Source organism: Meles meles, chromosome 3, assembly GCF_922984935.1.
Source record: "Meles meles chromosome 3, mMelMel3.1 paternal haplotype, whole genome shotgun sequence".
Classification (NCBI taxonomy): Eukaryota; Metazoa; Chordata; class Mammalia; order Carnivora; family Mustelidae; genus Meles; species Meles meles.
Genome location: NC_060068.1, coordinates 120,694,841 through 120,839,019, shown reverse-complemented (window position 1 = coordinate 120,839,019; position 144,179 = coordinate 120,694,841). Strand labels below are relative to the sequence as shown.

Genomic DNA, 144,179 nt, shown 5'->3' with positions numbered 1-144,179 from the left:
AATAATTAGCCAGGCCCCAAAGAGAAGCTGGTTGCCCTTGACCTTGGCTGGATGAAGGCTCAGTGACCCATTAAAGTCTGTGAAGTCATTTGATTCTGGCTGGCTAGGGAGGTCAGGTAGGAGTTATTTGATAGAAAATGGTTATAATAACGCACATTTGTTCATCACTTCACAGTCTTCAGAGCTCAGGATAACCTTGGAGTCATGAGCAAGAATTCTCACCAAGCGGTCAGCAAACCTTGGCCCACCGGCCAATCCGGCCCACCTCAGATTTTTGCAAATGAACTGTTATTGGAATGGATACCTCTGTGCCTATTCATTTACATCGTCTGTGGCTGCTTCTGCATCAGAGACTGTATGGCCTGCAATGCCTAAAATATTCACTATCTGACCCTTGACAGAAAGAGTTTACTGACCTCTGCTCTAATTCACAAAAGCCAAGTTTGAATCCTGGATCAAGGTCTCACCAGCTGTGTGATCTTGGGCACACTGCTCTATCTCCGCTCTCTGCTTCAGTTTCTTTGTCCATGAATTAAAGGTAATAATAGTATCTGTGTGGTAGATGCTACCAGCCCTCCCTGACTCCTTCCATAGCACCCACTCCCTTGAACTTGGGCATGACCGGGAGACTTGCCTTGAGCAATGAGATGCAAGTGTGTCATTTCTAGACAGAACCATTTAGAGCCGGGATGGGCTTCCCATGCCCTTTCTCTGCCACACTGATCAAGGCGACTATGTGGCCTAGGTTCCCAAGTACAGGATGGTCAGTGGTTTCTTGAATGATTGAAGTGGCTAACACCCCCCCCCCCCACCACAAAGGATGTTTTTTGAGTGAGAAATAAATCCTTGGTGTTTCAACCACTGAGATTTGAACATGGTCACTTCAACAAAACCTAGCTTATGGTGACTGACCCACTTCACAGTGTTTTATTAAAATTAAATGAATGAGGTGTGTAAGAACTTTAGACGAGTGGCTGGCATATGGGAAGTCCTCAATGAATGTTAGCCAAAATTGCTAATATCATGATGCCAATTGTTATTAATAAAAATGTATACTATTTTTCATAATAGTCACTACTTCATAGTCATTGTGAGCATTTTCAAGCTCACGGTGACTATGAGGTAGTGACTATTATCTTCATTTATCTGTCTGGTAACATCTAATGGGCACCTAGTTTACGGTAGGTAATATGCTAGACTCTAGGGTATAGAAATAAATCAGAGAAGCTTTTTGCTCCTAGAGGGAAGATCTGTCTAACTCAGACTTCAGAGTGGAGTGATATTATAAGAAGGCATCGCAGAACTGGATCTTGGAAGGTAGGTGGGGGTTTACCAGATGGAGAAGGGAAGGAAAGGCATTCCAGACAGAGGGAACCAACATATGCAATGATATAGAAGCTGAAATTATATGCTCTTTTGGGGAAACATTGAACGGCTTTGGTGTGTTAGACAAAATTTTGATTAGGAATATAGCAGACAATGCTGCTTGGCCACTCAACAGACATTGGCAATCCACCCCTCACTCAACTCTACCACACAGAGAGAAGCACGATATATACTTTACCGGAATTCACCTTACTAGAGATGACCGTGTAACATTGTCTCACCAAAAAAGATGCCAAGGGAAGTCTCCTGGAGGAGCTTCAGTTTAAAGCAAAGAAGCCAATGAAGAGATCTCTTCACTGTTATGTAGGGGTGTCATGTCTGGAGCTATGGCAGCCATCTTGTGGCAAGAGGAAGGACAGGAGAACTGGAAAGGGATGGACCCAATATCTGGATCTTGAAGTGTTACTAAAGCAACCTTGGAAGCATGTACCCCCAGACTTTCTGACAAGTAAACAATTTACATCTTTGTGATTTCAGCTCATCTGTTATTCAAAGTCCAAAGGGAATTGTGAGAAATGAGGCTGGAGATGAGAGAGGTTAGCAGAGCCTAGATTAGGGAGGATCCCTAAAGGCAGTTGGGGTATATGAAGGATTTTGCATAGGGAAAGGAAATTCGGATTTACAGAGGGCAAGTCACTACTCAGGATCCCACTGTTGGTAGGTGTCAGAGCTGGGATTTGCACAAAGATCTTCCAAGATCTTTGAGGCCATAGACGAAGGCTCTTCCCACTGATGTGTAGGACATTTTCCTTCTCAACTTGCTCATGGCTTGTTCTGGCCTATGGGTTATTTCTAAGTGCATGCTGGATGAATTGAGATTTTGCCAAAGCTTCTTCCTAATTTGAGACCAGATCTGTGAATTTCGTAAATAAGGACACTTTAGGAGGTGGGGGAAGAAATTCTAGAAGATGAGAAGGTAAAGCAACTAAGAGCCAAATTGGCTTGGGGGAAAGATTCACAAAGACCAGGCCATGGGGGAAACTGGAAACAGGAAGAGGAATGCCAATCCTTCTACCATTTCGGTTTCATTGGCCAAGAAGCAAGGTACAGCTACAGCATCCTCTCCTGACTCTCTGTGGTTTGCATCTCTCCAACACAAATTGCTCTGACAAGCATCTATGAGACCCTGAGCTCCTCAGAGCCACGACAGTACCTGTCTCTCAGAGCTTGGCTTCGTGTATGACCCAGAGTGGGCATTTACCAGAATCTGCCCCTTGTAAACTACAACTTAAGATGAGGTGAAATTAGGGGTTGCTCATCTCTAGGGTGGCCCCCTCTTCGAAAGATAGTGTCACAGGTCATCCCCATTTCTTCTCCCCCAGTCTCCTGAGTCAGGTGGACCCAATTCACATACCAGAAGCCTCCCCCACCCCACCCCCCCCAGAATCCAGGACCAAAGACCAGCTGATAGTCAATCTAATGTAAGAATTAAGAAGGCTCGGCTCAGGTCATGATCTCGGGGTCCTGGGATCGAGTCCCGCATCGGTCTCTCTGCTCAGCAGCGAGCCTGCTTCTCTCTCTCTCTCTCTCTCTGCCTGCCTCTCTGTCTACTTGTGATCTCTCTCTGTCAAATAAATAAATAAAATTAAAAAAAAAAAAGAATTAAGAAGGCCAGGGCACCTGGGTGGCTCAGTCATTAAGCATCTGCCTTCGACTCAGGTCATGATCCCTGGGTCTGAAGAATGAGCACCACATTGGGCTCCCTGCTCTGCAGGAAGCTTATTCTCCTCCCACTCCCCCTGCTTGTGTTTTCTCTCTCTCACTGTGTCTCTCTCTGTCAAAAAAATAAATAAAATCTTAAAAAAAAAAAACCACAGTTAAGAAGGCCAGTTCCGGGTGCCTGGGTGGCTCAGTTGGTTGAGCGACTGCCTTTGGCTCAGGTCATGATCCCGGACTTCCAGGATCGAGTCCTACATCGGGCTCCCAGCTGTTTGGGGAGTCTGCTTCTCCCTCTGATCTTCTCCTCTCTCATGCTCTCTCTCACTCATTCTCTCTCAAATAAATAAATAAAATTAAAAAAAAAAAAAAAGGCCAGTTCCAAGACCCAAATGGCCTGTTCCTGCCACTTATGAGCGTGACTGTGGGCAAATAATTTACCACCTTTATGTATCCATTCTCTCATCTGTATTAAGCTAGGATTGATTTTATATACCTGTGAGGATGGAGTGAATTAATGCTAGGAAATGCTGACACATGCTAAACACTCGACGCATGTTATTATTGTTATATTGTGATTTTATCAGTTGTTACTGGCATTATGCTTCAAGTCAGTCCTCAGGACCCTGACCCTTACGTAGACTTCACTCCAGCTTATGGTACACAAATCAAGTCTTGGCCAGGGTAGTCTTAGCTGGTGGCACCGATCCTGCCATTACCAGCTCTGGATTTGGAATCAATGTTCTTGACCCAGGGCTTGGAGACCAGCATTCCCTTCCGGATCCTGGCTTACCCAGCCCCCTCAGGCCCAGTGTCCCCTGTTGCCCCTGGTGGGACCAGCCCCGACCCCATTCCCTGTTACCCCAACCAACCCACCCTAAGCTTGTCCCCTCCCACCAGCTCTGCACTCTAATGGGGCGGGGGGTGGGGGAGTGCTCCCCAGTGGCCCAGCTATGCTGAGCCTTGTCTGTGTATTCCCACCTTCATGCTTCAGTCGCTGTTGCCCTGATTCATCAGTTAGTTAACAAGCTCCAGAACCATTCCTCTTCCCTGTGGCACCTCATCAAACAGCCCATCTCACCTGTGAGAGTGCGGGCTCTGTGGGGAGAGATCTGTGGGAGAACTTTGCCTGTCTGTTTTTTTAGGCATCTGTCCTCCCTTTCTCATTGCTCCGAGAGCATCTCAAGGACACAGGCTCTGTCTCTTCTTTCTTTTGCAGTTTGTATGTATGGAGAATTTTGCTTTCCACAGTGGGGAGTCATGGGCCATCTGGCTGGCTGATCAGGAAGGTTATTAGTTTTAACAATAATAATAGTGGCTCACATTTACTGAGCACTTACTATAAGCCAGGCAGTCTAAAAAGCACTTCATATGAATTAACTTGGAGAATGTCTGCAATAATCTTGGGAGGGCAGATGGATTTTTTGTTTTTTGTTTTTTTTTTTAATCACTATTTTCCAGATAAAAACTCTGCAGCTTAGAGAATTACTTGCCCACGTCAGGCAACTAGCAAGTGACAAAGGTAGGTTCTGACACCATTCTACCTGCCTGACTCCAAGCCTGTGTCTTAAATTTGAGGTTCTCAGGCTTTTGGGGGACATACACATCACTTGGAGACCTTGTTAAAGTGCAGATCTGAGGGGCGCCTGGGTGGCTCAGTGGTTTAAGCCTCTGCCTTCGGCTCAGGTCATGATCTCAGGGTCCTGGGATCGAGCCCCGCATTGGGTTCTCTGCTCAGTGGGGAGCCTGTTTCTCCCTCTCTCTCTGCCTGCCTCTCTGCCTGCTTGTGACCTCTCTCTCTGTCAAATAAATAAATAAAATATTTAAAAAAAAGTGCAGATCTGTGTTAGGACTCAAGATTCAGCATTTCTAAGAAGGTTTCACATGATGATACAGCTGATTGGAGCACATGCTTTACTTAATGAAGATCTAGATCAAATTGTATTTTCACCTGCTTTCCTCAGGTTGACTACAGGATGTCCATTTAACTTTTTCCTGGAAGGAATTTCCTGAATAAGTCATGGAAAAGGTTTGTGGCTAAGAATCCTGGGTGTGAATTCTAGTCGTACCTTCATTATCACGTCCTTGGGCAACTTCCACTCAGAAACTCTGTTCCCTCGTCTGTTGGATGAGGCTAAGTACCACTCGAAGGATGATTATGAAGGATCAGATGTGATAATGCCCCTGAAAAAAGGGTTCTGTAGACATCACAGAAAGTATGGGTGTTAAAGTACCTTGCTATTAAAGTACTAAAAACCAAAATAATAGTATTACTAATCACAACTCCCAACTGAATGGACCAGCATAGAGTTCTACGTCACAATCATTCAAGTTGTCACTCATTCCTTAAACTCTGTTTTTTGGGTTTTTTTTTCCGTCTGACCATCAGGGATGAAGGGATTCAGTGTTTTATTGCACTAATTAGGGAATTTCATTACCTCAGCATGTGAGTCTTACATCCTGTGACGTGTTTTATACCTATAAACCAATCCCCCCCACAAGCCCCCTCCATCTTTGGCATTATGGATGAAACAGGAAGAAAAGCCTTCATCTAAAAAAAAAAAAAAAAATGAGATCACAAATAAGGCATGACTGAACAGGAACGTGGAGCAAAGCTAACGCCCGCCCCTGAACTCCCGGCCATGGAGGTCCAGCATGGAAAGAAATATCTGACTGACGTAGGCATTGCTAACTTGGCCAAATGACAGATTAGCAGGACTATAGGTATTTCTCATTAGGTCCTTTAATGTGTCCTCTGTAATAAACTAGAGATGGTGGGTTAATGATAGCTACAAATTCTCTGCTGCTCCTCCTGTTAAAAGGTGAAATCTAGCTTCTGTCCCCTTGAAGCTAAGCTGGGCTCGAGACTTGGTTTTTACCGATAGAATGTGACAAAGTGATATTCTGGGGCTTCCGAGGCTTTATAAGGAAAACTGACAGCTTCTGTGTTCTCCCTCTTGGAAACCAGCTGCTTCTAAGAAGCTTAGGCCAGGCTACTGAGGGGTGAGGAGCCATGGCATGGGAAGAGGCCTTGAGGGTGAGAAACCATCTTGGGTGTCACGATGGTTCTAACTCTCAGCTCCACCATGTGGAGCAAAAGAACCACCCAGCTGAGCCCAGTTAACCTCTAGAATTGTGAGAAATAATATATCATTGTTGTTTTAAGATTTACTTATATTAGAGAGAGAGGGACAGAGAGAGATAGCTCATAAGCAATGAGAGGGGTGGATAGAGAAGGAGAAGGAGACAAGTAGACTCTCTGCTGAGCATGGAGCCCTGCTCAGGGCTCTCATGATCCTGACATCATGACCTGAGACGAAATCAAGAGTCAGTCACTTAGCCAACTGAGCCACCCAGGCACCCTACTTTATTGTTTTAAACCCCTACATTTGGGGATGACAAGTTACACAATTGATCACTAAAACCATAGACATTTCTTGAATCTATTTTTTTTTCTGATTTTCCTTCAGTTTATTTCTTCAAGTATTTCCCTTGTGTGAAGCCAGTAGCCCTTTGTGAGGTCCTTACACCAGTAACACTGCTGTCACTCAGAAACTCATTAGAAATGCAGATTCTGAGCCCCACCTCAGATCTACTGCCTCAGGAATGCTGATGTGGGACCCAACAACCTGGATTAGCAAACCCTTTGAGTTATTCTGATACAACACTCAAGGTACAGAACCACTGGACTAAGCCCATGGTTCTCTATCCTAACTGTGCCTCTGAATCACCTGGGAACTTAATATACGCTGGCTTCTGAGAGTGCCCCGGACCTCCTAAAGGAAGTGACACTCAGAGGTGTGTGACCCAAAGAGTTTCAGGCTGACTCTGCTGCACAACCTTGTCCCATGGAGAGTTAAAAACATCCCTCATGAAGTTGGGCCCTCTAGACCAGGGCTTAATGCATTCAGGGCCAAATGATGTACCTCAAGCTTTGGTAAAAAGGCAGATGTTCATTCAGTAGATGTGGGCTTGGGTCTGAGATGCGTTTCTCCTCACAAATTCCCAGCTGACATGGATGCTACAGCAGCAAAGCTCAGGGGAATCATTGTCACTGTCTCCTCCAAAGGGTAAATGGTTTAAAAGTCAGTTTTATGTTATACAACCACACATGGAAACCCACACACACCCTTCTATGAAAGCTTCAGTCCGAAATAGCTCTCCCTCTGCTGTGGGGGCAGTCCACCGCACAGACCACAGGCCCCTGCAGGTGATGCCATTTGAGCTTTACCCCGAAAGATGATGGATGAAAAGGGCTTTGTCCAACAGACCTGGAGAAGAACATTCTTTTTTCCCCTTTTTTTCCTATTCTTTTTTTTTTATAGTCATAAGTACATATAAGAAAAAATGTAACATCCGAACCATTTCTAAGTGTACAGTGTTCAGCGTCACTGAATACATTCACAATGCTGTGCAACCATCACACCATTCATCTTCAAAATTCTTTCATTTTTTTAAAGCTGAAACTCTATGCCCATTAAACAATAACTCTCCATTCCTCTATTCGCACTGCCAGGCCCTGGCAACCACTATTCTACTTCCTGTGTCTATGATTTTGACTACTCAAAGTACCTCAGAGAGATACAGTCTATGTTTTCCTGTGACTGGCTTATCTCACTTACCATAATGTCCTCAAGTTTCACGTGTCAGAATGTCCTGCTGCTTGGATAACACTCCACTGTGTGTCTACACCACATTCTGTCTATCCATTCATCTGTCAATTGGACACTTGGGGCGCTTCCATGTTTTTGCCGCTGTTAATAATTCTCCTGTGAACACGGTGTACAGATATCTCTTTGAGACCCTGCTTTGAAATATTTTGGGTAAAAACCCAGAAGTGGAATTGCTGGATCATATGGTAATTCTATTTTTAATTTTTGGAGGAACTGCCACAGCGTTTTCCACAGCAGCTGTCCCATTTTACAATCCCACCAATGGTGCACAAGGGTTCCAATTTCTTCACATCCTCACCAACACTTGTGATTTTTCTGGTTTTTTGATAGTAGCCATCCTCATGGGCGTGAGGCTGGAGAAGGGCATTCTAAGGCCACAGGAAGAGCCTTGTTAAGGAGCCTCCAAATAGCCACTCAGGGTAGCCAGGTAGCATGGGGACAGGGAAATAAAGCCAGCCATGGTTTGTGGCTGGATTATGAATGACCTTGAAAGTCAGGCTGAAAAAGTCTGAATTGTATCCCAGGGGCCATGGGGAGCCATGGAAGTTTCTTTAGCAGGAATGTGACATCTCTGCAATCATGACCTGGTTCCCACAGAACGTGGAAGGGCTGCCCTGAATGCCATCTCACCTGCAAGATTCGTATGACAAGACAAGGCGACACCAGAAAGGCTTGAGGGCTTGCTGTCAAATGCAACAGACCAACCTTTGGGAACTGTGGTGGCTCTCCCTCCTTTAAAGAGAACACTCCTCCAGTCAGTTTGAGGAATTGTCTTCAGGACGAGGAACAGCAAGGTTTCCACTTGCAGAGAGCATAGCTCCGCTCACATGTTCCAGTAAGTAATGTTCTCCTTGCCACGACGAACAGAAAAATGTGCCTGATGGAATGAAAATCCCCACTGCCCGGCTACCCGTGGGCAGCCTCGGTTACTATGGAAAATTCCTGATTGAAGTCAGCAGACGAGTTTCTTAGCTAGCGACTATTATTAATAGGAGCTTCAGCCTTGTTCTGACATTCCAGATGGGGTTCTTTAATATGTCATTTCACAACCCAGGTGATTAAACCCCTGTGTTTTTTAAAAGCGAAGAGAATGCACCCACCTTCGCCAGACTGACTACCCTCTTTAATAACCCACGCACTCCTGCTCAGTTAGCATGAGAACAAAACTACAACCATGAAATTATTTTAACAAGACCATAAAAAAAACAATTTGCTTGAGTGATGTTTAGGGGTGGGGGGGAACCCACCCTCTCTCTAAACTAATTAAACTGTACTATATGTCCTTGTGTAGTTCCTGACATTTTTCTGGTTCACTCAGTTTGAATGGTTGCACAAGGATCGGCGCCAAGCTCCCAAATGGCTAACTCAAAACAAAAGCAGGGTCTCCAGAGTATTCTTGAGCATCCAGCAAATTGAGGGAAAGTTATTTTGGGTTAATAAATGTACTTCGGTTGCAATCACATCTTGCCTCATAGAAAAGACTGAAACAAAGCATGACTGTTTGAAGTCCAATTCAGGACGAACTGGAAAGTGACATTGACCTTACTGCATTCATTTTATTTTTTTCTATTTTATGTTATGTTATATTTAATTTTCTCTTCTTTTCTATTCTGTGCTATGCTGTGCTGTGCTATTCTTAAAATCACACCCTTGCTTTGGATGAAACTATTGACAATGGTCCCTCATTTCCTGTCCACCCCCTGTGATAATTTATGTCTTTCCCACTCACACTAGTTATTACCGGAAGCCACTGGCAGTTTCCTTGAACATCTTTACAGGCAAGTGGTCTATTCTCAGCCTGGTAGGGTCTAGACATTGATTAATGGCTGGGAACTTTGGTTTCTGGCAAGGCAAGGCTCAGTTTAAGCTGGAGAGGCCTTTGGGTGTTGGTCAGGCTCTCCTCAGAGTCAAATTGAAAAGCATAATAACTGGCTTGGATGCACCACAATCATGTATGTGTTAGATATGAGACCTTCTTCTGAGAAATGAGCCCGAATATCATGCCCTTAGGCTCTTTCAAACTGAAGTTTGCCAACCACTCTGGAGTTTAAAGAAAATGTCCCCCTTTGAAAAGCTCTTTGACATTGACAAGGCAATAAAATTTGTGGGGTATCAGGTCCCTTTAAATTCCAAAGAACCGTGAAGCACAGATAAAACACGTGATTCAATTCATTTCTGGTTAAGCAACATACAGCAAGCACCTGGCATGTGTGAGATACTGATGGGGACTATCCTTTGGGTGAACAGGATGAAACTGATAGAGATGTTTCTTCACTTCAAGGAAATTAGACTGTCCACATTTAAGAGGAGAATTGGGATGATAAATGGTAGAGCTGCTCAGTGATAAGCCGTGACATTTCCATAGCCCTCTACAATATGCAAAGTACATGCATATGTGTGCATGCGCACACCTAGCTACAAGGCTGTTTATCTTCTGGTAGTAGATGTTGATGGTCTCCAACTGCTCTCCTACCAGTTCCTCTGGATCAGGGGACAAAAAAATCAGCGGGAATCACAGGGTCACTCTAGAGGTAAAAATGACCAAATGATGGGTGAGAGAGTAAGGACCTTTGGAGTCCAACACAGATGTGAGTCCTGGCTGTGCCACTTACCAACTCAGAGCTTGTCAAATGAGACACAAAGACCACCTCTCTGAGTTGATGAGAGGCATCCCCAAGACAAAATACCTTAACCCAATACGTGACACATGGCTGGCTCAGAATGCCTGCCATGTCCCTTCCCCTCTTGCGCGGGTCTTGGTTTATCAGTCCCCAGTGGGCGTTGGGCAAGGTGATGGGCCATGTTGAAGCTCTTCCATGCTGACCTTTCCCAGGGTCCCCTAATCAGGGCCATTGCACACTCTGTCTTCCGCCCCACAGTGCCATAAAGGGTGTTGTTTCACTCTGTGGAGTAGCTGCCTCGCCTATTTTTCTGAAGGAGGGGCGGCCAGGAAGGGAAGCTGCCAGGAAGAACAGCAACCCACATCGGGCTATTTCCTGTTTTGAAACCCAAGGACCGCTTGCAATCAAGGAAGAGTAGTAGAGGCTGGGGACAGACAGTACCAGTACCACAGGCATAAAGGGCTGCCTGTCACCTGGGGCTAGCATAACTGGTAATGTGCTCTTGAGCCCGCTTCTGGCTTCACCACACACCTTCCTCTATGGCATGCATTTTCTTGGAGATCCAAGATCCAAGAAGGGCATTACTTGGTGGCCTGACCTGGTGTGAGAAAGATAGCCCACTCTTTGGTTTCTACATGAATCCGTGGCAAGTATGTTACTCGGCCTTTGCTCCTCTGGTATTCTCCCTCCCTGTCCACAGGGATGAGAAGCAGTAGAGCTACTAGTACGGTTGAGAGCCCTCAGTACTCGTGGCCCACAGCTTCCAGAAGCGCAATGCCTAACCCTCGGTTCGACCTCCAAAGTCACCATTCTCTGGTCATCCGCCGTCATCTCTTCTCAGATACCTGCAATGGTCTCCTAATCACTGCTCCCCAGGCTTCCACCCTTGCCTTCTCCAAACCCCTAGTCCATACAGGAGTCAGTATTAATCCTCAGGTCAGAACTCTGACCTAGGCTGGCCAAATGGAGTACAACATACCCCTTGGCCAGCGTGCTTAGTTCAGGGATGGGCTGTAATCCCAGCCAATGAGTAATTAAAACTTTCATCTATTAAGCACTTGCTGTGTGCCCAATGTGGGACAAAACCCTTAACCAGAAGTATCTCACTTCTTCACCCTCACAATAATCTTGCGGGGGTCAGAGCTATCATTATTAGAGTGAGTGAGGAACTTGCCAAAAGAACCCAGTGAGGGCACGGCCAAAGAACTGAACTCAATTCTTCCCAACTCCAGAAGCCACCCTTGCACTTGAGTGTGGGCATGGACACGAAACGCTCTGGATGTTTTCTCCAAACAATAGGTTTGTAATTTTAAGACTCTGTCTTCTAGTGAGGCCAGCATTAGGGAGCAATACGAACAAAATGAAGGAGAATGGGGTCCCACAGCACAGTCTGGCTGCCTGGGCTCTGCTGCTCTCTCCCTCTGACCAGCAATGTGAGGGCAACATGTTTTCCGTCTGATGATATGGGCATTTTATTTTTTTCGGGATAAAATGCCACCACGTGCATTTTGGTGGATTTTGCTACATCTTGGTGGTTTAATCAGTTTCTCCCTCTGAAACTGATGTGGACATTTTTGTGCATTCATCCCGGGATGAAATCTCCTGCAAGATTCTTCCTTTTTGGTTCAATATGAAACAAAATCGGCCCTGTGACCGTTACTCACACCGTCAATGCATTTAACAGACTCCTTGGAGAGGAAGAGTCTCGTGCTTCAGGGCAGGAGTCTGAGGTCAGAATGACCAGAGTTAAGAGCTCTCTGATCTCCAGCAAGGAACAGGAACTAGCTAAACCCATCCGTTGATGGAATGATGATAAACCTCCTGCTCAGGTCTGGTGGAGAACTGAGCTCATTTAGGTCACCTGCTTAGCATAGTGCCTAGCATGTAAAAAAGACTCAGTAAATTGTAGCTCTTTTTATTCATTTTTCTACTGAGAGGAAGAGTTGATTTTTTCAACTTAGGTTTACTTGATTAATTTATAACCCCAAGTCCAAACACATGTTGCTGAGGTATAAACAGCCCCATCCTTCTTCCTCCTTATGTCTCCCTTTCTTAATCAAAAAATATTTCTCAGGCACCTGGGTGGTTCAGTCAATTAAGCATCCAGCTCTCGATTTCAGCTCAGATCTTGATCACGGGGTGGTGAGATGGCGTCCTGTGTCGAGCTCCGTGCTGGGTGTGGATCCTGCTTAAGATTCTCTCTCTCCCTCACCCTTCCCCCTAAAACAAAATAAAAAAAAATAAAAATAAGTATTTCTCTCATAAAATGATTACTAATACAATTGATGTCCATATTTTTAATTGGAAACATGCACATGACATCACTTACTTGTCTCTCTATAAAAAAATCCATGTGAGACATTTCTCTCCAAGTTTGTTGCCAAGGAAATTTTTTTCTCCTGAGATATTAGTATAACTCATTTCTTATATAATGCAAATAATGTAGCTGGTCATGTTTTCTTTTTATTCTGACCACTAGGAATCTCAAAGCCAAATTTGTTTTTCAATTTTGATAAAAGTCTAGAATCCTCTGTTTGCTTGTTTATGTTATAGTTGCCTTCTGGTCTTGATCTATTAAATCTACCTTTCCCTAATCTTGACCTGGTCTCTATTTATAGTTTTCTACTATTAACTGTATTATTTTATTGCATTATATTATTGTACGTACATAATATCTAATGTATTATTATAAGCTGCCATTAAAACGAGGTCAATTTTGTACAGTCATGGGATGATAACTTATCAAAATACTAAATATTTTTTTAATCTGCCACAGTCCCACAATCTGGCAAACCCAGATGATAACAAAGCAGGTTGTGGGAGGGGAAGGTGCGTGTGTGTCTAAGTGTGCGTGTGTTTGCGAGACAAAGAGAAGCTTCAACCCCAGCACATACAACTCTACAGTGGGCTTGAGTCCCTGGTGCGTTTGTCACCTAGGACAGTTGGTGAGCTTTATCTGCTATCTTCTGATAAACCCGGGAGACTCATTTCTCTCTGGTTTGTACACTTGTCCCAGTCCTCTGACCCCTCCCTAGACTCCAGAACTGGCACATTTAATCCACTTTCTACTGGATCCCTGCATAGTTTTCTTTTTGTTTTTAATGCAGATATGAGCATGTGACTCTCCTTTCAGTATTACCCACAAAGTAAACCTTCAAACTTCCTAGTCCAGTGCAATCCCCTTCTCAATGATTTGATAATTAAGAAGAATGAGAGCCGCAGAGGCAAAGGGACTTTCCTAAGGTCACACAGCAAGTGTGTCGCAGCATGGGGATGAGAACTGAGGTTTCATTCCTCTGTTCATTCATTCCTACATGCATGCATCTATTTTTTCAAAAAGTATCTCTGAAGATGAAGAAGCATCAGGCATACCGCAGGCTACAGACACACAGCCGTGGGAGATACTGACGCAGTGCCTGCTGTCTTCCGGCTCACGTGCGAGAGGGGCAGGTTTGCACAGAAATGGACAGGTTGTGCTAAGTGCTGGACAGACAACGGGTGGGGGGCATCAGGCTAGAGAGTCGGTGGGTGGGTGTGGGGAGGTGGCGGAGGCCACTCTGGTAAGGGGGGTCGGTGAGTGTCGCTTTGGTAGGGACATTCGAGCCAGCAGCTGGCCCTGGGGAGATCTGGCTCTGGGCATGTGCATGAGGTCCTGGGGAGGACACTGGCTGGGCCGGATGGAAACATGCTCGGCCGGGCTGGACGGAGCGCAGGGAGAGGGCCCAAAGAAGGCGGCTGGAGGCTGGGGCAGAGGCTGAAGAGGACTCGGGGTCCTGACATAGGCCTCATGCGGTTCTGCCATCACAGCCCTGGTCTCAGAAGCTCATCACAGGCCCAGGTGCACGTTCAGACTGAAGGCCTTTGACAAATCTCAATGGAGCAGGAGAGGGGCCTTTCCTTCACTACCCACCCCAACCACAGCTCACCCCTTCTCCCTAGATCAGATTTACACCCGGCGGTATTTTTAGCCTTCTTTCTCGACTCAGTGAACGCACCCCACATGAAAGAGGAGACAAATTTATCTCTGTGGTTGAGAAACACTCACATGTGAGAGGCGCGTGAGAGCAGAAAAGAGCGCGGGCTTTGGAATGAAGGGAAACTGGGTTTGAACCTCAGCTCTGTCAGGAGAGAAGGTGCTGTCCTTCCGCAAGATCCCCTCCCTCCCCCGGGCCTCCGTGTCCCACCTGTAAACAGCATTAGTAAGAACGAGCATTTGTATAAGACTTAGGCTGAGCTGGGCATTGTTCCGGGTCCTTTCAAAATAGTGATCTCAATTCATCTTCCTATGAACCCTCTTCTTGCACTGTTATCATCAAGCGCATTACACCGATGGGGAGACTGAGACCCAGAGAGGATGATCCGGTGTTCAAATTCAAGCATTCCTGTGTCTTAAATGTGACGGGGAATCTCATAAGAGCGAGAGCCCAGCCCGGGTCCTCCCAGTATTTATTCAATTTCTGTTTACCCCAAGGAAGCAGGTGGAGAGTGTCACAACGAGATGCTCAATGGTTGCAGATGGGAGGCATGGAGACGGGCAAAGCTGGCTGGTCGTGTTGCTCACCAGCATCCTGGACCCAATAGCTAAATGCCCAGGATATTCCTCCTGCCTTTCTGCCACGGAAGAATAGATGGGTTTGACCTCTTCCCACTCACCTAGCGGTCTCTCGACAATGACATTTTCCTCTGGATTACAATATTATTCAAAGAGCACGGGTCCCGGGCAAAGCATGTCCCTGCTCTGGGCTCCCATGGCCCCATGTACATCCCATATCAGAGCGCTTATACGACCGCACAGTAATTACCTTACTTGCCCAGGGCAGGTGCACAAATAGAGGCTCACATATCATATGTCTAAATATTAAAAGTTATAAATCAAGCTAACAAACTGTTAAATAAAATATGTCCTAGCCACATACTTTGACACATATATATGCCTAGCAATCCGGAAAGCCAGGATGGAATTAGGGCTCTCAGATGCCTCAGGATTTTGTGACTCAAATCTGGTGACGTCAGAAGGCCGCTTCTAGCCCCAGGCCTGGCCCCTACCCCCAGCCTTGGTCTCTGTCCTGTACTGAGATAGGCCTTGGGCAGGCCAACACCCGAGGCTACTCCAGCCTCACACTCAATCCCTCTGCCCTCTGACAGCTGCCCTTGGGCTTCCACTAGGTTTCCGGGTTTGCATAGGGGAGGCTAGTGCTCCGCCTTTGGGAGGACGGACCTGGGAAAGGAACCTCTTCAATTCCCAGAAATAGGCTTTTGGCCTTTTGAGCACGACATCCATGGTCCCCACTATGTGTGCATGCAGCATGACCCAGAACAGTGTTATCTAACAGAAATACAGCGTCGTGAGCCACAAATGTTTGTCGCGTGCGGAATTTCAATCTTACTCTTAGCTCATATCCGAAAACAAAAAAGTAAAAAGAAACAGGTAACATGACTTTTAGCAAGGGAGTCTCCTAATATTTCTCAAAATACCATCCTTTTAACATGCAATCAATTATAAACAATTATTTATGAGAAATCTGACATCGTCGTACCGTTCTGCTTGGATGGTACATCCCCGTTGGGTCTCGCCGCATTTCTGGAGCTGGGCAGCTACCGACCGGCTAGTGGCTGCCTCCTCTTGTCACTCAGATGAGCAGCTTGCCCTCTCAGTATCCTCCGTGGAGCAGTGGCATCTAGCCCGCCTGCAAAATCACAGTACTCCCTCCACCTGCCCACCCCCACCCCCACCCCCATCCCCCATCCCCCGCCCCAGACAGAAACAGCATTTTAGCCGGATCCTCAAGTGAAGGAGATGGACATGAAAGCTTAGCAGGCTGTCTTCTATAGAAGGCTCCCTGACCTGCTGAATCTAACCAAAGAGGGCCAGAGCGGGACAGGGAGCCATGCAGGACCCCTTCCTAAAGGTGGTTTTGCCAGACTCTTCCTGTTGATCCACACTGCCTCCCCCAAGGCCCTTCCAGTTGGGCAGAAAGGCAGCACAGTGTGAAAAAGGAAAATGTGGGGGGCTTGAAGAGTAAGAAAAGGACATATAGGAAGTAGGAGGGGAGACATCTGTGTAAAGGGAAAAAGCTGAGAAAGAGCGTGGTCACAGGGGGACAGCAGGAAGGTCTGGGGAAGGATGCTCTGAGGAGACAGTTTCTGCTGGGAGCGAATGGGAAATAAATAGTCTGTACTGATGAGCATGATTATATGGGTAAGAACTAGCATTTGTATGACTTTTAGGCTGAGCCAGGCATTGTTCCAAGTCCTCCCTAAATAGTATCTCGATTCATCTTCCTATGAATCCTTTTCTTGCACTATTATCATCAAGCCCATTTTATACTGATCGGGAAACTGAGACCCATAAGGGATGACCTGATGTTGACTATAGGGGTGTCTATAAGGGTTTCTAGTAAATGAGAGTGGTCTAAGGTCGCCACATGGGAAGCTTCCAAAAGGACTCGTATAGGGAATTTTTTTTTTCTTTTTGAGAGAGAGAGAAAGAGAGAGCATGCAGGGGGAGGAGGAGAGGGAGGGAGAGAAAGAGAATCTCAATCAGATTCCCCGATAAGTGTGGAGCCCGACAGGACATGAGTCTTGATCCCAGGACACTGAGATCATGACCCTAACAAAAGTCAAGAGTCAGACACTTAACCAACTGAGCCACCCAGGTGCCCCTGTGCAAGGAAATTCTGAATCACAAGTCCTTACACTGCAAAATCAGGGCTATGTCTCAACAGGTTAAATTTGCCAATGTTTTGAATTGACATTTTGTCTTGAAGGTAGAAGCTAGTCCCATCATGTACTTTTCATGGAGGTTTCTCAAATGTGCTGGAGGTGAGAGGTTCCATTAGAAGTTACGTAGTAGAAATTTCATTGTCTTTGCTCTTAGCATAATGGATTTTTTTTGAGAAATGCATCCTGGGTGCATTTGCAGACTGTTAGTTCAAGCTGGACCTGTAACAGGTTGGCATGGGAGGAGAACACGTGGAATGAAAATGAAAGACAATGAAAGAAACGGAGATCTACCCGCACTATGGCTTTGCTGGCCACGTATGGTGTTCCCATGAATGGCCAAATGCTTCTCTCGAGTACATGTCATTTTATCTTTTGGGGGTTTTCATAGCAAGTAGTAATAGGATATGCAGTTAACAGTGGCTTTAAGAGTTGCTCTTAAGAGGTGGGTCACCAGCATCATCAGTATCACAGGAACTTGCCAGAAATGCACATCCTTGGGCCCACTGCAGACCTACTGAATCAGAAACTCAGGGATAAGGACAGCAATCTGTGTTTTAATATGGCCTCCAGGTGATTACAATGCATGGTCAAGTTTGAAAAAAAAATAGCTTAAGCCATAAGGACATTTATTATTTCTTAATGAAATGTCTGGAAGCAGACACCACTCCAGTACTGTGGAGCAGCATTTCTGGGATTCTCTTAACCTTTCCCCTCATGGCCACAAAATGGCTGCCATAGCTTTAAGCATCACGCACTATACTCACCTTGCAGTGTCCCAAACAAGGACAAGGTGATGGCAGAAAGGGAGCTCCTCTTCCTTAACACCTTCTTTTTATCAGGGAGAGAAACACATCTCAGGAACCTCCTTAGCAGACTTCCCTTCTCAATTTGTTGCCCAGACCTGGGTCTCATGCTTGTCCCCAGGCAAATCACTGGCAAAGTGGGATAGAGTCTGACAAAGACTTCAACTAGCACAGCTCATCCCTTGAGTTCACTGCTGCTCCTCCAGTGCCTGAATATAATCATTCTCTATTTTCAAGAATGAATCAGGGGTTGGGGGTAGGGGAATGCTGCATGCAGGTAACAGTGTCTGTCACAATTATTGTCCCCATTTTTCAGATGTCAAAGTAAAAGCTCAGAGAACACCACAAACCTAGGAAATAGTGGAGCTGAGATTCAAACTCACTTTTTTCTGACTCCCCAGGTGTTTCCATTGCCTCATTCCACGTATGGATTGACGATTACCCAGAACAGGGGAGGCAGAAAAGATTGATTCTGTGATTTTCTGCGGTGGCAAACATTCAGATATGGATTATCATTTGGAACACAGGATGTTAGTAGAAGAGAAGTCACCAGCTGGACACCTGTGGGCCTGTGTGTTATTTGGCAAGAAATTTTTTTAAATTTTAGAAACTCATATTCAATATTTAACACTGGGAAAATTCACGTTCAAATTCCAGCTCCTAGGTGTGTCTGAAGAAACATGAGAAGCTCTTGCCACTGACCCAACATCCCCTCGTGGCAAGAATCGGTAGGAGCTGAGTGGCCTAGTTTATCTCGTCCCTCACTATTCTCTACCACCTTGCCCTTGACCCAGTTCACCTATTTGTATCACTGGATGACTTATCCCACTTGGCATTTTGCACGCTCCCCACCCAGGCCTGCCCCCACAGAGCAGTGCCTACAACACTGATGGTAGGATCTGACCACATCTCTTTTTCACCAAAGCCCCCCAAATCTGCAGCCAAGAGTCCTTGGGGAAGGGTAGGGATGGGATGCTGGAAGCATTTGGAGGGAAATCTGAGTATTCCCATGGGACTGCCATCATTGGAACTCCACAGGACTTTTCTGTGGTTCCTGCTCTTCGGGCTGAGACATGACCCTGGGAGGGAGACTCCCCCTACCCCCAGGTGTATGGCATGGGAGTAGACACCCTAGGCTGCAAGCAGTTTGGGCAAGGGGTCTGAAATCAAGGCAGTAGGGACTAGCTGGACTGCTTTACCTCCCAGAAGCCGGTTTCTGCTAAAGCTCCCCCATGTTCCTGTACAATGTCCTACTCCTCAGGGTCACTGATATGTCCTCTAGGACTTGTTTTGGTTGTAAACACTACCTGGGGACTAATTGTTCTCTCACTTAAACCACTACCAGAGGAGATTGTATATAAACTTTGGGCTTATTACTCTATTTTGTTTTTCAATTCTGATATACTGTTTGTTTGCTTTTTCTTCAGTACACTTAGGGCTTTTTTTGGACAGTGTTGTCCCAGGAGCACTCTGTTACAAAAGGAGAAGCCACAGCAATAATAAAAACGCTGATGATAATAGTGTAGCTAAGAAATGAGGTAATGCATGGGGAAAGCCCTAGCTCAGCTCTGTTCCAGCCCTGAGGACACAAATACTCAGGGAATTCTCCGTCTGTCCAGTGGGAGAGCCAGACGCATAAACAGGCCATTACAATGGAATCTGATCAGGGCAGCTCTGGAAGTAAACAGAGGGTGTTCTCAGATCTGGGAGGATCAGTACATACCCTGAGATGGGAAAGCTTCTGGAGGAGGCGACAATTGAATCTTAACATAAGAATCAGCCAAGGGAAGAAGAGGAGAAGGATGATCAGGCAAAAGGAAGTGTGGGAGAAAAGGCCTAGAAATAGGTAAGAACGTGGTGCATAGTGGCACCTGCATGTTCCTGGTACTTACAGGGAAAGGTTAGGGAGGGTGACAGCAGAGGAGGCTCGTGGAGTCATGAGCAAGTCATGAGGTCCGTGGATCTTTCCCAGGAGACTGGAGATGCCATGAAGAGTCTTAAGTAGAGATGTGACCAATTATGCTTGTTGGAACGGTCGCCCAGGCTTCAGATTTCCTGAGAGTAGAAGACAGAGGGCAGTGGACTTGAACCCAGCAACTGCTGGGTACTATTTCCCAAAAGAGGGAGTAGGTATTTGCTCTCTATCTCCAAGGTTCTCCATCTCCGTATTCCAGAGGTGTGAAAGTAGAAGTTGCAGATGACCTAAGGCCCAGCCTTGGGTTCCACAGCTCACTTCTGCTGGTTCTATTCATCAAAGTGAAACACAGACCAACCAAGGTTCTAAATAGACTCCACCTCTTCATGGGAGAAGAGGCAAACGTTAGCAGCCAACTTCATATGCACCATGCCTTACTTGCTTATCCTTTGAAATCATCTGCTATGGAATACGATGCGAAATATCTGTTAGGGATTGGTTGATCAACTGGTCAAGTCATTTACTTATTAATTTATGTGGGAATCACTGACCATAAAATAGATCAGTAGTCTTGGAATAAGGGAGAAGGCAGACGTACGAGGAGAGCAGCCAGACCCGTGGTCAGATCTTGTTTGTCCCATGACTGCAGGGAAAGTCACTTGTCTTTCTGGAACTCAGTTTGTTCACCAGTGAAATGAGGGTAAGTATACCTACCGAGGACTGTCACAGCACCCATCTCACAAGGTATGTCTGGGTTTCATTGGTCATGCGTCTTAGCCCTCCTGGTTAGCCTTAGGGTAGTAGGACTGAGTAGAAGAAAAGAGTAGTTGGTCCCTAGAATAACAAGTTTTATTTTGAGGAGGAAAAAAAATTTCTTGAATTACTTTAGAGCACTTTCATTTGGACTAAATAGTTAGAACACTACAAGCAAAGAAGACATTGACCTTTTGATTTACAAAGATAATTGAAAACAAACCCATAACAGAGGTTGCCTCTGGGGGGACCAAGAATTAGAAATGGAAGGGAAATACATGTTTTACTGTTTACTTTTTGGCATCGTCTGAATATTTTTCTCCCAGTGCTCGCTTCGGCAGCACATATACTGAATATTTTTCTCCCATACATGTATTCTTTTTTCTAGTGAAGTAATTCAAATATGAGAAATTCAAACACCATTGAAACAATGTCTTCCCATCACAAGGACTTTGATGAGCACAGAGTTGGTCACTAATGTAATTCACAGCTTCAGAAAGTGTCAATTCAATTCTTCCTATAACGGGAAGTCTTGAAAAGAACAGGGAAACACCACCCCTCAGGTCTTTCTTCTTGCTCCCCTGACTCAGTTTCCTTCTGGATGCTCTATTCTTGAATACTCCTGCATTTGTTCATTAAATGCCCGCTCAGGCTGGAGATGGCTCAGGCGATGTCCTGTCTTCACCACACGTGACACGCTACACACTCATGGCCTCTTCCTCGCCACGCACCTGCCTCAGCTGCCCCTGCTGCTACTTGGCTTAATCATTTGATTTGTGATTTCCAGGTGGCCTTGTGTCTGTGCTTCTTTTTAAAGCAAGATCATGATATGGAAGCCAGTCAAGGAGGAGAGAGGAAGCCTGAAAGAGGAAGAGACAGAAGAAAGGGAGGAAGGAAGAAAGGGAGGAAGGATGGACGGAAGGAAGGGAGGGAGGAAGAAGTCTGATTCTTAGCAGCTGTGTAGAATGCCTCTCCAAAGCCTTTCTTCCTCCTGACCCTTCCCTACTTGCTCCAAGTTTCTTTTATTCCTCTACTCTGGCTGTCTCCTGCTCTTGTATATTGCAATAGACTAGCACAGATCAATAAATATTACTGTGAAAGACAAAAATAAGGGCTTTTAAGTCTTCCACAACCCCCAGTCACTGCACACATGTGGACATGCTGAACGCACCAGCGGGAACTATTAGCTCTGTGAGAATGGCGATGAGTCCCACCACCCACTTCCCTACCACTGCCCCTACCGCTGCCGTCCTTGTCAGTCTAAATGGAACCATGAATTGATGTGAGCTGCTGTGTGAAAATATCACCAGTGGTCATTTAAAAAGAAAGAAGGAAAGGAAGGAAGGAAGGAAGGAAGGAAGGGAGGGAGGAAGGAATGAAAGAAGGGAGGGAGGGAGGGGGGCAGGAAAACCTGCCCTAAAGTGTTTGCCGTAGCTCTCGATCTTTTCCTTTTCTTAGATGTTTTTGCTAAGCCCGTCTCCAAGTGGGATCCCTACCAGATGGATCCCCAGACTTCAGTGAGAGCTCTGCTGTTGGTTAACCTGTGTCTCTCAAAAACATATGTTGAAATCTTGATCCCCAGTACCTTGGAAAGTGACCTTATTTGGAAATAGGGCTGTTGACAGTGTAATCCGCTGAGGTCTCACTGGAGGTGGGTGGCCGTTGCTCCACTAGGACTCGGTGCCTTACAAGGAGAGGAGACACACAGACACATGGGGTGAACACCAGGTGTATACAGAGGTACCTGGAGCGATGGAGCCATGGAGCAGAATCCAAGGAAGGCAGAGATTACTGCCGGCCCCCAAAGCTGGGAAGAGGCACGGATGGATGCAACCCAGAGTCTCAGAGAGAACACAGCCCTGCTGACCCTGTGACTTCGGACTTGTGGCTTCCAGAACTGGGGGAGAACCCCAATCTGCTGTTTTAAGTACCCAGGGTAAGGGCAGGCTTGGGCTCCCCACAGCTGTCTTTGAATCTTCAGTAGGACAAGGTCTCAAAAGAAACCAGATGACTGATTTCAACTGGGTCAACTGGAGCAGAATTTTGGGAGTGAAACACACACACTCTCACTGGGCTCTAAAAAAGGCCCTCTCCCTTCTGTTAAGAATGCAGACACATTTGAAGATACAATGTGGCTCCCTTTTTCTTTCCCCAAAGAAACAAACAAATAAGCAAACAAAGGAACAAGTTCTCAGGATAACAGAGGGTTGGAGGGCGGAATGACAGAGCGGACAGAGGGAGAACGTGGACTCTCAGAGCTGCCACTTCATTATCAGCTGTAGGCCGCTGCCCAGGTGGGTCCGTTAGGGTCCTGGGGGAAGGCCACGCCCTGCATGTGGTTCTGATGAGGACATCTGCGGGAAAGGGCTACATAGAGAGCGAGGGGACAAACCAGGGATGATGAGACAACAGAGGGGAGCTGGGACTAGCCATCAGGCCCAGGGGACAGAAGGAGGAAACCGTGTTATTGGGAACTGCAGTCATGGAGGGTAGACATGTGTCCAAGCAGGTAGGGGTGAGGATAAAAGACATCAGCCTTCTGTTTGTTGTTGTTGGGATTTTTTTTTCTTTTTTCTTTTTTTTCCCCATCTTTCTCTTCTTTCTGAACTTAGTTTTTTGTTTTGTTTTTTTCTCTACCAAATGGCAACAAGACCACTGACCTGATAGGCTTGTGAGAAGTTAACCTGAATTATAAGGGACCCAGTGCAATGCTTTGGCACAGAGGTGTGTCCTCAATAAACATCTTGTGAGTAAACAATGGCGGGCAGAATGAATATTTTTATAAGGCACACACAATAATTTTCTTTTTGCAAAAAACAAAAAAGCCTCAAATGATAGACTTGGATAAATTATGCCTCCACTCCATGTCATAAAAGGTACAGAGGGAATTGTAGAGCATATTAGAGATAATTAACTCCAAGTTGAATCAGGGCTGCCTGAATTCAGGAAGGATTCCTCTAGTCAATCTTGCCCTAAAAAGGCACCGAGGCACATGCACAGGAAGGAAATAGAAGCCAATTAATTCAAAACATTTGGTACCTTGTAGCCTCAAGAGGTTTAGTCGGGAGCACTTAGTGACCGTGACTGAAAGAGCAAAGTGCTTGGGCCACATGGCAGGGTGGACCGAGCTGATTCAGCCACCATCTGGACCAGTCTACTTCTAGGGACGGTTGACTCAAAGGCAAAAGGCAAGATGGGGTTTCCTTAGGGCCACTGGGTTGGGAAGAGGATTTGAAACCAAAGGAAGCTATGTTCAAGTTTTTCCCCAGTGGCCAGAGAGAAACAAGGGCACTGCTGGGCCCCTCCTGAAGTGCTAAGTGGTGGGCTAGAAGGTTCCTGCCCATGGCCTCTGCAGATCCTCCCAGCACCAGGGACAGGCATAAGAGGAGGCAGACGCAGGAAGGGCAGGGGTCTCATCCAAGGTCCCATCGCCGCTGAGTGGCCCAAAAACGTACGCGAACTTAGGTTGTTTTCACTTTATACTGTACATTTCAAACATGTCCACTCTGCTTTTAAGGACTGACAGAGCAGTGACCCATGAAAGGACCCTGGGCCCTGATGACGTGGTTGAGCCCTGCTTTGTCCTCCCCCACGTGAGAGTCCCTTCTATTTGAGAACTCCCAGCTCAGGGAGGACTGAAACGTTCTTATCATCTTAGCCACCTTGCATTTGGGTTTTTGGTTACTCTTAGCTGAAGTCATCCTACCGTATGCACACAACCTTTTATTCTTGGTGACCTCCTCCTCCCAGCTCATTCCATCTCATCCTCAGGTCCTGCTCTGAGGTCACTCCCAGTCACCTCACTGCTGGACTTGCCTTCTGTCAGTCCCTCCATTCCACCCTGTTCAATTTCCCACAGAACCCTCAGGACTCCTTAAACTGCTCTCTTTGAGGGATAGCACGTCCCTCCCCCACTAGGATGCAGGCCCGGAGAGGGCCGTGTCTGTCTTGCTCATCTCGTGTTCCCAGGACCTCGCTCAGGGCCTGGCATATAGTAGGCACACACTGAATCACTTCTGGACGAGTGGGAAGTGGAGAGCTGGCATTCTAAAGTGAGCCACCTCCCACCTGGCCGGACCCCACCTTTCAGAACCCTTCCCTCACTCTTTTTGGGTTCAAGTTCCTGTTTCCCTAGCAGCACAGACTGCATGGCCCACAGAGGCACCATCCAGACGATTGGCCTCCCAGGCATCTCCCCCTAACCATCAGCATTCTCTCTTTGCATTTGAACTCTTAAAAAACAGCCGACAGGGGCACCTTGGAGGCTCAATCCCTTGAACATCTGCCTTTGGCTCAGGTCATGATCCCAGGGTCCTGGGATAGAGTCCTCCATCGGGTTCCCTGCTTCTCCCTCTGCCTGCTGCTCCCCCTGCTTGTGCTCTCTCTCAAATAAATAAATAAAGTCTTTAAAAAGAAAAAAACAAAAAACAGCAACAGCAACAAAAAAAAAACCCCAAAAAACAGCCAATACACAAGCAGCTTCCTGGTGGGCAGTTCACTTCTTTGCCCAAGACTGATGACCGCGTTCTTTGGTTGGGGATCTCGGGCACAGAATTAGAATGGCCTTCCCATCTCCTGGTCCCCTCCCTGGCTTCTCTACCGTAGCTTCTCTACCGTTACCCCACCTAACCTGCTGTTGGGGAAAAGGCCATGTTAGCGATGACATCACAGAGCCCAAGAATTCCTCGTTAGATGGAAATTGCAGCTCAGAGGGGGAAACCAATCTGGTCATAGGCAAGTGTGCAGAAAACATGGCAACAGAACCTAGGTTTCTTTTCTTTCTCCATATCCCAAGACCTCTTCCATAATTAGTCACTTCTCTTAGATGGAGTCAGAGAGAACCGAGATCAGATCCCAGAATTGCCATTACCTCCGGGGTAACCCTGAGCATGTCATTTAAATTCTGGGAGCTGTGGTTTGCCCATCTACATATTGGAGTGCTCAACCAGCCTTCTATAGGGTGTGTGTGTGTTTCGGGGCTGATATAAAGGTTATAAAAAATGTTAAAGCAGCTTGTCCTCTAAGTCCAGGTTTGAGGGACCCCTAAATCAGGCATTTAAAAATATAACCTCTTACAAACTTGCAGCCCTGTACTTAGCAAGATGCTTAACTCGAAGCACCGCTGTTTGGTTGCCTTCTCTGATGGGCCATCTATTCTTGCCCCTGGACACCTGGGGCCTGTGGCTGATCCATTAGCTGCCTCACCAGCCCCCAGAGCCGAGCGATCTCTCCTCTACCATCACCCAGGCCGCCATGAAATATTCAAGCATCCCTGAGAGCAGAGAACTTACTTTGGGTCGTAGGTTGGGTTACAGATGAGAAGTCTCACCAACTACAAGAAGTCAGAGGTCTGGAGCCAGAATGCTTGCCAAATGAGGAATGAACCCTCATACATAAATCACAAGTCAAGATGACCCTTTTTGAACCCATGTAAACTTGGCGAGCTAAAACTTGCTGCAGGCTCCTAAAGAAGTAGCCGGGGCCTGAGAACTGATTCCAGACAGTGGAGGACAGCAGTCTTCAGAGTCATAAAGATCTAGGTTCAAATCCAACATGGCTGCTTTCTAGCTCTAGTCCTTTGGTAAGTTCCTGAATTGTATTTTGACTTGGTTTTTCTATACCTAAGTGGGGGAAAAATAAGTCCTGCCTGCCTTGAATATGACAAGGTATTTGGAAGGACCTGGTAGATGTCTTCATTATGCCAGTTTCCTCCTCTTTTCCAAGCAGGGGCTTCTTTTTTATCTAGGTCAGCTTTGGGAGTGAGAGACAGCCAGGCATCCTCTGATGATGCTAAGGTGACTGCATTAAGGGTCATCTGACACCAGAACAAAATTCACTCTATCCTGGCACTTAGAAGGTACCCTCCCCGTTCCCAGAATGTCTTTGCCCTTCACCTCATTCTCCCAAAAAAGGATCTGACATTGTTGACTATGAAGTGTGTTTATATGTTCTCCCGCTAATAAAACAGGGGTAGGAATGATAACAGCCAATGTTTATAGAGTGTGTGCTGTATACCAGGTGCTGAGTTCAGTGACTTACCCACGTTAATGTTTTTTCAAAGATAAGGAAAAAAAAGCGACACTCCGGCAAACAGGTGGGAATGAATCTGCTAAGCCTTGATGGCCCTTTCTGGCTTTAACACCAGCACAACCCCGAGTTCTGGATCATAATTGCGAAAGAAATGGTTTCAGTGGGGGCCAAAACAAAAAAAAATTAAAAAGGAGGGGGGCTTTGGACTAGAGATCTTTAGAGTCACAATAATAAAAATCTTTTCTCCTACAGGAGTCCCAGTAGTCAAGCTGTTTCTATAGCTGGGAGTTCACGCTGTAAAATTTAAATGTCAGTCGCTCTAGGACCATTGGAGGAAGGGCCATCCCCCTTATGCCCCCAGTGCTCACTTCGGTGCAAAACATCTTACTTTTTTTTTTTTTTTTACCTTGTCGATCCTTTTTTCCAGCCAACGATAAAATCTCAAAGCAAATGTGACCCCTTCAGAGCCGTTCACCTATGTTCGTTCCCCTGGGGACCCTGTGAAGCTGGTAAATAATCCTCTGGGTTAAAGTCGATTTGCACCATGGACACTCACAGTGCAGGAGAACAGCCTGTGGTTGAGGGTCTGAGCTCCCTGGCAGCCCCTTCCCAAAGGGAAACTTGGTGAAATCGGGAGGGAACGCTCCCTCCCTAAAGAGAAGAAGTACACATGGTGTGGGGGCCGGGGGGACTGTTGTTTTGGCTTGGTTCCTTCCAAGTGGGATGCCATCTAAGAGGATTTAGGTTGCCTCTTGCTTCTCCAGCTGTGGCTTCTGTAGGCTAAATGCAGGATCTGTATTTACTGCTCAGTGCAGAATTCTCATAGGATCTGGCAGGCCCTAGGTTCCCCCCACCTCACCCACAGAACGTGCCAGACTCTCTCTCCATGCATGGATTCCACACACCCTATCTCCGCACCCTCCATTCACACATTCCACTGACAACCTTCCTGTGAGCTACACAGTACCACCCTCATTTGACAGCAGAGGAAACGGAGGCCCCGAGGGATAAGGTGAGCTGCTTGAGCTCACACAGTCCTCAAGCCGCAGAGCTCCGGCTAGACCCCAGGGCTCCTGACTCCAGCTGCAGCTTTGGGGGTACAAGGATGTGCTTGATCACACACAGTGATCAACAGGTTACAGAGCTGGGACTCAAACTCAGAACTCTAGACTCCAAGACCAGTGGTCCCTCTGCAACACTCCATGACCTCCCAGCTTCCAGCCATCCATTTAATAAATAGTTACTGCCCACCTCCCAGGCATCAGGAGCTATTGGATACAGCTGTGAGAAAGACAGATAGGATTTGTGTCCACCTGGGCTCCCCTTGTGAGGGAGACAGACTACTAAGAAGGAAGCCAACAGGTTGACAGAATCATTCTGGTTGAGATGAGTCTCATGGTAGAAATGTTCAGGGGCTGAAGAGGGAAGAAGGGCTGGGGAGTGGGGTCACTGACTTAGACAAGGAGGGTCAGGAGAGGCTTCTCTGAGGAGGTGACGTTATCTGAGGGCTAAGTAGGAGGCAGACACAGAAGAAGAACAGACGGGTGAGGGCCTGGAGCCATGGAGTCTCTGTTACAGGGACTGATACGGGGGTGTGGTGGGAAGGTCATGGAAGAAGACGCGAAGAGCTTCTGGTGAAGCTGGACAGAGGCTTGCCACAGGCCTTGAGGACATGTGGAGGATTGATATTTTCCTAAGAGCATCACAGAAGCACTGCAAGTTTTAGGCATGGAAGTGACAGGACCCGAATTTGCATTTTAGAAAGATTACTCTTAGCTGTTGTGTGCACGCATGTGTGCGTGTCTGTATGTGTGTGTGTGCGCACCTGCACCCTGGGGGTGGGGATGGGGTTGTAAGTGGGGATCAGGTAAGCCGGCAAGAAGCTGCTGTGGGGGTCCCAGCAGGCCTGGACCAGGATAGTGATGATGAGAATGGAGGAAGGGAACTGATTTGGGTCCTGTTTAAAAACAAAGCCATCAGGGCCTGTGGATGGCTTGGAAAGGAGCAGTGGTGAGGGTCGGTGTTCAGAATGACTTCCAGGTCCCAGGATCCCTCGAGCATACCAGGTGAAGACTAGGACCATCTCTTTGGGGCTGCTGGAACAGGAGTGTGAGAGCAAGACCTGGGGGCAAATGGAGGGCCCTGTGATGATCCCTGGATCTCAAGCCCCATCCTGTAGCAGGAGCCCTTCCATCAGCAAGCAGACCCCTCCTCCTGCAAAGCAGGCAGATAACAATCCCCACTGTGCCCAGAACCTTCCGGGGGCCCCAGCCAGCCAGTCCCCGCTGCAGCCAGGGCACTGCACTCTCTAGATTGTGTTCCTGGAAAAACTGTTCAATTATTGATAAGGAGCCCTCCTGACATCACTAAAGACGACGAGGCTCCCTCCTTGCTTAAGTAATGGCTCTCTGCCCTACAGATCTGGTCCTCCAGCTCAGCAGCGGGGATACAGGGGAGGTGAAGAAGAGGATGCAACAGTTGGAGTGCAGCCATAAGGAAAACACTCAGCACGTAATAATGAAGATGCTAATACTATAATAATGAACGCTTTCTGAACACTTGTTCTGTGCCAGGCAAGGTTCCCAGGGACCATACCCTTCTTGAGATGTCTAAGAGGGAAGTCCTATAATTATGCCCACTTTACAGGTGAGAAAACTGAGGCAAAAGGAGCTTAAGTTAGTTGCCCCAGGTCATCCAGCTTAGCCATGGCAAAGCCAGGTTTAAATGCCAACAGCCTGGCCCCAGACTCCATGGAAATCCAGGCTACTCTGAACTGTCTCCACATGCTATCGCGGGCAGGGGTGTTGGAGCTGGTAGCCGAGGAGGCTGCTTTCCTTTTCCTCATTTGAAGTGAATCAATTATGTAGAACAATGCGGGAAACACTTCACTAAATCCCTGTTAGGGGCTTCTATTTACCACTTTATTTAGATTTACTAACCCCTTGTGAAACGAGGACTCTGGTCAAGCGTATTTTCCGGATGAGAAAACCAAGGTTAAGAGAGAGAAGACGTTTTTACCTAAGGCTGGGCGGCTAGGGAAGGACAGACCTAGAATGGGAACGTTGGTCATTTAGCTCCAAGGGCAATGACCTCTCTAACCACACTGTGTGTATTCATATATGTAAGCCATATGTATGAATTCCTCAAGTTCGCTGAAAAGAATATTACTGTTTCAACGTAGAGCGGCACGTGCTACGCTGTTCGTCCTGATGTGATAGAGAGCTGCCATACCCCTAGAACGCCTGGTGAAAGATCCATCTGAAGCCAAAATTCCAGCTGCTTCTGTGTTTCTTTCTCTGATCTTGGCCGTGTGCCTTTTTCTTTTCTTTTTTTCATGACCTCAGAAGAAAGGAAGTTAGACCCCAGGCCCGTTTCTTTAATCTTCCACCAATTTACCGCTTTGAGACAGTCTTTTTTTTCTCTTTTATTTTGCTGTCTTTGAATTTTTTTCAATATTCCTCCTTCTTCTCCTCCCTCCCTTCCTTCCTTTGTCATTCAGGCAACATCTATTGAGCACTTTCTGACTGCAATGCTGTGGAAAGATCGCTGGTAGTGGGGCAAAACTGGCCAGTGCTCACTGCCTCTGACTGACTAGCTCTGGCTTTGGACTAGTTCTTTCGGCCCTCCGGCCTCAGCATCCCCATCTGTAAAATGGGCTAATCCTATCATGTACTCCACATGGGTGGTCACTCGAAAGAAGCAGTCGCAGCTGTGAAAGTGTCTGATAGGGAACTTGGCATGGGATGGGTGCTTGGCACGTGTTGATGGACGCTGAAACTCTGGGTGTGAGAGGAGGCTGAGGATGGGCTGCAGACCTTACCCTTGGAGAGGCCCCTGCCTAGAGAGGGAGATACGGCAGAGACAACGCAGGCTGTGACAGGGCCAGAGGAAGGGGAAGATAAAGTGTCCTGAGGATCAGCAGGAAGGAGAAAGGCTTGTCATGAAAATGCCTTCGGTCCCACAGAACAGCCTAGAAACACATTCCTCTCTCTTTCTCTATCTCTCTCTGTCTTTCTCTGAGGGGTCAGAATGATGTTTTTCTAGGCCAGATCTGAATCTGCCCTGAATCCTCAGTAAAATAGGGCAGAAGGTAATGAGAAGGAATCGAGGTGATCCTACCTGCGATTGAGGCCAGCGGGCTTAGACACTTGAGAAAGCTCCCTCAGGCTGCTCACATCCACAGCCAAGAGCCAGAAGTTCAAGTCTGCCCTGCGCCTGGCTCTGCCATTCCTAACTGTGTGACTTTGGACAAATGCCCCATCATCCCAAAGCCTCAGGCCCATCATCTACAAATATGACAAACAACAATTCCTATATTTAGGGATGTTATGAAGACAGAGAGAACTACATGCCAATTCAGGGCATATGGAATTTGTATAAGAATCAGCTTTTAACATTCTTTCTCTTCCTGGTAAGTGGGAGCATGTTGGGGGCTCTTCTGAGACAGGTGGATTTTAGTGGTCGATTAGAATTGTGGCAGCTCTGCAACACCTAAAGGGTAAGCACTTGACAACGTTACGTTTTCTACGTTCAACAGAGGAACTCTCAGAAATAGGTGTCTTTTGAATCAACGGGAGCAAGCTACTTAGGAGAGGGTCAGGCTCCTGACTCCAAAAGCCAAGTTTAAGGGCAGCCCCCATCTGACTTGCTCTCGAGCTCACCTTGCAGGGTGGGTTTAAGGTAGACATGAAGGGGATGATATCCAGGGGCACTCTTTTGGGCTGCAACCATCAAAATGGGGAGAACCCTGCATGAGGGCCAGCACCATCAATGATGTTCAGAGCTTCACAAAGCACACACACACACACACACACACACACACACACACACACACAGAGGCTCCACTGGGCTCATTCATGCAGTCAGCTCATGCATAATGCATGAAGTAACTGTCCAATGACCAATCGGGGAACATCTTCCGAGCAGGAAAAGAAAGGATATTCAACCAGGGAAGCCAAACTGTTCAAATCCAGGCTCTACCTCTTTCATCTCTCTGAGCCTCAGTTTCCTCATTTGTAAAGATGGGGATAATAGCAAGGGCTGTTTGGGACTATTACGTTAGAGAGTTGAGATGAAAATGACCTGACACAGTGCTTGGAAAGTAGGGGCTTAATAAATGCTGGTTAAATTAGAATCTGTGGAGGACTACAGGGACAATCAGACTGAAGGAATATTTTTTAGGATTCTAAGGTAGCCTCGTGTCAGTTTCTGGGCATAAGGAGATGACTAAAACATGCCATCGTGGGGTTTTTATTTTAGACAATGGGAGGGACATACACAAACATCAGGAAAGAAGTCACAGAAGTAACCAGATTTATGCCAGTTTTAAAGGACAGGAATGGGTTTGCAGTCAGAGATGGTCCTGAACTTGCAAAGTTCTCTTTGGCCATTTCTGACTTGGAAGATCATAACCATAAAGAAAAATGGAATTCAATACTCTGTTCAGTTTGAATTGGTAGAGACCCCATCCAAGGCCTAAGGGACTGAGGGGGATGTCAGGCTAATGGCTCAGCCTGCACAAGTCTGCCAAGCATGTGAGCACACCAGCCCACACTATTATCCCAGAAACAGGCCACCACCATTGCGATCCCCAACTTCCTCTTTGCCCGCGAATCTCCAGTCCCAGGGAGGCAGTGGCCTCTCTACGGCTCCATTTGAGAAGCAGTATTCCAGAAATCTTCCCTTTTTCCAGGCAGTCCCACACTCCATCCTCTTCCACCACGCTCTGTGCCCTGGGGAGGCTGATCTGGGTGGATTGAATCAATGGAGCCCCTTGCCCTCTGGTCCTGTTTGGGCTCAAACAATGGGAAGCCTCAAACAGAGGGAGCCGGCAATGGGAAGGAGGGAGGAGAGCAAGGTTTTTATTTATTTTTTTCCCCTGCCTCTGCCTTGCTGCACCACTCTGGGTTGGCTGGGTCCCTCTACAAAAAGCCACAGCTCCTGCCAGGTGGGCCTCTCCATACAGTACCGCCTCAGGGTTCAGGTCACTGCTCTGTCCCCTCTCTCTTCAGGCCTCGGGGAGGTGACAGCACTCAGTTATTACCGGCCCCAGGGAACTGCACTATCCCCGTGGTTTCCCCACATCTTTGTAAATAGCTCCTTTATGAAACTCTTCTCGAATCACTAATTTAAGTGTGGCATCTGTTTCCTGCCAGCCCCTGACTGACCCCTCCAGCTTCTCAGCCTGGATAGTGCTTTGCTCTGTGCATATATTTTTCCGGACCAGTGGAAAATAAGGCTGGAAATTTGGCCACAACAAGGTTGTCCTTCCAAATCTTTGCTCATCCTGTTTGCTGCTCGGTTTGGGCGAGTCGCAAGAGTCATTTTCCCTCCCAGATGTAAGAAAAAGTGGTTCTTCACACCTAATCTGAGATCAGGAATCTCAGATGTATACGGGGACAGAATTCACATGAACCACTGAGGCACACTCCCCTACCATACAGGGAACTTCTCAGGATTAATATTCAATTACACATACCAATCCCTCAGGAAGACCCCGACACACAGGGTGCATACCCTTAACCTTACTTGGTTCTGTCATTGGCTTGAGTTTATTCCCTAATGATTCGCATAGACCGTGTCCCTAACATCCTCTGTAGTCTTGTCATTTATAGATCTGCAGCGTGGAGAAAGGTAGTTCACATTTCTTTGAACTCCTACATGCTGCCAGGCACTTCGGGGCCTGTGGTAGGGAGTGGGACTGACACAGCGAATGGACATGTTTCCCTACGCACTTGCTGCCTTAACCACTGACCAGCTTCTAAGCCTGAGCCAGCTACTTCAGGCCCCCATTAATGCTTCAGCCTCCCCATGTGTAAAACCCATGTAATAATCCTCCGTACCTCCTAGAATTGCTGTGAGGATTAAAATAGTAAGATGTATAAAGCACTCACACATGTTTATTATGATTATGGCCATGAGCTCCTCTAATCTTCACGACAACCCTAGAGTGTATGTGATTGTCTCAATGTTGCAGGTCTGTCTGACCTTCTTCTAGCACACTGTGGCTGTGGAGATGAAGTGGGGGAACAGAGATGGGGAAGAGATGTAAGGAATACATTAACAAGGGCCTCCAGAGTGTTGGGTCGTGACTATGTGCCAGGAACCCTGCTAAGCTCATGACAGACATTATCCCAACTCAAACTTAAAATTATGCAAGGAGGGAGCTATTATCAACCTCATTTTACACAAGGAAACAGGGGCATCAAGGGTTAAGTCACACTCGTGACTCTGGCTGGATGGAATTCTGATGCCCCCCACCTAGACATTCATGTCCATAACCATGAGGAGAAGACAAAGTGCCACACTTTTCAACCGATGAAACTTGGAGATCCCACAGAAACCCGTCTGGGGGAGGGGATCTGCGCTGTGAGCTCCATCCCAGTATAAACCAGGTCGGTGTCCTGGGCTGCAGCAGTGAGGAGCCAGCTTAGCGCTGAGGCTGGCAAACGCAGGATCTGATGTAATCTATTCCATTACTGAGTGCGCAGTAGCTCATGTTTGAAAAAAAAAAAAAGTAAAAGGAAAGAAAGAAGGAAAATGGCTGTAGAAATGGTCGGAAGAGGGGAGGCCCAGAAGCCGGCCAATTGAAAAGCAGCAGCTGGCAGTACCGAAGCCCATCCCAGCTGCCATCAAACAGGAAGCAGGGGAGGACCCTAACCGTCCAGGTTATCGTAATTCCCCACCTGCAGGACAATGAAAGAGATGAGGCCACTTTGACAAGGCCCCGTTCAGACAGGCTCCCACACAGCCAGGCTCCATTGTACAAAGCAGTGTTACTGCCTCAGAGGAGACAGTGTGGGGGCACGAGAGCCCCAGGATAGAGTTCCTCCTCGGGGTGTGTGTCCTCTCCAGCTCTGCCTCTGCCTGCCGCCTGCGCGAGCGCAGGGGTAGACTGCCCAATTCCCCCACAACAGGCATTCACTCAGGCGGGAGAAAGAACAAAAAGCAACGGGGAATTAAGATCCGGCTTTGTCCACCACAAAAAGGGGTGGGATAAGGGACAATGTGTGTCAAACCTGCCATGACAGAGATTGGGGACGAGGCTGAGGTGGGGACTCTCCTGAGACGGTCAGTGGGACCTAAGAGTCAGCATTTGTCACTATGTTGGGCTGAAACCTTCCTAGAACTAGCTCAACTGTAGGTTGAAATCTGGCTCAGCTCAGATGGCTTCACAGACAGGGAGCCCTGGGTTCCACACCTAGCTCAGTCTCCTCTCTGGGCTTCCAGCCACCAGCCTGTACTCTGTGGCCCCGCCTCCAGACACGTTTGATTGGGCCAAGGGAAGAGGTCAGCTGACCCCCCCAGATAGACCAATCAGAATCTCACAAGAAGGGGACCCCTCCTCCTTCCCCTCTCCCCTTTCCCCTTCCTCCCTCCCCCCTGGTTTGTTCTGATGTGTTTTGTTTCTTTTTTCCCCCGATTTTGTGCACTGCTATATCCCAAATGCCTACGATAATGCCTGGCAATGTAGTAGGTACTGCGTGTATATTTAACCGAAACTGCCTCCTCACTTCGAATCCGGATTCGGCTGACTGGTCTCTGCAGAGCTGGCACTGAGGTGCCTGTCCTAACTTGGGATCTGAGGCAGCCACATTCTGCAAAATGGATTGAAGAATGTGCAGAGGGAAAAGGAGGAGTAAGAAACAGAAACCAGGGGGATGGAGGCAGGGAGAGTCACCGGACAGGCGACAGGAAATGTGCCTCTATCTTCTTAATGTTTCCTTTTCGCCCTAAGCTAGCTTGAGTGGGTCTTGATATTTAAAACCAAATCATTCTAACCAAAACAGCATGTCTCCTTGGAGTCCCTCCCTAAAGGAATTGCTGAGAATTCCTATGCACTCTTGAAGTATTTTTAGCCGAGTGCACTTGGAGGCATGAAGGACAACTCTAACCCTTCAACAAATACCTTGTCTGATAAGCTTACTGAGACAGTGAGGTGGGAAGGTGGTAGGGTAATTCTAGAGCACGACTACCTGGCTCCCAGTACTGGCTCCCTCCCAGTCTCCTGCAACCTATGGCAGGTGATCTAACTTTTCTGAGCTTCGGTTTCCTCCTTTGCAAAATGGACGTTTTAATAGCATTTACCTCCACGGGTTATTAAAAAAAAAAAATCTAAAGTGCTTTGTATGACGCTTAGCACATGGTTAGTGCTAGATAAGTAATAATAATACATCCAATACATTAGATAAGCAGGATTCCTATAAAAGCAATTTTATTTTGGCCTATCATTTCCCTTTATACCTATTCATTGTGTGCAATCTGTTCCTTGCTCTGGAATGAGAATATGGTCAATCGCATGAGTTTCCTAACCACTGTTAGGTAATAAAAGGTCCTGTGATCATTTTAACTCATGGACACTGCCCGAGTTCAGTACTTACATCATCTCCCCTCTTCCCCATAGGGCCTGCAGCCAGCGTTTCTGCTCCCCCACTAGCTTGCTAACCTATTTTCTGGATCCTCCAAGGATCCTGTGGGGCTAGAGAAGGAAGGTAATGGGGATAGGAAAGTTCTCAATTGTTTGTATACTCTCAAAAGCAGTCTTTGCCCTTTCTAAGTGTGACAAATGTTTTAGGTTGACAGTTTCACACAGATTTTCTGGAGATGTCCCTGCCTGACCACCTATGATGACAGCCTGTCACCTGCCCATCATAGGGTCATGTCACTACCTTCTCTCCTCTACCGCCATCAGACACTGTGGCTTCCCCGAGCATGCATCCCACCCAGGGCCACCGCATCCCCCACTGCAAAACAAGTTCTCTGAGAGTCCCTGAATGACGAAGGAGGAAGACAAAAGCACAAACTCTTTTTCCAAAGAGATTTTCACAAAATCTTCCCTAAATCTCAACCACCCAACCCCAATCTATCCTCCAACATGGTGAAGAGCTTTGAGAAATGCAGCACTGGTTTGGGGATTTTTCTTTTGTAAATTCTTTACTTGGCAGTCCCTGCCCTGCCTACAGAATGCAGCAGCGTTTTACCTTGGTGCTTCTGTTCAAAGTCCCATTTTGATCTCCTGTGAATAACAAACCCACGCGTGCATTTAACCTTTCCGTTCACAAAACGTGATCTGGGGCATTGTCTCAATTCCTCACAGCAACTCTGTCAGGGTGACAATTTTGCTCTCCCCTTTTTACGGATAAGGACCTGGGAGGCACAGAGAGGTGGAAAAGCCTAACCGAGATCACACAGCAGAACATCTGGAAGCAGATGTGCGCCGCCTGCCTGACTCCTTTACATAGCAGCATGTAGCTTCCCCAATGAGGAAGGCATGGAAGAGCTCTGTGCCCTTGCTCTGGGCTGCCTGGCGCTTGAGCTGTGAGCGTTCCATGGCCCAAGGCACTCCTGACTCACACAGAGGATGCCCTAGAGGCCAGCTCGGCTAGGCAGCAGCCTCCTCAGTACAGAATTCAAACACAGACCGAGACTTCCTTGATGCGGATGGACGCAGCTAGCCCTGTGACTGGCAGCTGGGTTCAGAGAACCAGCCAAAGAAAAGCATTGCTTCCTTTGCACATAAAGCGCCCATTCTCAGCCACACACACTGGCACAGGCACTCACAGACCAGAGCCTCAAAGGGCTGGACAATAAAACAGACACAGGCGAGAGCAAGAGATTTTTTTTTTTCTTTCTAAATGCAAAACCCAGATAATACTCAACACTTATATACAATTTGCATATGAGCTGAAATTTTTATAGGAAAGGCAGAGATTTCTTGTGCCAGAGTTTTGGGGGCAGATGGCTGGGGGAGGTGTCTATAAAGACAGCTTTATAGCCTGTGGCCACTTCCTCATGGTGATCAGCACATGGGCCCAAAATATACCAGCTCCCCCCCACCCCCTGTTGCTCGTCTTCTACCCATCTTCCTTTCTCCTAGGCTCTCTCTCTCTCTCCATTATTGATACCTTCCTTGTGGAAGCCCTGGGCTAGCTACAAAGATGAGTGATATTCCCACCTGCCCTCTAGGGCCTTGCACTCAGATAGGGAGGCAGGAAAGGAAAAACCAACAATGAAAATCCAGGATAATAAAGACAGAGATACATGCAGAACATTGTGGGACCATAGAGTACGGAGGAGGGAGGAGGGATCCAGGGGATTTTCGAGATATTTTATGGCTGGTACAGACAGACAAGGCTGAGTGGTTGTCTAATGTGTCAGAACATATCCCAGCTTTTACACAGGACTGAGCGAATGTCAGCCTGTGGTGGACTGAGAGAGAGCTGCTTGGAGGAGGAGATGCTTGAGCTGAGTTGTGAGAGCACGTTGTTTAGGCAGATAGCAAGAGGGGAACCCTAGGCCCAAGAAACATTCAAGGCAGAGAGGCAGAAGAGAGAGAGAGTCTGGTGTGTGATTTCAACACAACAAAGTTTCTAAACCCAAGCCTCTATTTCGTTGGAGGCTCAGTCAAAGAAATAGTGATCTGGTCCAACAATGGAAACTGAACAACTTTATTGTATGACGCACATTGGATGGGCAAGTCAAGGAATTTTCAAGGGGGGTGGTTTACAATATGCAATGGACTAGAACCTGTGGAATTGTGCAGTTTTGCTGGGTACAGTCTCCCAGGCTAGAAATGGTTCAGGTGGTCTTCAGATTAAAGGACCATAGCCTGGTGGTCATCCTTATGCCCCTTTGTCCTTGGAGTGTTTGGAAACTTCTGATTCTCAGTGGCCCAAATACCTAGATTTTGTCCAAAACCCAGTACTGGTTTTCCCAGATGGAGGAACACAATGAAAATCTAATAGACCTCGCTGTGGTCTTGGGATGCTAGCTTCTGATTCTCAACTGTCCCAGTCTTTGTGTAATGAACCTCTTGACCCCAGAAACGAAGACTCCATAATAGAATTGAAAAGGTCTTCTCCAGGACAAGAAGGAACTTCAGAGCTGAGACCTTTTCTCTTTACTATCCGAATGTCAAGACTCTGTCGAATATACCAGCCATCGCTTGGATCCATAATTCTGAAGTGACCCAGCCTGCCAGGCAGCAAATAATATCCAAATTTTACCCTAGGCAGTGAGAAAGAAAGAAAAATAAAATCAGGCTACTTCATCATTTTTCTCTCATGAAGGCATCTTATGAATATTTTGCTTTAAAAGACTAATGTGCTGAGGACTCGGGAAAACCTATTTGTGTACATTCATTAAGTCTCCCAACTCAGAAACACATTCTGGGACTAATTATTTTTTAACTAACTAATCAGCATGTTTCATTCATAAATTGGGATTTATCAGTATAGCACATGAAAGGAGAGAACATATTATTATTTTAATTTGGTTAATATGCAAAAACGCGCTGTGTTTGTAATGACCTGCTTTCACTGAATAGAAGCAGCCTGGAAACAGTAGTGGCTTCCTCTAATGAGGGTGCTGGCTCCCGGCCCCCGCTGCTCGCCACTAGACACTCTGTTTGCTCCCTGACCTATCGTGCTTCTTTCTGTCTCTCTTGCCAAGAGGCAGGAGCGATTTCCTCGCAAGGGGAAAAACTGAACGCTGGTGTGTTTGCTCTGCTGATAGAACCAGTTACACCCGCTTTGTTAGTGGGAAGAAAAAAGCCTGGAGCACGAGGGTGGAGGGTGGTGGGAAAGAGTGTTCACTTTTGTTGGCTATAAAACACACACACACACACACATATACACACACACGCACGTACCCCCTGAACCTGTCAAGAATAGGGCCCAAACCCACTAATAAGGGATTCCTTTGTAATCTAGTGATTCCGGGTCTCCTCTCACCCTATTGTGCCTGCCCTCCCCTGTGCTGTTTGTCTGTCATGCAAATAAATCCTGTTCTGAAGTCCCCTGATAAAGGGATTTATTTATCAGCCCGACCTGAGTATCCCATTTGTTCCTGCAAATGAGCGGCTCCTCCTTGCTCCCACGCACCCTGATTTAGAGCCACGGAACCAGGGCTGCAGGATCACCCAGTTTATCAGGAGCCTAGATTAACTCCCTGCCCCCTCCAACTATCAGGTCCTGCTTTGAACCAGAATCATCTAGTCCCCCCGGCCTGCAGAGTCACCCTGGCCTCACACAGAAGCGCAGTGTGGGGACGAATGGGGGCAGAAGTCATCGCTGGCCTTTCTGGGACATACTGGAGCAAGGTCCAGCTGCATTCTTTCTGGCCAGCCCTGGTGCCAGTCTGCCTCGGTCTCCGCCCGGGGACATCCTGATGTGGCACATTCTAGAGCCGGGCGTTGCTTTTGTGTTTTAAAGGACATTTCCTCTTCCGTTTTTGTTTTTGTTTTTGGTTGTTGTTTTTTTTGTTTTGTTTTGTTTTTTTGTTTTTTTAATTTTTACTCTAGGTACTTTTTTTAAATTATGAAAGAAATACATGTGTTCGTTGTAGAAAATTTAGAAAAAGCAGAAAATGTTCCATTAAAAAGGTCTATAATCACACTACTAACAGACAACCAGCACGTACACTCCCATTTGGGGTGTTTCCTTGTGCCCCTTTGTGCCTGTGGCAGACCCGGCCCTCTCGGTGACTGAGAGCAGTCTGGGCTTCCTCTATTTGTGAAGCAACACTGTAAAGCAGGATGGGGAAAAAAAATGCGCTGTATTTTAAATGTTTACATGCAACAATCAGAATCACATGATTGTTAAATGGCAAGAGTATGTGTGTGACTATGTGTAACTATTCAGAGTACCCCTGTGATTATTTATAAAACTGCCAAAAGGGTAAATTTGAGACCTTAAGGAAACATGAGACCCCATCCAATTGCTCTCCTGGGTCCCCCATCCCACCCCACTGGGTCTTGTATATGTGTGTTTGTGCTTGTAGTATATTAGCAATCATACTATTTTCACATTTTTCTTTTCTGACTTAATCATACTTTGGGAACACTTTTACAAGTCAAAGAAAAATTCTTCTGCAACCAAGTTTTGATGGCTTCCCAACAGTCCATATACAAACTTACCACCTAAGCTTTTACCCATTATTGAACAGTTCAGAGGATTCCTCACCTCCCCCCACCCCCCACCATGATAAGTAATAATGCATTGAACATCTTTATAGGAAAGCCTCTGTGACTCGCTGGGGTGACTTCCTCTGGATGGATTTCTGAAAGGAAAATGACTGAGTCACAGGGTAGGAACATTGTAGTGTCTTGTTTCGTGTTGCTCAGTTTTTTCCCAGATCGGTGGTACTGATTAACTGTGAAAGTCAGAACATTTTCATTGTTTTAATTAATCTTTAATTGCAGAAGTAATTCACAGAATGCAGGCTCCCTGTAAAGGAATTTAAAAGTTAAGGCCATATTCTCTTTCAACTACCTCCTCTGATCTCTGAAGCCCTCAGAGTTAGCCACGATTTGCAGTTGGCAAATGTCCTCTGGTAATGCATTTAATTGATTATCTGAGTACTTACATGAAATGTGTACCTATGAACTAATAAAACCTTGTATATCTCTGTAACTATAGAAGACCTGATATTTTTTGTGTCCATAACAAGTAAAAATCACTTTTTACACAAATGATATCATATTTTATGTGGGTTACTTGATTTCCTCCCCCCCTTTGGCTGTCTTGGAATCTTTACTGGATACATATAAATCTACCTCATATAGTTTTGGCAACCATTCATCTACACACAAATATTTCAGGGGATTCCATTTTTTTTTTTTCATTTTTACAACTAGTGCTGCCTTTTTACACAAGCAAGTTATATTTGAACAAGTCTTTTTTCTCTACAGCAGAAACCAAGAACTAGAATTTCTGGGTCATGGTCTAAGCAATTTTGGATAGACGCTGCCAAATGATAGAGGGCATTTTAAATTACTTTTATTATGGATATTCTAGAACACCTTGAACTTGGGCTTTATTATCGGGGTATAGATCTGAAATGTTCCATTAGGTGGGGAGTCACCCAAGGTTTGTTCATGTATTCATTCATTAGCCCACCCATCTCTAGCTTCTGAGTACCCAGCATGGCCCTTTAATACAGAGTACACAGTCATCAATGAATGTGGGTTAGGTACTCTCCTCTTTACCAGCCACACACTTGAGGGGCCCCAACCCGACACCCAATTCCTTTCCACACCTGCCAACTCCTAGCTCATCTTTCCAGACAGTACTCAAATTTCCCCTCTTCTTGGAAGCCCTCCCTGGAGCCCAGGCTGAATAAGGCAACCTCTCTCCCATGTCCCCACGGCACCCTTATTTACTGACTTGTCATGCTTACTGCAATTTGGAATTTAGTCATCTCTCCCCTGTTGCACTGGAGAGTCTCGGGATCTCGATGGTGCCTGGCTTTGGGGCATCACCTGATACATGTGTGTGGACTAAAGACTGAACCATAAGCATGTATTCATGGCAGTGTGTCAGCTTCCAAAGGGAACCGGCCAAGTGTATGCAGCATTTTTCATATAGACCTTCACAGGAAAAGGTTGTAAACAATTAGATGGTTAATGGTTGACCCTTGATGGTGATCATGATGTTGATAAAAGTGATGAACGATTGGTAAGTACAGTATATCATGAACTCTCTCACACACACAAATTTCGAACCGTGTCATTCACCTCTCTGGAAAGTGTTCATAACACTCCTCACTTCAATATTTCTCCATGAAATCGAGAAGTTTCTTAGGCAATTTATCTTTTAAAATGCATCGCAGGGATGACAAATGGCAGCAGAAAACCTGCTCAGATAGTTAGAGTGTGGCAGCTTCCTGTCATCAATCTCTGGGTAGGGTCTCAACTATGAAAAGAAATGGATGAAAAAAGACTGGAAATAAAGATATCAAAATGTGAATAATGGTGGCATTAGAGGAGTTAGGGCAACGTGTGAGGTTCTTTTTGCCTTTTTAAACCTTTTGGATTATTTGCCACATACAAAAATTCATTTGAATCAGAAAAACAGAAATCAGCAAAAAAAAAAAAAAAAAGAGTCTAGCAATTAATGGCATTTTATTTTATTTTTTGAAGATTTTATTTATTTATTTGACAGAGAGAGGGAGTGCACAAGCAGGGGGAGCAGCAGAGGGAGAAGCAGGCTCCTCATTGAGCAGGGAGTGCAATGTGGGGCTCAATCCCAGGACTCTGATATCATGACCTGAGCCTAAGGCAGACACTTAACAAACTGAGCCACCGAGGTGCCTCAATTAATGGCATTTAAAGAGAAAATTTTATATAATTGGGATGTGTATACATCCATGACAGAAGAAAATAATTCCAGCTGGACTAACCTGAGATATAAGCTCTCAGCTTACCTAGTCACTCATTCAAAATTCACTGGGTACGGGGAGGATGGTGCTAGGGGCAGAGTGGGGGATCCTCGCAACGCTCACATCTAGTGGGAGCCACAAACTCAAGTACTAATGGGGATCAGGCAGCAAAGAGAAAGAAGTGAAATCCACTCACTGACCCACTCCTAATATTTGCTAACATTTGCAGGCATAGGGAAAGAGTGTAAATGGACGTCCATCTCCCATATGTCTAAATACTTATGTTATAAATAGAATTAACAAACTGAAGTATGGTCTAGTCTACCTGGATGGATACAACTTTACAATGACCTGGAAGGCCAAGTTCAAAGTTAGAATTCTCAGACTCTCAGACTTCCTTACCTGAAGACGATAATATGGTCCCTGGCCCATGGTGCTCCATTGCAACACACCATCCAGTCTTCTGTTCCTCCCTTGCCTGACTCCAGCTCACACAGCAAAGGACTGTGTGTAAGTGGATGGGTACCTTGGCCTGCACATTCAAGCTTGAATCTTCCTTCCGCATGAGAACACCCCAGCTTTCTCTTGGCTACCCCTTAGGCCCAGGGTATGTATCCTAGCAGTGCTAGTCACGTTGGGAAGAGCTGAGAAAGAGGTCTCTCCAGGCTCTGGAAGCAGGCACAGGTCACATGGGCAGGGATCTCCAGGGTCCCTTGGTACCAGTGGTATTGTCTAAAAGAGGCAGCGCAGGCATCCCTTGGCTCCTTGAACTCCTGGGGAAGGGTATCTTTGGAGAGGGGGCAGAGAAATGCCTCTAAGGCATGGGGCCAAAGGAAGGGCCCCACTTGCCTAGTTCCTAAGGCAGCACCATCAGCTGGATGGGTAGGGACTATGGTGAACTCAATGATGAACACCCCATCTTATGAGATTAGCAACTATTTAACTCCAGCCCCTAATCACCATATGTGGGAATCCAGATGGCCATATCTTCCATTTTTTAAAAAAAGATACAAATCTGGGTTTTCTTATAAAATTGCATAATTTCTACATGTCAGCAAGTGATAACTCAAAAAAAAAGTATAAATTTTTTTGCAGGCCCAATCTAAAACATCTGTGAACCCCCTGCCTGTGACCTTGATGGAAGGAAAGAAAATTAGAATTCCATTTACATGTTGCTTGACCACTTATTTGGCTTTGACAATGATATTCACCAATTCATTAGTGTCACTTAAGCCCATAAGTAAATAATGATATGTCCCCATTGCTGTATATGTGTTTGGATGTCAGGCATCTTCTGTTCTCCAGCAGAAATCCAATTTACTTGGTACCTTTCAGTACAGACGAATGTTCCCATAACCCCGCAGGGAAGGCCTGATGCATGGATTTGCACCTTTTGCTTTCGTGATGCTGGCTTTCCTCATGTTCTCCTCTGGCCTGCCGTAATAACGTGAGCACCTTTCTCTTACTGCATTTCCCATACACTGCTGACATTAGCTCGTTATGGCTGTCCCTTCGAGAATTATCTCCATGCCTGCAGGGCCTACCACGGAGCTTGTCACATGGTAGACACTTAATCTATTTTGTTTGTTCTGAACTGAATTTGTCGGTGGTTGGTGCTCTGTAATCACCCACATCTGCCCAGTCACAAATTAATAATAATCATAGCTGACATTTCTTGGACATCTGCTATTATTTAGGTGCTGTGCCAAGACCTTTACCTGTACTGCCTCATGGTATCCTCTCAACTAACTGTGTAATAATTTTTATTCCCATTTTCCAGATGCAGAAACTGAGGCTCAGAGAGACAAACAGACCTGCTCATGAGTCACTTGGCAAATGGCAAATGGCACTCTGGTAAATGGCAAAGATGGGATTTGAACCAATCCTGCCTGATTTAGAACATGTGTGATCTTAACCAGTAAGCGAGTATTTCCCTAAAAGGGCCACTGACAGTCCTTGAGACTCTTCCAGGTGGCACGCAGAGGAGCTCTGGATCACTAGGCATTTGTTTTGCGTGTGTATTTATTTCAGTGTGTGTTAGGAAAAAAATAAATGGCAGCATCTGTTTATGACATGACATTGATTTTTCTGCTCATATTAGTGATATAAAATTTTCCTTGTAAACTTATTTAGTTAAGTTCTAAAAAATTCAGTCCATTTACAGATAACATTGGGTGAATAGTAAGATAGGTAATTTAATAACACAGCAAAAGACACGTGCATGGGTATATATAAAAGACTAAAAAAACTCTGAACTAGAAAACTAGAAAAACTCTGCTCCATAAACCACCACATAAGGATTCAAAAGAAACACAGACACACGCACACGTGCACACACACAGACACAAACACACACCTTGAAACAAATGTTTATTTATTTATTTATTTATTTTTAGAATTTATTTTTATTTATTTGACAGAGAGAGAGAGAGAGAGAGAGATCACAAGTAGGCAGAGATCACAAGTAGGCAGAGAGGCAGGCAGAGAGAGAGGGGGAAGCAGGCTCCCCGCCGAGCAGAGAGCCTGATGCGGGGCTCGATCCCAGGACCCTGAGACCATGACCCGAGCCGAAGGCAGAGGCTTAACTACTGAGCCACCCAGGCACCCCAAAACAAATGTTTAAACTCTCACCATGCACTTACAAGTTTGTAAAACGTTGCTTAGAAAATACATCCCAGGCCTTGCGTAACGAGGACTCCAAACCAGCCTCTAAACTTCTAAATTTGAAGCATGTTTATTTCTTTTTCCTTTTTCTATTTTTGGAACTTAAATGGCTGAATGGATTAAAAAAATTGCCTCTAAATAAAAAATGAGCTAGGGGCCTGGAGCTCTCCTCTGCCTCATTTCGACTCTGAGCAAATGGTGAATTACAACACCCCTGGACATAGTGGTTTCTAACTGCCAAGCTGCCAGGCTTTTAAATAACAGCCGCCCAGAAGTGTGGCCATAATGCTACCTATTTCCCTTGCTACATTATTTATGCATTTATTTTATTTTACATGGGCTGTTGAACCTGAAGTTACTTCTGTGGGAGCCAGGTCATTTCAAGAAACCCATTATTGAGAATCAACTCAGCTACATTAGAAACCGGCACATGCAAGTGTATATGATACTGTTCATCAATATTATATAATTACGGCCCCTGAAGTTGTTTTGGGTGGTGATAACTTTACGTGTGTGTGTGTGTGTGTGTGTGTGTGTATGCTTGCACTCTCCAGTGGCTTCGAGGCAATCTACTTCATTAGGAAGCTGTTTAACATTGAGGGTATATCAATACAGACCAGCTTAATGCAATCGTGGAACTGTACCTAAACGGACTCGGCCAAAATGAAGCTATTACTGTGTATAATGTGCTTTACACAAGACTGAAGTTGTTTACTAAGTTTATAAACCACTCTCCAGGATTTGCAGTGACTGATTTGCCTGAAGATCAGCAGTGTGGTAGAAGTGTTATGCCGATAGTAATTTGATGTTACTAATAGGAGGTTGCTGTATTTTTCATAGAACGACACGAAAGACCAACAGGAAGATCTAGAGTGTTCTTTGTAAAATTTTCCAAAGTATGCTTATTGTTAAATTCAACCTAACATTTCTCACTTTGGGTTTGCTTGTGACTTGTATATGTGAAGGGAAAGAAAATGGATTAATTCAACCTTAATTCAACATGCACTCAGTAAAAGCCTACTGTGTGCTGATATAATGCAGGGCACAGAGGATATGAGGAAAAAAGAGTCTCTGACCCCGAAGAACAAGTCTAGGGAGTGGGATCTAAATGGTCATTTACATAAAAGTCAGCTTTATGGCTAAGTGTCTCTGCCAGCTTAGGAGAAGACACCTGCCTTTGCTGGCAGGTCAAAGAAGACCACTGAGGGTGCTTGAGTAGGAGCCCCCCTGGTAAACAAAGTAGGTGTTCTTGGCAAACGCACATGTATGAAAAGGCCTAAGGAAGTTGTGTGGTGAGCATAGGACATGCTCTTTGCCTTCTCTAAAGACTCTCCCTTTACCTTTGCTAGCAGAATCCTGATTCTAGGTTATGTTTCATGTTGGGGGTTCTTTAGTCTCAAGGAAGGTGGGCCGGGGTCTGGTCTAGAATGTGGCATGACCCAGTTCTGACCCAAAAGATGTAACAGGAAGTGCTGAAGGGCCCTTGGGAAAGAGCTACTCTTGATCAGAAGAAAGCTCATGACTAGAAAGAAACTCAACTCTTTGAAGCCCTTGGTTTCTTGCCTCTGAAAGCCACAGTGTGATGACCAGATCTGTGGCAGACATCTTAAGATGCTGAAGGTGACGCCAAGAACATCTAGAGATTCCAACCCAGAGTCCTGACATCATTGACCAGCCAGCATGAGCAGCCACCCTCCTCTAGACTCCTTGATGTGTAAGAAAAATAACCTCTTATTGGCTAGGTCACTCTTACTCATGCCTTCTATTACTTGTAACAAGTAGTATTCATGACTGATGGCAAGTTCATGGAACCTCAAGTTTTTCAGGATGCTTGAAACAATGTTCTGGGAGAGTTGCCCAAAATGATGCTGAAATGTCATCCAGCTTGTTAGGTGTATGGGATGACACGTTAAGGAGTCTGGCAGTGTTTTTCAGACAGTAGGTGCTTTTCCAGTGGGGCACACGAGATGAGTGAAGGTGGCACCCAGAGAAGGCAGTGCATACTCCTTAATTGCTCAAAGAAAAATGTAGTTCCCTTTCCATTCTCTGTCAGTTCCTCTAATTATGTAAAGAAGACCTTTCAAGATTGGGCTAGTAAGTCTTTAGGACCTTCCTACCCTTATTAATCTTACTTTTTAACAAAAAGGAAGAAGCTCTTAACATCAGAGCCTTCAAAAGGCATATAGGAGCTAGGGGAAATTGATACCATTGTTTTGTTTTCAATATTTAAACATGACAATTACTTCTTGGTTATAGTAAGTGATAACTGTTTTTCATTTCCAGCGGTAAATCACATTACCATAAACAAGCTTTTAAGTTCTGTTAGAAGTTAAGCCAATTTACAGAAACATTAAATGTGTGACAGTGCAGGAACTATACCCAGTATGGCAAAAACTGTGGTGCTGGAACGAAAACCACTGAAGTTTGAAAAATACAGTTGAAGGGCTCCTGGGTGGCACAGTAGGTTAAGAGTCTAACTCTTGGTTTTGGCTCAGGTAGTGACCTCAGGGTCCTGAGATCAAGCCCATGGGCCTACCATGGTGTCTGCTTAGGTTTCTCTCTCCCTCTCTCTCTACCCCTCCCCCCTCAAATAAATCAATAAGTCTTAAAAAAAAAAAAAAAAAGTCCAATTGAATACACCAGGAAGCCACTGAAGATGTTTGAACAATGGAGTAATTGTTAAGTAGACTCCCCATTTAGAAAGCTTCAGTGAGCAAGGCCAGGTATTAAGCCTGAAGATGGCACCTGCAAAAAAATCAGGTGAGAAATGACCAGACTTGAACCAAAGCAGGAGATGGAGACAAGGAGGAAGAGAGAAATGAAGAAAACCTGGGGACCAACTATAAGAGAATGGAGGAGGAGAAGGAGGAATTTAGGATGACTCCTACGTTTGGCTTAGCCAACTGCGATGAATCATGGCACCACTGAGTAAACCAGAGAAAAGGGAAGGAGGCCTAAGGTTGGCCACAGTCGACTGAAGGCCCTTCTTAATCCCAGGTGGGGGTGTTCTGTGGATCACAAGTTCTCAAAGCATGTTCATCAAACCAGTGGCATTAGCATCTGAAAACTTGTTGGAAAAACAGATTCTTGGCTCTACCCCATACGTATTCAATCAGAAATTCTAGTTTGTTTTAACTTGTCCTCCAGGTAATTCTGAAGCATGCTAAAATTTGAGGACCACTGGGTAGAGGAAGAGTTCTGAGTCAAGATACCTGGGCAAAATAACTTAATTATTTTAGACAAGGTCCTTCCCTGGACCTGTTTCTTTAACTGCAAATGAGGGCATTGACTTGGCTATAAGACTCAGGTCAGTCACTAAACTTCTCTAGGCCAAAGTGCCTCACCCATCAGTATCCATCTCCCCTTTTCTTCATTGGTAATAGAATGTCACATTTTTAACTAGGTACATGAGTGTGAAATAAAGGCCATACTTCCCAACCTCTTTTGGGAAGTATGTTGTACCCATATGGCCAAATTCCTGCCAGTGGGAGGAGAATGGAAGGATGTGTATGTCTTCTGAAAAGTTTCCTCTAAGAGAAGGGTCGTGTCCTTCTTCATCTTTCTCCTTCTTTCAATCTAAAACACAGGTATGATGGCTGGAGCTTGACCAACTATCTTGGATCATAGGCCGAAGCCATTTATTCCATTTTGAGGAGGGAAGCAATGGGATGGCTTCTGATGACTTCTTGAAACCACCCCACAAGCCCTATATTAACTCCCCCAAGCCCTCTTTATGTGAGAAAGGAACTTTTTGTTTTAGCCATTCTTATTTTGGTTTTTCTATGCTATTATATTATTTTGAGAGACTCTCTTGAAGTTGAGAATTTTATGCGAGGGGAGCCTAGGTGGCTCAGTTGGTTAAGCATCTGCCTTTAGGTCAGATCATGATCCTGGGGTCCTGGAATCGAGCCCCGTGTTGGGCTCCCTTCTCAGCCAGGAGCCTGTTTTTTCCTCTCCCTCTCCCCCTGCTTGTGCTCTCCTGCTCTCTCTCTGTCAAATAAATAATCTTCAAAAAAGTTTATGAGAAAATAGTATGAGAAACTTAATCAGATTATCTTGGGGGGGGCAGGGTCTGGATATGTGCATTTGAAGGGCTCCTATGGGGACGGATGCACACTGAAGTGTGGGGTTGGATACTTATTAATCAACTCTTACAACTGTTCTTTAGGAATATATATACCCCAAGAATAGGGGACCAGGAGGGGCGCCTGGGTGGCTCAGTGGATTAAGCCGCTGCCTTCAGCTCAGGTCATGATCTCAGGGTCCTGGGATCGAGCCCCGCATCAGGCTCTCAGCTCTGCGAGGAGCCTGCTTCCTCCTCTCTCTCTGCCTACCTGTGATCTCTCTCTGTCAAATAAATAAATAAAATCTTTAAAAAAAAAAAAGAATAGGGGACCAGGAAATTTGGACATAAAAGAAAAGGAGCATCTTTAGTAACTATTTTTACTAGATGCCTTCCTTTGAACGTTTATTGCTTACAGGTTCCAAAGTGAAACTGTTTAGGTAGTAAAAACTCTGGCTGAAAGGAAATCATCAGACAAATTGAACCAGTGTCTATGAGTTATGGCTATGTTGAGGCTAGAATTTTGGTCTCTGACTCCTAGCTCTCTGACCTCTGGCCCCTGAAGCTTCCCTGCAAACTCTGAAAAGCTATTCTTTTTCCAGTATCACAGGTGAAAATCCTCCAGCCTATCCACAGGGTGTGAGATGGCAGCTGTTCAACAGCACGGCTGGCTGGGGATGGGTTCAGGGAAGCGAAGTGTGTCGAATCAAAACAGCAAGGGGTAATCTAGGTCAGCAGCCCATCCACATAGGTGGCTGAGGCCACGAAAGAAATCCAAGTCATCCCATGTGATGCATGTCACAGTCTGGAAGGTCAACCCCCTGTTCCTGCTCACCTAAATCTTTGCCAGGATAAGGCAATTTCAAGTGAAGCATGTCTGTGTCTTGGACCTTTCCAAGCCATTTATTCAGTAACAATGCATTGGAGGAACTGGTTTCACCACCCCCACCAAAATGGCTTGTTAACTATGGACTCTACGTGAATGATAATACCTTAAATGGGAAAGCAGGAGGAAAACAGTGTTTAAAATGCAGAGGGTTTGTGCAGATTATAAAACAACAAACAAGAAAGGAAAATATAACCCAACAATTAACTGTAAAAGAAAACACAAAACACAGTGGTGTTTTCTAAGTAAATGTGCACACTTTTCAATAATAAAACAGGGTGAAGACCAGAGGTGGGGTTTAATAAAACCTGCTTTCAGGACTTGGCTTTGTTTCTGTCCAGCTAGCCTTTTGGGAGTGAGCGTCCAGACACTTTTGGAAAAGAAGATATTCTGAAGGTAATTTCACTCTACTCTCTTTCTCTACCTTCATAGGACCGGCCTTTAAATATTATTGTTATATTTTTAAAATTTCAGTAAAATATATAGTCTACTACACGAGAAGGCTTATTAACAAAGCTAAGCAAAGTAACTGCTGGGTATTAATCTCTTAGGGGACAGGACCATGGACCTGCCCAGACTTGTCTTCTCGCTACAGCTTACTACTCAACAACACCAAGGACAGTGTGTTCTTCAATTCCATCACAGAAAGCTCCTGGGCCACCAACTCTAAAATATAAATGGACGAACTGTTTTAAATATTTCTGCATGCAATGAGCATGTGCTCATGTAATTTATGCTAGTATCTAGTTGATTTCTCGTACAGGTGTCATATTTCCATAAGATGCCTCTGTTTCACTCAGATGAACTGAAGCAGGGCTGCCACATTGTACAACTCTAGGGGGTGGCATTCACATAATAGTCTGAGGTGCCCTATGGAGTTGTACAGTGCACAACATGAGCGGCCTTGGGTGGCAACCCTGGTTACTAAAGTCACCAGGCAGGCCCCTGGGGAGCTGAGTGTGTGCTCTTGGGAGAAGGCTGACAAATGCTTCAAGGACAGTGGTGAAGGACCTCAGAATTGGAAAGGGGCAGAGTTCATCCTGTGTGATTATAAGGTGAGATTTATATCACCTCCCAGGCTTTAAAAGAGGCTGGTGAAGGAGATATTAGGACCATGCTTCCTGGGAGACTTGGGTTTGGGGGTGTGGTTGACCTCAAACCCCAGAGGGGGTGGGGCAGTATCCAACAGGGTACATGCATTCACTAGTCTACAAGTTCTCTGAAGGTGTGTCCACCCTTTGCTGGACAGGGAGGGAAGTTTTGTTTTGTTTTTAGCTGTTGTTTTTATCTGGTAGCAACTTAATGTTTGGACAGAGCTTGTTTTCTTTTAAAGGTCTTAGTGAACATGCTTCATGGAGGAGCTCTCTTTTGCCAGCAGAGTGTTCAAGCCAGCACTTATCTGTGACTGTAGATCCCTTTGGAGATCCTAAATGGAGCTGCTGAATTGTTGTCATGGTTACCTTGGCTGGTTTCTGAGGCCAGAATATTTTTAAGGAGGGCAGCCCTGAGCTGGGTGTCCTGGGTTTCTGAGCAGACAACTGACCCAAGAGAATTGTTTCCCCTTTCCCTCTCCCATGCTCCTAACCAGGAGCCTGACGTCTATGGTGATCATCTTAGTTTCAGTCCAGCCCAAACCTACTGCCCCCATTTGATTTCTTTTTTTTTTTTTTTTAAAGATTTTATTTATTTATTCGACAGAGAGAGAAATCACAAGCAGGCAGAGAAGCAGGCAGAGAGAGAGGAGGAAGCCGGCTCCCCGCCGAGCAGAGAGCCCGACGCGGGGCTCGATCCCAGAACCCCGGGATCATGACCCGAGCCGAAGGCAGAGGCTCCAACCCAATGAGCCACCCAGGCGCCCCCCCCCATTTGATTTCTTAAAAGATCAGGCTGACCTAGTAGCATGCTGACTGTGGCTCGGGTATGCCTCCTTGTCTACAAACCAACACAAGTTTCATGGATTCAGTCATGCACACAGCTGCTTCTAGACAAAAGACACTTGTGAAGTAAAAGTTCTCTATACTTCATGTGTTAACAAGGAACTAATGTTGTTTTTAAACCTCAGCCCAGCACTTCACATATAGCTCATGTCATTCAGCAACTTGGTGAGAGAGGAAATATCATTCACATTTTTCCCATGAGGAACTAGGGCCTGGTTGAGGTAAAGCCCAGGGCAGTACAACTAGGAAGTGGCAGAAGTAGGATTCAAATTACAATGTTGGGTTCCAAAGATAGTCCTTTTCTTTCAAGTCATGGCTGCCATTTTAGCCACTGAGAACTGGTAGCTGCAAAAGACTCACCCATCTACTGGATATTGAGCTTTCATTCATTCGTTCACTCAATGATTTTCTGAGTCTGCTCTGTGCCAGACACTCTGCCGGCCACTAGGGATACAAAGATAAGTCAGATTAAAACCTCTGCCCTTCGGAAACTAACCCACTGACAATTAGCAGTAATTTAAAGAGAGGAATCTACAAGATTTTAGAGAGAGAGGTGGTCAGGGAAATCATTCTGGAAGAAATGACACCTGACTGAACCAGAAAGTCTCGAGGTATGTCCAGTTGTGGGGAATAAACAGCAGAGTAAGACCCAGTCCCTGTGCTCAAAGAACTCGGAGTAGAGTTGTAGAAGGAAGGCTCATGGTCATGATACAAGGAAAGACAGTAAAAAGCACTTCTTAAGGCTCTAAACAGGTATTCTACATGGAAGTGTTGGTAGATTGAGAAACTGAGGCAGCAGAAACTAGGGCCATTCATGGAGGGCCATAGAAATGAAATGGAAGCCACCTTTGTTCAAAAGATTCCTTTTAAAAGTCTTTGATCTTTCTTTGTTTTCCTACTTTTCCAGTCTACTGTGATTCCTTCTCTTCATTTTTCATTTCTCATTTCCTACTAAAGGAAAACACTTATCAAAGTCTTTAGAGCATGTGCTGAGAGCAAGGCATTACCCTAGTCCTTGATGGTCATGGTAAGTGGGAATGCACATAGATTAACAAGAGCAGCTAATGAAAACCCTAAACGATGAAAGTTTGAGAGATGTGAACTCCAAATCAAATAGCAGAAATAAATAATTCAGACTTGGAAAAGGGATTGTCATTCACCGTAGATGGTTTGTTGCCTCGTTTTTTCCAGCATTCATTCAGCAATGCTTTCAATCCACAAGATCCTCTCCTCAACGAGCCCACAGCGGAGCCCAAGTCTGGCAGACATTAAGCGGCCATTACGACAGTGTGATAAAGGAGCATGAGAAACATACACAGGACTTACGAGCCATATATGCTCGCAGAAGAGAATTCAGAAGGCAGAGCTGGTAGCTTTCGAACGGATTGCTAAAATGAAACAGGCGTCTACCAAGTGGAGACGAAGGAAAGGGCATGTTAAAAGGCACCGATAGCAGCTTGGTATGTTTGGAGCAGGTTGGTGTGAGGCACTTGTTCCGAGATGAGGCGTTAAGGTGCACTGTCCACAGAGCGGAAAGGCCTTGGATACCAGACTAACGAGTTTGGCCTTTTTCATGGAAAGAGATCTGAACAGGTGAGGACCACGATTTTCGCGTTGGAAATGTCCCTCTGGTACAGCCTGTTCGGCAGACTAGAATAGGATGGAGAAGAGGGCTCAACTACGTACGCTTCCAGCAGCTGTATCTTTGTGCCTGAGAGACTGCACCAGACGGGTAACTAAGCCAAGCCGGGGAGTGGGGGTGGGGGAGTGGAAGGTGAAGGGAGAGTCCCGCGTGAAGGCTACAGGCAGGATAAGGACGTAAGCAATTCTAGGCACGGCCCAGCGGACCGGGGAGACCCGCCTCCCCTTCCAGATCCCTCTGGGGCGGAGCTCGGGCCAAAGCACGTGACGCCTGGGGACCCACCTTTACTGTGGGCAGACCTCCCGGTCATCCTCGTCGTCCCTTGGATCCCCAAGACTCTGACTCTTTTTCGTAGCGCTCGAGGGATCCGTTCTCTTCCGTGCATCCCTATATGCAACTCCTGCAAAGCGTGGTGAGGGGAGAGAAACAGCAAAAGAGACCTTTGCCCACACTAAAGATGGCAACCTGCTGCGCGCTCTCTCTGGGTGGGGGAGCGGGTTCCAGGCGCCTGGCCTCACTGGGCGAGGCGCAGACGGAAGAGGCGCCTCTCGAGGTATGTTTTCGACCTTCCTAGGAGGGGACCAGAGCCGGGGGCGTGGCCTCGTCTAAATTCTAACATCTGATTGGTATTTCGACAGGTGGGCGGAGTGCCCTTGGTACCCCACCCCTCCCTCTTCGAACCGGAAGTGTCTCTCGGTCTTTCCAGCTGGTTGTCATTTCACTCGGCTCGGTCCTGAGGAGAAGGACTCAGCCGCGGCTGCGGGACCCGGGCACCGGGAGGCGGTGGCGGCGGCGGCGGCGGCGGCATCGGCGACAGCAGAGGAAGAAGAGGAGGAAGAAGGAGAGAAACAGCAGAGCCAGGCGGAGTCCGCAACAACGACAGCGGGGACTGCGGGACCGGGGTAAAGCGACGGCGGCGGCGGCGGCGGCGACGACGACGGCCCAGCAACCGTGAGGAGAAACAAAAGCCTTCTAAATTATAGATTTTTCTAAAATCTGGGGGAAAAAAGAGAGAGAGCGCAAAGGGGGGAGGCCCTTCTCTTTTAGAATAACTACACTAGTGGGGTTTCCCTTTTTTTCCTCTTTTTTTCCCCCCCTGCGGAGAATCGAACTGAGAGAACTGAACAAACCGCCCCTGGGTCCCATGAGGGAAAAAAACCCCGGAGCCGCAGAGAGGGGAAGAGGCCGAAACCGCAGGACCTTCCAGGTCGCCCCGTTGGTCCCCGCACCCCCGGGCCGCCAGCTCACCCTCCTCGAGTCTCGCTAATCCTTCCTGATCGCGATCCCCTCAAGAGGGAGAAACGGGTGTTTTCAACCCATTTCATGGGGGAGAGGAGGCCGGGGGGAGCCCAGGAACAGCGACCTCAGCAAGATCTGCACCCAAAGCCTCAGGAACAGCCCCAGAGGCCAAAACTGCACCCCGTGAAAGAGCAGAAACAGGACCAGGAACAGCAGAAACCTCCCTGCAATCATCTTTCCATTAGTCAATGCTGATTTCCTCTCCCGCAACCAGGAATTCACCTCCCACCCCAGATAACCTAATATAATCTATATATATAAATATATAATATATAATGTTCTTAAATTATTCCTGATTTTTTTTAACCAAGCTGCCAAGAAAAGAACGTATTCTCCTCTTAGCCCTATTCTAATTTTTATGTGAGTGAATCTAAACTGCTGAGGAAGACCATATGTGATTGTTAAATTATATATATATATATTTTTACTCCGCGCAATGCTTATTCTTCTACATCCATAGATGCTTGAGAAGCTGTGTTTTTGTCATTCATGTACATTTTCCTTTGGAAAAAAGAAAGCGCCTATTTTACTAACCAAAGACTTGATTTTTACCCTCTTCGTTTTTATTTCCTCCTAGAAATAAGCCCAGTTGGATTCATGTCAATGTTTTAAGAGATTTTTTTTTAGTTTTTTTTTTTCCTTTCAGAGACCAGAATTCCAAATCAGAACTATTTCAAGTGATAAGCTGCGATCTTTGAGCTAGCTATAAATAAGACATTTTAAACAAACAACTTAAATTTTGGGTAGAGGCTACAAAGACGTGAGACATTAGGTTGTCATTTTTTATCGTAAGGATCTGATCCTAAAAATAATAAATGGGGGATTACGGGTTTGGAGTGCTAGTGCAAAGCAATACTGGGAATAAATCTGCTTTTCCAGTCAGATTCCATCCACATCTGCAGCCTCCACACCATCACCAAAATGCCACCCCCAGCCCTGCTGCTTTTATAAATAATAACACAGCTGCCAATGGCAGCAGTGCCGGGTCAGCTTGGCTCTTTCCTGCTCCCGCTACCCATAACATTCAGGATGAGATCTTGGGGTCCGAAAAAGCAAAAAGTCAGCAACAGGAACAGCAAGACCCTTTAGAAAAGCAGCAGCTCTCACCCAGTCCAGGTCAGGAAGCTGGAATACTGCCTGAACCTGAGAAGGCAAAATCAGAAGAAAATCAAGGGGACAATTCTTCAGAAAATGGCAATGGCAAGGAGAAAATAAGAATCGAGTCACCAGTGTTGACAGGGTTTGATTATCAAGAAGCCACGGGGCTAGGTACTTCGACCCAACCCTTGACGTCTAGTGCTTCGTCTCTTACTGGTTTCAGTAACTGGTCAGCAGCGATAGCACCTTCTTCCTCTACAATCATCAATGAAGATGCAAGTTTCTTTCACCAGGGAGGGGTCCCGGCTGCTTCGGCTAATAACGGTGCTCTGTTGTTTCAAAATTTTCCCCATCATGTCAGCCCTGGCTTTGGAGGCAGCTTCTCCCCTCAAATCGGGCCTCTCTCACAGCACCACCCTCATCACCCTCATTTCCAGCATCATCACAGCCAGCATCAGCAGCAGAGGAGGTCTCCTGCCAGTCCCCATCCCCCACCTTTCACACATAGAAATGCTGCTTTTAACCAGCTGCCTCATTTGGCAAATAATCTTAACAAACCACCCTCTCCATGGAGCAGCTACCAGAGTCCCTCTCCTACACCATCTTCTTCGTGGAGCCCGGGAGGTGGTGGATATGGGGGCTGGGGAGGTTCCCAAGGCCGAGATCACCGCAGAGGGCTGAATGGAGGAATAACGCCCCTGAATTCCATCTCGCCTCTGAAGAAAAATTTTGCAAGCAATCATATTCAGCTGCAGAAGTACGCTCGCCCCAGCTCTGCCTTTGCTCCTAAATCCTGGATGGAAGATAGCTTGAACAGGGCTGACAACATTTTTCCTTTTCCGGTAAGATTATGTTCCATTAATAGATTAAGATGAACAAGGAAATTGCATGGTGTAATATCTGTTTAACTAAGAGAGTTTGAATGGTCCATGTACATAGCAGAACTCTTCTTAGAAAATGAATTAATTACCAGACGTTATTTTGGCAGGACAGGAATATGATTTGGAATAAAATATTCAGCTGTTTCCTTGATAAATTTCTAATTGTAATCTTCCCCACAGATAATAGTGTGAATTGGCATAATTATGAATACCAGGTTGCTAGAGATGTTGTAATTATTAACTATAATAGCTTTCTAGCCTGACAGGATCATCAGGGTTGGTTTTTCCTCACTTTTTAAGGTGAGAATAAATAATATATAGATATAAGTATACTTCATTGTGGAAAGTGATGATCATTTTCTGCCCAGATGAAGTAACTGTATAACCAAAAAATTCATTTTTTTCCCTCCACTGTAGGCTAGTGATTCACTGAAAACCAACTATTGAATTATAGTTTTCTCACTGGTTGCACTTTAAACCTGGAACCTCTCTGAACCTTGCAGTCTGAACAGTCTGAATTCATCAATTCAGCAATTCCACTTAAACCTCTTTGCAAATTCCGGCCTGCCCTGTGTCAGGAAGGACTGGTACAGAAATGATCTAAATGTTTTCTTCATCCCCTTTTATTTTCAAATACCATGGAACTGTTGATCTCAGAGTGACTCTTTTATGATGCCTTTCATCCATTTGTTTATTTTCCAGTGTTAACACTAGGGGTGTAGATAAGCCATTCCTAAAAATAGATACAGGCAAAGATCACTTGTCTTTCTTGCCACCAGTGTTTCCTTATTCTTCAAGAGTCACATGGTTTGATGTTTTTGAATTAATGAGCAGCCAGTCTAGTTGATAGAAATGAGATAAAGGGAATTTCATAGTTAATTGAACATCAGATGCCCCACTGAGTTTGTATATTTGAGGGTATGATTGTTTATATGTGTTTGGGAAATTTATGTGGGATAATAAGCTAACATTGAATCAGTCCTCACAGTGACCCTTCAAGGTAAGTTCTGTTATTATCCCCGTTCTGTGGATGAGAAAATTCAGAAAGCTATAACTTGCCCAAAAGTGCACAGCTAATAAGAGTACAAACCCTAGGTTGAAAAAGCAAGGATTAAAATATCTATCTGTATGCACGTATATAAATACACATGTACCACAGATAGAGGGTTATTTTAGAGATGTTTTTGCAAGGGCTAAGACACATTACAGAATAGTTGCAATGTCCCCAGATATGATGTCAGCATAAAGCAGAACTATCTGTTTTGATTAATAATTTGCTTAGTGGGAGGGCAAGTTTGCTAAGGGAATCCTATGTCATTCCAAGGAATTAAATGTCCCTTCCCTCAAGGTTTCAGGTGGAATAATTAGGATATATCATAAAATTTTTGATTAAGTTTAGTTTTAAATATTTAAAAATATTTTTTTGCCTGAGTATTAAAAAGCTGTTGGCTTTTTCTTTTAAAAAGGGTCTTCACTCAAACCGAAGAGCAATTATCTTGTGTTAGTGGCTAGGTAAAAGGCTTTTAGACATTGGTGATTTCATGAAGGCTATTTTTTAAAAAGTTGCTTTTAATACTCTTTGAACATAAATTTAAAGAAAATTTAGTGCAAAGGTGACTTTTTTGAATTATTCGTATGTTGCTAATTTTTAAATCTAAGGTGGCATTCTGTACATTTTAACTGGATTAAGATTGGCTTAGAATTGAATACACTTTTTTTATTTTGTTAGAGTATACTGAGAGAATGAACCTATAGGACTGAACTTATATGACCTCATGGTTTATTTTCTGTTGTCAGTTTACCAACTTTTGAGGAAAGTTTGCTTTGGGAAAAATAAAAATTTCAGGAAATGAATAAACTATATGCATGCATATAATCAATATTTTGGGGGACTAATGAAATCTTTTGGATCAGTTGGAGATTAAACTGGTTTATGAAATAATAAAATTAACTAAGCTGGACACTAAAAAATAGTGTTAGAAACTAAACTCTTCCATTAGAATTGTTGTCTATCATGCTGAGGATGGAAAAGGATGAGTCCATATACCTGGCTGAAATATGGTAGGATGAGAAAGTAAATGGTTGATTTCTGCTCATCAATCCCTACCATTTTTAGGAACGGGAGGAGGGTTCAAGGGGCCAGGAACAAATGTGGGGGTGATTTGAAAGTCACAGTAGCGTTTTGGGTTTTGAAAAAAAAACACAAGAAGTTAGTAAACTGAGTACTGTATGCTTACTTAAATGAATAGTTCTCTGTGTGTGCGTGTGTTTGTGTGTTTTAACAGTTCTCTTTTGAATTGGTTTTTGGCAAAAAGAAAAAATACAATTTTGGATTGGTATGAATTACTTGGTTAAATTTGATATGAAAAACTTGAAGGAATATTTATTTGACTGGGAGCCTGGAGACCTAGGTGTGCTCTTGGCCCTATCAGTATAGCATTTGGGGATCTCAGTTTCTCCATAAAATGTGGGGGGTAGGGGGGTGACAGAGGTGATGTCTAAGTTCCGTATGGTCCTGAGGTGAGCTGTTGTGGAATTGAAATTGCTGCAACCACAACCATACTCTTTCCGAACCACTGCCATCTTATTTAAATGTATTACCCTAAGCACTATTAGTTTTAGGAAAGAAAGCTTACAGATATTAGTAATGCAGTTTTAATGGCTATTGTTAAGAATTCCTTAGGTGTTATAGAGAGCTCTGGAAATATATTACAGAAATGCAGAATCCAGCTTACATGATTACATTATAATCTTTGTATTATCGAAAGGAAAGAATTTACCTGATATGTAACTAATATTGGACAATGTTTGTTTTATTTTAAAAATTAATCAGAATGGTTTTTACATTTACTTAATGCAGATTTGGGTACATATAGTGAATTAAAATTAATGATAACATTTTTAGTTTGTTTTTTTTTTTGTCCAGTCTTAACATTCTCTTTTATCTATGCTTGTGGAGCAAAAACAGATTTCAAATATGTGACTAATCCTCTATATAATTGATATGGCAAGGCAGTGTATTTTGGAAATGTTTTTTATATTAAAAAAAGGCATTTTTCTAGGTTTTTTTCCTTTTTTTTCCTTGCTTAAAGCTTTCATTATATGAACTCAAATGACATACCTCAAATCCTGTCTTCAGATACAACTAAGTGAATATGCATTGACTAATAACTAACATGCTTGCGGTTTCTAAATGTTTTACATTTATTAACTCATTTAATTTATCCAACAATCCTATGAGGTAAAAGTTATTATTACTATTCATATACAAGTCTTGGCTTTTAACCAATATAGTACAGTGCCTCTTCACATAGTACAGGTGTGTAGGGGGGAGGAGGGAACACCTCCCAGAAACAAGATGAGAAGAAAAATTTTATGGTTTGAATGATTGATGCATGATAATCAAAAGATGATTATAGATTTGAAAATGGAAAAGACTAGAAAATAATAGAATATACCTATCAACTTTAAAATGCTAAACTTAGATAATATTCAAGTCAAAAAAAATTTTTTGTGTATTTTTAGTATATACCAGGCACTGAACTAGGTACTTTCACATGTTATCTTACTTCCTGTGAGGTTCGATTTTATTGTCCCAATTTCAAAATGAAGAAACAAGGTCAATATTCATGTGACTAAAGTCATGATTTGACCTTATATTAAGGAGAAAAAAAATCCTCCATGTCCTGCCAAACACATCCTGGAATTCCAATGTCCAAACCAAATAATACATTGGAGCACTTGCCAGTAATTTTATTTGACTACAGCACCTCTTTGGAGGGGTGCCTAGATCTTCTGTCCTTACAGGAAAGTAAAGGAGAAATGTGTAGCATATATTCTGATAGTCTCTTATCTTCAGCTCAGTTATGCTCACACCTCCATTAGGTACAAACCAGGAAGTAGGCAACAAAATAAAAAATGAAAAATAAAAAGGAGGAGAATGGACAGAATCTTTCACAAAGACCATCCTAAAACTTAATAGGGAGACATTTTAGGATTTAGAGCCCATTTGCTCTTACTTTAGACACAGTCACCGGTGATTTGTAAAGTTGCCTTAACCAGGCAAATAATTCATGTCACTTTAATAACTCTGCTTATGTTGTCGGTTTATTGATCCCTTAAAATTATATATGGCATCTTGTATTTGGAAACAGTTACTGCATTGCTTCAGTTCTGAAAGTCATGGTGAATTATTACAATTGTTTTAAGTATAACCTTGGTACACTTTTTGTTTTTTAATAATAGTCCCAGGAGGGATCTTTGCATGGGAAACGTTTTCTTTGACTTTGTATTTATTTATATTAGAAGAACAGAGATTAATTTCTTCACGATAAAGTGTGGGTTGGATGGTTTTGGCTCCAGCAGAACTGAGATATTGGAAAAACTTTGGGAAGGCATACCAGATACAATTTTATGCCTTTTTGTAGAAAGCCTTTGAACTAGGTTTAATTGCTTTTCTGATGGAATCAAAACTTGGGTGGGGTGGAGTTTTTTGATTACTTTTTGTTGTCTTCACAGAAGCCATGTAATATGATCAACACATTGTTCCACATCTTTCAGGAAAAACCTATTTATAGCAAGCTTAGTGAGTGTGGTTGTTGCTAGTTGCAACTAGAAAGATGCTCTTAGTTCATGGGTTTATGCTTTTGAGAATAATCCTTCTTGTATTCATGAGAAAGAAGTGGAAAAGTAATCTTAAAGTTAATATATGCCTAGTTTAAATTTTATAGCCTATATTTATTTTTTATGACTTTATCTTGCTATAAGGAAAATTAGCTTGAAGATCCATTATCACATTTTTTTCAGCACTACATTGTATCTCAGTTTTTGGTCCCATCACAAATAAGATAATGTGTATAATCCATTTCTCTTTAAGGCAGGGAGCCCAAAACATGAGTATTTGTTTTAATATTTTCTTTTTTTTGAAAAGATTTTATTTATTTATTTGACAGACAGAGATCACAAGTAGGAAGAGAAGCAGGCAGAGAGAGAGAGAGGAAGAAGCAGGCTTCCCACTGAGCAGAGATCTGCAGGGCTCCATTCCAGGACCCAGGGATCATAACCCGAGCTGAAGGCAGAGGCTTTAACCCACTGAGCCACCCAGGCGCCCCTGTTTTAATATTTTCTGACAAACTCATTTTATATTTAATTGTACAAAGAAAATTACTCTTGCAGAAATTAAAGTGTATTTTTACCATGATAAATTTACAGCAATATGTAATTTTTTTTACTTCAAATTTAGTATAGTTTCTCATCACATTTTATATTATTGAAACAAAAGGAGTTCTACTTTCAGGTTTTCAGAAAATTCTTAGAAGGTAGAATAATAAAAGTGTTATTTTTAATCAGTTTCTGAAGGTGAGACTTGAATAATTACTGAGATAGGCTATTTTATGAGGCCAAACATGTAGTAGAGTGAAGCATAGCCTCTGGATCCAAGTAGACTTGAGTTTGACTCTGCACTCTAATTAGCTGTGTGACCTTGAACAAATTGCTTAAATTCAGGAAGAAAACCTCATCAAGGTTTTAATACCCAGTAGTGGAGGGTTTTTGTGAGTACCTTAAGTGGCCATAGTAGGTAGCTTAATTTTTTTTTTTAATTTAAAGTATGGCTCTCTAAAATTTGTAAAATAATGAAATTAATTACAAATAGAGTATCTATTTTTGAACAGTTCTTTGTATTGTTTATCTTATTATACATGCTTTATTTCTTAGAGTACTCCTTTTGAATAAACTAGATGCAACTTAGGACAGATAAAACATTTAGCCGAATTAGCAGTTTTCTTGAGAAGTTTTATAATTGTATATATCTAAACTTTCATTAGTTTGGCAGACCACATCATTCAGTATTTTGAAAGATTTTGCCTATGGTTATTTTAAGAAATTTAGAACATTTGATTTAGAACATTTGATTGTTTTTGCATTCTCCTTACATTAAAGAAGACTATTTCAAAGGAGAACTTGTGATTTTTTTTTGTTTTGTTTTGTTTAAGAGATAGGAAAGGGTACCATATATTTGAATTGAGTATATTTTATCTTTCATCCTGGATTTCAGTTTTGTTTTTTATATTTTAATTAACTTATTTAGTACGTTATTTATTAAACATCTCCTATGTTATGGACTAGGGACAAGGTAGGATATCTCATAAAAGTTGTTTTGGTTTGATTTATAATGTATTTCTGACCTGTGCTAATCCCTGAATGATACTAAACATACTTTTTTCTCATTATAAACAAATTAGCAACTGATAGTTTTCGTGTCATTTTAATCCATGAGCTGTTACAAACTTTAAGGCAAATTAACAGATCCCACGTTAGGTATAACAAAAACAATGTGGTATTTTGAAATATTTTATTAATGGTCACATTTATAAATGTATTACTTGTACACTTATATGCAGCACGTGCTTATTTAAGTTTTGTGGCAAAATGGTAACACAGAAGGCAAACTTTAACCTATGGGAGTGGAGTTCAGGTCTCATTACATGTCAAGGAAGAAACTCCATCAGCCACTCACAGGTCCTCTCTCATGTGTGCAAACTGAATTATTAAAGTTCAAAGTCTTAAGCTGTACAAGTACTTTTCATATTATAGAGTATTTAGGTTGGGCAATTTTTGTTTGCTGAGTATTTACTGGAAATATCCTAATCATTATTTTTTTTTATACATCTAAACTAAATTATAGTTAATCCCCCAGGATTATACATTCTAAAGCCATATTTATATTTAAATATTTTATAACAAACTTTTAATAGTAGTCCTTCCAGGTGTTTTTGAGGAATGTATCTAGTGCTAGTCAGTGAAATAGTTGTTGTCATCTTAATCTGTAAGAACCTTAAAAAAAAAAAGTCAGCATTAGAATGTTGATATTCAGAAAAATCTCCTTATTATAGTATGGAAGTCAGATCTGTGTTCCAAATATGGGTCCTCCACTTACTAACTATAAGACCTGGGGCAAGCTACTTAACCTTCCTGATCCTTCATTTTCTCCTTTGTTTTGACTGGTTATCAAATAGAAATATTAATTAAAAATCTTGAAAATAGCACATATTCTTAAAATACAAAATGTGAAATATGGTATAACTTGTGTGTGTTAATTTGAGCTTAATTTTAAAGAAGAATTTCATAAACCAAGCTATAATTCCATAAAATAAATTCACTGTACGTAAATAATAGTGGGAATCAAGCTAGATGATGTCCTTATTTTCTTGAACACTGCTAAAAAATTTAGTGACCAACGATTTTTTTTTTCTTTTTTCTTTATATTCCCTGTCTCTATTTTGGTAAAGTGTTTAACCTCATGTCTTTTACATTTTTTATTAGGGAAAAATTTAAGCATATTCAATAATAGACAAAATAGTATAACAGCCCCCCTTGTGCATGTCATCTGGCTTTGGCAATGACCGACTCCTGGACAAACTCCTCTATCTTCTTCCTAACCCTCTCCCCTTGCATGTTATTTTCAAGCAGTTCCTGTATCATTGCAATGTAAGTGCTTTAGTATGTGTCTCTAAAAGATTTGGAGTCTTCTCCCCCAACCTCCCTGTAAAAACAACTACAAAGAAATTTCATAGTGGTTTTTAAGAAAAGATAGTGAGAAATTGAAGCAAGGCCCACATTTCTGTTGCACCTGCTCAGCTTGTCTCCTTACTCAAGCTGGTACTAATCTCTAGGGAAATCGCTGCAGGCCTCATCTCCTCCCTTCTGGGCAGAGAAGTATGCTGGTGGTCACATGGCCATAAAAAAAATAAGGAGGGTGAGAGAGCCATCGAAAGTGACAAAACATCAATTGGTGGCTGAAAATTTGGGAGGAGATTCTCCAGTTTTCCTTTCTCCAGCTTATTCTTACCTTTTTAGCCTAGGTTTGGACTCCCATGGACTTGTGGGAAGGTTCTTCTCTGAAAGGAGAGTGATTAAGACAGGACTGGGAGCTCTTTGGTTGTGCTTTTGTTTGTTTGTCTGCTTTTGTTTTTAAAGAAGAATTTAGAGGTTTGGGGCCTTTTGCTGGCCTTTGGACTGCATCAGATTTTTTCACCTCTTGCTCTCTTTCAACCTACAAATGTTTGATACTTTCAATGGGCCATATGCTGGCAACACATGACCAAGGCGAACATGCTCCTCTCCTTGTGACGTGTATAGTCTGGTGACCTCTTTGCACCTGAGTGTTTAGAAGTGCCTTCTACTCGGGGAAACTCTGGAGAGCTAAGGATATGGGGGTGGGAACTGTGAGAGCCCAGAAAGGCTGACACTGCCTATAGGCTGCTTTTTGACATTGCTCTCAGGGCTTGCAAGAGAGATTTCACTGATTACAGGACACAAGTAAGCCTCAGTTTAGGAATAAAGATTGTGCTTTTGGGTGACCATTTTCTTTGCTGATTCTCGACCCTGATCAGGCCCAGCAGACATAGAGCAGAGGAACTCTAAAAGCCAGTAGGCAGCCAAAGACGGAGGAAGGGTCAAAGGGTCTAAATGACTTCATTCCTTAGGGTTGAGTGTTAGTAATATTTAAATATTTTCCTGAAACTAGTGACTTCTTGGCCCTGAGTAGCTTATTAATATTTTTTCTATTTCATTTTCCTATGAAAACGGGCTACAGGAAATAGCACAGAACAGCTGAATTATTCAGATATAAGAATATCTAATTTAATATGTTAATTTCAGGCTCTTTTGCCATTTCACCAGAGACAAGGGTAGAGGGAATGTTTATTGAATGGCTCTGCTAACTGCGGCACATTTTGTGCAGTCTGTCAGATACCTTATCTCATTTCTCCTCACCAGCTTTATAAGGTCTCCTCATTTTGTTGGTGAAACCAAGGTTCAGAGATGCTGTGGTGTCAAGATCACTTGTCTAGTAAGTGGTGATTTAAACTCAGGTCTTGGAATAGAATAGTTTTTTGTTGTTGTTTGGTTTGGGTTTTTTTTTTTTTAGAGAGAGAGCATGAGATTCCATGTTGGGGAGGACAGAGGGAGAGGGTTTTGTTCATTTATTCTACTGGGTGTAAGAGCTTGATGTGGGGCTTGATCTCATGACTGTGAGATCATAACCTGAGCTGTTATCAAGAGTTGGATGTTTAACCAACTGAGCCACCCAGGTATCCTTTGGAATAGAATAGATTTTAATTATTTCTCTCTGCCAGGCAAGGTGAGAATCCACACACAGTCAAGAGAAGAAGCAGTCTGTTGATCCAGGAACTGACTGATCAAGTCTGGAAGGGCACTTGGTTTTTTAAATTCAGTTAAGTGGTGATAAGAAATGTTTACCATTTTAAGGATTTCTCATGCTCAAAATGAGTATGGTTTATTTAATGAAGGTGGAATTAAAGAAAGTTTCCTCAGAGGCTTTCTGAAGAGATCTGATTCATCAGTTCACATGGGAGCAAATGGACCTGTTGTTCCAATCAGGGTAATACACAAAAGACATTTATTTTTTAGTTATAGTTTTTTATAGGGAGCATTTGGTAGCCTGTAAGATTCTGCCTTCACTATTAAGCCATCATAATGAGAAAGTACTGACTGAAGATGATTAGTGTAGATGATTACTTCTTTGACTTTACCCTCTGACTCTCGTTCTCAACATTCAGGTTCTCTACATAGTGAAGGATGTCGTACCTGCCAGGTGTTTGTTTGTACATTGAAATTTCTAGGTCATCATGAGGCTTATGAAATGAGCCACTTTTCTGAGCTTCTGCTCTGAGGTCAGACTCCTCCACTTACTATATGACTTTGAGAGTTATTAGTTAACTTCTCATAGCATTATTTGCCTAAAATGGGGATGATACTTATATACCCTTTACGTGATGGTTGTGAGGAACGAATGTATGTAAATCATACATAATTCATATAAGATGTCCAACACGGAACCAGGAAGAACATGTTAGCCACTCTTTAATAATGGTGGTGTTGATGATGATGGACTATAGCACGCTACACCTGTGGTTATGGAGAGATGATGTGAGTGGTGCTCACAGCCTGCGGGGGGGATAGCTATAAGGGAACCTGTCAACATCATATGGAATGGCATTATGCTAGTGGGGTGGGGGAAAAGGGACTTGGGCCTGCACCGGGATGTAAGGGTCATCTGGAAGTGGAATCATGAAGGTTGACTATGTAGTCAATTTTTGGTGCCTGTGGGCTTAAATATTTAATTCAAGAAGAACATTTATATTTTGGCAAATCTCAGATTAAAACTCGCATAGTACCTTTGATTAATTATGGGCTCACTGGCATTTCAAACTTCCTGTTTATTTTGGCAGCTGACATACTGGCATATACTTTCCTTTCAAACCAAAATATTTTCTTTTCCCTTCTTCACTAGGGAAACTTTAAGCCAAGAAGAGAAACCTCATCGGCTGATACAGATACGTAGTTGTCTGGGAAGTGACAATCACAGTAGTGTCTGTCTGTATAGGGAGAGAGTGAGTAAAGGGAGTAGCTGATTTTTGGCTTTGGTTCTTAATAACGTGGTTACATTCAGTTAAGTACTTTTTGTGTTTTAGACCCAGTCTAGTGATACGAAAACATACTAACTCAAATATAAAAAGACAAGACCAGTAATAGAGTGGTCATGGTGGTTGATCTGTTGAAATTGAACTTGATTGTAATCTTTTTCCAAGTTAGGCATCTCAGAGCTTGGAGAAGGCTTTTTTGGGGGTCTGAGAGCAAAGGCTGCCTTTTCATGCAGAAACCTTAAAATGGTTGATGTAGAATATTTAAACTGAACTGTATCATGGCCAGTGCGCTACAAGTCACAATGCAACGTATCTAAGGAAATTAACGTGTTGAATATAATTGCTTAACTCAGTGCTTCTCAAAGTGTGGTCCCTGGCATCACTTAGAAACTTATTAGAAGTGTGAATTCTTGGACCCTACCCAGACCTACCGATTGAGACACTTTATGGGTAATCTGTGATTTGACAAGATCTCCAGATGATTCTGATATGCTCCCAAACATGAGAAACACTGGCTTAAGAGTAGCCATCTGAGTGTCTTTAAAAAAAAAAAAAAAGCCACGAATGATGATTTTGGTTTGTGGTATAATTGCAGTGTAGTTGTTCTTCCTGTTGGTAATAGACCAACAGGTTCACGTGTTTATTTTGGCTACTTCTGGAGTGTTATGCAAAGTCATGTCATCAGTTATTTGCTGATGTAAGTCTTCCTATTTTGCCATGGCAGTCAGGATTACTCAGGTATAAATTAAACGGATGGGTCCTGATTTTTGAAATACTAATTTGTTTTATAAGAACATTATTTTTTTTCCAACTTTGATTTTTATATTGACTTGTATGGTTTTTCCTTTGGAAATTGTCATGTAGAGATGACAGAAACCAAAGCCAACCAGTTACTGACTCACAAGTCAATATATTAAATACCACAATTAAGATTACAAAATAAAATGAGGTCTAAGTATGGTAATCAAGTTTGCTTTGCTGAGCCTTGAAGATAATTGGTGCTCTTCTATTTTCATTCATAATTAATAAGCTCACATGTTGTAGAGTTAGAAGGCCTAGGTTCAAATTCTGCCTCTCCACTTACTTTGCATTGATAGAGTTGTCTAATCACTCTCAATCTGCATTTCTTCCTCTGTGAAATGGGATAATTGCTGAACATACCTAATTGTGTAGGATTTTTGTGAAGAATTAATAAGATCCCACATGGAAAGCATTAGATCTTGATAAGGGTCAGCTGCTGTTATTATGATTATTATTAGTTTCTACCACTTCTACTCCTGTGGTTGGCAGTAGATAACCTAGAGAGGCATCTGTGGTAGCTTTCTAATTTGTGCACCACATCTCTTTGTCACCTCAATGGGAAGAAGGAAGATAAGGCTTCTTATCTTTTTAGTACCTCTGATATTATTCCTGTATTATTCTTATATATACATTTTGTTCTTCTTTTGATTTATTGAGAAATACTTGAATGCCTCCTGTTTGCTGGGCACTTGTCAGCGTGTTCCTGCTCCCGGAACCTTTACAGCAGAATGTCTTATTCATTCAAATGTATGCCTTAATTAGTGTGGTCCTTTGACTCCCATGACCATTACCTTACCCAAGGAATTATCGCCTGCTTTGGAGGGAGACTTAGGCTTGAATCCTGACTAAGCTGCTGAACTATGCAGTAACCTGTCTGTGTAGTAATTACAAAATTTTTCTTGGTCTTAGTTTTAATCATTAAAGCAGGAATAATGCCATCTAACTTATAAAGAAGTATTAAGACAGTATTAATAAAGTACCTAAAATAATGTCAGATTTTTTAGTAGATGCTCAATAAAAGGTAGTTCTGTTGTTCTACCTTTTCTCCGTTTAGGCTGCCAAGAGAAACTGGCTGGTGGTAGGTTGAAGCAAATTTGGTTGCTGGTGTTTTTTGTTTCATGATAGATTCTTTGCCCTATTATCTGAAATCAGGACATCCCACATCAATTAATTGTTTTAAGTAAATTTTTTTTATTAAAAATCTTGTTATTTTGCATTGTGTATAGCATAAGAAGATGCAACAACTGTCCTAAGTCGCTAAGGGTTTGTTTTCTTATTAACATTATTGGCCCTCACCTGTTTGGCACAAAGGGCACAAAGTGATGAGTTTTCATTAGCCATTCTCCTTTACGCTTTGCTTCCTGCCATACTCATCACCATAATTTAAACCATCTTGGGAAAGCACAAGCTAAGGATATCAGAAAGCTAGAATACAAATATCTTTTGGACTTAGGAAAAGGACATTAGAGGTCTAATAAAATTCTTTCCTTTTTCAGATCAGTAAAGAGGTCTAGAAGATGAAAGGGCCCAAGCTCACATGACACACCAATGGTGGGGTTGGGGCTTCCTAGTGTTATGCTCATTCTTCTGATTTACGCAGATATTCATATTTTGGTTATCAGCTCACAGTCAATCAAGAAGAGTTGTCACTTAGCAAGGTTTCTATTTTATAGTTAGTTTACTTTCCGGGAAATGGATCCAAGAAAATAGATAAGGGATTATGATATTTGGCCCAATTAGCAATCAAAAGGGTAAAATCAAAGAATGAAATATGGAAACCAAAGCCTTCTTGATTTGATACTTTATCGGGTAAGAAAACCAACATTGTTTGTGCTGCTGTTCTTATTCCTTGGGTTTATTTATTTGGATCTACTCCACCTACTTCCTGGTGGCACACTTACATTTTAGATTTTTGTTTTTGTTTTTAATTAGGGGTTCAAAGTAGATGGAGAAGATCAGTGAGAGGGAGTAAATCAAGGAAGATAACTTTAGACCCTCTCTGAGAATAGAATGTTTACTTGACAAAATATGTGGCTTTTGAACTCTTTGAATTGCAAAAGCACCATAAGAAGTAAAATGTTATACAAATGTAGTCATTTATAATAATTATAATAAGATTGGACTGTGGGAAAGAATACATATTAGGCAAGGGTTGGCAAGAATGTGGTAACTGTGCCATTGGGTCCTGTACCTTACACTTAAATCATTAGCAATCTGTCCAGACACTGTTCCCTACTGAATTCATACTGAGCCTGAAAATCCTTCCCAACACATTGCATCTGAGGGGCGATACCAGTTGATGAGAGTTTGTATATTGGTGTTTATTTGTCACTCTTGTATTCAATCATGACAAAGTGTAAAAAGGAAAGAGGGTTTGTTTTTAATCCCATAAAGCATTACTTGAAAATTTAAAAATTTCATTAAGGATTTTAATTTTAATGTATTCCACCAATTAGAAGTCAGGGGTGATCTTAGCAAAAATCTTCTGTTTCAGGCAATATGTGGTAGCTGGGGAGGAGGTAACGAACTTGCTTTGCTAAAATTCTACATTTAGAAACTTACAGGTAAAAAAGAAACTTCTTTATTTAATGGACACAGCTGTCATAAACCAAAACATACTGTGTAATATTCTTTATCAGCTGCTTCTCTTCAATGTTCTTGTTATTTAATGATTGGCAAAATCCAAGTTCTGGAAATTCACAAAGTTGCTTAATGCTTTAGTTGCATTAAAAAAAAAAAAAAAGGCTGAGTACTCCCTACCCCACTACCCATTATAGTTATTTTGACAAAAGAATACCTACAACTCTACGGCAGGAAAGGGAAAATGTAAAAACAAACCTTAAAGAAGCAGAAGGAAAGAAATATTTTAAGCATTTAAAAATTACTTGAAGGAATTCATTTATTCATTGCTGTAGCAAACACGTGTGCCTTCTACCTGTCAGGTCCTGTGTGAGGCACAGTGTTACAGAAATGTAGGACAAGGCTTCTCAACCTGTGTCACCTCGTGGCACACCTAGAAAACATAATACTGAAGCAGAAATCATCTGCTAGAGCGTTCCTGCCCAGCTGTCAGTCCTGTGGGCTTAGGAAATGGATATCTTGGCATATTGTCACCCTTTGGATTTGTATACAGTGAGAACATTTGATGTAAGACTAACTTCCTACTCTTGGGAAACTGGCTGAAGATATAAGCAAGTTACTGGATACTGAGAATTATTGCCTCCAAGATTGGTTTTGTACTGGAGATAGTAGAGACAGTGGCTGGCCAGGTTATGGGTGTGGTTCATAGATTTCAGAACAGAGGACAAATCTAGTAACTGTAGAATGAGATAGTGGAATTTTAAATTAACTTCTTTCTCAGATTTTGCCTCAAATCCACTTTGCTTCCAAGAGAATATGCAATACAGGTTTTGAATTAATTTAGTGCATAAGATGAAGAAGGATAAGAAAAACAGAACAGTGTTTTCCCTTTTGTGAACACTAACCTTTAAAAATTCTGATTCTGACCATGTGTCCTCCTGCTTCCCTATTGATCATGTTGAGTAGATGAAGATGATGAGGGAAGAGTCAAGAAAAAAATGGGAAAGATGTTCTGGAGGGAGTCATACCAGTTAGAGCAGAATAGCATGTTAAGGCACCTGCTCCCCATCCCCATCTTCATCCTCTCCATACCACCTCCGCACCAGGAAAAATGCTGTAATACTCTCTTTTAATTATTGGATTGTATCCAGATATAACTATCTTTGGACTCCTAAAGTTGCAGAGGTGAAAAAAAAACCTGGCATCCTATAACAATTCATTCAGTGAACACTCTTAATCTACACAGTGAGGTGGGGTCGGGAGACGTGATCCCTGTTTCACGGGCTAAGACAAATAGTGTTATAGAAGGACAGAAGAGAAATGTCAGGTTGATCACAAAATGCTCTCCAGTGGAGAGCGTGCTCTGTCAGCCTTAAGGCTCTAGAAATTAGCTAGGAAAGAGGGAATGTGAGATTCAACAAGTTTAAAAAAAGGGGTGGGAGATAGCATGTGAACTTTTTAAAAAAGCCAGAGCTTTGAGTTAAAAAATAATATAAAAGAAAGCTGAAAAGAAGGTTATAGAATTCTGCTTGTCCAGTTCCTGTGGAAGCCCCTTTTTCTTTCGCATTCTTGCGGTTGTATCCATGTGTGTACCAGTTTTATTCTTCAGGTGGGTCAGACATCTGTATTACTGCTTCCTTTCAGAGTTTAATTTTAAAATGTTTTCATCTACTTCTCACTTATCAGGCCACACTTTAATTTTAGTTATTACTGGTACTTTTCCTCCGGAAGAATGCCAGAGCGGTTGGGTTGTTGTATATTTTAAGATTCCTCACCCACTCTAGAAATGCATTTTGTTAAGCCAGGGTTTAGATCAACGTGTTGACATTCTGTCTTCCCTTTAATTTTAATGGCAACAAAATCAAGACTACTTTGTCACTTAGTGGTCTTACAGACCTTGGACAACTATTTTCACACTTTGGTTTATGAGAAAATACAGCTATTTTGAATAACTGTTCTGAATATTGCTATTCGGTAGCAGTATTTGCTGAACGCCAGCACAGTTCATAACTGCTATAACAAGTTTGCAAAGTTTTGCCATGTTACTGCAATCTTAAGTGGCAGACAAAGGTTATGAATTTTATTTTACATTTGTTTCATGTTGTTAACTATATGGAAATTGGTTTTAGTGGCTCTGCTTTGTTAGTAAAAATAATGCTTTTATTGAAATAATTATTAGAAATCAGATCACTCTTTGCTGAGCCCTGGTTACTTTTGTGGTTTTGATGTTTTGTAAGTGTTAAAAAATAAAATGCAAGAATAAATGAAACAAGACAGAATCAGGAGGGAGACAAACCATAGGAGATTCTTAATCTCATAAAACAAACTGAGGGTTGCTAGGGAGAGGTGGATAGGGAGAGGGAAGTGGGGTTATGGACATTGGGGAAGGTATGTGCTATGGTGAGTGCTGTGAAGTGTGTAAACTTGGCGATTCACAGACCTGTACCCCTGGGGCTAATAATACATTACATATAATGTAATAAAAAATTATAAAAAAATAAAAAAAAATAAAATGCAGTAATAATGTACTTCATACATTACAGGTATACATAGAGGGAGTAAAATTGCCCCTTTTTGATCTGTGTCCCATCGAATCAGCTTATTGTCTCCTTTAATATTAAAAGTTATTTTAAAAGTGACTTGTGGCTGTTTGTGTTTACAGGATCGCCCCAGAACGTTTGATATGCACTCACTGGAGAGTTCACTCATTGATATTATGAGAGCTGAAAATGATTCCATTAAAGGTAATTTTAAAAATCTATTTGATTTTTAGTGAAGTAAATAAAATTTTGTATTATTTATATACTCTCATGAACAGTATGGCAAATATTATGGATTCATATTTTGTATGTAGTCAGTTCCATCAATTTTATACAGGTACCTCTCAATAAAAACTCAGACATATTTGACGGGCATCACTGTATGCCCATCACAATACCAATTAAGAGAACTACAAGAGTACTGATTGGTAAGGGTGGGCAGTTAATGGGAAAGACATGAACCATAAACCTCATTTTTTTTTTAAAATATCTGAGGCAAAAAAGAATGCTCAGTGCCTCAAACCTCTAAGTCTCTCCACCCATGACAGTGACTATACACTCATAAGAGTTCAAATGTTGATAGAGTTTTGGTCTAGTTTCACATTTTAAAAAATGGCCAGTAGTTTCAAAGTTGAGATGAAGTTGTGTTCTTGAAATATTTTCTGTGGATCATGTTAAGAAAAAATAGTGCTATTTCTACTTGGATTCTGGTCTCAATTCTAATACTAACTAGCTGTGTTATCTTGAATAAGACATTTCATTTTGACTAGGCCTCAATTTCTTTCCTCTGTCTCTCTCTGTTTTTTAAGATTTTACTTACTTATTTTGAGTGAGAGAGAGAGTACAGGTGAACACAATGCAGGGAGGGGCAGACAGAGAGGGAAAAGCAGACGTCACGCTGAGATCCCAGGACCCTGAGGTCATGACAAGAGGGGAAGGCAGACGCTTAACCTACTGAGCCACCCAGGCCCCAAGGCCTGTTTCTGATCTTTATAATAAGGGACTTAGAATCACTGTTGCAGTAAGGGACTTATAATGGGGAGCTTTAAAAATAAAATATAGAGGGGTACCTTGGTGGCTCAGTGGGTTAAGCCTCTGCCTTGGGCTCAGGTCATGATCTCGGGGTCCTAGGATCGAGCCCCACATTGGGCTCTCTGCTCAGTGGGAAGCCAGTTTCAACCTCTCTCTTTGCCTGCCTCTCTGCCTAGTTGTGATCTCTGTCTGTCAAATAAATAAATAAAATCTTAAAAAAAAATAAAACATAGATGCGTGGGCCACATTCCAGGTGTGGGATAGGGCTTGGCATGTTCGTTTTTAATGTCTCGTGTGCTTGGGTAACCAGGATTGAGAATTACCAGAGGAGGTATTCTCTAAGGGCCTTTCCGGCTCTTATTTTGTGAAAACTACCCCACAGAATAAAATAATTTTCTGCATAAAAATCGTTTAGTTAAAAAGGAGGTTTCTTTTTTCTTTGCTTGTTTTTGTAAAGAAATTTGGAATGTTTGGTGTATTTGGTCATCCCACTTGTTTATTTGTTCATTCGTTTGTTCAGTCATTCATTCATTCATTAGGTGTGTATGATCCTGCCTTGTGCTAGACATAGCTTTGCACTGGGGTCAAAGGTAACAAAACAGCCTGTACTTTAAATGGTAACTAGCCTGGCCTGGTTTTCCTTTGAGTTTGGTTTATTACATTACTAATGGAGTGAAACTTTTAAGTGTTTTTCAACGGACCAACAATGGTAAATTTTTTAATGAGGGGAGCTGTTTGAAGTTTGGAGAGATGAAAAATAATATGTGATAAAAGTATGCATCCAGCTGTTGAGATAACTTTGAAATAAAAATATTTTGAAGATCCTTACTGAATTCCTCATGGAATTCTGATGGGTGACTTTAATCCAAATACACAATCTGTTTCTGAGGAAAGATGATCTCTCATTCAGAGTGAGCTTTATTTTTGCCATTTCTTAGTACTCTTTGAGTAGTATTTCAGCCTCTTTGACCCTTCTTTTTGTTTTCTCATCAGAAAAGTGAGGAAAGTGTAAGGCCCTTTCTAGCACCAGAAAAACTGTACACTCTTAAAAAGTAGCTAAAGGAGAAATTTGAATATGGTCTGTGCATTGATTGTACCAGTGTCAGTTTCCCGGTTTGTACTATAGTTATGTAAGATGTCACCACTTGAAGACACTGGAGTAAGGGGTATATAGGATCTCTCTGTACTGTTTTTTTGCAACTTGCTTTGAACCTGCAATTATTTTGAAATTAAAAGCTAAGTATAGAAAAAATAGTTAAAGGTAAAGGACATTTGTTTATTAATATATTAGATGCCTTCAGCAACTTTCTTTTCTTTTCTTTTCCTTCCTTCCTTCCTTCCTTCCTTCCTTCCTTCCTTTCTTGGAGAGCCAAAGTTATGTATTTGATACTAGGCATAATAAATAATTAGAACTCATTTTCATGATAAGTGCCTATTTCTTTTTATTTCATGATATTTTATTTATTTTATTTCATGATAAGGGCCTTTCAGAGAAAACAGTTTACAAACAGTAGCAGATATAAATTATTTATTATGTATTGCTTCTAAGAAGCAAGCCTCTACCTAGTACTTAGGTTAGATGTAAGAGTTGCACACATTATTCTAATAAAATTAACAGTAGAATTTCCTTGATTTATCAGATACAGCAGGACATATCTCAGGTTTATTTGTTTCTTCTTGTAGTTTACTAAATCATTTTATAAAGTTCTTTTGTACTATGTTCCCTTTTTAAAATTTCTTTTACCAACTTTTACTTAAGTTAAGTTTCTTTAAGCTGATTCAGTAAGGATAATGAAAAGTTACGTCTGGTGACAGAAAACATTAAATCTGATTGACCTAGTCTGGGAACATAAAAGTTTCGTAAAATACTTATTTATAAAAGAAAGTGTGGCAGAGCGGAAAGGCCATGGGTTTTGAAGTCAGGTAGATCTGGTTTTAAATTGCCATTCTGCCACTACAGTTTGTGGTGGTTGTGAGGATTAAATGGTACCATGTATTTGTGAAATGTAGCATACTGCGCAGTTCATAGAAAACACTCAGTAATTGGTATGGATTATTACCAAGTATCTAGTAAGTCTATTTTTATGCTTATCAAATGAGAAAGTCAGTTTTGATGTAAGCTTAAGTGCCAGAGTGACTTAAGTATATTAACCGACTGAGCCTCTCAGGCGCCCAAAAGTAGCTTAAGTATATTAAATGAATTCTGTCCCTTTTTTCTTCAAAGAGCAGTAAATAATTCATAGGTGAGTTCATGATCCTAAAATGCCAAATTATTATTATTTTTTTTTAAACCACAGTGATGAACTTTTTAATCACTGTAGGCTGTCACTACCAAAATGTAGTTTGGCATAAGGGAATACTTCATTTCTGGTCAAATTCTTCTTTTGATTGAGGTAGCTATAGAAAGGCTGTGCTTGATTTTAACAGTGACTCTATTGTGAGATTTTGTTTAAAGGTGATAACAAAAGCTGGGGCACCTGGGTGGCTCAGTGGGTTAAAACCTCTGCCTTCGGCTCGGGTTGTGATCCCGAGGTCCTGGGATCGAGCCCCACGTAGGGCTCTCTGCTCCGCGGGGAGCCTGCTTCCTCCTCTCTCTCTGCCTGCCTCTCTGACTAGTTGTGATTTCTCTCTGTCAAATAAATAAAATATTTTAAAAAATTAAAAAAAAAGATGATAACAAAAGCTGAATATCTTAAAAACAACAACTTGTTATCCTTTTAAAATAAGTATATAAAACCTACCAATCCATTTTGAAAATAAAAACCCCTCCATATGCTCTGCTACCTTAGAAATGGAGGAAATAGAAAATGGACATTTTTTCTGTGAGACTAGTAGAATGTAATATGCCTCTTACAAAAAAACTATAAGAATTCAATTAAAAGAAATAATTTTAGAACTGTTTTTTAAAAAAGCCCATCATAGGGAGGCAAATTTTATATTTGGGTTTATTTTGTCTTAAAAATAATTTCATAAAGTATATTACGAATGACCTCATTTATTTTTATCCTTCATTTGCAGTTCCTCATAGAAATGTGATTCGTTATATGTGTTCAATAATAAAGCCAAGAGTTGATACAGGAACTACATGTCTAATGGATTAGATACGGCTGTATTATTTATTTAAGTTTAAAATACAAACTGAAAACTGAATTTTGTTCTTCCTTATGGGGAAAAAAAATTAAAAAACCCTCCCTTCATGTAGTGTAGTTTAAAATTTTATTTTTGCAGTCAACAGACAAAATGCTTAATATGCCTAGGGACCCTCAAATATAGCTTTTGAGTTTCTTTATGAATGTGTTATTGATTCCAGCTGGCTTTGAAAACCTTTCTTTTTTTTTTTTTAACATTTTAATCAGTGTGCAAAAGGAGTACCTGGGTTTCATTTCATGATTTATATCATTATTGCTTACTGTAAATAGTTTCTCTAAGAATTTTAAGGCTACTATAATTTTCTCCATATACAGGGGATTAGCTCTTTGGGAGGAAAAGTGTCCTCCCCCTACCTTATCTCCGTGTCCTTTCTCTGATCAGCTGGCATGTCTGTGTGTTATTTTTATCCCTGAAATTGTATATTGCCTTCTCCATAACCAATGCCGGCAACAGTCCACAGAAGCTCTTCCCCCGAGACTGATTTCATTTCTTTACTGCACACCCAGTCTCATAAGCTAAGAGCCTAAGCTACAGATGGAGTTGGAATTTTGATATCCCAGGTGGCAGCCTACTCATTGCTGCAAAATTATTAGGCTTATCAAGTATTTTCTTCACCTGGACAGAAGAATCTTCTACTATTATAGGTATACCTACTATTACAGGTATTCAGCTGATCATTTGGGGAATATTGTATCTTACAGTTATTTGTGCCTTCGCTTGCCTGTGAAATTGGTACTTACTGTTTAGAAATGGAGCAGGAAGAAATAACGTGAAAACCACATGCGAGTACATCTGTTTTCAGCCTTCTGAAGCATAGGTCGGACACAGTGAAATAAAGATTCATGAAATGGTATTATGTTCAGTGTATAGGAGGAAAGACCTCGGAAAATTAAGGAGCCTTTTTTTTTTTCTTTTTTGTGTGGGAAGGAAATAAAAGACTATAGACATAAACCAAGAAGTAGCACTTACGGAGTTGAAGCAGCAGGAGACCACACTGGAATAAAGAGGGCAAAAAAACAGTTCTTGAAAATTATCAGATGTCTGATGGAGTAGAACAATCTGGGATTTCATCATGGTTGGGTTGGGTATTTTAAATCCTATGTATGAAAACAATTTCATATCCAGTTTGCTTCATTTCACTAGAACGCCAAATGAGACAGCAAAATTGAGAGAAAAAAGGCCATTTGTAAATTGTCAAAACATAATTGTTCTTCAGATATTAATTAACTAAATTATGAGTCAGAATGTCATCTTATTTTTCCTCAGAATATTGTGAAATTGGAATCTTTTTCTCTTCATATTGTAATAGGATGTATTTTGCTTTCATTTTTTGGAAGAGGGAACTCAACGTATCTACCCAATCCCCCTGAGTTTCAGGCATTTAAATACTTGATTTGAATGTAAGCAATAATGATTGTATTCAGAAATGCAAGTTGTTTCAAGTGCCAGTCTTTTGCATATCCCATGGTGCCCAAGAAACCTATTGCATATGGAGAGTAAGCAGTGGGAGTATGTTGTACAGTTAGACATTACTGCCACACTTGTTTCATGCATTCATTTAATACAAATTTATTCTAAGAGCTGGATCTACTCCAAAGATACTGTGTATTTAATTTCTGACTACTGAAGGTATTGTGACCTTGCGTTTTAAAATATTTTTGATATACGTTTTTCCTTTTTTACTACACATTAAGTTTGTGGGCCCTTCCCCCACTAGTTTTCATTGCTGTGGATTTGTTTGAAACAAATGCTTAAATGAGTAGGCAAGCGATGATTCCATCTGTGCCTCTTTTCTTTGTTGCTAAGCAAAAGAATTTATAATGATCTCTCTAGAAGAAAATCATGAAACTCTGTTGAAAGTTTAGTACACAAAGCCTGTTTCATTTATTCTGTATAAGATTTTTTTTATGTCACTATAAGAGAATGACCGTTGGGATAATTTAAATTCTTTATCTTTACAGTAGGGTGAGGAGAAAGTTCTTCTTAAAAAAAGATAAGGTAAAAAATAACCAGGAAATCTGAAATTTTCCTTTGAGGAACAATTTTTAAAATATTTCTATATTCCAGATTGCAGGCACGCAATTCTCTGTTTTAAAGAGCAGATGTTGCAGACCGATAACAGATGTTTTAGAACATTTATCGCATACCGACTTTATGTAGACCAAGAAAGCTCCAAAAACTTTCTGTGAGAGTTGCTGAAAATAGGACTAACTTTAATATCATTGTCATAGATTTGAATTTTGGAGTAAATAAAATTATAAAAACAAAAGGAGCTCTTACTAAAAGAAGTTTCATTGCTGTAATATTAAAATGATTTATTTCAATTGGTGGTGAGGGTTATCATTTCTTACAGTATTTAACCTTTTCCTAGTTAAATCAGTTTGCCTCTGGCAATTTGAGAAAAGACTGCTATACACTACTCTGCACCCCGGTCCTCCATCACCTTTGTACAGGACCGGATGGACATTTTCCTTTAAGGGACATGTGATGGAGCAGGATACAAAGTATCATAAAGAAGAAATGGGTAATGCAAACCAGCTAATAATACTTGTGATTCTTTTTTTTTTTTTTAAGATTTTATTTATTTATTTGACAGAGCGATCTCAAGTAGGCAGAGAAGGGGAAGCAAGCTTTCTGCTGAGCAGAGAGTCTGATGTAGGGCTTGATCCTAGGACCTTGAGATCATGACTGGAGCTGAAGGCAGAGGCTTAACCCACTGAGCTACCCAGGCACCCCCTACTTGTGATTCTTAATCAAATTCCGCCTTCCAAGTAAATTACCATTACTTGAGGTCAGATGTCTTCTGGTGAATTGGGGGATCTTTAAATATTATCCTTCCTGAGAATCCGCCAGGCTCTGAATGCCCTGCTGGAGCCTTCCTGAACTCGGCTGGTTCCTTCTAGCCCTGTTTGGATGATACCAAGTAACTCAAAGCAGCATAGCGGGGGAGTGGGAGAGGCCTCCGGAGAGTAGATAATTGTCTTACTTCTAGAAGCTTCTTGAGTAATAGAGTAAGGTACATAACAAAGAAGACAGTTTAGACTCGGCTACAGTGAACTTCTTGTGTGGCTGTTTAGAAATGAAGCGGTTTCTACTCCTTTCGCACTCTCCCTTTTATGACTGCTGAAATGGAACATCCTAAACAGTCTTTCTCTTTTGCTTGGCTTAGTTGTGCGGCAGGATGGGACCTGGGCTTCTGTGTTGAGGTAATTCTTTTGTGAGCAAGGAGAGGACAAAGTAGTGGGGCATGGTTTTCTTTGTATTACGGATGCAGGGTGTTTTCTTAATTTTGAATCACAGTCTCCTTTCTGGTTTTCTACTGGTTAGGATTTGTTGGATTCCTCACAGCTCTGCGTAGACATAGCTTACAAAGGTGCGGATTTTGAACAGTGTGATTACACTTTTTCGGATGGGGGATTGCGGTTGGTTTTGGTTTTGTTGTTTTGTTTTGTTTTAAGTCGGGGAGGGGAGTGCCTGGGAGAACAAAATGTGGTATGTGTGTGAACACTGATGTGCTCGTAGCATTGGACTGAAGTCCTCACTCTGGCCTCCTAACTGAGTTTAGTTTTATACTAAACACTCCTTGTGCGGTGTCCAGGTCCTTCTCTGCCCAAGTTATTGATTTAACATGTACTGGTAAGTAGAAAGTAGTGATCCTTTGCCCTTTCTCCTCCCCACATTTCTGACAGAATATTGACCCTTGTTTTTATTTGTTCCGAAAGTCATATAAGCAGTTGTCACAAAGGGGGAGTTTGTCTTATGTCATCCATGATGTGAGTCCATAATTACTAAAGCAGTCCTCTTAATTCTGAACATGGAGCACAAAGAATCTCGTTTAGAGTCCATGAAAATTGAGTGGTCCTCTTAAAACACTGTTAATCTCTGATTTTACCTGGGTGAGAGGTGAGGGTAAAGGAGGTGCGGGGGTGGGGGGTGGGGGGGGGGTAAGTGAGAGTGAACTTTTTATGATACTAGAAGGTTCAAGATCCTAAACAGTTCTTCTTTAAAGAGGCTTTTAACTTAGTAACTTGTTTTTTCCTTTACAAATTGTGTTAAGGCTCACATGTTTTATGGCTGTTGTGACTTAATTTTGTTGGATACACATTCAGGACAGGGACTGGTAAAGGAATCAACTACATGTGATAACACTTAGAAATAAGAAGAAAATAATAACTTAGAAAGCAAGCAGTAGTCGGGTAACAAATTGACAAGTGCTTTTCCGTAATGTTTTACCCTTTCACAGTGTTGTGTACAACTTAATAAGTAAACATATTATGATATGGATAGAAATTAATACTGTTTTCCATTCAGAAATGAAATCAGGATGACATTTCGGTAGTAAGGTTTTCAGACTTTGTTAGGAGTTTGTCAGTGTTAAATATATGTGCCCTCCCTACACCATAAAATTCGTAGAGAGAGGCCCAGAGTGTTTACAGAGGTCCCTTTTGCTTCTGCTCTGCATCCAATTTAATAATAGTATATGTGCACCTTTTGGTACTGTCACTTATTTTTCTGTTTTTATTATAAAATTCTATGGAGAGGTGACTTGCTCTCTCATTTTGTGACAGGTACTAAACCAGACCTGTATACTATTATCTACATAATGAAAGCTCTTTTGATAATGGAGTAATACAGTAGTGAGCTGTCTGTGAAGGTCTTAAGACTTTCCTTGATCCTGTTATATAATCTTTGATTGTTATTTGCTGACTTTGAGGGAGGGAAGCAGTGCCACCTGATTCATTGCTGTCATAAAAATATCCAAGATTCTCTTTGCATTCAGTTTAGTAACAGGAAGGACAGAACCTCTGCACAATTATGGCACAGAATTATTTCTTCCTTTATATGCCTGGAATTTCTACCTGAATATTCTATGCACTTGATTCATTTATCACCTGTGTATGCCTCATACAGTGAATTTCTCTACCCCAGTGTTCCTTATTTTCTCCCCCCTCATGTTACTACTGTCCTTGCTACTAAAGTTAAAAGATGGAAAAGAGCTAAAACTCAGTGAATTTGTTGTTGTTCAGCAGTAAAAATATGCAAAAGGAATACTTTTTAACTAACTTGAACTAGTTACTACTTTTTGCAGTCAGGTATTGAGATGGCCAGGCTGCTTCTGGGCTTCATTATTTTGTCTAATTGGCTGATTCTGAATTCAGTCCCATGCCAGTGCACTCTGTTCTAAAAGCAAGGCTTTGTTTTATTCCGGGTATTACCTGGTAACCAGTCAATTAAGAACATTAGTAGAACTCTGAAGGGAAAGCAGTTCTATAATCTCTTTGGAATCTAGTTGGGCTGGTGCCAGTTGCTATACATTGGGAAAGAGGAGGAATCAACCAATTAGAGGACCCTTTTTTAATTCTCAAGAAACCCACAATAAGTACAAATCTGAATTCTGAAGAGCAGCCATGATTAATTGAAGTATAAAGAACTTAAAAAAAATCTAACTTCTACTGGCTCTAATATTCCAAATAATAAATGCCTGGTATGGTTAATTAAATACAGATATTTAAATTAGCCACGCAGCCTCTTTGTTGTAAGTGACCAGTAGTTGTTAGCTTATAACAGACTTTCCCAAATTGTAAGAGGTGAAAGAAGCATTTAGGATTGTGTTTGAACCTGGCTCTGCCATTAGCAGTTAAATGGCCTTGGGTCCATCACTTCTCTCTAGATCTTGGTTTCCTCGCCTGGGAATGGAAGGATTGAATTTGTAAATTACTATTAGCAATTCTATACAGTCTCTTGACATGGTATTCCTGAGTGACAAAATTGAAGGATTTTGTAGTTTAATGACAAAAAGTAGTGTATGAACTTCATTTGAGTTTGGGTGTGGCAATACTTAATATTGAGTAGTTATAGAAAGGGTATACCAGAAATCAGTCAAATGTAGTCAGTTGAATGAAGGCTTTGTTTTTAGACAGCATCTTTTCTTTTTGAGATAGGCCTAAAAATGTGTTTAAGAAACAGTTGTTTAAACTTGGCCTCACGGAATGTTTTTGCTCTCAGTCTGTGGACCACAGGCCTCTTCATCGATGGGAATGATTTGATGGGGCCTGTGAATCCATTCTGAGGAAGCATTCCAGTTAGGTGATAGGTATGTCATTTACATATGCAGGATTATCTTTCAAAACCATGTGGATGCTGACATAATGCAATTAAAATACATTTAAAAGTGTTGCTAAATTCACAGAAGCCTTGTATTAAGGTTGTTTGTCATTGTTTTACTTGTAGTATTCACTGGAGTGGGGGTTGGGGACCTCAGTTTTAGCATGGTGGGGAGGCTGTCTGAAATATGTTGATTCAAGTTGATCTTAGTAATTACAGAAGTTTAGGAAACTGCCCTAGAGAACTTATCTAATTATTCTGCTTTAAACTGTCATTACAGTGGACCCCCCTCCCCCATTACCAACAAGAACGTAGTGTAAGAAGGAATTTAGTAGAGGAAATGGTTAGGATGAAGAGAGGGGAGAGGAGGTCACTTACCCTATCTCCACCAAATAGTGTTTTGGAACTTTGTCTTTGACATCTGGAACAGTCTATTTGCCCTATGAGACGGGGCTAGGAGTGTGGACTGTTTAGGCTGTATCTGGCACGATGCTAAGGTGCAGGGAGAGCCATATGACCAGAGGAATGCACCTTGGAGTTGGCTGTTAGGGACAGACAGTGCTCTTGAAGTCACATGGTTTGGAAGTATGTTACGTTTTAGCTTCTGCTTATATTCCAGTTCCACAAATATTTGAGCACACTCTGTGTGCCAGGTAGTAGTAGATCAAAGGACACGTTTGGTGCCAGTCTACATTTTTCTTTTTTGAGATAGACCTAGACATTCTGAATAGGAAACAGTGTTAACAACCACTTCCAAATGAAAGAGTACTTACTTCTGATACTATTTCTCTGACTTTTACTTTGCGCCTCTTCTGAGATTTATATAACTTAAATCCACAATAATCTTTTATGTGAGTTTTGTGATCTCCATCCTACAGCTGGAGAAATTGAAGTTCAGAGAGACACAACAGCTTCTGTAGTCACTCAACTAACAGGCAGCTAGAGGTTCAAGATAGGAACACACAGCTTCTGACTTCTGGTTCATTCACTTTGTTTATTGGGTAGCGTTAAAGAACTAAAAGATTTTTTTTTTTTTTTAGTATGCTTTAGACAGAGAGTAGGCATTCAAGTTTCCTAATTTCTACTTAGGAGACTGGGTATAGAATTTAGGATCTGTGTATTGTCATAGTCTGTAAAAGATTCAGCTCTCTCTCACGTCTGCTGGTTTCTTATTGAAGGGTACATTACTGGGGGTGGAGGTCAAAAGAGAATCACTAAAGCAATGGCTTATTCTTTTCCCTGATTCTGATTCACCAGGTCTGTCATGAGACTTAAGCATGGGTATTCTCCAAGTGACTCAAATATACTGCTTTTCTGCCCCACCCCCATCTTCACTCCCTTTGTGAACCACTTTGATATAAAGCCATGGGAGGCCATTCATACAGCAAATACATATCAAGAATCAACCACGTGCCAGGCACTAGTTTAGACTGTTGGGATATATCAGGGAATAAAAACAAAGACTCCTGGCCTCATGCACCTTATCCTTCAAATAATTAGCAGGGTTCTTTGAACGGCTTGTTTATTGTTTAGTTTTGAAGGCTAATAAATAAGAGGAAGACTCTGTGCCTCAGATATAGACAGGAGAAAATAGAAACTAGGCCTTCTGAGAAATAACAAAAGGTGAAATTACAACAGCTTGAATATGAAATTCAAGCACATTCTTCATTAAGGTTCAGTAAAGTCACCAGAATTTATCTTAAATAAGTGATTAGAGTTGATGATAGGTATGTATGCAGAAAGCCAACTAGTGACTTTACTGATTGCTTTTTGGGGGTGGGACTTCAGTAACCAGTTTTAAGAGCAATTTATCACTCTCAAGTTCTCAATCTTTTGCAAGCGTCTTGGCTTAGGTCCCTAGAGATTTTGTAAGTTTGTCTTGATCTTTTATGTTCATGTTAGTACAGAGAGCCATTTCTCAAAATCATTTTTACCTTGGGGCCAGATCTACAACTCTTTCTTTATGTTTATTCACTGGTTCTTTTTCACTGGTTCTTTTCAGATGTGTCTCTTGTAACACATGCCTTTTTTTTTTTTTTTTTTAATTTGACAGAGAGAGAGATCAGAAGTAGGCAGAGAGGCAGGTAGAGACAAACAGGTAGAGGAAGCAGGCTCCCTGCTGAGCAGAGAGCCCCGTGTGGTGCTCAATCCCAGGACCCTGAGATCATGACCTGAGCTGGAGGCAGAGGCTTAACCCACTGAGCCACCCAGGCGCCCCTAACACATGCCTTTTTTTAAATCAACGTTTTTGCAAGGTAGGAGAATTTTAACTTACTGCCTTGACTTTTTTCTAGATTACTTAAAAGTTTTCTACTACCCATTGGTCTGTTTTCCCACTTTTCTTTCCATTATATTACCCCCCCCCCCCTTTTTTTTAAACTGGCTTTTGTTAATTTAAATTTGGACAGAAGCTATGCCTCATTTTTTAAGCTTAAAAACTCGCCGTTAATCACTGGTATCATCACATCCTCTTAAGGCAAGTTATCTTGTTGCTCTGTCCTCTAAATGTAGCACCCAGAGTCAGAAGGCCTCTGGCAGGGATAAAAATAGCCTTCCTGCTTGCTGGCTTGTTGTTGGTTTACTGGCAGTAGGAAATCTTTTGAATTCCTTAATTGGGTCAGCTCTTTGCTGGTTTCTCTGTAGACATTCCCTTCTGCCTGAAATTGTTGGATGCTTTGAATCTTGCAACTTTGTACCTGCCCTGAGTTACAGTCAAAGCCATCCTTCTTTTATAGGAAACCTTCTGTAATCTATAGAAACTTACCCATTGACTTTCCTTATCTTATGGATAAATGTTATTTATTTATTTAGCCACTATTATAGTTTCTTATCACAACTGAAAAAGTAAATTTGAGCCATTGGTACAATAGGAAGGCCTTCTTAGTTTTTTTTTTTTTTTTTTAAAGGAACATTTTTCAGTTGAATTTTCAGTTTTCATTTCCTAAAATACTTTTGCTACTTTGCCAGTTTGGCTATTATAAAGGTAAGGAGTTCGATTTTTTTTTTTCCTCTTGCTTCCCCCAAAGAAGAATTACATGCATTTGTAACCAAGAACAGTAGCAAACTCTGATTTTTCTGAAGCTGAAAAATCCCCCAGATGGCCACTCCCTTCTCCCAGGTTTTCAGTTTGGATCTTATTTGGCTAAAATGAATCCTTCCTCTTTCTTTCACAAGTGGAAAATCATTGGTTATCTCTGGCTTGTATTCTGAGAGGGGAAAAGCTTTAATATTAATAACACACCTCTTCTATGCCAGGGGAATTTTCTGAGCATTCTGCAAAAATGGTCTCATGAATTTCTCAACAGCCTTGGGAAGTAAATAGAAATACTTGTTTTACTGAGGTTCATAGAAACTAAGTAACTTGACCTGGCTCACAAGATGGGATTGGTCTGACTCTCTACCCTTTCCGTGGCAGAGAGACCACCAGTTGCTGGCTTTGCTTTATTTATTCATTCATTCAACAGCTATTTATTGAGCATCTTTGCTCCAAGCTCTGGGATGCAAAGCCCAAAATTTATCCTTAAAGATTTTGTTGCCTTAGAAAAAGAGAGAGTTTAGAAATAGATGATTTAAATATAGTGTAGTAGGTGTAAAGGTGTTCTGTGGAGTGCATGAGGTCATCTGAACCAGAGAATAAGTGGTTTGGGGCTGGGAGGACTTTCCATTGGATGTGAGGCAAGAGATAGATGGTACCTGGGCAAAAGGATAGTGGCCTGAGTGGTGAAACTTTGGGAACAGAGAGAGGAGGGCATTCCAGACAGAGGGAGGAACCCAGAAGTAAAAATTAACGGATAAGTAGTTCTGAATGTCTGGAGTACCTAATGTGAGAAGGGAAATGGCAGTGTAGAGAGATGAACCTGGAGAGATTAGGCAAGCGGAGTCAAGAATTTTTAATAAGCCCTGGCTTTTAAAAAACTGAAAGCCAAGCTTTCTGAGAGAGCTGTTTTATTTAGCTTATAATGTATATATCTTTGTGATTTAAATGGCCCTTTGAGTGGGTGAGAGGCAAGATTGTCCAGCTGATGTCAGTCCCAGCCAACTCCTCCTTTGTTTGTGATTTTGCATGGAAACATCTTTACTGGAAATTGGTTGTGTCACAGATAGGTAAAGTAAGGTATTGATTTTGATTTGGGGAGTTATTTTTAGGTCAATAGAATAAATTATTAAAAATAATTATCTTTATATCATTAAGTGATAGAGTATATTGAACATATTTTAGTAGTTCATATTGATATGTGTTCTGCATCTGTAGAAGTATAAACGTGGTGTTCAGAAACTGAGTTTATTACACATTTCTTGAGCCTTGCTCTGCATTGTCCAGGTCTCCACAGCGCCATCTTGCTGCAAGTCTCAGGCAGTGTTGGTAAAAACAGCAGATGGAGAAGGGCTGGTGGAACAGCACCTCCTTTAAACAATTACTTGTGGTGGTATAGGTTCGACATACTTAAATGCGAACTAAGGAAAATAAGCAGGAGCAGAAGCAGGAGGAACATTCTAGCTAAACAACAACAAATGTGTGTGTATGCTTACGTATGTATTTGTGTGGTGTGTGTAAATCTTGGCTCTACCTTAAAAATGGGCCTAAGCCCATACTTCTCTGTTAGAAATTTTTAATGGTGTCCACTGAAAATCCTTTCCTTTTCTTTGGAGTATCCAGGTTTTTATAGTGTAAGTCAATCAAAAAAACTAACTTAGAATTTCACATTACTTTTCACTTTATAGGACCGCATGCTGTATTTTGGGTAACTTTGCAGTTATTCTGTATTATTATACCTTAGCCTACACATATCACCAACAATGCTAGTATGACTGAAAAAGAGAAGGTCATAGCATGAAATCTAATAGCTCTGTAGAACATTTGATATTTTTTGGTTTTTGTATATTTGAAATATCATTTATTATATCAATTCCTGCTGAATCATCAGTAGCAATAATATCTGGGTTACATTTTAGAAAATAACTTTTTCTCTAATTTTGACAAGAATACATACATTTATATACTCTAATGTATCAGAATATTTCCTTCTGGTCCTTTCTCCTTTTATCTCATTGACTAAGTTACTTTAGTTTCAGTCTTTAGAGAATTAGGATAGTACATAGTGTTCTTTTGGGCACTCACTCACCTGAGCAGTTCTTAGTCTGGTTGGTAAATATTGGTTCTCCAACTTGCAGATGCCTGGCATAGAATTGCCTAGTTGAAGTGTGGATCTTTTCTGGGCTGTAGAACTACCCCAGAGTGTAGTTCCCCAGAGTCCCACTCTATCAGTTGCCTATATTTGGCTAGGTTGAGTCATATCACCAAATATAGCCTATGCCTTCTGCATGATGTATGCCAGGCTTCTGGCTCCAAATGCCACTGCTGGCCTCCAGAGACTCCTACTTTCCTGTCATAAGATTAGGACTGCTGACCAGGCAGTGTTTCTTCATATTTATAACACAATCAATACCAAGAGCCTTCAAAGGTTGAATTTTACCCACCAAATAGGGTTCACTTGCCTGAAATCCCAAAGCCCTCCTTCTCTCTTGAGAAATTCAGTTCTAGATGTACCAAAACCCAGGTTATATTTATAGATAGTTGAGTTATCAAAAAAACAAACAAAACCCACAAACATTGTATTATATTCAGCTTCAGATAGTTGTTTATTTTTATTTTACTTCATTTTATTCATTTGTGAAATGCTGGTGTTTTAAGTTCAGTGGAATGAACTCATTGGGTGCTTACCAGGTACTTAAACAGGAAACTCAAGGTACCTAGTGAAAGAAAGCTCTAATTCTTAAAGGGGGCTATTATGGTAGAAGAGAGAAAAAATTAATAACTATAATGATTTACTTAAGAAGGTTGACTGTTGCAACATAGCTAGAAAGACAAGTTGGTGAATTAATCTAAAAAGGGGGTTGCCATTTTGGGAAGGTTGCCCTGGAAAGAGGTGAATCTGAAGTGGGGGAGGGGAAAGATTTGAAAAATACCCTCCACTGGGAACAAAGGAAGAGTTCACTGTCTCAGACAAGAGAGGGGACTGTCAGTGATCTAGCTGTGGGAATGAAGATGCAGAAATGCCTATATAAACTGGCATCTGTAGAACAGAGAGAATCTTAGAGTGGAAATGAAGGGTGTACAAGCAGAATGAAAAGGTGTACAGGAGAATGAAAGGAAAGCTTAAAAGTCCCATGACGTTTATGAGAGTTTACGGAAGATTTCCAGAAAGGAAGTGATACGGGTTATCCATAATAGATGTTATGAATGGATGACTCGAGATATTTTAATTGTAGAGAAAAATGTACAGAAAGAACTGGCAGGTTAAGAAAGCATTATGAAGTTAAAAGGTTTTTTAAAAATGTCATTGCTTATATTTTAAAAATTGAAATAGAAAGTATTCCTGATTGGTCAACAAAATGTCACAGGTGTATTTGTTACTCAGAGGCCAAAATTGATTCCAGCCTGACAGGATTCAAATAACAAGACCAGGGTTGAAAATTAAAAACAAGTATCACTTTCAGAGTTAAACTATGAACTTTGCCAGTGATTCTTCAGTGCCCTGTTGTCTTACCTGAAGGGTAGGATTACTGCATTCAGAAGCCTGAAGAGCAGAAAAAGTATCAAAGGTCACCTACCTTGGCAATAGAGGGTGGGCTCTTAAGGAGCTGTGCATTGAGGCAAATTCTGAGAACTGAGTTAAGGGACATTTTTGTGCCTGTCAAGTTGAAATATTCTTCTTATCTCTCTCTCCTGAAAACAGATAACCCAAAAGGTGAGTTTCTGATAAGGTGGAACTTGGTTTGTTTAAACTGGGCCAGCGGTTTGGTAATTTGTCTTTTGGATTCTCATTGTTGATTATCCCTTCTTGGCATCAAATGAGAAGCATTTGGAAGCATTATTTATTATTATTATTATTATTTATTATTATTATTATTTAGAAGCATTTAGAAGCATTATGGAACAGTTCTGATTTCAGTTGAAATGTTAGCATTAAAGAAATTTGAGTATCTTCTTCGAAATAAAATATTTCCTCTTGAACTTTGTTTAATATAGTTAAATATTTTTGTTTGTGTGTTGACCTACATCAACTTAAAAAAATGTTTTATGGCAAATAAAAATGGTATGTGTGATGCTTTTGTAGTTTATTTATGAGAGGGTTTTTACAGCTATAAAATGTACACGTGTTCCATTCCAGAAAATCAGCTGCTGCTTTGAGTTAACTGATTCGGAAACACTACTCACCCCCTCCTAACTTTTGTTAACAGTTAAGGTCATGTTCTTTTTCCAGTATCTCTAGTCTGTTCTTTTGAAAAAATGTGCTTGTGACAGGTCATATGCTCCAGATTTATAGTTAAAAACAGTTTCAGATGGACTTCACTGGATTTGGATACTTGGCTTTGTATATTAGCCTTCAGTAACTGAGCCAATTTTTAGGAAGGAATTGAAATATCAAAATTAATTTTTGCCGCCTCTTTCCCCATCTCCACCCCCATCTTCACGCTAAACAGGAACAAGCTGAAATTGAAGTAAACTATTTAACAACTTAATAACCCTTGTATTTGATTTTAAATTGTAGGAAAATTATTAAGTTCAGATTTTATTTCATATTAGACTCCCAAGCTTTGGATATGGGTTAATTAAAGCTATTAGCAATAGAGGACAAGTTTTTTCCTTGATGGCATGAGTTCATTCCTTTAGAGACCATTTCAAAGAAACAGAATTTTGAGAAGTTGAAGGATAGTTAAGGCCTAAAGTTCCTTTCTAAAGGGTTGTAAATATATGGCTGGTAGATTGATAGGACCACGTATTAGTTCTGCTTCCCATTGTGTTGTTCAGTGAAACGAGATAGAACCTTCCTGGCCTCTTGGAAGGCTTGCCTCAGCCTTAAGGCTGCTTCCCCAGTTCTTCCATAGCTTTGGAGAGTCTGCTGTGATTCTGTGGGATTAGAGTTTAGGCTCCTGTTTTCCTAGTGGAATGTTTGTAATTATGAATCAATTCTAAATTCTCATAATACCTGATCTATAGAGTGCCGACTTTGGTAGATAATTAACAATCACATTCTCCTATTCATTCTTTAAATGAGCAAGACTTGTAGGGGGTTTTCTATCATTTTTATGAAGGTGGATGTAGATGTAGAATATGGAGACTCAAAAATGTTGCCCTAATGATTTTTTTGATAACTTACAGCATACTAGGCATATGGTATGGTACTCAGAAGTAGGTATATGGTGTATGATCTGGATACCTCAACTCAGTATGTAGAAACTCTTCCAGAACAGAAATGTAATTCCTGTTAAAAGGGGAGATCCCAGTGCAATTTCCCCCCTTTATTTGAGGCTACCAATTTGGAAAGATGCTGCATCTTCCAAAAATTTTAGTACTGTCACAGATTCTTTTTTGATGGACATCTTGGGTGTCCATTTTAGGTTCAAAACTAGATTTTGAACCACTTCAAAATTAGAAGGAAACTAACCCAGTATTTTGTGAGTACCTCCTGTGCTCTGGGCGTTGTGCTATGTGCTTTGATATTTCCTGTCACATGTAAGTACAATAATATGTTTTTCTTTACTCTCTGTACTCTTCCTCCAAAGTGAGAATTTAAACCCATTAGTGTGTCTGTACATGTAGGCATAAGTCTGGCACTTTTGTTATGAATTATATAGAGAAATCTTCCTGCTAATTATGTACTTTTAAAAAACAAAGAAACTACACACATGAAAACATTTTCACATTTATGGGACAAAAAACTATTATCATGAGTTTCTATTAGAATATAATGTTATAAAGAAAATTACTTTGTATGGGAATTTGGAAATTGGAGACCAAATAGTTAAATATGAGGGATATTTTATTTTCCCACTTTCAAACTTATCCTTTTTGGATGTTTGTGAACATGCTGATTGATATGTCCTCTGACTCGTTGTGTTCATCACCACAGCAAAGTTTTATCCCGTAATAAAGCTTTTTAAAAATACCTTACCTTAATTAAAGCTATTAATTCAGCTTTGTTACTGAATACATTTAAACCATCTATGAAAAAAATAAATTTAGTAACGGCCTTCTTTTACCTTCAGGTCGTCTAAACTATTCATATCCAGGATCCGATAGCTCTCTGCTTATTAATGGTAAGTGATAATTGATTTACCCTAGTGAAGTGCACAGAAATGAAACAAGTTAGTTCTAGATGAGAAAATATAGTAGGTATGCTTTGACAAGTGGAAAAATGACATTAGTTTGTTCTGTAATGATAATTGTAAGTTGCTATTAAATTATTAGCTGTATAATGAATAATTATTTTCCTCCAAATTGTGGCAGTAACTTTTTTAAACGTTGAGAACTTATTCTCTGTCTTGAAATTGACAACAGAATAAATGAGAATCCCATAATGATACATAAAGAATGGTTTAATCTACCATTAGATTCTGTAGAGTGACCTTTGAAATGTCAACATGAAAACCATTTCCATGTAGTTAGAAAAATGTTCCAGGAGAAAGGGAGCGTAATCAGAGATCTGAAACCAGAAAATGCAGCCTGAGACCACAGGGCTTGACATTGTAGAGGACAAGGTCATTCACTATTTGCTGTCTAATGAGAACAAGAAAAATGAAGTTTTATTGACTTTCACAGTGCCCTTGGTAAATTCTCCTTTCTGGTTCTAAATATTGCCAGTCGGCTGTTGAGTTCTCTTTTTTATGTGCATCTGCTGCAGCAGATTAAATTTAACAAGGAAGGGGCATCTCCTCCTAGAAGGAATTAAGTCAAAAAGTGTCTATTTTGTACTACGATAGTTTAATTAGGTGAAATCCCAAAGTCTTATTTACTTCTTTTCTGCTCATTCACTATTGAATATGGATTTTAAATTGTGCTCACAATGCCTTCCATCTGTCAAAGCTTATTGTAAGTCCCACCATCTCAAAGACATGTTCTTGGCTAAATAGCTGTATTCTCATTATTCCAAAGATAAAACAAAGCCAAAAAAAAAAAACAAACAAACAAACAAAAAAAAACCCCAAACAAAACAAAACAACAAATTTTGTACTCCTTGTCTATGGTATATTGTGAATGAAGGATTAAAAATTATTTTTATGACTGGATCTACTTTTGGTTAATATTTGACATCAGTATTCTGTAGAACATAAGATTGTCGAGCCAGTAAAAGTTAAAAGGAAATTTGATTTATGAGAGTTGCCATGGGTGTGTTAGATCCTCTGAAGACTATACGATTTATAATAAAAGTCTCACTTATTCATCAGACTTTAGCCTTTTCATGCTACAGCTACCAGAAATAATACCAAAATATAATATTTCAGTCTAAGTGTGGGTAGACCGAAAACCAAACCCAGTGGTGATAATGGCATCAAGATAAGCGGGAATAATATAAGGGTTGCCATTCTAGCAAGACTGTAGCTTTTCCTGTGGAACGAGTTTCTGAGTCTGCCTGCTGGAAATGGCAGTGAACCCAGGATTTGAGATGCTGATGTGCGATCATGGGCAAAGTGGTCAACTCTTCTTTGTCTCAATTTCCTCATGCAGTTGCTAAATTAGATCTGTTCTCTCTGGAGTCCATCTTTGTTGAGGTGAGACTGTCTAAACTCTCTAATGGGTTTTCCTTAAAGCTAAATTCACTTCATTTTTTGAGAGTCTATTATTGTGAGATTGCCTCTTCTGCCCCTGCCATTAATATCCTTTCTTTTATGAATAGATTATTTTTTGTGACCCTTTCTTGGTAAAGAAAAATAAAGGTAAAAAATAATTACTTTTTGAAATTTTATTAGTCCATAGACTCTTGAAAGGGACTGGGTGGTTTTTTCTCTTGCGTACATGGAAACTGTGTTTATTAGAAAGGTATACTGGCTGAGTTTAAAAATTGTCTCAAACTCATACAAATGGCTATCAGACACATGAAAAAATGTTCATCATCACTAGCCATCAGGGAGATTCAAATTAAAACTACATTGAGATACCACCTGACACCAGTTAGATTGGCCAAAATTAGCAAGACAGGAAACAATGTGTGTTGGAGAGGATGTGGAGAAAGGGGAACCCTCTTACACTGTTGGTGGGAATGCAAGTTAGTGCAGCCACTTTGGAGAACAGTGTGGAGATTCCTCAAGAAATTAAGAATAGAGCTTCCCTATGACCCTGCAATTGCACTGCTGGGTATTTACCCCAAAGATACAGATGTAGTGAAAAGAAGAGCCATCTGTACCCCAATGTTTATTGCAGCAATGGCCACGGTCGCCAAACTGTGGAAAGAACCAAGATGCCCTTCAATGGATGAATGGATAAGGAAGTTGTGGTACATATACACAATGGAGAATTATGCCTCCATCAGAAAGGATGAATACCCAACTTTTGTAGCAACATGGATGGGACTGGAAGAGATTATGCTGAGCGAAATAGGTCAAGCAGAGAGAGTCAAGTATCATATGGTCTCACTTATTTGTGGAGCATAACAAAGAACACGGAGAACATGGGGAGGTGGAGAGGAGAGGGAGTTGAGGGAAACTGGAAGGGGAGATGAACCATGAGAGACTATGGACTCTGAAAAACAACCAGAGGGTTTTGAAGAGGCAGGGTGGTGGGAGGTTGAGGAACCAGGTGGTGGGTAATAGGGAGGGCACGTACTGCATGGAGCACTGGGTGTGATGCAAAAACAATGAACACTGTTACGCTGAAAATAAACAAATAAAAAAAAATAATTAAAAAAAATTTTCTCAAACTGAAAGGAAGATAAAGAACAAAGAGTCATCAAAGAGGGAGAACTTGCTGGTTCCTTAAGTATAATCCTAGCGGGATTATGACTGCCATGGTCTCAGATCTAATGTTCATTTCAGAAGGTCCTAGAACTTGATTTTATCAGATTTGTTCAAGTGTTAGTTCTTAATAACCAACCAACTAGGACCAGATGCCAGTTTATACATTTTTAATAAGGAGTAAAACTAGGTAGACCAGATGCTGTAGGTGACTGACAGAGTTGTTCTTTCTCCAATAACAAAGTGCAGATTATAGCAGATTACTTTAAAATCATAAAATTAAAGCAAGGTGGGGGTGGAGGGATGTTGAGACAATTTTTAATCACTTGGTGTGAGCGTAGGCATTGCCCATTCTCTTCAGTAAGATTTATGAAACCTCTTCTACGGTGGATTGCTTCTATAGATAAATTAATCTCATTTGTGTGTTGATGTTTTAGTAACTTTGCTGACAATTTAGTTTTGGGGTACCCATCTTATAAATCTAGTGAAAAGCGCTATTTGTATTTAACAAAGATAAACTTTGGACTCATAAATACTACCCATTTCATAGAATTGTGATGAAGATGAAATGCATGTAAATCATTTAGTATAGAGCTGCTACATAGTTAAAATAATAGAATGGTTAGGAATATTTGTGGCTAGGAATATTAGTGCTAATATACACATACATATTTTGGTTAGGAATATTAGCGCTAAAAATTTATAAGGAAAAAACAAAACGGGATTAAGATAAGGGTAAAAATCATCTCTTGTTGAACATGCTTTTTTGGGCTGATTATTAAAATAGATAACATAAAAATTACTGTATTCTTTTTTTTTTTAGGATTTTATTTATTTATTTGACGGAGATCACAAGTAGGCATAGGCAGAGAGAAAGGGGGAAGCAGGCTCCCTGCTGAGCAGAGAGCATGATGCGGGACTAGATCCCAGGACTCTGAGATCATGACCTGAGCCATCCAGGCGCCCCTACTGTATTCATTTTTAAATGCAGTCCTTTTGTATCTCATATCCATGCAGTCTCTCCTTAAAGCTGAAAATAAAAGCCTAGTACATTGTGTTGATTTACATTCATTATTCAATTATAAGACTTTAAGGAACTGTAAGGAGCTGTTCTTCCCTGTCCACCATAAATTATCTATTCAGGCTTAAGAACCTTTTAAAAGGTGATTATTTATATAGCTACTCTACTTTGTCTCTATAACTTTCAGAGCTTTTTCTTCCAAGCCGCTGTTGAGTTGAAAGCCATTTCTTTTTTGTTTAGATAAAAAGCGTGTGAGAACTGTTTACTCTCTTCACTTGAACATCTGAATTTTGACTGTGATTTTCATTGTATAACTTGTTTTGAATTTTTGAAGTAATCTCAGTGCTTTTTGGAAAAGAAGTGGGGTTTAAATCCTGAATAAATAAAAAGACAAAAAGATTCAGAGTAGTCTACCTGCTTCAGCAGTTTATATTGGAGTAATGTTGGGATTTGCATGTACAAAGATAAAAAGAGCTTACTCATCTAGTGGATCAAATTACTTTCTTTCCCCCTTGGCCATGCTCAGTCGTCAGTTTTTATACTATGCAGTGACCTTCATATATCACTCATGACTTTTAAAAGACGCTGCCACCATAATGCAACAAATAATAATTGATAACTGCTAAGAATGTTGTGGTGCACATTCTGGGAAAATTATTCAATCAATCTCTGTTATTAGTTGTAGAGATTTTTTTTTTTTAGAGGACATTCTTGGGCAAAATCCTTGGATGTTAAGTATATTAAAAAACCAAACTTCGTAGCTACTTTCTGGATACTGTGTTAGTTTGCTAGAGTTGCCTTAACAAGTACCACAGACTGGTGGCTTAATCAGAAATTTATTTGCTCAGAGCTTCTGGTCCTAGAGGTTACAAGTTTAAAATCAAAGTGCCAGCAAGGTTGATTTCTTCTGAGGCCTCCTTGGTTTGTAGATGGCTGTCTTCTCTCTGTGTTCACATGATTTTCCCTCTGTGCATGAATGGTGTCCTGATCTCTTCTTTTAAGGACATCAGTCATACTGGATTAGGGCCTACCTCAATGACCTCATTTAACCTTAATTACCTCTTGAAAGGCCCTGTTGCCAAATACAGACCTACTCTGAGTTTCTGGAGGTTAGGACTTTAGCATATGAATTTTGAGGAGGGAACACAATTTATCCCAGAACAGATACCTTTTCGTAGTAAATTTTATGTAATAGGAATATAGTTAGAACATCTATTTTATGGTTATGAAAAGCAAGCCTGAAACTGACTCAGTTTCTCAGCCAAGTCAAAAAGGAGTTCTAAGCTTGGGCCAGACTTACCTCACATTCCTGTGGTTTGTCTTGGTGTAGCTTTGATACAGACACCAGATTGGAAGGTTAATCTTCCTTTTACCCATCTTGAAAACTTTTTTGCCTGAGACAACAAACATGCAGTCGCAACCACCTCTTTATGATAGTGCTCATGCTTGGTGCTTTTTTTTCTCCAGCCTTCTATTCCATTGCATTAGTCCATAGGATTAACTGCTTCAGAAATGAAACTCTGGCAGGGAAAGGTAAAGAACAAGAGCAAAATATATTAGATTTTAATAAATTCATGTATGTATTTCCTTTTCTTTGTGGATTTCTTTCACTTGGCAGCATCCACTAAAATATTTGCTTGTCTCAGAGGAGGAGATTAGTTAAGAGATCTTTTTTAAAAAGGTTAGCAGAGAACAAGTCTTAATTATAGTTCTTCGGAATGAAAGGAGGGAGATTGTTTGCTTAAGGGGGGGGTGTAGTACACAGAAATCTATGAAAGTGGGGAGGGTATAATTTACCCGCGAGAAATGTAGATTATAGTTACGTACTGAAAATGTATGTAATGTGGTTCTAGTTGCTACAATAAGAAGAATGTTGAAAGATGCCTTCTTGAAAAAATATATTGTAAATTCTAAAGTGCTCTGCAATTGTTAGCCTTAGAATAGTAATGAAAAGCTCAGAGTAATTATTGAAGACAACCTCAGAATATAGACACAGTTTATTTTTGCGGAAAGGAAAAAATTACTACTTACTGAAGATCATGACTGTGTGGTCATCATGTATATATAGGGTATCTTTTGTTATTCTCTCTTCGGCTCTCCATTTTTGTAGAAAACTGAGGGTTAGGGATGTAGAGAAACTAGAGTGCCATTCTCTACCCTTTTCTAAGATAGCTCTTTACAAATAATATCTTTGTCTCTTCTTTGTTGTATCGTATCAGCATTCTTTGACTATTGTACGAACAAGTTAGTATAAACAAGCCAATGTGACATGTGAAATTCCAACTACTAGGCATATATTTAAAATAATTTTGTGACAGGGATTCAGTCCATTACATTAGGGGTTGATTTATAAGATCATTTAAAATAATTCTTTTCATCCTTGTTGGATTGTATGCCCTGGACTTTATGATGATTGTCTGCTTTTTGGTTCTATCAACTTTATTCTTTTGTTAACAGATTAATTCCTTTCAGCTTCCAGCCTTTGACTTTCATCTTTTTTAAATGATTTACTAACTTAACTGATTTCCCTACATACTTTTTTTTGTCAGTCCTACTAAAAAAATCAGTTACATAACATCTTTTTTTTTTTTTTTAGATTTTTATTTATTTATTTGACAGAGAGAGAGAGATCACAAGTAGGCAGAGAGGCAGGCAGAGAGAGAGGAGGAAGCAGGCTCCCCGCGGAGCAGAGAGCCCGATGCGGGGCTCGATCCCAGGACCCTGAGATCATGACCTGAGCCGAAGGCAGCGGCTTAATCCACTGAGCCACCCAGGCGCCCCTACATAACATCTTTGAATCTGTGTCCTCTCCCCCTGTTTTTTCCAAATAGAATTGCTGTCTGTTTCTCAACTTGGGGGCAATGAGAGGTAGATGGAGGGCCTAAGGTGGGCCAGATTAGACTGAGTATGAGCAGTCTTTCATTGCCTACTAAAATCTAGTAATATTTTATCCTTCATCTTTACAAAAATGTTTAGGTCTTCTTATGGAGGAAAGGATGTTTTTCTTTAATACAGAATTTGTTTATTTTTAACATAAGTACCAAGAAGAAAACAAAAAAGGGGTCTGTCAACAAGCGTGGTAACATAGTTAATAAATGTAAATAGTACAGAAAGGGATAAATCAAGAAATGAAATCCTTCTTTCCTTCCCCGTGCCAGTTTTTCTCTCTAAGGGTTCTTGTGGTTGTTTCTAGAAAAAAAAGATTTCATCACATTTCCACATACCTGCTTATATTTTCTATATTTTTACATGTATGCAATAAGAACTGTATAGTACACATGTAGGAAACTCATGGCAACTACATCTCAGAGAGCTGTAGATCAGCACATGAATATGTGCCACTCTGAAAATGGCTGCATGCTAAAGTCTTTCTGTACCTTCTTTGCAAATCTAGTATCCCAGAGTAGTAAAATGTTTTGCTTGAGGGAATTTAATGATGAATATAGGGCATTTGTAAGCAATCCTATAAAGATATTTTGGAAATAAAGTGCTTTTCAATAGATCTAATAACAACATGCATCCAGAAATTATAAAATTTATAGCTAAAATGTTTCTAGCCCATTTAGAACATTCTTGAATCATATTAGTACTGATCATGAAGTTATTGAGGACTTTATAAGTAAAAACCAAGAAATAAAAATAAAAATAGATAAATGTATAAATAGTAGTCATTTTAAACCCTATGGATACTAGAAGATTTGTATTCAATAACAGCATGCATTTTTTAAAAATCTTTTTAAAAGTACAGTCTTTGGTAATTAAAGGAAAAATATGGGCAGGGTTTATTTCAGCAACTTAGCTAGAAGTTTCCCAAAATGTAGATTTCTTAAAACATATTTAAAAGGAATTATTTTTTTTTAACTTGCTACTTCTTTGGGTGTTTAAGAACTATCAAATAATAATGTGACAGTTGATAATCATGAGATTGGAAGTCTGTCTGACATTTTCCTCAGTAAAGTGGTAAAGATCTGTGTTACAGGTACGGCATCATAATAATCTTAAGCCAAATATAATTTGAAACAGTTGGGAAAAAGGTGCTTAGTACATTTTTCACGTGTAGGATGAAGGGGCACCATTTACCATTTTGTTACTGTCTGGGTTCTGGTTACGTAGGCAGGTTCATGTTATCAGAAATTCATTGAATTCTGTACTTTTCTGTATACATGTCATGTCAAAATCTACATTAAAAATAATGTATAATTATTAATAGCATTATAATAAGTAGAAGTAAAAAAAATTAAACACGCCTTTCTGTGTTCCAGAATATCATTGTTTTTATTTTTTGGTACTAATTTATATTAATTTCCCTTTTTTTTTTTTTTTTAAGATTTTATTTACTTGACAGAGATCACAAGTAGGCAGAGAGGCAGGCAGAGAGGGAGGAATGGAAGCAGGCTCCCTGCTGAGCAGAGAGCCCGATGTGGGGCTCAATCCCAGGACCCTTGGATCATGACCTGAGCCCAAAGGCAGAGGCTTTAACCCACTGAGCCACCCCAGCGCCCCTAATTTCCCTTTCTGATTTGGCAGTTTTTATGGTTGTAAGCATTGTACACCTGTAACTTATTTTCTCTTACTGTGGAAAAACATTTCTAGGTAGTTTTCAGAATTTAACCATGAATTCTTTTATATTAACCAGCTTAATTTTGTGGTATAAGATCAAAGATTGAAAGTACACATTTAAAGATTTTGAGATTTATTTGATTTTTGCCTTTGATCTGTAGCATTTACTCTTCCTGAAACTATATTTATTTTTGATAAATGGAAGCTATGAGAATTTTATGTTAAATTTGTAGTTTTTAGAAGTCTGCTCTCTTCAAATACCTGTTTTCTTGGAAATCTAAGCAGCATCAATCAATGTTTTAAGATTGACAGAACCAAGATTTTCAAGTCATTAATTTTCCCAAACTCCCTTATCATTGAAGCAGTCATAGGAATAGAATGTTCTTAGGCATCTGCTTTTATGATATCTTTGTCTTTTTAGCCTATGTCAGGTTGACTGAGAAAATACCTACCCCAAATTTAAGACCTCTAGCAAAGTGAAATCCTAGCTGAAGGAAATTTTGTGTGGTTTTAATCCATTTGTTTAAGTACTTTGGTGAATTCCAATGTATCTAGTAATGGGAGAAATGTATTTTGGTATAAGACAATTTCATTTTGGAAAATACCCATATGGTACTTCTAAGTTATAATTCAGTTGTAACTGAGTTACACATATTGAGCATTTATCTAGTGGACTAAGAATTAAAACCCTGAGCAGTCTGTATAATGACTTCTTAAAGTTGCTACACCTTCTAACTCAGGAATCTATCCCAGCTTCCTGTTAGAACACTCATTTGTCCCATGTGCTTCTGTTCTAGGCATCTTTCCCTGAACATTATAGCACCCTGATTTGCTACATTGCCAGGCCTGCAAATGCCCTTTCCTCTGGTTTTTCCTTAAAGTTTTAAATGCCATGTGATCTCCTCCTCAAATGCCACACCCCCCTCTCTGATTCTTTTATCTGAGCCAGTTTCTTTTTATTTATTTATTTATTTATTTATTTATTTATTTATTTATTTATTTGACAGAGATCACAGGTAGGCAGAGAGGCAGCCAGAGAGAGAGGAGGGGAAGCAGGCTCCCTGGTGAGCAGAGAGCCCGATGCGGGGCTTGACCCCAGGACCCTGGGACCATAACCTGGGCTGAAGGCAGCGGCTTAACCCACTGAGCCACCCAGGTGCCCCTCTGAGCCAGTTTCTTCTCCTTTGTTTTTGTTGCACCTAACACGTAACTACAATAGCAGTAAGTATGCTGCATTGTCATTGTTTGCTTATATGGCTGTCTGGCATTTCAGGTTGCTAGTTCCCTGTGGTCAGGGCCATGTGCTGTTCATCCATAGTCCCTAGCAAGATCAGGCATTTAAGCAATGTTTATTGACTAGGGTCGAGGTAATTGGACAAGCTGGGCTTTAAAGTGTCAGTTTGTTTCGGGGAAGACATTTTCTTAAAAGTCTTTAACTTGATTTAAAGTTTGTGCTGCCTCTTGTCAAGTATTGAGGGAAATACATATAAGTACATTATATACTTCTCTTCTTAGCTGTAACCTGCTTGGCAATAAAATGCCAAACTTTTACTTTTCAGCATTTGGGATGTGGTGGAAAATTTGGCAAGGAATAAGAAACTTTCTTTGGCTAAAAGGAAATTGATAAATTGCCTAAAGATTTCATTTGTTATGATTTCTTTTATTAGGTATTAATCATAAAGCCATGGTATAAAATTGCTGTTTATCTTGTAATGTTGAAAGAGTCATGAATTAAATATTGAAATATTTACTGAAATGCTAGTTGGCAGGGAATTCTGGGAGCATTTAAGATCAGTATGATAGGAATTGGTTTAGATCATGTTACATATGACCTTAGTGTCATACTAGTCTGGATCCTGGGTGACAGTTACAGGCAACTACTTCTCTTACCACAAGTAAAATTCAGTACAGCTTTACAGTGTCCTTGAAGAACTTAAAAAAAAGAAAGTGCATTAAATTGACCTCTCACAATCCAAATTCCTTGTTTTTGAGACATTTACTAGGAAATGAGGAATATAGTCAATTATTTTTTTTCAGTTTCAAAAACTGGTAGATGAAAGATCACAGTTGATTCTTCTGACAATGTTTGAAAGGTTGTTTTTGTTTTTTTTTTTTTTTCTCATTTGACATGCAGCAAGGACATATGGGCGAAGGAGAGGTAACATTACTGTTTCTAACTTTTGAATGTACCAGTTGTATTTGGAGAGGACCCAAGATTGCTCAATTTCTTACCCTTTTGGGGAAGAAGGGGAGGGGGAAATGCAATGTAGCTTTGATCCATACATACTCTATATGTCATAGTTAAGATTATAGACTTTCTAAGTTGAAGGAGTCAGAATGGTAGGATTTGGATTTGAATTGATAATGTCCCTGTATTATAAATATAAACTCAAATTCAGCTTGCTTATATCTGAAGATTTATTTTACCTTTTTCTTTCTGAAAGGAATTTCTTGGAAGAAAAAAAAAATTAAGGATCTTTAAAAAGGAAAATACGGTGTGACTAGTCTCAAATACTTGTTTATATTGGAAGCTCAATTATACTTGAATACCTTATGTCTGCTTTTTTCTACTAAGTCGGCATAATACATTTGGTTTAAAATGAGATTAGCTAAACAAATGATTACTCCTATAAATTTCAAACACTGGGGGGAAAAGCTCTAGAAATTTTAGAAAATTTTAAAGAATCATTTCCTAGAGGTGCCTGAATAAATCTGATTTTTACCACCTATGATAGCTTTGCCTTTTTACAGGCAAGTCAGTTAGATAGTCAAATAGCTTAACTTTCAAATGCAAGTGACTTTTAAACATTATTTAGGGAATAACTTCTAATTTTATAGGTATTTTTTATCTTCATTTTATAACTCTTGAGTGTAGTTTTGTAGGGTAAATTCATAACAAATATATCGTTATTATTTGTGTTTAGTTAGGAAAGTTGAAAGGAAAACAAGTGTGGCAACAAAGGACATTGGAGTATTTCAGTAAAGGAAGAGCACTGAAGCTATATTTCTATAGGAGCCATTAACAAACTCCTTATGTAGTACCTAGAAGTAAATTGGCCGTCTGAAAAGTGACAAAACAGTGCTTGAGAAATTCTAGTTATTTGTAGCTCAGTGTTTTGCTTATGATTTCCAAAGCTCATGTTTTGTTGTCAGGTAAATACAGGAATAATATGAACCACATTGGCATCTCTGGTCTTTTTTGCTTATATATTTTGTATGATAGGATTTTCAAACAGCAAACTTAATATCTCGTTTTTAGAATTAGATAGCACCAGTGGCAGCTGTTAATTACTCAACTAAAAGAAAATACATCTTTGCCATGCCTAAAAATCTTAAATTCTGTAAGACTAGATCGTGAAGTTGGATAACAGCGTTAAATGGGTTTTGATTATATCCCATTAAGTTAGACCAAGATGAGTGTTCACTTTAAAAATCGACTTGTTTAAGGGACAGTCTTAGAGTAAATTGGGTAGGCTATATTATTTTGTGTTTTAAAAAATTTTAAGTGATCTAACATCTGATCGTCGAATTTAATGCTTAGTGTACATGTCTAGGTTGCCCCTTGGCAATGGGGCCCTGCCAAGGCAATGGAGTCTCCTGCCAGCTGCTTTCCAGAGAGTGCTCCCTCCTCCTGTACTTCCATTTCACCTCACTGAAGTGTCTGGATCCCAGGGGGATAGTTGAGCAGCCTTCTATTTAACCATGTACTTTCTCTCTGACTCCACGGAGACTTTAAAGTGATGGGAATTCAAGAGCATATCTAAGTGATTTGTTATTCAGTGAGAAAAATAAAAGCGGTCTTATTGAATCTGCCCTTTTCCTTGTTTCTTGTGTCTGCTCAGCAGTGGCAAGGAGCATTTGCTGTTAGCTTTTTTTTTTCTGCTTTCTATTCCAGGTCAGTCTTCACTGTTTCCAATGGAAGATGGATTCTTGGATGATGGCCGTGGGGATCAACCTCTTCATAGTGGCCTGGGTTCACCTCACTGCTTCACTCACCAGAATGGAGAAAGGGTGGAACGATATTCTCGAAAGGTGTTTGTGGGCGGATTACCTCCTGACATCGATGAAGGTATATTGCATAACTCCTGGACTGTGGCGCACAGTCCTAACTCACAGATGGTAGTTGCTGTTAAAATAACAATCTCATATGACTCCAAGTATCCAGTTTTGATGGCATGGTTAGCTTGTCTTATCTTTCTATCCTGGCAGGTAAGATTAGTTTACAGAGGATGGGGCGCAGGATTTTGGGATTTGGGGAACCTGCTGTAGGCAGTGATTGGACTAAATGAAAAGAGTAACTGTCCTTGGGAAACCGTCTCAAGGGACCTGTTGTGGGCAAACACATAGTGCTTACTGTGGCTTTGTGTGTGCTGCCTTGGCCAGATTCAGTATGTTTTCTTGTTTGTTTCCTACCTGCTCCAGAAATGTCGTTAATTCAATTTTGAAATCTTAGATTAAGGGTGAACTTTGGAAAAATAAACCCAAAAGTTGTACCACAAGAAAAAGAATCTTAAGAGTTTTATCATTTCTGAGTATGTTTTCACTTGTCAAATATTTACAGGCTTTTAAAAAGTCACACACTGTTCTTAGGCTTGTTTACAGTATAACCAAGATAGAAAGTATTTGTGTGCATAGAGTTTCAATTCTAGTAGGGGAAGGCAGATAAAAAGTGTGTAATCATGCAAGAAAATATCAGAGAGTAAGTATTGAAAAGAAAATAGTGTGATATTGCACTATTTTGTGATATAACAAATATAACAATTCAGGGTATCTTCTCAGATAAGGTGGTTAAGGAAAGCCTCTTTTTTTTTTTTTTTAAAGTAGGCTTCATGCCAAGTATGGAGCCCAGTGTGAGGCTTGAGGTCATTACCCTGAAATCAGGACCTGAGCTGATACCAAGAGTTGGACGCCTAACTGAGCCACCCAGGTGTCCCAAGGATATCCTCTTTAAGGAAGTAGTATTTGAGCTGAGACCTGCATTAGGAGCCAGCCAAAGGTTTAGAGGATTAGTTGTTCAGCAATATTTTCTTCGTCTGTGGGTCTAAGTGACCCCAGTTCAAGTTCAGACTAAAATTCAAGTAGTAGACCATATAGAAACCATATATCCTTACTGGTGGTGGTGGTGGTTGATTTCCTAATCTCTTCTGCCTTGGTTTCTTAAATGGAAATGACAATAAACCAGTTAATGTTACAGAGAATAGAATAGTTTTCTCTAAAAATCTATAAGTTCTAATAATAATGTTTAATATGCTCCAATTTAGATTGAGATTAAATGTATTGAGTCACTTCATTTTCCTTAAGAGGGTCAATCTTTTGGAAGGTTGATCCAAAAAAAGTTTTCAAAAAGCCAAAGATTGAACTAAACACAGTTCTCTTTTGTTTAATCTATGAAAAATTGTCTTGAGTGGAAGTTGTGTTGGGATTTCAGGCTAGACTGAATCAGTCTTCATTCTGTTCTCAGAAGATCTAGCTTTCCAAAGTGTTCATGCTGGGCTGACCATGTGATCACAGTATTGGCCTCTCTAATAAGCTCCTGTGTGTGGCCTATTTCTTTGCCTGGAATCCTCATTTTCCTTAGTGCTATGGATTCTTGGGTTTTTGACCCTTAAAAGTCAAATCTTTAGCACACATGGTGTTTAATGAATGAATTATATGCTTACATACAAAAAGAGAGCAAAGACTGAATTTTATCTGACCTTGCCTGGAGTAAAGTCCTTCCCTGGCCCAGATAGTCTGTATCTTTTTGGAAAATTACTGAGCAATCTTAAATGTGCAATTTCTCAGATTTTTAGAAGCACAGGTAAATATGACTAGTCTGGCAAAGAAGATGGTTTAAACTGAGCAAAATTAATGGGAATTATGGTAATCATCAAGCATGTTGATAAGTCAGTAGCAATTTAAGTAGACAGATCTTTCTGCTATAATGTGCAAGATGTATTTCTGGAGAATATTGTGTTCTGAAGAATTATACACTAAAGATTATAAGATTTCTGGAGAAATAGGATAGGAAGCAAATAATTCAGAACCCAATGACCTTTGTACTGGAAGCATTAACAAAAAGAGAATTAATACCTTGGAGATGCCAGGCTTGGAGGCAGTGCAGATATAACCGGACCTCGGAGCACCTGAGGAAGTGCACACTCCCAGGAGATGAGAGCCCTGCACAGCTGGGATTGTGCCTCTCTAGTGTGGGAGCCCTGGTTGTTGTGCTCATTTTTCATTTCCTTTTAAGAGAGTAAGAGGGCTCCTGCCTGCATATCAGACAAGCCTAGGGGCTTTTTCTTTTCCTGATGAATATTATAGTTCTACTCCCAGATTATGGTGATTTCATTCCACTATTTACCAGTCTCTCTTACATGAGGCAAATGACATTGCAGAAATGGGCAGCAGAGCAGAGCAGACTGTACTGTTTCACAATCTGGAGGAGAGACAAACAGTTCTTCCAGCTTGGGACTTGAACACATTACCATCTCTTCTTTTCCTCTGTCCTCCCCTCCTCCCAGGTCCTATCTATACCTGCTTACCTACTCTTTCCAGAAGTTCTTCAGAAATTTATTTTTCCTATAGCCTACTCGTGAGTCCGGTCGTGAGGAAATGGTACAGGCTGGGAGTCATCCTACAGAATGAATGGTCTCTCTGCTTTTAGGACTGTCAAAGATACAAAAGATAGGAAAGAATGAGAAGCTGTTCCAAAACCTAAGAATACGGATACCCTCGGGACAGAACATCTAAGTGTATTGTGTGTTCTGGATAGGATTCTGATTCAGAAAGGGGAAAGAGATACTATTGGGATAGTTTGAAATTTGGATGGAGTCTGTGAATTGGGGGGTAATAGTGTATGAATACTGATTTCCTGATTGGGAGGGTTCCATGATAGCGTATGAGAAAGTGACCTTGCTTTGAGCAGGTGCCAATGGTTGTATTTCTGGATTATGGAGCGTCATGTTAGAAAAAAAATGATAGGTAGGTAGGTAGGTTGATTCATGCATGCACAGAGATAGAAAGAAGGGCAAGAAAGAAGGAAGAAGGGGAAGGCCAGTGTGTAAAATAGTAACAGTTAGGGGATCTCGGTGAAAGGGATGCAGGAGTTCTTTATATTACTCTTGTACATAGTGGTTTTGAAACTGTTTTTTCTAAACTACTTTCCAAAATGATTATAAAAATATTTAAATTTGTTTATTTTTTTTGTTTGCTTTGCTTTGTTGTTCATTAGATGAGATCACAGCTAGTTTTCGTCGCTTTGGCCCTTTGATTGTGGATTGGCCTCATAAAGCAGAGAGCAAATCCTATTTTCCTCCTAAAGGTAATCCTCATGATTCAATATACATGTGCAGTGTATCCTGATATTGTTTAGTGGTTAGCCTTTTCATAAATGTTTACTTTCACTGTAAGATTTTCCGTAGTTAAACTTATAATTTGCCAAATGTGCCCTTAAAATTTATACCTAATACATACTTTCAGTTCAAATTTAATTTTACTTCAAAAGATGTTTCAAGATACGAAACTGAACTTAATGTTGATCCTATCAGACTTCGGGTAGGAATATGTAAGTCTTCTTAACTTCTTTTTACTCTTTCCCCTTCCTTAGTTTCAGTTTATATACTTCCTTTCTGTTGAAGAATTAAAAAAAAAAAATTAGGGAGCAAATAAGCCTTTTTTTTCCCTTTTTATCAGGCTATGCATTCCTGCTCTTTCAAGATGAAAGCTCTGTTCAGGCTCTAATTGATGCATGTATTGAAGAAGATGGAAAACTCTACCTGTGTGTGTCAAGTCCCACTATCAAAGATAAGCCAGTGAGTGCTATCTAACATGAAAATAGCTTCTTGTTTTTGCCGTCATCTCTGCTTTGTTTGAAAACCCACAGACATCTTGATGTATATCTGTTAATTGAAATGTTCATAACCTACTTACAAACTGCTATTGTTGTCAACCTAACGTTGACATTCTGTGTTATTTACACACATTATCTTACATTGAATTTTTTGGTTAATTAAGATATTGGTAAGTCTTTACCATTAAAAAATTTAACTTGATAATGCATTTGATAAAGATAAAGTAGCTGAATTTCCTTGAATAATAGAACCCAAAAATCACAAATAGGTATTTGTCTGTCTCCTTCCTCTCTTTGATCAAGATCTTACCCGATAACTATCCTTAACTTTTTGCACATGGTACTCTTGCAAAATAAAATGAATTATGCATATACAGAAATGTACATGGCATACTCTTTTTTATTCTTGAAAAAGTTGTTGTTGTTTTTTTTAAGATTTTATTTATTTGGCAGTCAGAGATCACAAGTAGGCAGAGAGGCAGGCAGAGAGAGAGAGGAGGAAGCAGACTCCCTGTTGAGCAGAGAGCTCAATGCGGGGCTCGAGCCCAGGACCCTGGGATCATGACCTGAGCCAAAAGAGGCTTTAACCCACTGAGCTACCCAGGCGCCCCGAAAATGTTTTTCTTTATCATAAAATTTAGTCTTTAGGAATAGTAGCAACTGGCCTGTTTTTTTGAATCTGGCAAATCAACAATTTATTATCACTCAGCCAGATCTAGTAATGGGGTACAGTTCAGAATGGAGGTGCCTGTGGGTTCAGCTCACGCAATAATTAATGGAGTTCCTCTTGGTGTCTTGGGATTGTCTGGAATGCTTTTCCCACAGTTCCCATGGCCTGGATGGTAATTATACTTGACCTGTTTATGTTCCCTTGCAGTCGCCATAGGTATTTGAGTGTGGGACCTCTGGCTCAGGACTTTGTTGTTGTGCATATTGAGAATATCCTACCACGAGCCCATCTGTAGCCTTCAGTTTGGGCATTTGTAACAGTAAATGCAAACAATTAAAATAAGGTACATGATTCTTGGTTGACTAAAGTAGTGGACACATTGAAGTGTTTTATCGTAAGTTTAGTGCAGATATCAACATGTTTACTTTGAAATGCTTTTTGAAATAATGCAACAGATTTATTAGTATCAGGAGTAGTTTACACTTGTAGGATTGGGCACATAATCCTGGTTTAGTTAGCACTGTATTCTGATCAGCATTAAATATGGTGATAACCTACATTATGTGGATATTGGAGGATTGAGTAGGATAGAAGCCCAAATAATTTGAGAAACAGCTAATTAACTTACTAGTAATTAAGGACATGTTAGTGATTTAGCTTATAATAGATAATAAAAATTGAATTTTCCACTTTGGTTCACTTAAAAATGGTTCATTTAAAAAAATCACTTGGTTTACTCTTAAAAATGAGATGAAGGGTTAGGCTATGCTATATGTAAGTCTTCTAATTTTATAGCTTTATTGATTTATAATGATGTAGATTATTGTTGCTCTTAAAATACTCTGCAATAATTTTTAACTTATTTCCTCGTAAACTGTCTGCATTAAGACTGAGACATTCTGGTTTATCTGCTCCCTAGGTACAGATTCGGCCTTGGAATCTCAGTGACAGTGACTTTGTGATGGATGGTTCACAACCTCTTGACCCACGAAAAACTATATTTGTCGGTGGTGTTCCTCGACCATTACGAGCTGGTAAGAAACAAACAGAACTACCCTCTTTACCTTTTAGCATAAGAAATACCTTATAAAGGTTTTTAAGAAAAATTCTCCACAAGCCATTTGAGTTAATGTCCAAGAGCGAGAGTTCTCAAATCAAAGTTTGAATTCATGTGCTCTGCTCCCAGTTAAAAGTTGAGTGATGTTGGACAAATTATTTCCCCTAATTTTCAATTTCCTCATCAGTCAAATGGAGTAGTAAGTGTATCTGCTTCATATAGAGTTGTTCTGAGGATTAAGTGGGAAAAAGTGGTGCCAAGTGCTTTGTGTGGTGTTAGAGAGCATTGCTCTCATCATCATCTGGAAAAACTCTTCAAGACTAGATTTTATGTCAAGAATTTTAGGGTTTGTTTCCCATGGCCTCTTTTGCTTACCAGCTCCTTACTGCGCTCCGGAATAGAGTAGGGTACTCCAGCAGCAGTGTATCGTGTTTTTAAGAGTAGTATTTACAGGTGAAATTTCATCCCTAACTTAAAGTAAAATGGGGTTTATTGGTATAAGTGAGAAAAAGAACATAAAATGAACAAGAATGCAGTTTAAAATTGTAACATTTCGTGGAGAACATGATACGTTCATTATTTCAGGTTTTAACATTAAAATTGGTGAATAGCTAGACTGTAGGGAAAGGTAACAAGGATTTGATGGAAATCATTTAGAAGGACCTCCAGACAAGGTCTGTCAATCCATTTTCTAGTGTTCACATGATTGTTTATATTAAGTAATACATTATTAACTGTAAATACATCATGGCAACATGGTATAAAGCAGACAGACCAGGGTGCCAAGCCCAGCGCTATCACTTAACCATCTGTGGCTCGATTTCCCCAGGAAATTACTACCTTCTAGGGTTGTTGTGAAAATTAAAAGAGAACATATGTGAAGGTTGCTGGAGGGGAGGGGTGTGGGACGGATGGGGTGGGTGGGTGATGGACACTGGGGAGGGTGTGTGCTATGGTGAGTTCTGGGAATTGTGTAAGACTGATGAATCACAGACCTGTACCCCGGAAACAAATAATACATCATATGTTAATTAAAAAAATGTAAAAAAAGAACATAAGTGAAGCACCCAGTAGAGCCCCTGCCCTTACTTAAAAGATTAATGATTGATTTATTAATTATTATAAGGACATGAGCTGAGAATACAGATGAACTGCTTTAGATGAAACCTTTGGTGAACTAGATGGATTTTCCTAATTTCAATAACCTCTTTGCTCCTGTCGCATTTAGTGGAGCTTGCCATGATAATGGATCGTCTGTATGGAGGTGTGTGCTATGCTGGGATTGATACCGACCCTGAGTTGAAATACCCAAAAGGAGCTGGGCGAGTTGCATTCTCTAATCAACAGAGTTACATAGCTGCTATCAGTGCCCGCTTTGTTCAGCTGCAGCATGGAGAGATAGATAAACGGGTAAGTCCTAGATTATATTTTGGAGAGTTCTAGGAATGGCCCTCAGTGTGTCATTACCAAGATTGGAATGGGGGGATTTTATATGACAGTAAAATTAGCAGCTGACAGTATGCCTCTACGACCAATTAGGTGTGTGTTTTGTAATACATCTAAGGATTCCTACAAATTTTTTCTATCCCTTAGTATTTTGTGTAGCCTAACACAACACTGTATCAATTTACTCGGGGCAATTTAATCTCCTAAACTAGCACCTCTATTCATTAATTTATTCGGTTAGTCAGTCATTCAGCAAATATCATTATATCAAGTACAGACATCAATGTCATTGAGATCTCCTGACCTTTTTTTAAAAATCATGAATACCTCAATAAGCCCTATTTTTCCAGTGCACTAGGTAACAAATCACTGAATAAATTCACTTGTAGGGCTGCATATCTTTGAAACATTTCATTATAATAGTTTAAGTAGAAGAAATCATCTTTTTATTTGTAGTGTATTCTACCGCCTGAAATTAGGTAGTAATGAGCATTATTTTTAGCACTTTAAGTTCCTTTCTGTTGGTTAAGCTTCTGAATTAAAAAGCTGGAGAAAACCTCAGAGATAGTATCCTTCTCTGTTTTCTAAGGTAATGTATTTGAAACTCTGTATTCTATTATCCATCTTATTTCTTTGCATTCATAGATTTATTTCTTATCTTTGTGTTTCATGCATTCAGCAAATGTTTTAGCCCCTAGGACAAGAAGTCCCTGTCCTCAGTTTATGTTCTGATAGATATAACTGTATCCGATACCAAAACTACTCAAAGTGTGGCCGGGGTATTGACTGCCAGAAGCAAATGGTTACTAGCTTGTGGTGAGATAGGAATTTACACCAGAATGTGAATCAGCTACATTAGTAAGCATAATGTTTAGTTCAGCTGACTCTTTTTTTTTTTTTTTTCCCTCCCCATAGAAAGACCCTCTTGATGAAAGAAGCAATACATTGATTTATATTCTGGTGTCGGCTCCTTATTTCATGGGAGACTGGCACTTTCATTAGGACTGACTTGATATCAACATTCTGAGGCGTTATGCTCAAAAAAGTCTTTTTTGATTGATTGTATTGTGCTATTCTCAATTCATTATGTAGAAACTTTCAAGTCAAGAGTGGTTTACATTTATTGCTTATGTTTCATTTCATGTGTATCAGTGTAAAATATAAGATGATAGTGGATATGATAGTATATTGTGAATCTTTAAAAAGAAAGGTCTAGATTCTATTACAAACACAGAGGAAGAGGGTGAGACAAGTTGCAGTATACATTAACAAGCCCACTTGTTTTTTGGTCACACTAAAAAATACCTACATCCACGTATGCAGTGTCTTCTGCCTCGCTGCTTCATCCCAACAAAGGTGTCAGAAGTGTAAGGTTAGTCATTGGAAATGCAGACTGCATTTGTATTCCTCTGCGATCAGATCTCTGACCAGTGTTCTTTTTTTTTTTTTTTTTCCCTTTTTATTTATTTTTTCAGCGTAACAGTATTCATTCTTTTTGCACAACACCCAGTGCTCCATGCAAAACGTGCCCTCCCCATCACCCACCACCTGTTCCCCCAACCTCCCACCCCTGACCCTTCAAAACCCTCAGGTTGTTTTTCAGAGTCCATAGTCTCTTATGGTTCGCCTCCCCTCCCCAATGTCCATAGCCCCCTCCCCCTCTCCCAATCCCACCTCCCCCCAGCAACCCCCAGTTTGTTTTGTGAGATTAAGAGTCATTTATGGTTTGTCTCCCTCCCAATCCCATCTTGTTTCATTTATTCTTCTCCTATCCCCCTACCCCCCCATGTTGCTTCTCCATGTCCTCATATCAGGGAGATCATATGATAGTTGTCTTTCTCCGATTGACTTATTTCACTAAGCATGATACGCTCTAGTTCCATCCACGTCGTCGCAAATGGCAAGATTTCATTTCTTTTGATGGCTGCATAGTATTCTATTGTGTATATATACCACATCTTCTTGATCCATTCATCTGTTGATGGACATCTAGGTTCTTTCCGTAGTCTGGCTATTGTAGACATTGCTGCTATAAACATTCGGGTACACGTGCCCCTTCGGATCACTATGTTTGTATCTTTAGGGTAAATACCCAGTAGTGCAATTGCTGGGTCATAGGGTAGTTCTATTTTCAACATTTTGAGGAACCTCCATGCTGTTTTCCAGAGTGGTTGGACCAGCTTGCATTCCCACCAACAGTGGAGGAGGGTTCCCCTTTCTCCACATCCTCTCCAGCATCTGTCATTTCCTGACTTGTTCATTTTAGCCATTCTGACTGGTGTGAGGTGATATCTCATTGTGGTTTTGATTTGTATTTCCCTGATGCCGAGTGACGTGGAGCACTTTTTCATGTGTCTGTTGGCCATCTGGATGTCTTCTTTGCAGAAATGTCTGTTCATGTCCTCTGCCCATTTCTTGATTGGATTGTTTGTTCTTTGGGTGTTGAGTTTGCTAAGTTCCTTATAGATTTTGGATACTAGCCCTTTATCTGATATGTCGTTTGCAAATATCTTCTCCCATTCTGTCAGCTGTCTTTTGGTTTTGTTAACTGTTTCCTTTGCTGTGCAAAAGCTTTTGATCTTGATGAAATCCCAATAGTTCATTTTCGCCCTTGCTTCCCTTGCCTTTGCCGTTGTTCCTAGGAAGATGTTGCTGCGGCTGAGGTCGAAGAGGTTGCTGCCTGCATTCTCCTCAAGGATTTTGATGGATTCCTTTCTCACATTGAGGTCCTTCATCCATTTGGAGTCTATTTTCGTGTGTGGTGTAAGGAAGTGGTCCAATTTCATTTTTCTGCATGTGGCTGTCCAATTTTCCCAGCACCATTTATTGAAGAGGCTGTCTTTTTTCCATTGGACATTCTTTCCTGCTTTGTCGAAGATTAGTTGACCATAGAGTTGAGGGTCGATTTCTGGGCTCTCTATTCTGTTCCACTGGTCTATGTGTCTTGTTTTTGTGCCAGTACCATGCTGTCTTGATGATGACAGCTTTGTAATAGAGCTTGAAGTCCGGAATTGTGATGCCACCAACTTTGGCTTTGTTCTTCAATATTCCTTTGGCTATTCGAGGTCTTTTCTGGTTCCATATAAATTTGAGGATTATTTGTTCCATTTCTTTGAAAAAAATGGATGGTATTTTGATAGGGATTGCATTAAATGTGTAGATTGCTTTAGGTAGCATAGACATTTTCACAATATTTATTCTTCCAATCCAGGAGCATGGAACATTTTTCCATTTTTTTGTGTCTTCCTCAATTTCTTTCATGAGTACTTTATAATTTTCTGTGTATAGATTCTTAGTCTCTTTGGTTAGGTTTATTCCTAGGTATCTTATAGTTTTGGGTACAATTGTGAATGGGATTGACTCCTTAATTTCTCTTTCTTCAGTCTTGTTGTTGGTGTACAGAAATGCAACTGATTTCTGTGCATTGATTTTATATCCTGACACTTTACTGAATTCCTGGACAAGTTCTAGCAGTTTTGGAGTGGAGTCTTTTGGGTTTTCCACATATAGTATCATATCATCTGCGAAGAGTGATAGTTTGACTTCTTCTTTACCAATTTGGATGCCTTTAATTTCTTTTTGTTGTCTGATTGCTGAGGCTAGGACTTCTAATACTATGTTGAATAGCAGTGGTGATAATGGACATCCCTGCCGTGTTCCTGACCTTAATGGAAAAGCTTTCAGTTTTTCTCCATTGAGAATGATATTTGCGGTGGGTTTTTCATAGATGGCTTTGATAATATTGAGGTATGTGCCCTCTATCCCTACACTTTGAAGAGTTTTGATCAGGAAGGGATGCTGTACTTTGTCAAATGCTTTTTCAGCATCTATTGAGAGTATCATATGGTTCTTGTTCTTTCTTTTATTAATGTGTTCTATCACATTGATTGATTTGCGGATGTTGAACCAACCCTGCAGCCCTGGAATAAATCCCACTTGATCGTGGTGAATAATCCTTTTAATGTACTGTTGAATCCTATTGGCTAGTATTTTGGCGAGAATTTTTGCGTCTGTGTTCATCAAGGATATTGGTCTGTAGTTCTCTTTTTTGGTGGGATCCTTGTCTGGTTTTGGGATCAAGGTGATGCTGGCCTCATAGAATGAGTTTGGAAGTTTTCCTTCCATTTCTATTTTTTGGAACAGTTTCAGGAGAATAGGAATGAGTTCTTCTTTAAATGTTTGGTAGAATTCCCCTGGGAAGCCGTCTGGCCCTGGGCTTTTGTTTGTTTGGAGATTTTTGATGACTGTTTCAATCTCCTTACTGGTTATGGGCCTGTTCAGGTTTTCTATTTCTTCCTGGTTCAGTTGTGGTAGTTTATATGTCTCTAGGAATGCATCCATTTCTTCCAGATTGGCCAATTTGTTGGCGTAGAGTTGCTCATAGTATGTTCTTATAATTGTCTGTATTTCTTTGGTGTTAGTTGTGATCTCTCCTCTTTCATTCATGATTTTATTGATTTGGGTCCTTTCTCTTTTCTTTTTGATGAGTCTGGCCAGGGGTTTATCAATCCTATTGATTCTTTCAAAGAACCAGCTCCCAGTTTCATTGATTTTTTCTATTGTTTTTTTGGTTTCTATTTCATTGATTTCTGCTCTGATCTTTATGATTTCTCTTCTCCTGCTGGGTTTAGGGTTTCTTTCTTGTTCTTTCTCCAGCTCCTTTACGCGTAGGGTTAGGTTGTGTACTTGAGACCTTTCTTGTTTCTTGAGAAAGGCTTGTACCGCTATATGTTTTCCTCTCAGGACTGCCTTTGCTGTGTCCCACAGATTTTGAACTGTTGTGTTTTCATTATCATTTGTTTCCATGAATTTTTTCAATTCTTCTTTAATTTCCTGGTTAACCCATTCATTCTTTAGAAGGATGCTGTTTAGTCTCCATGTATTTGGGTTCTTTCCAGCTTTCGTCTTGTGATTGAGTTCTAGCTTCAGAGCATTGTGGTCTGAAAATATGCAGGGAATAATCCTAATCTTTTGATACCGGTTGAGACCTGATTTGTGACCCAGGATGTGATCTATTCTGGAGAAGGTTCCATGTGCACTAGAGAAGAATGTGTATTCTGTTGCTTTGGGATGAAATGTTCTGAATAGATCTGTGATGTCCATCTGGTCCAGTGTGTCATTTAAGGCCTTTATTTCCTTGTTGATCTTTTGCTTGGATGATCTGTCCATTTCAGTGAGGGGAGTGTTAAAGTCCCCTACTATTATTGTATTATTATTGATGTGTTTCTTTGATTTTGTTATTAATTGGTTGATATAGTTGGCTGCTCCCACGTTAGGGGCATAGATATTTAAAATTGTTAGATCTTCTTGTTGGACAGACCCTTTGAGTAGGATATAGTGTCCTTCCTCATCTCTTATTATAGTCTTTGGCTTAAAATCTAATTGATCTGATATAAGGATTGCCACCCCAGCTTTCTTCTGATGCCCATTAGCATGGTAAATTGTTTTCCACCCCCTCACTTTAAATCTGGAGGTGTCTTCGTGTCTAAAATGAGTTTCTTGTAGGCAACATACTGATGGGTTTTGTTTTTTTATCCATTCTGATACCCTGTGTCTTTTGATTGGGGCATTTAGCCCATTAACATTCAGGGTAACTATTGAGAGATATGAATTTAGTGCCATTAGTAGCCTGTAAGGTGACTGTTACTGTATATTGTCTCTGTACCTTTCTGATCTACTACTTTTAGGCTCTCTCTTTGCTTAGAGGACCCCTTTCAATATTTCCTGGAGAGCTGGTTTGGTGTTTGCAAATTCTTTCAGTTTTTGTTTGTCCTGGAAGCTTTTTATCTCTCCTTCTATTTTCAATGATAGTCTAGCTGGATAGAGTATTCTTGGCTGCATGTTTTTCTCGTTGAGTGCTCTGAATATATCATGCCAGCTCTTTCTGGCCTGCCAGGTCTCTGTGGATAAGTCTGCCGCCAATCTAATATTTTTACCATTGTATGTTACTGATTTCTTTTCTCGGGCTGCTTTCAGGATTTTCTCTTTGTCACTAAGACTTGTAAATTTTACTATTAGGTGACGGGGTGTGGACCTATTCTTGTTGACTTTGAGGGGGGTTCTCTGCATCTCCTGGATTTTAATGCTTGTTCCCTTTGCCATATTAGGGAAATTCTCTCCAATGATTCTCTCCAATAGACCTTCTGCTCCCCTCTCTGTTTCTTCTTCTGGAATCCCAATTATTCTAATGTTGTTTCGTCTTATAGTGTCACTTATCTCTCGAATTCTCCCCTCATGGTCCAGTAGCTGTTTGTCCCTCTTTTGCTCGGCTTCCTTATTCTCTGTCATTTGGTCTTCTATATCACTAATTCTTTCTTCTGCCTCATTGATCCTAGCAGTGAGAGCCTCCATTTTTGATTGCACCTCATTAATAGCTTTTTTGATTTCAACTTGGTTAGACTTTAGTTCTTTAATTTCTCCAGAAAGGGCTTTAATATCTCCAGAGAGGGTTTCTCTAATATCTTCCATGCCTTTTTCGAGCCCGGCTAGAATGTTCAGAATCGTCATTCTGAACTCTTGATCTGACATAGTACCAATGTCTGTGTTGATTAGGTCCCTAGCCTTCGGTACTGTCTCTTGTTCTTTTGTTTGTGGTGATTTTTTCCGCCTTGTCATTTTGTCCAGATAAGAGGATATGAAGGAGCAAATAAACTACTAATAGGGTGGCAAAGACCCCGGAAAAATGCGCTGTAACCAAATCAGAAGAGACCCCAAATTGTGGGGGGGGGGGGGGAAGGGGATAAAAAACAGGTTCTGAAAAAAAAAAGAAAAAAATTTAAAAAAATAAAACAAATAAAAAAATATAAAAAAGAAAGAAAAAATATATATATTTAGATGAACTAGTCAAAAAACGTTAAAAAAGAAAAGGGTAAAAGTTTTTAAAAAAATTTAGCAGAAGAAGAAAAAAGAAAAAAGAAAAAAAATTGAAAAAAGGAAAAAAAAAAATTGAAAAAAGAAAAAAAAATTGAAGTAGCCGCAAGACTAAAGAATCATGGGGAGAAAGCCATGAGTTCCGTGCTTTGCTTTCTCCTCCTCTGGAATTGCTCTGCTGTCTTAGGAATTGAATCTGCTTTCTCCTTGATAGATGAACTTCGTCCTGGCTGGATATTTTGTTGATCTTCTGGGGGAGGGGCCTGTTGTAGTGACTCTCAAGTGTCTTTGCCCGAGGCGGGATTGCACCGCCTGAACGCTTTCCGTAGAGTTCCGGAGGACGGGAATGAAAATGGCGGCCTCCCAGTCTCCGGCCCGGAGGAGCCGAGAGCCTGGGGCCCCACTCCTCAGTGCGCCCCGAGAGGACAGCACCCAATCACTCCCGTATCCCCAGCCTCTAGCCGCGCTCCGAGCTCACCCAGCCCGCGACCAGTTCAAGGTAACCCCGAGCTGAGAGTTCAGTCCTCGGCTCTGTCTTTGCAGCCGGTTTCTCCGTTCTAATACCTGCGAGCTCTCCGACACTCTGACACCCCCGATCCTTCTGTGACCTTGCGGGGCCTGGGGCCACGCTGGCCCCGCGTGGGCTTCACCCCGGTTTAGCCCCTGGAGCAATGTCCCTCAGTGGAACAGACTTTTAAAAGTCCTGATTTTGTGCTCCGTTCCTCCGCCGCTTGCCGGGAGCCGGCCCCTCCCCCCGCGGTCTATCTTCCCGTCGTTTTAGATTCACTTCTCCACCAGTCCTACCTTTCAGAAAGTGGTTGATTTTCTGTTTCTAGAGTTGCTGTTCTTCTTCTCTTCGCTCTCCCGTTAGATTTGTAGGTGTTTGCTATGTTTAGATAAGCTATCGAGCTAATCTCCTGTTACCTGATGTAGTCTCAGGCTGCTACTTCTCCGCCATCTTGACTCCTCCCCTCTGACCAGTGTTCTTGCCACTCCTTCGATGTTAGGGAATGGCCTCAGGGCCAGAAGGCTGATGCACTAGTTTCGTCTGCTCTTCCTGTCTTCATGTCACTCGTCTTCTTTAGTTCACTGCTAACCTTTGTCAGGATTCCTTGTCAAGATCTAGATGGCACCAGAGGTAGTGATGACCTGGTATAAGGGAATTTAACCATGAGTCTCTCCAAGACTAAAAATAGCCAACTCTTTTCTCACTGGTGAATTAATAGCCAGGTTATTTTTAATGCTTGAGAGACTCCAGTGACAGGTTGGCCTACTGAACACTGGAACAGACCCAGTTTTATAAATCCACCTCTGACTTTTAGATGAAAGTCAACCATTCTCACTGACAAACAACCAAGCAGGGTTTTAGATTGTGAATACTATGGCTGCATCTTGTTGTCTCAGAGTTTTGAGTTTGTGATTATAACCCAAGATGTGTACACTGTAAATAGAAACCCTGACCCAAGCTTTATTACAACTTAGAAGTTTCTGACGCAGAAGCCAGAGATCTTCCCTCTGATGTGAATATTGAAGTGCTGTTTTGTGGAACTGGGAAGCTCTTAGTTGGTTTGTTTAAATTATATTTCCACGTATGACAAAAATCCAGATCCACTAGTTAAAGTGACAGTTTGTGTCTATAAATAATCACATGTGGGTTTAATCTCATAATGTTCTAAACAGTTGGCTTCTCTTTTTTATTTCTGGTAGAATCCCACTGTCCTTTGAAAAGTGGCTATTTAATTAGACAGAAATGTAAAATGATGGGCATGAAAGCCTTGCCAGGTTCTTAGAAGATGGATTATCTTAATTTCAATAAAAGAATTATTGACTCTTGTTTTGCGGCGCCCTGGCATACGTTCACTCAGACAGTAGATGGAAATGTACACATCGTAGTCAGAGTTGCCTGGGCCATTCACTAAAAATTGTAAACTTGTTTCTTTTCTTTTTGATTGCAGGTGGAAGTTAAGCCATATGTCTTGGATGATCAGCTGTGTGATGAATGTCAGGGGGCCCGTTGTGGGGGAAAATTTGCTCCATTTTTCTGTGCTAATGTTACCTGTCTGCAGTATTACTGTGAATATTGCTGGGCTGCTATTCATTCTCGTGCTGGCAGGGAATTCCACAAGCCCCTGGTGAAGGAAGGCGGTGACCGTCCGCGACATATTTCATTCCGCTGGAACTAAAGGGTAACTACAGTGCTCATTTTCAGGCCTCAGAATAAGTGCACTCTTCTGTTAATTCTGACCCCTTCCTCAACCTCTTCACGCTGGCATGTCCTTTTGTAGCAGCCCGTAACTTAACAATAGTATAATGAAAAGAATGACCTATAATATAGGTGTTTTGTAGATTCTTGTGTCACTGAAAACAATATGTAAGAACTCCTTTTTCGTATTGCCATCATGTTGCATGGAAGTTTTGTTCTCTTGTTTTATTGGAGACCAAGAGGATCCAAACTTCCTGTAACATTTTCTTAGAGGAGAAAGAGAAATATTAAAAGAGAAATGAAACAATAGAGTATTTTGGGTTTTTAATTAAATTATTGTTAATAATATAACATATAAGAATACTTTTATTAAAATTAACCATGCACCAATAACACTATCAGTCTGTCCTGACAGTTTTTCCCCCAGAGAAGTGCTTTTGCCCTTCCCTTCCTCTCTCCCTCCCTCCCTTCCTTCCTTCCTTCTTTCCTTCCTTTCCTCTCTTTTTTCCATCCCCCTTTTTTATTCATTTAACAGCAGTGGAGGAAGTTAACAATTATTAACAGGAAAGAGCATGTTAAAGCAAACACAAATGCATGAGCAAGATTGAAGCAGCATTAGAACAAATTGTAAGGGTTTAGAGGCCGAGTAGAATTTCATGACGCCTCAGAGTTACTATCGCATCAGAAAAAAAATAGTAAAGTAGGCAGAGCTAGGTTTATTTTCTTTTCAACCATTTTTAAATCTTTAGAATGTAAAAATTGGGTAAATTTACTACTGAGGGGAGTGCACTTACTTATTTTTAAACTTCTTTATCTGGTCACAGCCCCAGGAAACCTACCAAAGCTAGAATTAACGACAACTGGTGGGAAAACTTAGCATTTCCTCTCCTGAAGAACAAATGTATAAATTTTATTTTTGATGTTATATATAAACTCTATATCCTAATTTACTAACACTCATCAGGTGTCAGCCTTTGCTCTCCATTTTGACGTTAAAAAACAAGACAAAACAGAACAGATCAGAGATACCTCAAGGATATCATTTTTGATTTTGTGTTAGAGTACAGTTGTAGCCAAAACTGGAAAACGAAAACCAATATACAAATTGGCTGCTGATTGGCTTACTTTTAGATTTAAAGTTACTTTGGGTATCCTGTAATTTAGTTGTAACATAGAAAATGAAAAAAAAAAAAAGTAGTTGCAAAGTGTTTTGCACTGTTGAACTAAGTAACTGTGTAAATCTGTGCAAAGGTACGTATGTTTATCTTACTCTTCCTATAAAATAAAATAACATTACCGTTTCAGAACTTAGCATGGGACATAGTCAGTGTTTGAAGTGCCAACTTCATCAAGTAATGCATGCTTTATTATAAATAAAATTCTAGCTTTGAAAGGCGTTATTATGTGTTGAACAGTATGCTTCAGGGGTAAACTTAAAATAGTCTCTTGAAGCCCTGGTCATGGAAGTAACTTTTATTTTAATCGACATTCTCTTATCAAATGCCCTACCCACCATTAAAAGGATTATTACCAGTGTGCAAAACGTTAAAAACAACAAAAATCAAAACCTAATGTCAATCTTGCTAGTTGTGCTACCTAACAGTACCATCTTGGATCCTTCAAAACCAAAGACTTGCCCCAGCACTACGGTGGAACCACCTGGCTGATGACCCCTACCGATTATCGTTAGGAAAAGCAGTCCTTTATTTTTAATACAGGCTTTAATGAAGTATATACCTGTTAAGTTCCAAAGGTCAAAATGGAGGCATATGCTGTCTAATGGTCAAACATAGAAAGGGAGCTGCTTTTAAAGAATTCCCTGCAAATACTGAAAGCAGTCATGCGAATGGAGGGTGCTCTTGTGTAGCTGGTCAGGGACTTTTTTTTCTTTTCTCCTGAACTACATAATTCTAATCGAAATGTTCATTTGCCTCTTTTTATTCTTTTAAATGCTTGTAGGTGGCTTGGGGTGTGCTATTGTGCTGTTCCTACTCAGTAAACAGGTGTGATGAGTTAACAAGAAATAACACTGTTTGAGAACTAGCTTTGAATAATAATTTTTCCCTTTGTACATGACCTGCTGAATTTCGGTACAGTGTTTTTGTAGCTAACTTATTTTGTCATGCACATAATGTATATTTGTTATGCACTACTTTTGTATATCTTGTTTTTCCAACAGTGAACATTTTTAGGCACACTTTTCACTGACGGGATATCTCTTTATGCAATACCTCAATTTTTCATATTGCAAAGAGTAGCTTTTTGTACTTTTATTACTGAGAGATCTTCATATACTTCATTTTTTAATATAAATAATTTTAATAAATTTTATTTTCTTATATTCTGCTTTTTATACATTTCAGTGCTCTGCATACATTTTAAATTATGAATGTTGTGCACTGGCAATGCTATTTTAGAGTCTGCAGAGAAGAGAAAGCATGTTGCTTAAACATCCTTCCCCAGCACCAGCTATTGGTGTACCTATAATTTAAGAAATAGTTTATGTAAAGTCACAAATTAATGAAAAAAATTCGCATGAAAATGACAGATAACACTGTAGTTCCTAAAAAGAAAAAAAAATTAAATGCATAAGCATAGGGTAGAAATTTAAAATAACAAAATTGTCTACAGCTTCTTACTAAGTTTTTCAAATTATTCATAACGCAGACATTCTTGGTGAATGTTTAGGCATTTTTAATATTAATAAATTGATGTTAAGTGTTTGATTCAGAGATGTCTGCTCTTTTAATTATATATAAAGAGAAAAAAATAGCCTGCCGTGGGACAGGTGTGTAATGTTAGTATGCATGACTAATGTAAGAAATTGTTATTCTACTAATATTTACTTGTGATTGTGTGACAAGCGTGTTTACAGATTATTTGGTTACACTTCAATTTACAGGGCATAAACAATTATTATCTATTACTCTGAACTTTATTGATTACATGTCCTTCAGATTACATGGGATTGTAGTTGGGAGTTACCATGTAACTCAAAACATAATTAACATGTAATTAGTTTACAGACTTTAGAGTATCACTGCAATTTACCAAGCATGTAGTTCTAGCGCACTAGCATGGCACCAGCCATGTACTTACAATGTAGTTACAGAGTAATTACATGGTTATTTTTGCAATGTAAAATAAAGTGTTTCTGATTATTTTCTATGTAAAGGAACCCTCTCCCTTCCCCTTCTGGTCCCAACGCTTTGGTATAATATATATACTTCTCCATACACAGACCTCTGCAGAATGCAAAATAAAACTTGCAGTGAATGAATTTAGCATTTTATGAGAGTGCTGTTGGAAAGACTTGATAATTCACCCCTTTTGTTTTGAAGAGTTGAATCTTCTGTTAAAAGGTGATTTAAAACTTGAATGTGATGAATTGTGGCAAGTTAACTTCAAGTTATGTGCAATACTTATTTCAAACTTTTGAAAGATCTTTGCAGTGTAATTCTTTGTTTTTAATTGCAGACATTTAAAAATGTCATTTTCTACTGTTAAGAGTATCCTCTTTCTTGCTGGTGTTTCTAAAGAAAAGAATCAGAAATCAATCTTTCTACTAATGTAAATTTGAGATTATTTTTAAAAATGGAATAAAAGAGGTTTTGGTCATTTGCTTTATTTTATTATCTTATTTTAAAGCTACTGTGATTGATAGCATTGTAAGAATTGGGACAATATTGTATTCAACTGTTTTATTTTTTATATTTTTAAAATTTAAAGTATAATTAGTTTTTATAATTTTCATCAGATTTTTGTTATATTTTTTGGAAGTGAAACTTTTAGCAAGTGGGTGTCTAGTTTTTACTAATCCCTAATGTTTTTTTCCCCAGTGTATTGCTCATATTATCAGAAGGAAAAGTTATTTAAGTATGTCAGTTAATTGTACTACTTGGCTGAATTTCCATATAGTTTTTACTGTGTATGGGGAGGTTGTAGTATTTATTATAGCATTTTAAATAAGGGTAATTCATTTTTTATTAAAGTCATTTTCACGTTAAGTTCCTATTTTTGTATGTTCTACTCTTAAGTTATATAACACAGTTCCTTTTTTAAAAGAGTTCATTTGTTGAAGTGCTAGTGGAAAATTAATGTTATTAAATAGTTTGCAAATGACTATTTATACCAGTATGCATATAATTTTTAAATATTTGTAATGTGAGATGTTGAATGAATAAAACTTTTAACTCAGCTTTCTTTTAATATACTTCTTTATTGTGAACATAAGGAGATTATGCTTCCATGATTAGGAATGTATCATTTAAAAAGTACTAGGTGTATACTCTTGGGCCAAGGCAGAACGAACTGATATGAAAAGATGTCCAGTCACATAAGTACTAGTGGCAAGTGTGTGTTGCTTACGTAAGTTTGGAAATATCGGTGGGTTGTTATCTTTGATCTGCACTATTCGGTCACATGCTGCCCTGCAGAATTTTTTTTTTTTTTTTTTTTTTTGGTAGCCTTCAGTGCATGCGTGTGAGGCCTCAGTCAGGATCTAAGCTAAAGGCCAAGTCACCTGCTTAAGGCCAGATGTCCAGTAAAAGTAAGGGAACATGCGTCTTCATAGAGAAGGTTACTATCTGGAGGTTTAGTTTGTGGTCTTTGCTAATGAAGAGCCTTGATTTTGGGCCATCATATAAGAGGATCATAGTTAGCAAGCCTTGACTTTCAACCCATTGACTTTCAGTGCTTGACTGACTTGAGCCAGTTGCTAACATAGGGTATGGCCTCTGGGATAATAATCTCTATAGCATGAGAATTGAAAGCGTTATCTTTGATTTGGTCCATTCATCATGTGGACTACCGGGTCTGTGACGTATTAGTGTTTACATTTTAAACTGCATTTTCAGACTTTAACTTAATGATTTATTATGACATAAAGTATGACATTGAGGATATTCTGTTTTGTCAAATTTGATTTCTGTTCTTTCGCACCTTGAGTATAGTATTCTTAAGCCTGGAAGAAGCTGTTCTCCTCCTGAGACAAATGGACTGTAGAGGTCTTTTGCTTCTAAATTGTTTTTTCCCTAATACAGCTCTGTAAACTGTAGGGAGTACCTGAGGGCTGAACCAGCAGCCCATGAATTCAGTGGAGGGCCCCTAAGGAAGCCCCGGGGACATTGGACATGTGGGTGGCATTTGGTTGCTACCTTCTATAACATCTCTTGGCATTCTGGGTTCATTTAGGCATTTGAGGAGAAAACACACACACACACACACACACACACACACACACACACACACGAGTAGATTGTGTTAATGTATTTTAGAAGTATTTATTTTAAGCAAGTGCATATCAGCTGTAAATGATATAACAACTAAATCTTGAAATAATACGTAGGTGCAGTGCTTTGGTGTTTTAAATCACAGAACAGTAAATCTGAAAAGGGTGTGAGAGGCCATCTAGGCTGTGTTTCCTTATTCCCCAGTAGTTCACCCAAACTTGCCTAAAAAGGAAAGTTCTCCACCCCATTCTTAGCCATTCATAACAATTAAGATATTGCATAACCTCTTTTGGTAATGGCTTTGTATTCACATTCAGTTCAAAAGGAAAATAATTTTTTTAGGAATTTTTTTTTTTAAGTTTGATAAATACTCCCTTAATGTGTGGTCAGAAGTCGTGGGGGAAAGTAAACTCCTGATTTTAAAATTTAAGAACTGTGAAGATGTTAATGAATTAAAAACATTTAAAGAGTAATTTTTTTTTTTGAAGTATATAATGATGGAATGAGAAACAAGAAACTTTTTTTTTTTAAAGATTTATTTATTTATTTATTTGACAGGCAGAGGTCACAAGAAGGCAGAGAGGCAGGCAGAGACAGAGATAGAGAGGGAAGCAGGCTCCTTGCTGAGCAGAGAGCCTGATGTGGGGCTCGATCCCAGGACCCTGGGATCATGACCTGAGCCGAAGGCAGAGGCTTTAACCCACTGAGCCACCCAGGTGCCCCTAGAAACTCTTAATATTTCACAAATTGTGATCTTCAGAGCACTAAGGTGGTCCTCTATAAGAAACGGACCAAAAAAATTAAAATTCTGTCATTAAATAAGCTTAGAAAATAAGGTACCCTGTTTCATAGAAAATCAAAATATGCAACTAGCTCGTTAAGGTTTTGAAAGGTTATACAGTGAAGAAATCTGTTTTTCTTTGTTTAAAGTGTCTCCCCACCACCACCAAATTACTTTGCCCATAGTCTCTGATTGCAGATAATGTGGGATCCCATGAGACATACTTGGGATACATTGCTCTACATTTTGGTATGTTTACTGGTATCAGGAAGTCAAAGAATCGCTCTCTGGTTTTTTTTGTTCTGCAAGGGCTCTTGATCCTATCCCTCCCTAGTCATACCCAAGGCTGTTGTCATTGTCCACATTTAACTTTACAGGGTTTCACCATAGTTGCCTTGCTTCTAACCCCTCCACCATTTCCAGCTCAGCTCCTTAATTCCCCTCCCTCTACTCCCAGCTCCAGAAGAGAGACAATGCTTTGTGGAAAGAATCATCACCTCACAAAGCTGTTTGGATCGTGCCATTCCCTGGCTCAGATCAGCCTTTATTTCTCATGAGGGCCAACCCAGGTACACCTTCAGACAAACCGCTTGTTTGAATCTGCCCTTCATGACATGCTATCTTTCTGATCACACATATCATTTCCCTCCTTGGAAAATTTTCCCTTGCAAATTGTTCCCCTGTACCCCTGCTGATGCTCTGAAAATAGGGACTGCCGGCTTTGAATAAACTCTAAGAACTCAGAAAATGAACATTTGTGCCCTACTATGAATTCTTCAGCAGCACCAATGCAGCCTCTCTTATTAAAGAACATTTTGCTTTGGCATCCCTGAATCTTGTCGGGATATTTTAAGTTCGAATCTGTTTCTAGTCAGTTTGGGTGTCATTGTTGACTGGCTGGGAAAAAGTATCATGTTGTGATTCAGTGTGGTGACCAGAGGTGGAAAAGTACAGTTTGTCTCAAGGAAGTTAAAAATGAACAGTGGCGTCCAAATCCAGTGCATGCGCCAGCCGCCAGTGTGTTCTATTGGGTATAGTGTGATTGTCAGAGAAACACTGCTGGTGGGTAGATGGGGGCCTGGAAAGTGTTGAATCAGTGAATACAAACGCCAAAAGCCAAGCTTGAGCTTTCTTTATCCTCGTCACTAGAGTTCTATTTCAGTGAGCGGGGCTTTGATACCATAAAAAATGTCAATGTGATTAAGCAAATGTCACCATTCTAAAGAGATTATTTTCAGCTCCTCTCTCATCCTGCCTCCCAACACCAAAAGAGAGAGAAAAGAACCAAACATACCCGGTGGAAGGGGACGACCCTTCCATCCCCGGCCCTGCTGCAAACCCTTACTAAGGGCAACACAGGGCATTTAAAATTTGTTCTGAAATGAGTTATTCAAGATGAGAACTGGTGGTATTAAAAATCTGTGAAACCGCCTGAAGGTTTTAGGCCGGGTCCAGTACAGACCTGAGCCTCCTTAGTTGAATGTGTGGAGGCGTCATTCACCTCTCACAGTTGAGGGAAAAGGGAAGCAGCCGATGTGTGTTTAACCGCTGGTTGAAGATGGGATTCCGAAGACCTGCCTGGGGTGGGGGTGCCGTTATGGAATGGCCTCTTCTATCAGGTGACTCTCAGCTCTCCTGAGAGGTTGGTTTGGTTCTGGAAGAGGAAACCAGTCATTGGTGACCACCTTGGTTGGGCAGGCAGTTACATACATTAGCATAGTTAGCACCCATGTGAGGTACTGAACAGAAGACAGATCTCTGGGAGAAGTTGGGTGACTTGCAAGGTTCCACAGCTAGTATGTGGTAAAGACTGGATTCAGTCCCCACCCATCAAACCCCACATTTTTCCCCTATAAACCTCACTGCCAGGGGAATAGCAATGGACAGGGTTTTTTTTCAGTTGGTATTTGCTTTTTTTTTTTTTTTTTTTTTAAGAACTTATTTATTTGAGGAAGAGAGAGAGTGCTCTGGAGCAGGGGGAGGGTGAGAGGCAGAGGGAGAGGCAGACTCCCTGCTGAGCAGGGAACCTGAGGCTGACTCAGTCTCAGGACCCTGGGATAATGACCTGAGCCAAGGGCAGATGCTTAACTGACTTGAGCCACCTAGGTGCCCCTTCTATTTACTTTTAAAACAGAAGCTTCATTCTTAAAACGAATCTGGGTGCTAGGTATCACATTTGAAAGTATAGAGACAGGAAGATGAAACAAAAGTTGCAGGAGAGAATGGGAGTTTGGATTGTGAGTCCTAACATGAGGCTACTTGCTTCCAAAGAATTGACTCTTGCTTGAGGGATTCACTCAAGGTCATGGAGTTGGGTTGGGTAGTGGAGACCAGGTAGGAAGGCCAGATGGAAGCTCTTCTTCCATCATCAAGACTGGATGGCTCTGCCTACCTCTGTGGTTCTTGTCTGCCTACTGGCTTCCCTTATGTGTATGTCTGTGTTTCCGCGGCCAGACTTGGTGTACCGATCATTACAGGAGTAGGGGCAAGGGAGTGGGAGTGTCATTTCTTTTCACTTTGAGGAACTTCTTAATGTATATCTTTTCTCTTTTACCACCAGTGAAAGACAGATCAGTCTGGGGCAGGAAACAAATAAAAAGGACCACTTTCTCTAGTACTATGAACCCCCAAATCCCAGAACCACAAGCAGTTCTGGGAGGGAGAAGAACAACGACAATTACAACAACTGGCATGGACACCACGTTTACCAAGTGCCAGCCATCTTGCTGGTTAGAGGTGTTTTGTTTCTCTCTCCAGTGTCCCACTACTTCATGTGATAGGTGCTTTTAGCGTGGTCGCTTTCAGGTGGCTAAACTTCAGAAAGTTTAACCCGCAAAACCAGGATTGAAGCCCAGGCACACAGATATTAGGTCCTGTTTTACCTTGACCCATTTGAGTTTCCAACCAACCAAAGAGGAATTTCATTAAAATTTCACCAAGATGTTATACTGAAAGGATACCATTTTACAAATCAAAAAATCATTTGTCTTTATTTTGTCTGACGAGGATGGCTTCAACAATACCATGATAGCTATTTTTTTTTTTTTTTTTGGTGGTGGTAGTTATGTCATCTCCTAAATTGAGAGAACCAAGGAGCGGCACGACCAACCAAATCACATGGGTGCCAAGAAAGGATATCTAACTAGCTAGACGGATGGACGAATGGGTGGGTGGATCAGTAGGTAGTTAGGCAGATAGACTGACAGATTGACATACATATTAATATATCTATACATCCCATTTTTTGCAGGGGGTGGGGTGTGGAATTCAAGGAAAATCCCAGCCAGGAGAAAGAGTTTTATTTCTTCTTATAGAACTATAAGTGAACACATTCTTTATATAGAAATCAAGCCTTCCCTCACGCATCTCATTCTTTAAGATGCTGCAAAGTCGCTGTCATCTTGCAAAGACAATTCCTGAAATCCAAAAGAGCAGGGAGAGGCTTTCTTACTGCTGAACTTTCCTGGTGAATTTTAAAACAGCACTTGAATATTTTGCTTTTGGACTGAGATGTCAGAATCATTAAAATAGATTTCTGCAAAGAATATATATTTTTATATATTTCCTGCATATATATATATATATATATATATATATATATATATGCACACACATATATATTTAAAAAGAGAAAGAGAAGTGCTTGCCATTTTTAGAGTTCTGGAGCTCCGGAGTGCAGAGCTTTGATCATTGCTGCAGCCCAAACAGCTGCTCCTGAACAGATGTGATGCTGTAGAGCCTAGAAGAACCAACTTAGAATGTTTGAACATAGATTTGCAGCAAAATGCCCTTCTGAGGGAAACAGTAAGGCCACAGTCAAATACAGTCATCAGCAACTTCCTTTTTCTTTTCCACCCAAAGAATTCAAGTCTAACAAAGACTGAACACAACATTCTAAAATTGGAAGAGATACAATGGGGGACACAGATTTGGTCCCCTAAGGTGTCTTACTTAAGTCAGAATCAGCAGCCCTCCCTGAGGGGTGTCCCAGGGTCCAGGAAACAAGGGCGGGTGAAGGTAGACAGTAGGAGGAATGGGAAGGACAGGAGGAGAAGGGGAGTGGGACTCAGTTATCAAATACAGTTCTGTGCCAGAAATCAGTAGCATCTCCCTCCATACACAGAGCCAGCAGCTGGGGCCACAGGCTTTCACACTGTCTCCTCGCTTTCCCAGAAGGAGCAAATTTTGCCATGATGGCAGTAGTCACCCACGATGGTAGAAAATTGGAATCTGTTTTTTGGCTTTCATTATGCTTATTTTATAGTACTTTCCCTTCTGAGTAAATAGGGAGGGCACAGCTCCATGACCTTCAGAAGTGGGGTCTGTGCATGTCTTAATCTATTTCTGATAGCAGTTAGTGCCCTTTGGCATATTTTAACTATTACTATGAGCATCCTAACGATTCTTGTTGCTGTTATCTGTACACTTACAAAGTGACGGTCCCTGTGCTGGGTTGGAGGCAGGAGCAGGTTTCAGGGTGACCATGCTTGTGGTTGGCAGGAGTCCTCTGCTACCGCCATCCTACATCATTTCCCTTCCGTGTCTTCTCTGGGTTCTGCCCCATCCAGTCTGTAAGAGTTGCCATGGTGATGCAGGAAGTGTGGAGGCTTCAGGCCAAGTGCCTGCCTGGGCTGCGCCCTGTTCTTGCTGTCTCCCTTGCTCGTTGGGGATGGGATTCCTCCCACAGTGGGAGACCATACACCACACCAAAGTGTCAAGTGTCTTGTCTACTGATCTGAACACAAACTCCCAGGGACTGTGCCCTGGAACCTTGGTCAGTTTCAGCTCTGCAGAGCTTCAGATGAGCAGAGAATCTCTTTAGGCAAAGAAGCAGGAAGAGAGAGGTAGGAGCTAGAGATTCAGCCTGGAGGCTGTCAGCTGACAGTTCAATTATACTGCCTTCGAGGAAATCTGATTTTTTAGTTTCTCAGTTATTTCCCCTCTGCATTTATAAATGGCAAAACACAGGCAAAGGTGGACCCAGGCATGGCAAGAGAGAGAAGAGGTGACTTGGATTTTGAAATCAGGGGTCCCTGGGGCTAGGGACATAGTTCTAGGGTGAGACCCCAGGATTTATGTCCCATTGCCACCCCTGGGCAAGTGAATTTGGCTACATTAGGTAACCTCTGAATTTGGGTTGTCTCACCAGTCAGAAGGGGCAGAAAATAATATCTCCATCATCAGGCTTCCATGAGGCCATTGTGGAGACTCTCATCATCACCATTGTTGTCCCAGATCCAGTCACTGCAGGCCACAGCAACCCTGGGAATGTCCCTTCTCCTCTCTTCCTGAGATGCCACACTCGCTGTCTCCGTACAGAGGAGTCAGTGATACCCATCTCCCAGGACTGGGATGAGAACCAAGTCGGGGGAATGCCCCTGGCTTGCCCGGCCTCAGCAGAGCCTCCTTGCTGTCACCCCACCTCTCCTCCCCCCAGCCTCCCCCACACTGTGCCATGTGCTCTCTGCTTGCCAGTCCTTAGCTGGAGTGGAACACAAATCTGGCTTTGCCAAACTCTTGCCTTGCCAAACCCTCCAACAGCCTCCCATGGCCCTGCAGAGAAATCTCCATCTATTTTCTCAAGTCCATAGGCCCTGCAGTATCTGCCCTGCCCATTCCCCCGCCCCGCACCCCCCCCTACCCCCCCGCCCTGCCCTCCAGCCACACTGTGGCCCTCTTCTGTCTTCTGACACAAGGCCCCTCTCCTAAGGCAGGGTCTTTATCCCCCTCCCCAGATTGTTTCCTCAGTGAGAAATTCTCAGCTCTGTCTCCCCGACTTCAGGCTTCAGCTCAACTCCCCTTTCGCCCTGCAGGACTTAGCTTAGACATCACCTCTGAGAAGAACTTCCTGGGTCATTCTTTCTAAAACACCCCCTCCCATCCCCCATCACACTTTGTTATCAGAAGCAGTCCTTCTGACTAGTACTTCTTACAATGTGTAATTAGCATTATATATAATTTGTTTACCTGGTTTTCCTGGGTATAGGAGATAAATATTGTCTTAGGCATATTTGGGTCCTCGGGACCAGTCATGCGTGGTGCACATCATAAGTGTTTAATAAATGTTTACTGAACAAGTGACTCACAGGATCCAGACATTAGTTCTCTTTCCTAGACCTGTTCTCAAAACAGCCACTAAAGGATCTGTGCCTCAGAAAGGGAAGGGGGGGGAGGCTGACAGCTAATGGGGCCCCAAGGCTCAGGTATTTCACAAGTAGAATAGAGATCAGAATGCCAGATAAAAGTAGCTGGGAGCCCTGCTGTGCTCGTGGGCGCCAAGTTCATCTGGGGATACTGTTCCAATGCAGGGTCTGATTCTGCGCAGCTGGGGTCCTGAGACTGCCTTTCTAACAGGCTCTCAGGGGAACCCCACGCTGCTGCTTCTCAGACCGTGAGGAGAAGCAAGAACTCAGTTCCCATGAAAACCTGGGATTTTTAAACCCTGGAGTACCGAGGACAAGGGGAGCATAGTGGCTGGGAGAGCAGAACTGGACTGGGTTGTGGGTGCATCTCCGAAACTGGAAGCTGCTGGGACCCAGGACCCAGGGGCAGGAGGGGAAGAGTATCCTCCCAATGCCAGAGCAGACCAGCCAGATGGAGTTGAGAGGGGAATCTTGTTATTTAGGATGTGCCTTTAGTCCCAGAGAGATATTTCTATCCCAGAATTTGCTCATTCATTTATCCACTCATTTCTTCAGCAAATATCTGCACATTATTTATTCTGAGGATACTTGGGGGACAGGACAGATAAAGTCTCTGTCTTCTTGGCATGAACATCCTGGAAATGACCTGGATTTGAGACCTCAGTTGTGTGTGTGTGTGTGTGTGTGTGTGTGTGTGTGTGTGTGTGTGTGTGAGAGAGAGAGAGAGAGATTTGGGTAAGTCCTTTGAACTTTCAAGCCCTGGTGAAATGTGATGCTAGTTCCCAACATAGGGAGTTGCTGGGGGATAGACCCTGACAAAGATCATGCATTCTTATTATGCACAGAACCACTCATCTGAATTGTGAACTTGCTCTGTTAGCCAAAGGTGGAAATCAGCAAAAGAGAATTACACTGAGGGGTTTTCTTGTTCATTCAATCATTCGTCCAAGTGTTTGTATTGTTCTGGGCTCTGGGTATATGGTGAGGGCAAAGCCAGCGAAGTCTCTGTCCTGTTGGCATTCACATTTGGAGGGTGAAATCACATAATCAACAAGAAAACACATATATAAACAACAAAGTGTTCTGAGAGTTATGAGGAAAATAAAACTGGATAATTTGGTGAGACTAGAAGTGGGGCTACTTTAATTGCTACTTCTGACAGTCGAGATTTAAGTCGAGACCCGAGGAATGAGGTAAAAAAAGCCATGGTGAGGGGCGCCTGGGTGGCTCAGTGGATTAAGCCTCTGCCTTCGGCTCAGGTCGTGATCTCAGGATCCTGGGATCGAGCCCCGCATCGGGCTCTCTGCTCAACAGAGAGCCTGCTTCCTCCTCTCTCTTTATCTCTGCCTGCCTCTCTGCCTACTTGTGATCTCTCTCTGCCAAATAAATAAATAAAATCTTTAAAAAAAAAAAAAAAAAAAAAAAAGCCATGGTGAAATCTGAGGGAAAAGCACTTTGGGCAGAAGGAACAGCCCATGCAGAAGTCCTGAGGCAGGACCAAGCTTGGCATATTTAGGAAAGGAAGAGCAGGGCGGCTAGACACAGTGACAAGAGGAAGAGGTCATGACATGAGCTCAGAGAGGCCAAAGGGCCAGAGAAGCAGAGGCCTGTTAGCCACAGTAGAGGCTCTGGGTTTTATTTTAAAGTAGATGGAGAGCCGCTGAAGATTCAGCAGCCACAGGGGGAGGACAGGAACTGATTTAGGATCGCCATGATGGCGTGGAAAAGAGCTTATGGGGAACAAGATGGGAGCAGAAGAACACTTCAGGAGTGATGGCCATGTGTTTGGGAGTGAGGACGGTGGATGTTGGTAGATGCCGATGGCGTGGGCCAGGATGATGGCAGAACAGAGAGAGGGGGGCACGTTAGGGCTACAGGTTGGAGGGACAGATACAGGAGAATGACTTGGGTTTTGGCAAAATCCCACATGCTGTGCTGTTATTGGAGGAAACACAATTTACCAGGCAATACTAATCCTACTCCCTTGGAACACGGGGGCAATAGAAAAACCTTCATGGAACCACAGGAGGAAACAAGGCTGTTCCAATCCTACCTAGACACACAGAAGCCTCAAAAGGAGGATATCGATTGATTAGAAAGGGAAATTTTTACCCCATTCCCCTCCCTGTCCTTGGACATCTCATTGAAATCTGTTGCTTGCTTGAAAGGGCTCAAGAGATCCATCTTTAACAAAAGCAAGTGGCACTTAGACGCCTTGAGCAGGCTCTAATTCTGATTAAGCATTATTTTAATTTGGAGGGGCTGTATGGAAGAAAGATGAGATAGCTGGCTGACACAGACAATGTAATTAATCTTAAAGATGGGCTTAATAACCAAGGGACGAGGCATGTGCGCATGCGTGTGTACATGTGAGAATGTGTGTTGAGTGGGTGGTGGGGAGGCAGCAGTAGAGGGAGGGAATGCTCAATTTTCCTGTGACCAAGTCTAGAGAAGTTCCTCTGCGTTCCCCACAGGGCAAAGTTTTCCCATCCATTCATTCGCAGCAAACTCTGCATTGATTTAGGTCCCCTGGGGCCCTAAATTCTCTCATTCACACAGGGCCTGTAAAACGGAGTCAGTTGACATTATCTTGAGATTAAACAATGGCCATAGAGATCCGCTGACAGGTGTGAGAATAGAACCATCATATCCATTTAAGCTTGGGCACCATTATCACATCCTCTGTCTGTAAAGCATAAAGAATCCAGTCTTAAAAAGGAACACCTATAATTTCTTGAGAAACACATAATTCTGTTATGTTATATTTTGGAGGTTAAGGCTCTATTTGTTTACTGCAAGCATTTTTAAATATATCATAATTTCTTCATGTGAAAAAAATGTACCTTCCCTCATGCTTCCTTCCCCCTGAAATGGGATTGGCTTAGGCCCCTTTCTTTCTCAAGAAGCCCTGGGGTTAGCTTTTTGAAAGTTGGGGCTGGCTTAGCAGCAGGGTCTGTTCCAGATCCCCCACACTTTATACTCCCAGGAACATGGTGGAAGCAGCAGGAAGGACTTGTCAGAACCAGGGGAGAGTGGAGGAACAGCACTTCAGGCACAGATGAGGTGGGAAGGCCCTTTTCTGACAGTCATCTGCGGCTGTCTCCTTGGGGGACCATATGTCCCCATGCCTAAGGCTGGCCAAATGAAATTCATGACTAGGAATATGCATCCGTTGGTTTTTCTCTCAGTTCCTGCAGCTGTTTGACGAAGGGGTGAGGGAGGGAGGAGCAAATCATCTCTTTTGTGGGCTGAGATGATATCTTATACAACTGCTCTTGGTCTTTCTACGCAGCGACCCCCCCCCCGCCCCCGCCCGCCCTGGCTGCCAGGGCCACTCACCCCACAAGGGCAGAGGGACTGGAAATGCGTTTTCTCCAAGTGTTATTTTCAAAAAGCCCAAATGAAAGAGTCGTGGTTTGAATTCAGGCTACTAACTCTTGGTAAAAATAAAAATTGAGTTGTTTTTTGAAGGGTGTGGAAAAGAAAGGGAGATTCTTTTTTATAAGGGAGCTGTGACTGCCACCTGGTGGATGATGTTAGCTGAGCAACTTCCTTCTGTTCGTGGCCTTTTCTAATGTGTCGAATCATTCATTTACTTATTTCTTTATAGTTACACATGAATCTGGAAGGCCCTGTGTGTGTCAGACACTGTTAAGTGCCTGGGGACATGTTGCGGGAACAGAAAGGTCAAGGTCCTTGCTTTTATGCAGCAGTTGTAGGGTTTGTGGGTGGCAATCAAGAAGGAAGCCACTAAATTAGATACTTTCAGACTGCAGTGAAGATAATGTGTTAGGAAGGGACTAGGGACAGGGAGACAGGGACCCAGGGTAGCTGCTCTCAGGAAGGTCCTTTGGGATGAGATCTGAACTCTAAGAAGTTTCTCGCTTTGTGAACTCCTTGCACCCTCTAGGCTCTCCTGACACCCCCCCCCCCCTTGTTGTCCTGTCAGTGGCCATCCCCACTGACTGCAAGTGGAGCACTGGGTGGGCCCCAGGGGATGGGTCAGCGAGAATGAAATCCATGTTTGTTCCATGTGGGTGGGCCAAAATACGCTCATGAAGTAGAGCAGCCTTGGTCTCCTCTGTTGCCTGCATCTGCCCCATTCCTGCTGTGGCCAGAAGGCACTACTTTGTATCAGATCCATTATTTCTCCTGCCAATAAAATCATCAAACACTGGAATAAAGAGGAAAAATAAACCTGTTCAAAAGGACTGGAGAGCTTGGGCTGAAGTGAGAGGACCTCAAAAGGTCAAGATTCCAGGGACAAGAAAAGCTCTAAGGTGGCTCTACACCATAGATTTCCTCCACCCACAGATGCTGCCCAGTGTATGAGTGGCAGCCTCGTGTTCAGGGTTACTCAAGGAGGCCCTAGTAAATGCCCTAGACTTTAAGCTGGGACACCTGAGGAAAGCAGATTAGGTAGTACTGAAAAGAGGAGTAGTGGACTGGCTTACAGATGAGTAGAAAATAACTTGCAGAAGCATCGAGAGAAACAAGGACAGAAACCATGAAAAAGAGCAACAAAGATAAATGGAGGAGAGTAAAAAGATTTAACGTGTAGTGGGGTCACAGAAAAAGGGAAAGAAGGAAGCAGAAGCAATACCAGAAGAAAGAATAGCTTAGAATTGATCAAATATGATAAATAATATCAAAGCACACATTCAAAAAGCACTATGCAGCCTAAGCAGGATAGATGCAAACACCATCGTACTGAGTCATTTCATGACAAAACTGCTAAAAAACAAAGACAAAAAGAAAACCTGAAAAACCAGCAGAGGGAAAAGATGTGTTACTTTTAAAGGGGTGGTAATATGACTGACAGTTGACTTCTCAAAGGAGATAGAAATTGTGAAACAATGGAATGTCTTTGAAGAAAATAGCTGGCAGCCTTGAATTTGATTCCCAACAAAAACGTTCTTTAAATATTGTTACAAAAAGACACATCAGAGAAACAAGTACTAAGTGAATTCATCACCACTACAACACACTGATGTAAAATGTATAGTTTGTCCTCTAGGTAGGGGGAAGATAATCCCATTTGGAAAAATGGATATGTAGGAATGAATAAAAACACAATGGAGATGGTAAATACATCCAAAGTCAGTAAATCAAAATGAATACTGACTGTTTAAAACAGTAATAATATTAATGTCTCACGATGCTTAAAATACATTGTAGAATTGCCAAAATAATCTATATGCTGCTTACAACAGATATTATAAACACAAGAATGAAGAATGGTTGAAAGTAAAATAATGAAAAAGACATACCATGAAATGAAAACCACCAGAATATATGCCAAGAAGTATCATTAGCAATAAAGAGAAACTCTTCATAAAAATCAAAGGGTCAAGTTACCAGGAGATATAACAATTCTAAATGTGTAGACACCTAATAGCAGTTAAAGATATACTAAGCAAATATTGATAGAACTAAAGAACAAATAAAAATTCAGAGCTATAGAGAACGATCATCAGCACACCTCTGTCAGTAACTGATAGAACAGTCTGACCTAATTTAGTTGAAAGTACAACCTAGATAAAAAGAAATCAACAGGATACATTAATTAAGAAACCTAGATAAAACACTTCACAGATTTGATCAAATTGGCATATATAGAACACTGGCCCCAACAATTACAGAATATACATACTTTTCAATTGCACACAGTTAGTTCCCAAAAGTAGACCATATGCTGCATTCTAATGCAAGTCTCAGAAAATTTCAAAGGACTGAAATTCATTCAGAGTGTGGTCACTGACCACTATGTAATTAAGCTAAAAATAAATAACAAAGTTGAAAAGCTCCCAAAAGTTTGGAAATGAAACAGTATACTTATATACAACCCACAGGCCTAAAAAATTACAATTAAAATACTTTGAATTGAATAATGAAAATTTCACATATAAAACTTGTGGCATGCAGCTAAAGCTATGCTCAGAGGAAAGTGTATAGCTTTACATTCCTGCATTAGAAAAAAAGGTCTCAACATCAATGATTTAAATATCCATCTCAGGATGTTATAAAAAGAATTAGGGAACAATAGAGGGAATTGACAAAGTCAAAAGTTGATTCTTGGGGCGCCTGGGTGGCTCAGTGGGTTAAAGCCTCTGCCTTCGGCTCAGGTCATGATCCCAGAGTCCTGGGATCGAGCCCCATATCAGGCTCTCTGCTCTGCAGGGAGCCTGCTTCCTCCTCTCTCTCTGCCTGCCTCTCTGCCTAGTTGTGATTTCTCTCTGTCAAATAAATAAAAAATATTAAAAAAAAAAAGTTGATTCTTTGAACAGATTAATAAATTGGTAACCTACTGTTGAGAACAAATCAGATAAAAAGCGTACATAAGTTATCAATATCAGGAATGAAAAGGGAGATATCCCAACACTCCGAGAGACATTAAGGAGATAAGTGAAGGAATATTTGAACAATTTTTGTTACTGAGTTTTAAATGATAGAAGGAACGAACAAATCCTGGAAGAACACAGTTTACTAAACTGACCCCAAAAGAAATAGAAAATCTGAATAATCCTATAACAACTAAAGATGTTCTTACAAAGAAAACCCCATGCCTAGATGTCTTCATCAGTAAGTACTACCAAATACATAAGAAGTTGTAAGCCATTCTCTCTCATGAACAAAGAAGTGAAAAGTCTAAAGAAAACAATCTTGAAAAATCATATTTAGAGGTATAGCAATCATATAGTATGATAATATGTCACAAGTAAGTAGGATTTATCCCAGACAGAGGGTTGGTTTAACATTAGGATATGATCAATGCAATTCATCACATTTACAGAATAAGGGAGTAAAATTATATAATCATCTCACTAGATTATAGCTAAAGTACTGGATAAAATTTAACACCAAACTAAACTCAAAACAGAAGGAAACTATCTTAATCTGATAAATATTATGATAAAAGACAAATTTACAGCAAATATTATACTTAATAAAACACTAAAACTTCCCTTTGAGATCGGAAATAAGACAAGGATATTTACTATCATCATTTGTATTCACAGATCATATTGGAGATTTTAGCCAAAGTGGACGGATATCCACATAAATAAATAATTAATCTTGACTCTCTACATCATACTACTCATAAAAATCAGTTCCAGGTGAATTAAATATTTAAATGTGAAGATAAAATAATAAAGCTTCTAGAAGATAACAGAAGAGAATATCCAAGAATACACAAAGGTTTGTTAAACCAAATTCATGAAGTATAATTCTAAAGAAAAATATTAATATATTGGACTTTAAGATTTTATTTATTTATTTATTTGATGGAGAGACACACAGTGAGAGAGGGAACACAAGCAGGGGGAGTGGGAGAAGGAGAAGCAGGCTTGCCACAGGGCAGGGAGCCTGATGTGGGGCTTGATCCCAGGACCCTGGGATCATGACCTGAGCCGAAGGCAGACGCTTAACAACTGAGCCACCCAGGTGCCCCTGGACTACTTTAAAGTTAAAAAAAACTTTTAGGAGTCCATAGAATAAAAGGTGTGTCATAGATGAAAAAAAAAAATTGCAATACATACAGCTAACAAATAGTTAAAATACAGAATATATTAAAAAACCTCTTAATGATTGAGAACAGAATGAAAACCCCATATAGAAATAGACAAGAGCTTTTAAAACTTTTAAAAAGATTTCATTTATTTATTTGAGAGAGAGAGAGAGAGACACCAAGTGAGAAGGAGAGCAGAGTGGGGAGAAGGGCTGAGGGAGAAGGAGAAGCAGACTTCCCACTGAGCAGGGAGCCCAATGTGGGACTACATCCCAGGACACCGGGACCATGACCTGAGCCAAGGTCAGATGCTTAACCGACTGAGCCACCCAGGTGCCCCTAGACAAGCGATTTAAACACAAAGGATGATATCCAAATAGACAATTACCCCAACTTCCTAAGTCATCAAGGAGATGCAAATTACAAGAAAGCAATACCACAGTGTGTCAGTCAATTTTATATGTCAAATTGCCTTGGCCACAGTACCCAGATATTTGGTCAAACATTACTGTAGATGTTTCTGTGAAGGTATTTCTTGATGACATTAACATTTAGATGGGTAGACTTTGAATACAGCAGATTACCCTCCATAGTATGGTTGGACCTCATCCAATCACTTGAAGGACTTAAAAGAAAAAGAATGCCCTCTCTTGAAGAAGGGGGAATTCTGCCAGCAGATGGTCTGCAGACTTCAACTGCAACATCAACTCTTCCCTGGTTCTTCAGCCTGCTGGCCTATCCTGAAGATTTTGGACTTGGAAGCCTCCATATTTATGTAAGCCAATTCCTTAAAATCTCTCCCTCTCTCTCCACACATACACACACCCCCACCCACCCACACACCCACATCTTTATTGGCTCTGTTTCTCTGGAAAGCCCTAATACATATATCCATCACAAGGGCTAAAATGAAAACCACTGACAAGGCCAAGTGGTGTTGATCATGTGGAGTAACTGGAATTCACGTGCTTTGCTAGCAGAAGTGAAAATTTGTACGACCCCTTCAGGTACCTGTTTGTCAGTGGCTACCAAAGCTGAACCTGTGAATACCCTAAGCAATTCCACACTAAAGCACATACCTGCTAATATATGTTCATCAAAAGATACACATTAATGTTCCTAGCAGCACTATTCATGATGGCCTCAGACTGGAGACAACCAAATGTCCATCAACAGCGGAATAGAGGAATGAATGGCATCATAATCGAATGATGTAGAAACTCGAATAGTAACTTATATCTCACAAACGTAGCTTGAGCGAAGGAAGTCGAACCGTGGGCAAACCTCACTGATGCTGTTTGAATTGGAAGAAAGCAAAGGAAATGGACCTGGGCGACGACATGACGAGCTTCGGCTGTGCACCATTTCTTCACCTGGGTGGATCTTACATGGATATATTTAGGGTGTGAAAATTCATCCATCTGTATAGTGGTGATCGGTGCACTTTTCTGCACCTATTTATAATTCAATTAAAAACATTCATTTTAAAGAAAATATGCCTCTGTCACTGCCTGTTTGGGGCAAGTGATTCGTTTTGGAGCCTCAGTTCCTCTGCTGTAAAATGTTGCATGGATTTAGAAGGATGGTCTATGGGAAAACCATCTGTAAAGTATAAATGTAAAGATATTGCCACATACACTTCATAGGGTATGTACTCAATAAACGTGACATGAAGGTTAAGTCTAAGGGAACTCTCTATGTGCCAGATGCCCAACATGACTTATTTTGATTTAACAACCCAGTTACCTTGAATTTACTTCTGGGGAAACTGGCAGCTTATAGAAGAAAAGTATCTTGCCCAAATAATCCAGCTGGGAACCATGATGGGCCTCAAGTAGGTGTGAGTAAGAAGCTGGCCTCAGGCCCATGGCCCAGTACAACATATACCAGGGTCTCGCTGGAACGCTCTGGCAGCAAAAGGTGCTGTTTCCTCTCCCCTCCCCCAGGCCCCCAACTTCATTGACTGACACTCCACATTGGTCAAGTCCAGAGTCAGCCGCTCACTCTGAAACCTTCCTCATATCCAGCCACGGGGACGGGTGTCCCAATGGCTGCTCCCTTTCCTCCCACCCTCTTCTTGGTGCAGCTCGTTTCTTCAAAGGGCTGTGCCCCATAGTCTGCTCTCTACCCACAGTGATCCGGTTCCCAAACCGCATCGCCGCTTTCCAGCTGAGTGGTCCACCATCGCCCCAACCAAACGCTTCCCGCTCCCCGGCTGTCTGCGGCGTGGTCAACCCCAGACGCTGTTTCCCCGCTGACCACAGGGCGTCCCTCCTGCCTCGCGCACCCCCCTGCCCACGCCCCGCCCACCTACTGCTCACGCCCCGCCCCGCAGTCCTGAGGCAGCGCGCGCCCCTCCCCCCCGCACGTGCACTATGGCCCCGCCCCACCGGGCGGTCCCGGCAGTGTGCCGGCGTCCCAGCGTCCTTGCGTTGCGCTTCGCGGGTCTTGAGGGAACTCCGTGGCTACCAGGGGTGCGATGGCGGCGGCCGGCCGGGAGCTCGAGCGGGACGTGGTGCGCTTCGTTTACGTGACACGCTTCGGCTCGCACCGGTGCGGCGGTGTCTTGAAGCTGGGCAGCCGCCGGGCTCGGGGTCACGGGAGCACCGGGCGCGGGGCCGGCTGCAGCCCTGAGGAGCCGTGGGCGGCGGCCTCAGCCGGCGCGGAGCTCGCCCCCGGCCCTAGGTCCCGGACCCCTGCTGCCTCTCCTCCGGCATCGAGCGCGCGGAGCGGTCCTCAGCCGGCTGCGCGAGCAGGTGGCGCCTAGGGGACCGCGGGAGGGCGAGCGGCGGGAGCGAGCCTGGTGTCTCAGAGCGCTGGGGCTGGGCGCCTCAGCCTCCCGTCAGCGTTCTGTCAGCCTTCCTGCTCAGCCTCGGTAATCCCACGCCACCCGCGGCTTGGGGGCCACTGGGGCCTCGGGCAGTCACGCTCGGCCTCCCGTCAGCCCGGCGGTCAGTGCGGGGCGAAACAGGAGCCCCCCACCTGTCCCTAGCTTTACGCAGGTCCTGGAAAGGGTGCCGAAGGACACGTGCCGCTCACGTAAGATCTGCCAGACTGACAGGAAGGGTCACTGGATGGAGCCACTTGCGTCCCGCACAATGAGGGGGCCCGTGGCGTGCTTGTTGGTATTCTTAGTGGCCACTGAATTTATATATTAGCTTGAGGAGGACTGACCTCTTTATCAGGCAGAGGCGCTTCCTCTCTAAAAGTGGGATGTCTTTCCATTTGTTCAAACTGTTTTTGTGTCTTTTCGGAATGTTCTAGATTTGAAATTTTCCT

The 144,179-nt window shown here is 41.4% G+C and overlaps 2 protein-coding genes across 5 annotated transcripts in view; both read left to right on the top strand.

The window, feature by feature from the left end:
- Positions 1–54,621: 54,621 nt before the first annotated feature.
- CPEB4 (cytoplasmic polyadenylation element binding protein 4) lies at positions 54,622–125,433 on the top strand. 4 transcript variants are annotated; one of them, XM_045999280.1, is made up of 10 exons: positions 54,622–57,149; positions 73,680–73,761; positions 92,896–92,946; positions 103,293–103,316; positions 105,054–105,227; positions 108,372–108,461; positions 108,833–108,951; positions 110,579–110,693; positions 111,945–112,126; positions 120,988–125,433. In XM_045999280.1, exons 1-10 carry the CDS (start codon positions 56,025–56,027, stop codon positions 121,213–121,215), a joined length of 2,190 nt encoding a protein of 729 aa, XP_045855236.1. In that variant the 5' UTR covers positions 54,622–56,024; the 3' UTR covers positions 121,216–125,433. The 4 variants fall into 4 exon arrangements, with proteins under 4 accessions (XP_045855236.1, XP_045855238.1, XP_045855237.1 ...); XM_045999282.1 differs by lacking the exon at positions 92,896–92,946 and having other exon boundaries at positions 54,623–57,149; XM_045999281.1 differs by lacking the exon at positions 103,293–103,316 and having other exon boundaries at positions 54,623–57,149.
- Positions 125,434–143,379: 17,946 nt separating this feature from the next.
- Positions 143,380–144,179, top strand: part of C3H5orf47 (chromosome 3 C5orf47 homolog) — an 11,747-nt gene continuing 10,947 nt past the window's right edge. Inside the window, exon 1 of the mRNA XM_046001166.1 lies at positions 143,380–143,656. Coding sequence (XP_045857122.1) covers positions 143,380–143,656 — 277 coding nt within the window. The remainder of the gene's footprint in view (positions 143,657–144,179) is intronic.

What these genes read in the sequence shown, in the direction of transcription:
- CPEB4 (XM_045999280.1), top strand. Translation starts at nt 56,025, where the DNA reads ATGGGGGATTACGGGTTTGGAGTGCTAGTGCAAAGCAATACTGGGAAT. An exon ending in TCCTCGACCATTACGAGCTG is followed by an intron (nt 110,694 to 111,944) that starts GTAAGAAACAAA and finishes TGTCGCATTTAG; the next exon opens with TGGAGCTTGCCATGATAATG. An exon ending in ATGGAGAGATAGATAAACGG is followed by an intron (nt 112,127 to 120,987) that starts GTAAGTCCTAGA and finishes TTTTGATTGCAG; the next exon opens with GTGGAAGTTAAGCCATATGT.